The following is a 127,415-nucleotide window of genomic DNA, read 5'->3' on the forward strand; positions in this document are numbered from 1 at the left end:
AGAAGCGATCGTTGTGGGTTAATTGAAATACGTGAGGAAGGGCTAAAAAAAATCTAAGTTTTGGGCAGAAGGCTGGGAAATTTTCTACAATAACTACCAGGTCACCTAATTGCTTTTTAAACTTGATTATTTAATAATATTTCATTTGCCATAAATGTATACCATATTAAATCAAAACAAATAATAATTTAATCTGCAACATACATGCTGAGTAAGCCTTTAATGTGATAATTTCAACACGTTTTTTCTTTAAAACAACCTGATTCCATCTGATTCGCATTTAACCTTTTTTTGCTACCCTTTGAACATATTTTTTTTATTGAGGCAACTGTACGTTTTGCCCATTATTTTTCCCCCGGTTTTTAGTGTCTGCCCGGCATACTTTTTACTTTTTTTTCATATTTGTGTATAAATTTGTTCGCCCAACTCTTTGGCGGCTGCTCATTAGCCGCTTGTCCAGTTTGCTCATTTGCCTGGCCATTAACCGGCTTCAACTTCAACTGCAGTTCGGTCGAAACCCTTAACCCTTTGACGCCCTCAGCTGACCCAAAAACTTTTGCCACTTGCCGGCCATTGTTGTCGTTTTAAAAATCCAGAAAGAGTGTGAAAGAGTGCGGAGAAAGGCGGGAAATATCGGGGGAAACTGCAGCAATTAAATACTGGGCGTGCGAAAACTTTAAGGCGGCCCAGGAGGGCGTGGCTACACTGGAGAAAACTATAGAGCTTTTCTCATAACATAATAATTAATAATTCACCTGGACATAAATAGTTTTAAATCAACTAATTCTGGGAGAATTACATTTCGTTTTAAGTTTACACATTTTATAATATTTATTTATTTAAGTTACATTAAGCTCGTGTTAAATAAATCATTGAAAAAATGTTAATAATACTTTTCTATTAGATTATACACAATTGCATTTGATGGTCACTTATTTAATACTTATATAATTATTATTATATTTATTTATTATCTTTTCCACACATTAATTAGGTAGTTTATTTACATTTATTAAAATTTATAATGTTACTTAAAATAGTTTATAACTTAAAATAAAATAATTTATAATTTACTTGGACATAAATAGTTTTAAATAACTAAGTCTGGGAGAATTACATTTATTTTTAAATTTATACATTTTATTATATTTATATATATATTTATAGATAAATAATCTATAAGTTTTTACATCAAGCTCATCTTAAATATATCATTATAATCTATTAGATTATACACAATTGCATTTGATGGTCTCTTATTTAATACAAATATTATTATTATAATATTTATTTTTTCAATACATTAATTAGGTAGTTATTAAGCTTAAGTTTATTAAAATTTAAAATGATACTTAAAATAGTTTTAAATATAATTAGCCAATTCATTTTAATTAAACTCATTTGATTTTAAAATAAGATAAACTGATTATAAAGGTTTTCAATTCAAGGATATAAAAATGAACTTTAAAAATGCATTTTCCAGTGTCCTTGCCTTCAGTTTGAGTTGAGGTGAGTTGACCAACAACCGTCGAAGTTCGTTGGCGGCGACAATCAATTTACCTGACGCCACTGAAGAGGTGGGTGGTGGTGGGTGGTTGTAGGTGGGTGGTGGGTGGTGCGATGCTTTATAAGGAGTGGGTGGTCCAGGGGTAACCGCTCTGGTCCCTCCATCGCCTGATAAATGAGAAAAGTTTTTAACGCCGCCCGCTCAGGTCGGCTCATTGGCATTTTTACGATGTCCCTGTGAAAGGCAAAGAGGCCGGGGGAAAATGGGCAAGGGGAAAAGGGGCTGGGGAAAACTCGGGGAAAACGCTGGGAAAACCAGGGGAGCCATGGACAAATAGGCAACAAATGAGACGAGCCTGGGATGCTTAATAGAAAAACTGAAGCGTATGGGAAAAGCGATGGGAAAACGGGGGGCATTGTTCGGTTAAGAAGATTGGAAGGGGCAAAAATCGGGTGGAAATCGGTTGGAAAATCGGGTGGAAAAGCGGCTGGCTGGCAGTGGGCGGTGGGTGGTGACTGGTCGAGCGGGGCACTTAAAACTTTTTAGCATGCAACCGCGAAACGTTGCAGCTGGCAAACTTTTTCGGGTACCCCCAAAAAAAAAAAGAAAGCACAACCCGAAATTCTGTGTGTGATAGGGATGGGGGGTTGGTCTTGTAAAAGGTGGTCCCCAGTGGGTTGTCCCTGGTCATGACCAAAGCCTGTCAGCAATTAAAAGTACAGAGCCAACTTATCGCCCTCCATTGACGACATTAAAAACACACTATCGGCTAAAATTTGTCACTGCATTTCAGGAAAATCTAGACTCGATAACATAAGAATATTATAAAGTAACAATATAGGTTATTATAGATTTGAAAGTAATTTTGTTAATATTTTTATTAGTTAGTTTTATTCACAATTTACAATGTTTTGTGTTCTTCAATATTTGAATTAGCTCATGTGACTTTTATTGAAAAAAAAATGTATATTAAAATTGGCTAAAGATTTAAGAGATCCTGAAAATACTTAATAATTTAAATTACAACTTGTTATAAATAAATTTAATAATATTCTTTTTTAATAAATTTACATACTTATTTTAGACTTTCTGGAACCAATAGTAATTTTTTTTATTTATTAACAACCAAAGAGTTAAGACGTTTGCATTTGATTGTTGAACACGATTGAGGACTTAAAAAAAAGATAAAACCTAAAAAAAATAATTGAAAAACAAAATTCCTCTAGGAATAAAAAATATTATATTTCCCATAAGGTCTTTAAAATGGTGATGTGTAATATGGTATAGAGTTCTGACAACTGACGATAGGAGCCGCAGAGCTGTCGTTAGATAGTTCCTACTGCGAAAAAACACAGGAAAAAAACTGAATAAAACTAAAAAGGGGTTGAGTGGAAACCGTCTGACTTTTGACCGCGGGCAGCAAAAGCGTGACAAAAAGCGTGACCCGAACTTTATTTTTTGTATTTTTTGTTAGCAAAAAAAAAATGGAAAGGGGAGTGGTTCAGTGGCGCAGAGGAGCTGCGGTCTTTTGTGGCTGGTTTTGTGTCTGCTAACAAATTTCAATAAATTACAGTTACATTTGCCAAAGTCCGAGTGGCCTTGGGTGGGCGGTGAAGGACCACACACAGCCCACCACCCACCTAATGGCTGTCTATCCCTTTCACTCCTTCAACCCGTTCCCCAAAAATGACCCCTTTGTGTCTGCGACTGGCGACTGCATAATTCAATTTGTGTGAAAGTTTCGCCAGTGCGTGGTGGAGAGTTTTTAGCTAACCCCTCCTTGCTTTTCTTACCACCTCCTTATTATAGCCCCACCCCAAACACCATTTTCCGCCAAAAAGGACCAACTAATGCGGCACATAATTCAAACCAAAGCCAGAAACTGTGGGCTTGTAGGGGGGTAAATGGGCAAATGACCGGCATGTTTGGCAGCCAGGGGTTAAGGGTCACGTGGTCTGACACCCACGAGCGGAAACCGTAATTATAATTGGTTTTCGCAATGCCATACAGTGATTTCAATTCAAAGAAATGCGGCCAGAGGTTAGATGCCACTAAGTATCGAAATATAAGGCGTTGAATGCTGTTTATAACCGAATACACTATTCAGATTACAAAAAAAAATGTAATTTAATACTTAATTTAATAATTTATGGTAATTTTCTTTATAATATTTGTGATCCCAAATCTGTGATTGTATGATAAAGTTATTAAATAAGGCAAAAATGCCTTTATTCAGTTGGTTTTTTGGTGGGGTTAACATGGGGTTAACTTACAGTTGAGGTTAAGTTAGGGTTAGGGTAAGGATAGATAGATATTAGATATAAATGTAATTTAATACATTTTATGGCATTTTTCTTTTTTATATTTGTGATCCCAAATCTGTGATTGTATGATAGTTATTTAATAAGGCAAAAATGCCTTTATCCAGTTGGTTTTTTGGTGGAGTTAACAGGGGGCTAACTTACAGTTGAGGTTAAGGTAAGTTTAGGGTTAGGATAGAGTTGGGGTTACGGGGACACTGGTTAGATTCAGATGCCGAAGCACCATTTTAAACATATGATAAAGTTATTTAACAAGGGCCCTTTGTCTTTCTGCAAATTAAGTTTTTTGGTAGAGTTAACATGAGGTTAAAATACAGTTGAGGTTAAGATAGGGCGGGGCTAAGAAAAGATTGGAGTTAAAATATAGTTAGGGTTTTGCTCAAGGGGTTAGCCACGGCTTAGATTCGAAAACCTTACCTGCATATTGAAGACATCTTAACCCCATCTTAACCCCAGCTTAACCCAAACTATTCCCACGCTAACACCTTTCCGCCTTCGTGGTCTTTTCTCGATCCTTCCGAAACTCTTGTATCTTGGTGCATTGATCTGATTTTCAATTGTTGCCGGCAGACCGAAGGCGAAGAAATGCTGCTAACATTTTGTTGGCAACCGAAAATCGTGTGTCGGCTATAAATCAGGCTGAAACATGGGCGGTGGGTTACTGGTGGGGGTCTAAAAGGGGGTTAAGGGCGGAAAGGCGACTGATTACGTGGTTTAAAATCCGGACCGGGCCAAAACGAAACTAACGATTTCACGCTACATTTGCTGCTCGAAGGAAGTAAAAAAAAAGGGGGACGGGGGCTTAGAGGAGACAATGTCTGACCATGGACATTCCAAAAACCCCAACCCCCCTTACACACACACACACACCTCCACCCTTTTGTTGCTGGCCATATTACATAGTTGAGTGCATTTATTTATTTGCTTGTATGTCAACCTGTTTGTCTCCTTTTCAATTTTGCGAGAGAAAAGGATACAAAAAAGGAAAGGAAAACTTGAAGGGCCAGAATCTGACCCCCATTGATCCTGGTCAAGTTCTTGATTAACTTATTATGCTCATTTGATTGCTCGATTTAATTTGCCATTTCTTTCATCTCTCTCTCGATTTTTCTCTCTCTTTTTTTGTGCGGCAAAAGTTTTTGGCTCTTTTGAAAATTCAATTTTCTTTTGATGACTTTTTCCGGCCATCCCATTGTTGTTGTCCTCTGCTGCCCAAATTCATTCCCATTGTTGGCAAAATTTAATTTCAAAATTAATTTCATTTTTTATACCGTTCAATTGTTAATAGACCGCATATGCATGCGTTTATATTCATATTTCAAACAGACACAAATTGCCTTTGCCTCTATTTTATTATTGTTTATTGTGCTCGTTTGATTTGATTTGAGAATTTCAATTTCATTTTGCGCTTTTTGTTTAAGCACATCTCTTTTTTTAGTGAATAAAGGAAAAATATAAATTATACAAGCAGTTCACATACATTTAATAAACAGATTTTACAAATTTATTTCATTTAAAACTTGACCAAAGAGGTATAAAATATAAATTAAAATCATGTATTTTCCAAAATGATTACTATTTTTTTTAGATCTCTATTGTGTTTACAGCTTAGCAATAAAAAAGAATTCAACGGAACACGAATGATCATTCATTAGATAGATATAGATATTCCCGGAAAGAGTACTTTGCGCCAAAATAAATTTTATTTTACGATTTTTATTTGTCATCCGAAGAGTCATGATATTTTCATGCTAAAGTCAATAAAAATGTTTTTTTAATGGAAAAATGGGAAGAATAGGAAAAGGGGTCAGAAAGTTGGGATTATGCATTCAGATTCTAGGGGTTTATGCGCATAGAGATGCCATGTGTAGCAAGTCAGTTTGGCCTGTAATTCCAGAAGTTGGTTCTTTATTTCAATAAAGTCTTCATTTGTGATTGCCTCCTTGTTGGTTTCTATGAAAACTGCACTCTGGTCTTCCAGCCTGTTCTGCAGCAATTTAAATTGGTTACTTATCTCAGCTTTCACCGCCATAAGTTGTCCTTCCGTTTCGCTTTTAAAAGAATCGTAAAGGGCTTTGTTCTGATCACTCAGCTTTGTTTGAACCGCCTTAAGTTGGGCATCCAGCTGGATCTGCAGCCGGTCTTCCAGGCTTTTTTGTAGAATCAGATGTTGGTTCTTCATTTCCAAATTGATGGCCATAACCTGTTCTTCGGTCCGGTTCACCATCGCCTCAAAACCTTCTTGTAAGTTGGCACTGTTAATAGATTCCTGAATTTCGGTATGCTGGTCCTCCATTTTCGATTCAAGCGCCAGCAGTTGATTCTTGATTTCATACTTCACCTCCATAAGCTTTTCTTCTGTTCCATTCAAGGTCGACTCCAAGTCCTCGATCGAGGGCAACCTTTCGAGGGATTTCAGAAGTTGTATCCTCTGCGCCTCCAACCTGAATTTCATCACCACTAGTTTCATCTGTGTAGACTGCTGTTCGCCTTGGATGCCACTCAACTTTATATTGGTTTCAGGAATTAAGTCGATCATCGGATGGAGTTTGGAGAGGCAGAACTGTCCGCACTGGTTTGAGGGATCGGTCAGTAGACAAACGGATCGGCCATTGTCCTGGGAGTCACCCAATGATCCTTGCGAATTCAGGAGAATGAGATAGCTCCAGAAAAGGAATGCAAGCTTCAGCATTTGGAATAAATATGACCACTCGAGGAGAAGCTTTGAAATGCAATGAATAAGACCAGGGTTTTTATAGGCAAATGTCTATCTTTAGAGGTAGAGGTCAGTTTTTAGAGGTCAATAAATTGTATGTGAATCATTTCGTGATGAATATGCGTCAACAGAACTTTGATTATTTCTTATTGTTTTTGTCATTCAAAGAATCTGGGTATTTTAATGCTAAAGTAGATTACAATTTTATTCGGGGGAAAACATAAATAACATTTTAATGTATTTTGCAACTTTACTTAAAGAGTATATAGATCATTTGTCATTAGATGAATCATGGGATTTTCAAGCTAATATAAATAAAATGATTTTTCAGTGAAAAATTGGAAGAAATAATTTTTGTATACTGCATATGTTTAAGCAATGGGAAGGCACGGTCAAAACTTAGAAATAAAATTTGTTATTATTATTGGTAAAAGAATATAAGATTCTCTTATTAATATGGTAGGACTGACAAACAAAATAGGGGATAGTAATCTTGATGCTCATCAAGAATATGTGAAAAGTACATACTATATATCAAAGGATTCTAAATTTCTTCAAACTTAATTTAGCCTCTGATGGAAAATAAAGGCTATAACAAATGCACTTACCTATTAATAAGTAACAAGTAAATACAATGTTTTGTATATTAAAACTTAAAATTGAATACTAAGTTTAAAATTAAAAATGAAAAATAAAAATTATTTGCCTTTTTTGCACCGTGCGATGCGTAAATCAAATGCTGATTAAGTGCGATTTTTCGCGCATAAATTAAATCAGAATTATTGGCCGAAAGCGGACTGTCAGCGCCCACGCGTCCTGTGGTTTGGACCATTGCGAATTGCTTTGGGCCAATTCGGGCCGACTGGTCGTCATGGCGTCCAAAGGACCACAGGAGTGTGGAAAGTTCAGCATCGGGGCCAGAATGTTTTTTCTCAAAATATGCCATTTCAAAACATTTTGCAACTGGTCCCAGAGGCGAAACTGAATTAATCGTGAAATTGTATCTATTCAGAATTCCATAAAACAAAGTACTGGTAAGTAAATAGAACATTTTTGAGCAGCATATGTATATTAATTTATTTGATAAATAATAATAACCCAAAGGTAATATCATAAAATAAAGGTATTTGTACTATTATTTGATACATCAGGTACCACTGTTCATCAATCTGCCCCCTGGTGTTCGGGGAATTGGTATTATCAATTCTTCTGACACTCATTTGACATTATTTTGCATTTTTCCCCCGTTTGGTACTGCGTGATTTTCAATCGGTGGCGGTGCAACATGGCGTATGCTTATCAAATTAACGAATTACCCGCTTTTACAATGGCCCCCGTCCGGCGTTTTTCGCTTTCCGCGAGCGTATGCGGTTGCAATAAATGATAATCGTGTGGGGGGATGGGGGGGAACCCCCTTAACCCTTCAGCGCCCCCGCCCCCAGCCTTAACCCTTGCCGCTTCCTTTTTGATGGTCGCTGCGGCGGCGTTGACCAAAAGTCGTAAATTCCGTTGTTGCCATTTGCCGCAGAAAAACAGTGGGTGGTGGTGGTGGGCTCGGTGGGTTGGTAACAACAATGCAAACAGTGCCACAAATGCACAAAATACGAGCAGCACCACCCAGCCGCCCAACCACCCACCACCCACTGGGCCAAGCCCACCGCTCAACGTTCGACATAATTAAAAGCGCGCGCCGTTTACGCAATTAATGAACTCTCGCCAAATTAGGCTGCGGCAGAGCGCAGACAAGCAAAATGGCCAGGATCCCGGGATCCCGGATCCGGGACCCACTGCACGGACCCACCTGCACTGCGCGAAAATGTACCCCTCTTCAATTCAATCAAGCTTCATTTAATTTTAATTTTATTTGAATAATAATTTTTAATATTATTATTGGTAATATTTAGTGGCAGAAATTCTTAATACAAATATATAAAATATTCAGAAGTAACCTACAACATTATTGGTTTGGATCTTATACAATATTTGTATTCTTAATACGATCTTTAGCGATCCCTAATTAATTACAAATTTTTCATCATAAGAAAATTTTATTAGACTAAAATCGAATTATAACTTTATGAAAAACTAAAAAAAAAAACATAAAACTATTATATATTTTGGAAATGTAAAAACAAAACATAATATTTAGTAGCAGAAATACTTAATACATATATATAAAATATTTAGAAGTAACTTACAACATTATTGGTGTGGATCTTATATAATATTTGTATTCTTAATACGATCTTTAGCGATTTCCAATTGGTTACAAATTTTTCACCATAAAAAAAATCTTATAAGACTAAAATCGAATTATAATTTTATGAAAAAATTATTGACCCATAAAATGTGTCAGAAAAATGTATTTTTAGAAAACGAGTTAAAATACAATTATTATATATTTTAGAATTGTAAAAAAAAACATAAAAAGGTTTTTTTTTAATTGCCCTGATTTCCTTTCTTAGTTGGAGAAGGAAATAATAGGTGCCCAATAGTCACTAAATTGAAAAAAAATCATGACCGTATTTTCTCGCTGTGTAGGAACGCACTCATACAGAGACACTGGGCTTGTGGTTTTCGCGGTCGAGGCGGGCGATGGCAAAATGGAGCTGCAAAAACCGCGCCGCTTTTTGCCGCATTGCAGGAGGCGAACCTTTGTTGCACAAAATGTGAGGGGGTGAGCGAAGGGGAGGGGGGGCTTGGAAAAGCCAGGGAGATCCCCTTTTTCCGGAAGGGGGAGTGGCCATCAGGGAGCCGCATTAATGGCCGCCAGTAGAACAAGGCGACATCACCTAAGCCTTGTCACCACGTAGCCCTCCACTTTTTGGAGGCATTTGCACCCCAGGCAAACCGCTTAAATTCGAAATTTTGTTTTATTCCATCCACTCCAATATGGCTTTGTTTATAAAACAAAGTCCCTCTGTTAATTTTTGGCTTTTAAAAGCACTCCAAAAAAATTTAACTGATATAAAACGATCGAAAAAGTACAAACAAGTTATTTCAATAAAATATTATTTTATCTACACATACTTTTTCTGTTTATTTTAGTTTTTTATTAGAACTTTAAATTTATCAATTATTATTTTTGTGATAAATTACGTTTTTCAATTTCGCATTTAATTACAAAAGTAAGCTGTTGATTTTTATATTTTTTATACAATTTCTTAGCACTTTTTCCCCCTTCTAAGCCTGCATTTTTTTGGAGTTTCACATCTACACTTCTCATAAATACAAAACAAAAGTCATGTTTATTTACCACTTGTTCGTTTATTTTTCTTTTTTAGCTTCCATTTCAATCTTAGCCTACGAATAAAAAATAAACAAAAACGGGTCACTTCAATTCCATTTAATATTTCATCATCTCATTTTTCATACTTACAATTAGGCGAAAAAAAAATGTGTATTATGACTATATATTATTGTTTTTCTGCTTATGTAGTGTCTTTTTTTTACTTCAAATGTACATCAGTTTTACATTGGGTGTATGAAATGGAAAAGAGCATAGTTCAGTGGGAGGGGGATAGAGGAACAAAACCAAAGGGGATAAGTTAATAAATAGGAAAAAAAATCGTAAAAACAGTAGATATATGTATAATTGAAATGCCAGGCTAAACAGAACCATTGATTTGTTTAAATATCCTTTTTATCGGCGGGTGTTTGCGTCGCAGTCGCAATGGAAGTAGTCGTAACCGCAGTCGGCGAAAGTTTCGATCCACTGGATAGATCCAAATCACTGGCACTATTCTGTAAGAAAATATTGAAAAAAAAAGAACGGAGACCAGAACATAAGTTTGGGTTGCACTTCGGCTGCAAGGGGTTAATATGCCTGCGTCTCCTTCTCGCATTTGCACGATTCACTCTTTAATACATTCTATTATTTTATTATTTTGTTGCCTTTGCAATACTAACAAAATACTTGAAGCACACATTTGTTTATGGCAGATAAATTGCTATTCATTTAGCAACAATGCAAAAGTCATGAGTTGCGCAATTATATTTAGCTACCTTCAAACTTTTAATACATGATATTTAATAGCAGGTAAAATGGTTATAAATGCCAAACCCATATTTAAACCTCGCTGAGCGGCCTAAAAAATATACAAACTAAATATAAACAATTCGAATTTTGAAATATGAACTGCGTTTGAGTTTCAATGTGCTTCAGTCTTTTGTTTTACTGGCTAGGTCTTCGTTCGATTTTCCACAATACGGCTTTTTGCAATGAGATTTCCGGCTAAAAGAGCTCCCTCAACAGGCTGGGAAGGGGAAACAGGCTGACAAAGCTCCAGTCGCCGCGACCGCTCACCTTCATCTCCTTGCGCAGCTTCATCGACTTGCCCATGCTCTGGAGGCGGTACCGCTCCTTGGCCCGCTCGCGGATCTTCTCGGGCACCACCCACAGCGTGGTGGCCATGTTGCCCACGAAGAGGAGCAGGAACAGTCCGCACATCACGGACACGTGCCACGGCGCATCCGCCGGGCTGTAGGCCAACTTGTAGAGCGTCCAGGCGTTGTACGCCTGGAAGCCATAGCCGATGAACAGGAAGGGCAGCAGGAAGCTCAGGCCGCGCCACATCCACGAGTGGAAGCCCTCGATGGTGATGTCCATGTTGTGCCGCTCCCCGAGGGCCTTCAGTCGGTAGAGCAGGCCCTTCTGGTAGCCGAACTGCAGATACTGCACGATGCCTGCAATCGAAAGGGCGGGATTTCCACCGATTACTCCTTGTGAACTCAAAATAAAAGGATTTTTATGTATCTGATTATAAAAATAATTGTCTATATACATATTAGTTAATTTTATAATTTTAAAATGTTCGTACAAAATTAGGGAATCAATACCGAGCCTTCACAAAATAAGCTATATCATCGAAAGTAGTACTACATATTCTTACAATCGTTTTAAAATACATTGTTTACTATGAAGGGACTTCTCTTTCCTCTTAAAAAATGGAACAAAAGGACCACCCTTAACTTAAGAAGCACCACAAGTATTCCACCATATTGAAGACAATCCTTAACCCGAGAAGTACTACAAATAGAAATAGGCAATATCATCCAAAGTTATACTATTTTTATAGAAATAAGCAATATCATCCAAGGTTATAATACATATTCTTAACATCGCTTTAAAATACATAGTTTACTATAAAGCAGGCTTCTCTTTCCTCTTAAAAAATGGAACCAAAGGGACCACCCTTAACTTTAGAAGCACCACAAGTATACCATCATATTAAAGACAATCCTCAACCCGAGAAGTACTACAAATAGTCCTATGAGAGGGCGGAATAACTCACTGATGTAGACGTTGAAGTACATGAACTGCATCCGGAAGATCTGCCAGTGCTCGCCCTGGGGCCAAACCAATAGAACCCCAGCGGCCACCGTGGAGATGAAGTGGTGGGCCCGCCACCAGCCCTTGATCCTCGATCCATTCACCTTCAGGATGGACTCACGGATGGTCAGGGTGCAGTAGTACCAGACCAGCAGGAATATGAAGGCCAGCTCCAGGGCCCTGGGGGAACCGACGACGAAATAAAGAGGGGGAAACTCAAATAAAGTGGGGATTGCTTGGGGTAGCCACTTACCTGTAGTTGAATATCAAATTGAAGAAGGCCATTATCAGTCCAATTACGTTGAGTATTAATTTAAACTTTTCATAGTCATCTTTATAGCGAACTTTGTCGTTTCTGTTCAGAATCGAGACATTCACATCGCCCAGGATTATCTGCAAAAGGAATGCGGAGGGCAGAGGTCGCAAGTGAATTTCAGTGGGTCAACTTCAAGTCAAGTTGAGTCAACTCGAGTGGAGTGAAGTCCAAGTGAAATACCAAGACCAGGACCACGACCAAGTCTCAAGTCCTGGAGTCCATAACAAGACGCGCAGATTGTCGCGCAGGAAAGAACTTTTTACTTTACTTGTTTTCCGTTTCCACTTCAAGGAAAAGTTCTCATTTTTTATGGCGTGGGCGGACATTTATATGAGGGACTTTGGACTTCAGAACGGGGGACTCACCTGCAAGTAACGTCCGGATTTCGCTGGTAAGGATTGCTCAATTTCGTGCAGTTGCGCCTTGCGCTTCAAGGTCATCTTTTGCAGGTCATCGACCTTTTCCTTGTCCTCCGCCGGAACGGCGAGGCCTTTGAACCTAAAAATGCCATAAAATGGGGTTAGCATTTCACGCTTTGATAAACAAAAATACATTTTTCAATAGCCCATATTCGCTTTTTCTAATATTGTATTGAATACTTAGTCAGTTCTTAACATTTATCTTTTTGAGACTACTATTTTAGTCCCTAAATTAACTATAAATATCTTATTTAAAACTATGTAACATACATTTAAAAAATATTTACAATTCGTAAAAAACAAATTCGTGTAACGAAAATATTATTAATATACCAGAATATTATTTGCTTATAATGTATCACTAAATATCTTAAAATTTAAATTATATTAAATCTATGCAAGATAAATGTACAAAATGTTGTAAATACATATATTATTTATAAGATACATATATAACAATAAGATAGAAAGCCGACTATCCAAAACATACCTAATTTAAAAGTCTTTGAACCTAGATAAGATAGGGTATAGTCTTGATTTCATAGTCCAATTGCAAGTTTACAGAATCATATAAGACTGTAAATTGTAAATAAATATTAAACAATCCAAGACACTTTTAGTAGATTAGATTATTTTTCTAAATTTATTTATTTTTTAACTACTATTTATTTCAAGGTAACAGTACACGCTAAATGTACTATTTATCTATAAATTTAAAACCTTAAACAATCTTTTACTCGTGATTTGGATGGACTAATGTCGACACAGAAGTCGATTAGATAATGTGTATATAACGCACTTAAACTAACATATCAGAGGACACTATTTTTTTGTTTTTTGTTAGATTCCCATAAATTAACATAAAATAATATTTCGGACTTTGCTCGAATGTATGTTTATTGTTTTATTGATTGATACACGCTTGATTTTTAGCCATATTTTTGTAATTTATTCGCCTATAATTATTTGTTTATTGCGCGGCAAAAAACGGAAGAGGTGAATATGGGTGGGAATAGTAGAGCAATTTGCAGCGTCAAAGTTCAATTTAGATGCACATAATTGATGGACAAAGTGGGCGGGCTTATGCGGTCAATTAACAGTTACCCTAAACGTGGGTTCCGCTTTCAGTATATGCACATCTATATGGCGCTTCAAAGGTAGATTTATTATGGCACTGGCCTGACTGGCCGGTCATTTATCAGGCCGCCTCTATAGTTCATGTTTTATTTTTAAACACTCCTAATACCCCGTTGAAGCCGATGGATAGATAACGAATCCCGAACCGCAGCGATATGGTATAGTGGTATAATGGAGGTGGCCGTACAAAGTGGTTCGATTAAATTAGTTTCCGCCCCATTTGCTTATGGGAACGCCACTAACCCTTCTTCCACCAATCTCGTCTGGGATGATGACTGGCCAATCTCAGCCAGATTATTTTGTACCAGATAATGGGCAATTTCCATGGCAGAGTCCAAAAAACTATGGAAGCACAAACTTTTTTTTTACGATATCTCGGTACTTAATTCGTAATAGAAAGAGTCCACATTACATAAAATAGATTTTCATTGATTCTCGTTAACTAAACTACCCAAAAGATATCGGTTCTGCAGAGTAAAGATTCTTTAAATTGTTTAGGAACTAAAATGTTTAATGGTTTTTCATGGAAACTTTCCAAGATTAATAAATTGTAATATTAAATCTATCTATCTAAAAAGGACATAAGTATAAGGTGTAAATACAAAATTTAAAACTTCTTATAAGTTTTTTTAAAAAGCTTAGCCAGGTTTTAATAATCCGTCTGAACTTGGTATAAAGTACAGCGAAAAGTCACAACTTAATCATACAAAAACAATGAGGCTGCAATGTATTCGAAGAAGCCTCTCTCAAATTCACAGAATCACTAAAACAAAAAAACACTTAAAAATGCAAACAAATTAAAAGCTTATTTATGTACACACACCCAACTCTATAATTACAATTAACTGAGATATCTAGTCAACAAAATCGTTACAAAACGAGCTTACCCAACTCTATTTGATCATTAGTGTGCAAACAATATTTTAGTTTTCGGTGGAGCTTGGCAAATGATGACGCTAAATGCAATTGTCTTGTTTGCCATTGTTTGCACTCGAACCTTTTTGCGACAAACACAAAAAACAGAATCAAATTCCGTAACTCCGACACCCAGTTTGCATGTCTCAATTAAAATTCATTTGGCTTGGAAAAAAATACGGAAAAGAGCAGAGGAAAAAAACATAACGAATGTAACAGGTTTTCTTTAAACACACTGGGAAAAACATGGATAAAGCTAAGATAAGTAATATTAAAAAAGAAAATTTGTTACACCAATTTAAAATATATTTTAAAGGTGATTTGACTAGTATTAATCAATTGAAATAGGATATTTATAAAAGTAATTCCAAAACAGGTCACCCAACTACTTTTGGAGCGCTTAAGTTTAGGTTAAATTTTTTTCCTAGTGCATTGCCTGCTGGGTCAAAATGGTAATCAGTCGAATTTAGCGGATTGCATAATTTATGTGACCAACTAAATGCGTTCAAGAGGTGGCTGGGTTCACCGAACGCTTGCAACGCGACTCTGAACACGCGACATTAAAGTAAAAAAAAGTAAAAAATATAAATCATGAGGAAATAAAAGCGCGCGCGATAAGCCCATTATATAAAAATCAAACAATAAGTGTCGAGAATCTGATGTTTCACCATCGCGTAGATTGGGTATTTGCACACCCCACATTCGAGAGCGTTTAAAAACGCGCCAATGCTAGCGATTTCCACTCTGCTCACTGCGAAACCGCGCTCAAAACAAATAAACAAACATAAAGGCAAAAGCGAAAAGCCTTGGCCGCACAGTGGGTCAAAGTTGAGGCGGCAAAAGCAGTTCACGGTGAGATAATTTCCACCCCGGGGTTATTTAACTCTGGGTCAGCAAAAATGTAATTTCGGAGGGAAAAATAAACTCTTGTTATTTCTTTAATTACGAGAAATTGGTAATCAGATACTTTTTTTTAATATTGAGTCATATTTATCAAATTTATTGGGGTAAATTTACAATCAGTGAATCATCAAGTTTGAGCAGTGAGTGGACAATTAAATGATTGTATTCAGACGGCAGTATAAGTATTTATGGATGATGATAGGCTTGGCTTTAATAAAAGGATACAATTTTTATTTCTCCCTTGAAAATTCTATATTAAACTACTGTGCCAGGAACAATACACCATTTTTTAATATTATTTACCATTTAATAATTTACTATTCTAATATAATGACATTGAATACATATCAACTCAGTAAACCTAATTAATTTCAGCTTTAATAAACAAAAAAATTTTAGTTCCATTTAATAATTTACCATCTTAATATTATGACATTGAACATATATTAACTCAGTAAACCTTAATAATCTCAGCTTTTATAAACGGAAAAAACTCGTATTGCTCCCTTAAAAATTATATATCAAACTACTGTGACAGCTTTTAGGCCAGGAACAATCAACCATATTTTTAATATTATTTACCATTTAATAATATACTATTTTAATATAATGACATTGAAAATATATCAACTCAGTAAACCTTAATGATCTCAGCTTTAATAAATAAAAAAAATTTTATTTCCATTTATTAATTTACCGTCTTAATATTATGACATCGAACATATATCAACTCAGTAAACCTTAATAATCTCTGCTTTAATAAACAGAAAAAATTCTTATTGCTTCCTTAAAAATTCTATATCAAACTACCGTGATTGCTCTTAGACCAGAAAAAATCAACCATTTTATTAATAAGCTTCACTTGATTTCTTCGAGTCAATTGACTATTTTCCCATATGAAAAACCCGCTCTGCCCCACTGTGCCCACACAATTGTGTTATTGTATTTGCTGGGATTGCGTGTTGCGCAGGTGAGTGTGTCAGTTGCTGTGTCTGTGCGATTACGTCGGAGGGTCAAGGGCAGCTGGTCAGCTGGGCAGTTTTCGGTTTAATTCGCAGTCCGGCAAAATAGCTGCACTCCCCCCTTTTGTTTTTTGGAAATTTACTCGTACCCATTCTTCCTCGAGCGTATCGGCCGAACGGTTATTTTTACGAGGCAGCCATAAAACGGAAACCGTATAGTCGTAGTCGTAGGTGGACGGAGAGCAAAGTCTAGGGGCTCTGGTTTATCAGAAGTTTTATCACGGCCAAGAAAAAAAAACTAAAAAAAAGAACAGTTGTAAAAACACTGTTTCCGAGCGATCCAACCAACTGTTGCCAGTTCCCCGATAAGAACTGATTACCGCCTGACTAATTGCCGCAAGACCTGTGTTCCCTGTTCTACCCACTTATCAACGCAAGTGCTCGAGTGCTGAAATGCGTGTGTTCGCCTGATTAGACGGCTCTAATTGATTGAAGTCAAATTCCAATCGGGCAAACATACCCTGAAAAGGGTGGGTAAGCGCCGGATTTTCAAGGTGCCGAGCGATTCCATGGAAAAGACACTGGTCAAAGATCACACACGGCTTAAGAAATAGATATAATGCCAAATTACAATACTGTATGACTCACATGATAATCTAGTGTCATAATATGAAAATATTAGCAATATACCATCTAAACACTATCAGATATATATCTTTGGGATTGAATTTCAATCCCCATGCTAGTCCTATACATAAATAGTTATTTCAGGTAAAGGTACCTAGAAATATTTCTAAAACAACATTTTGAATATCTCCATTAAAAAAAGCTTAGGCTAACTTTGCAAAACATAGTACAACAATTTTTTTTGTAAGTCTATTATAATAACTTTGGACCATAACCTTGGTAAAGATACCTAAAAATATTTTTTAAAAAACGTGGTTTTATCTCCATTAAATATAGCTTAGACTAACTTTGCAAAACATAGTACAAACTTTTTTTTGTAAGTCTATTATAATTACTTTAGATCATAACTTATTTTAAGTATGTGTATAAAATGTATTAAGTATCTTTTAAGTAGACTATGTCCTTACCCTATTATAAATGTTTAAGGATTCCAAAATACCTAATATTATTTTATATATAAAAATTAAAGACTAATTTGCTATAAAATAAAAAAACTAAATATAGTTTTAAGAAGATAATAAAACATAGCTTATGTGTTAAGGCTTATTTTAAGGTATACCCCCTCCCAAGGGGGTCTAGAAAATATTCAGGGTTGATGACCTGCAGTACTCACTGTCGCAGAGACGCCGATATCTGGTTCATGCGGTACCGCTGATGCTTGATCTCATTGAAGCAGATTTGTTGGTGGCTGTGCAGCTGTTCCAGCAGCTCAATGTACCGCCTGTTGCAACTCTGCGATCGGTGGGAATAAAAAAGGGGTAGGAAAAGAATAAGTAAAGCCACTCATAACTCGGAACAACAAAAAATAAAACGGGGTAGGAGCTTCGAAACACCGAAGTTTGAAATACCCTCATACAGCGGGTAACTTCCATTAAATTTTTTAGATAACGTAGTTATAACATTTTCCAAGTTATCTGGCAATATCATTACATACATATCATAAGACATTTTCATTGAATAAGGTTTTGAAAACTACAGAACGTGTTATAACTTTTCATGACCGTTATAAACAGCCCCATATACCAAAATTTGAGTTCAATAATCTTTGAAATCAAGCGATCAATGTGATCGTTTCTATTACTGATATCAGGCATGATATTTTTATTGGACCCATTTAGAAAGATAAAACCTCCATACAAATTTTGTGACTTTGGTAAACATATTTGTACTATGTTTTGAAGTATGAGAGAAATTCGGTTTTATTTTATGCGAAAAGCAATAATTCTATGATTTGTTTACGTTATATTTAGGGGAATTCGGATGATGTAAAGTAATATCAAATGTTTTTAGTCATGATACACATTTATGACGAAAGTTTGGTATAAATTAAAAATATTATATTAAATATTGAACTGGTTGAGTAAGTTCCAATACGCACTGGGCAAGGGTATTTATAGGAAAAAAGCAGCTGTTTTTTTTCCAAGGTGAAAGCGACACAGACACGCGCGTGGGTGTGTGTGTGCGTGTGTCACTTTCATGTTTTGGAATATTTTGTTTTGATAGTGAACATTTTTATATTTTTTGGGTATTACCACTACGATTTAGATATATTTACCTCCAGTTCTGCATACTCCTTAGTGAGTTCCTCCCACTCGTTTGTCAACGAATCGATATTCATGATTACTGTTTGATTTTGCGGCTTTTCTTGCCGATTTGTCTTGTTTTCACTCTGCTTTTTCTCTGTGTGTTTTTGTTTTGCTATTTCTTCTTGTTGTTGTTATTGTTGTATGCAACAGCTGGCGAGGAAGAGGAAGAAGTTGAGTTTTGAGGTTAGGTTAGGGAAAAAACCGGTGAAAAATCAATTAAATATTATTCTGCGATTTTCCAACAAACAAACACGCACGCACTCACACACAGACACAAACTGACTCGCACACACACACACACACACGTTGCCACGTTGGAAAAGCGAGGAGGCAAAACAAAAATTCAACGGCAATTTGCTTTTTTTTTGCCAAATACAAAAAAAAAACAACACTTGTGCCGCGTTCTCTTGGGATTCGCTTGGAATTTTTTAAAAATAAACTCGTACCCGCGGAGAGGACGCAGAAACCGCACCGCTACCGTCGACTAATATTTTGTTATTAACTATTTCCGCTGCACTTTTGTTTTAAATACTTCGGCCAAATCTAAAGTACACAACATACAAGCGCAAAACAACAAAAACACCCAGACTCAAGCCGCAGAGAGCCAAAGTGTGGGAGAGCGGCAAGAGAGAGGCCGCGAACTAGTTCCACAGAAATTACAGGCATATTCAACAATAAATGGGTGGTGATGATCAAATTGATTGCAAATGAAAATTAAAATCTTGACATGTTTTAATATCAAAATAAAATATGAAAAGCTTAAAAATTAAAAAAAATAATGTGAACAAATATTAAATATTACTTACAAGAAATGTATGTAAACAAATTAAAACAAAAACCCTAATATATTTTATATATGTATATCACTTATTTTCAGCAAGAACACATCTTAAACGCTTGAAATTTAAAGAACTAGGCAATATAATTATTACTAAAATCAATGCTTAAAAACAATTCATTTGTTGCACTCACCTGATTTAACATAAATACCAAAAATGAATACCTCAATGAAACATTAACAATTTAAATAACCCAATTCATCTTGCGATCGAATGAACCACTTGGAACTATTCACGCGAACCGAATCGTACGGAACCAAAGACCGCCGCTCCAAGCCTTGGAGTCCAAGGTCGTCGAACAAACGAAAATCGGTGGGAGAGGACGGCGAGACTCTCGCTGCGAAAGAGAGAGCTCGCTCGAAACGTGGTGTGGTGAAGGTGAGCGGTGGGTGGTGGGTTAGCGGTGCCAAGGTGAATTTCGTGCGTGTGGGTGACCACAAAGCGCGCGCAATTTGAAAAGTTTGTATTTTTCCAAGTGTTTGGTGTGAGATCTGCTTTGTTTTTGAAGTAGGTATACTGGAATTGGAAGTGAGGGGAGTTGAAGTAAATCCTTCGGTTTAAAAATGGAGTTTTTAGGTTCATACTCGAGATGCAGATATTTGGGTAATATTTTCATATATTAAAGTTAAAAATGGGTAGCAATTAGTAAGCTTTTAATTTTATAATTCTAATTCCGATTTTTAGAGGATTACCCCTAAGAACTTTTGAAGGTTTCATCTCTTACCATTATAAGGTGATCCGAATTTATAAGTTATGTCTGATCTTATTTGCTGTTCGGTCACCAGGAAACCATCAAAAATCGGTCATACAACTGACCAACATTAAAAGTAAAAATTTTGAAAGAGATTTTAAGCCATAAAACTATAAAAATTTATTAAAAACGACCCATATCTACATTTCTAGTATGAGTCCCGTTTACTAGAGCTCTTTGCCGAAATAAAAAATATTTTAAATTCAAAAACCCTTACAAAGAATAAAAAATCTGGGTTTATAAGTCATACCTTGTTTTTATTGACACAAACTGAATTACAATGGCTTTTGTGGGCGGCAATAAACAATAAACACGATAGTAATAATGTTTTAAAAAAAAAGATGAATTAACTAGGGAGCTGTGGGGGCTACTCCTTGCGCCTGGCCCGAAGTCGTAGAGCCAGATAGGCGAATACCCGGAAGCTCACGATGAGGATGGCCAGACCGACGTAATCCAGCGGCAGATCGGCGGCGGAGAAGTTGAGTGTCTCCAGGATGACCTTGCCGGAACTGGGGCACGTGGTGTTCGACGAGGTGCACGTGATCTCGCCCGGCTCCACGTCTGCCCACTGGTTAATGAGGAGGCCCTCGTTGGCGTACCGGAACCATGAGAGATACGACAACCATTTGAGGTATACCGGCACCGATCCCGAGTTCAAAAAGAAGCCACCAAACAGCAGGAAGGGTATTATGACCGGCGGACCCACGGACAGGGCCATCGATGTCGAGGAGCTGGCGCAGGATATCAGGTATCCAAAGGACGTGGACACATTGGCCACCAGGGTGACCAGTGCCAGGCAGTTGAGGAAGTGCAGCACTCCGGCCCGCAGGCCGATCATCGGATAGGCAATCGCCGTAAAGACCAACGGCACCGTGAGAAATAGCGGCAGTTCGGCAATCGTCTTGCCCAGAAAATAGGTGTCACATCGATAGAGTCGACTCCGGGCTTCCCTCATAAAAACTGGCAGTTCTGAGGTGAACACCTAAACCGAAATCGAGATAAGATCAACAAAAATTAGTCGAATGTTACGAGAGTTTGAAAAGGTGGTTAGCTTAGCTTTCCTTAAGGCGTAATCAAAAGTATTTAGTTTAAATAGTTAAAATAATAATAGTTACAAATGCGTGCTCTAGATGAATCAGTTGATCGGAAGATTCCGAAAATGATCTATATACATAGCTCCAACGATATTATGTCTATGCATGTGGAGTTTTACAGGATATACCTGTGGACTGCAACTGTGACACTTATGACTCTTAAGGTATGTAACCTATTCAGGTGCTAACTAATGAAATTTAAATTATTTAATACGCCATAAGGTAAGCTAAGTAATATATAAGCTTATAAAATTATGATATTTAATACAGATATACCAAAACTTACATTAATCGTGGCAAAGACATTTTGGAAGGTCATGTTGGTCAGGAAGAGGAAGATGGCTCCATTGATATTCATCACGCCCACTTGCGTTAATTGTTGTCCCAAAAAGATGAGGCCAATCAAGATGGCAACCATCTGGAAATCATAGTATTACTTGTATCTTTAAAATCTAGTATTTAAACTAATTTTGTGTGTTTAACAAAATGTATTTTTATTAAAACCAGTACAAATTTCACGTCATCTACTTGTTGAAAAACGATAAACAAAATGAAATATTGAATTGTTGAGACTTGAAAATAATACTTAAAAATAAAACAAATGTTAAATAAATAAAAAAAATGTATTTTTGAGAATTGTTCTTAAATTTTGTGTAAGTATATATGAAAGAAAAGGTCGGGCTACTTTTAAATGTTTAGTTTGCTTAGGATATATTGACATTTCATTTGTTTCCCCTGGAACCACTCACCGTTGTCTGGATGAGTCGAACTTTGACCAGGAGTGGTTCCTTGAGCACCGACAGCCAGGATCGCCATAGGACAGCCCGGAATTGCATGAACCAGGTGGCCTTGTAGGTGTAGCCATTCTCCGGCTGTTCCAGTGGCTTGTCTAAGTTTTTGGTGGCCAGCAACTGTTCCATATCCCGGGCCACTTTGCTAATGGCGAAATTGTCGCAGATCTTGGCGATACGATCCCGGGACTCGATCTCCCGACCAGGCACCACGGCCAAGACCTGCACGTAAAAGTCCGCTGGATTGTAGTTTGTGGGACACTGGGCTCCCACACTGGAAATTATATAAAAAACATGTTTCAGCACTTAAGAATCCTTTTAATATATTAAATTTAAATTATTAAGGAGCGTTTTTTAGTTATGTGAACATCAAATGTGTTAATAAAAATTTAAAAACAATTTTAGGGTGCCAAGAAGTATTTCAAAAAATATTGTAGTATTTAACAATCCATTTAGATACAGCATAGGTCGCCGAGAAGTATAAAAAATATATTTCCATATTTGTATATATTTGTTATTAATAATCCTAAGTTGTCAAGAAATGTAAGTACAAAAAGGCAATAAATTTAAAATGTTTCTTAAAACTAAGTTTAGTCAATTAAAGTTAGATGTTTTTTATTTAAAGTATGAACAAGAAACAAAAATTCCAAACCAATTAGAAAAACGAAAAGAAATAAGGAATTGGGAACATAGAAAATTGTTTTATTATTAAGCTATTTATTGTTAATAATTATAGGTTTTTTAGAGAACAATATTGGTATATATATATTTTAAAATAATTTTTTAATAATGGACCCCTAAACAGACTGTACTCACTATGAGAAGAAGTCGACGGCTTCGCTGGGAGTGCCTAGAAAGGCGACTCTGCCCTCGGCCATCAGCAGGATCTTGTCGAAGAGCTCGAAGAGTTCGGATGATGGCTGGTGGATGGTCAGGATGACGGTCTTGCCCTTCTGCGAGAGCTTCTTCAGCACTTGGACGACGCTGTGGGCGGTGAAGGAGTCCAGTCCGGAGGTGGGCTCGTCGCAGATGAGGAGCGGTGGATCGGTCAAGGCCTCAGAGGCAAAGGCCAGTCGCTTCCTCTCTCCGCCCGAAAGACCTTTCACCCTGCCCGGCACTCCGATGATCGTGTGCTGGCACTTGCTGAGCGACAGCTCCTGGATGACCTGATCCACCCGGGCCACCCGCTGTCGGTAGGTCAAGTGTCGTGGCATCCGCACCATGGCCTGGAAGATCAGGTGCTCCCTGGCCGTCAGCGAACCGATGAAGAGGTCATCCTGCTGGACGTAGGCGCATCTGGCCTGCATCTCCTTGGCGTCCACCGGCTGGCCATTGAGGAGTCGCATCCCGGACGGCGACACCTGGATGCCCTGCGGCGATCGGAAGGCCAGGGCATTCAGCAGGGTCGTCTTCCCGGCCCCGGAACTGCCCATCACGGCCAGCAACTCACCCGGATAGGCCACGCCGCAAACTGCAGATCATTGTGGGCACAGGAAAATGAGAATATATATTTCTAATAATTAATATATTTCTGTATTTCATATTGTTATTTAAGTTGCAAATCTTGATGAAAAAATGACAAGACTAGCATAAGAAGTAAATTGTATATAGTATAGCAGAAGTTTTTAATATTATTTGAATATAAATGTTGTATTCAGCCTTTTAAAACATGGTGAAATATAATAAAAATTCTTTAGAACGTTATTAATTGAATAAAAAAGAAAACTCAATCTGAAAACAGTAAAACAATGCATTAAAATGTGCTGATAAAAAAATTATTTAATGTTTAATGTGTTATTTTAAAATATAATATATTTAAATAAATGCGTTGTCGATTCTGAAAAATTGTATTATTAAATACCTACATTAAAACGCATTGTTTTACTTTTTTCAATTTTTTTACTGTATTACATATTTTTTGCTAATAGCAATTAGCTCACCGTTCTTGAGGAGATGTTTCCTGGGCGCCGGGATGTGTCGCTCGTTGCAGAATAGTCCGCGTGTCCGGTTGACCAGCTGCCGCCATCCGGATCCCGGCTGATTGACCGCCCCGAAAATGTCCAGGTTGTGCCAGGCGTAGGTGAGGTTCTCCGCCTGCTGACCACTTCCCGATCCGGAGTCCTCCGGCGGACTGGGCGGCCGCAGAGTGCCGTAGTTCTTGGCCTGCCCAAAGCCCTGGTTGATGCAGCTCTGCGAAGCTCCTCCGTTGTCACCCTATAAAACAGAAACCGAAATCTTAATCAAAACTATAATGACCCAAGCAAGTATAAGATATTTAATAAAAATAAAATAAAAATATTTTTATGATATACATATTACATTACATATACATTACATATAAGTGTAAAAATTGCAAGAAGTCCAAAAATGGAAAACCATGGTAATTTTTAAAAATTGTATGATGTTTTAACAATATCCTATAGCTCCCATAGGAATAGTCAAAAAATAATTTTAAAAAAATTAAAAAAATTATAGTTCTTGTGCCTAAAATGATGGGGATCGATAGCAATTGAAGCAAGCTGCTCAAAACAGTCGTTCTTTTAGATGTGCGCCTTGATTTGGCTAAACTACGACTGAAAAACCACTAAAAAATGACTATTTTTGACCAAAATCTGAATCCCAAAAATAACCGATGTACGCCCTTAGAAAAAATGAGAAAATGGGTCAAAAAATAATTGTTCCTCAAAGTGTTTGGAATCGATAGCATTTTTAGCAAGCTGCTCAAAACAGTCGTTCTTTTAGATGTGCGCCTTGATTTGGCTAAACTACGACTGAAAAACCACTTAAAAATGACTATTTTTGACCAAAATCTGAATCGCAAAAATAACCGATGTACCCCCTTAGAAAAAATGAGAAAATGGGTCAAAAAATAAATGTTCCTCAAAGTGATAGGAGTCGACAGCATTTTTAGCAAGCTGCTCAAAAGAGTCTTTCTTTTAGATGTGCGCCTTGATTTGGCTAAACTACGACTGAAAAACCACTAAAAAATGACTATTTTTGACCAAAATCTGAATCGCAAAAATAACCGATGTACCCCCTTAGAAAAAATGAGAAAATGGGTCAAAAAATAAATGTTCCTCAAAGTGATAGGAATCGATAGCATTTTTAGCAAGCTGCTCAAAACAGTCTTTCTTTTAGATGTGCGCCTTGATTTGGCTAAACTACGACTGAAAAACCACTAAAAAATGACTATTTTTGACCAAAATCTGAATCCCAAAAATAACCGATGTACGCCCTTAGAAAAAATGAGAAAATGGGTCAAAAAATAAATGTTCCTCAAAGTGTTTGGAATCGATAGCATTTTTAGCAAGCTGCTCAAAACAGTTTTTCTTTTAGATGTGCGCCTTGATTTGGCTAAACTACGACTGAAAAACCACTAAAAAATGACTATTTTTTACCAAAATCTGAATCCCAAAAATAACCGATGTACCCCCTTAGAAAAAATGAGAAAATGGGTCAAAAAATAAATGTTCCTCAAAGTGTTTGGAAACGATAGCATTTTTAGCGAGCTGCTCAAAACAGTCGTTCTTTTAGATGTGCGCCTTGATTTGGCTAAACTACGACCGAAAAACCACTAAAAAATGACTATTTTTGACCAAAATCTGAATCGCAAAAATAACCGATGTACCCCCTTAGAAAAAATGAGAAAATGGGTCAAAAAATAAATGTTCCTCAAAGTGATAGGAATCGATAGCATTTTTAGCAAGCTGCTCAAAACAGTCTTTCTTTTAGATGTGCGCCTTGATTTGGCTAAACTACGACTGAAAAACCACTAAAAAATGACTATTTTTGACCAAAATCTGAATCCCAAAAATAACCGATAGCCCTTAGAAAAAATGAGAAAATGGGTCAAAAAATAAATGTTCCTCAAAGTGTTTGGAAACGATAGCATTTTTAGCAAGCTGCTCAAAACAGTCGTTCTTTTAGATGTGCGCCTTGATTTGGCTAAACTACGACTGAAAAACCACTAAAAAATGACTATTTTTGACCAAAATCTGAATCGCAAAAATAACCGATGTACCCCCTTAGAAAAAATGAGAAAATGGGTCAAAAAATAAATGTTCCTCAAAGTGATAGGAATCGATAGCATTTTTAGCAAGCTGCTCAAAACAGTCTTTCTTTTAGATGTGCGCCTTGTTTTGGCTAAACTACGACTGAAAAACCACTAAAAAATGTTATTTTTGACCAAAATCTTAATCGCAAAAATAACCGATGTACCCCCTTAGAAAAAATGAGAAAATGGGTCAAAAAATAAATGTTCCTCAAAGTGATAGGAGTCGACAGCATTTTTAGCAAGCTGCTCAAAAGAGTCTTTCTTTTAGATGTGCGCCTTGATTTGGCTAAACTACGACTGAAAAACCACTAAAAAATGACTATTTTTGACCAAAATCTGAATCGCAAAAATAACCGATGTACCCCCTTAGAAAAAATGAGAAAATGGGTCAAAAAATAAATGTTCCTCAAAGTGATAGGAATCGATAGCATTTTTAGCAAGCTGCTCAAAACAGTCTTTCTTTTAGATGTGCGCCTTGATTTGGATAAACTACGACTGAAAAACCACTAAAAAATGACTATTTTTGACCAAAATCTGAATCCCAAAAATAACCGATGTACCCCCTTAGAAAAAATGAGAAAATGGGTCAAAAAATAAATGTTCCTCAAAGTGATAGGAATCGATAGCATTTTTAGCAAGCTGCTCAAAACAGTCTTTCTTTTAGATGTGCGCCTTGATTTGGCTAAACTACGACTGAAAAACCACTAAAAAAGGACTATTTTTGACCAAAATCTGAATCCCAAAAATAACCATTAGAAAAAATGAGAAAATGGGTCAAAAAATAAATGTTCCTAAAAGTGATAGGAATCGATAGCATTTTTAGCAAGCTGCTCAAAACAGTCGTTCTTTTAGATGTGCGCCTTGATTTGGCTAAACTACGACTGAAAAACCACAAAAAAATGACTATTTTTGACCAAAATCTGAATCCCAAAAATAACCGATGTACCCCCTTAGAAAAAATGAGAAAATGGGTCAAAAAATAAATGTTCCTCAAAGTGATAGGAGTCGACAGCATTTTTAGCAAGCTGCTCAAAAGAGTCTTTCTTTTAGATGTGCGCCTTGATTTGGCTAAACTACGACTGAAAAACCACTAAAAAATGACTATTTTTGACCAAAATCTGAATCGCAAAAATAACCGATGTACCCCCTTAGAAAAAATGAGAAAATGGGTCAAAACATAAATGTTCCTCAAAGTGATAGGAATCGATAGCATTTTTAGCAAGCTGCTCAAAACAGTCTTTCTTTTAGATGTGCGCCTTGATTTGGCTAAACTACGACTGAAAAACCACTAAAAAATGACTATTTTTGACCAAAATCTGAATCGCAAAAATAACCGATGTACCCCCTTAGAAAAAATGAGAAAATGGGTCAAAACATAAATGTTCCTCAAAGTGATAGGAATCGATAGCATTTTTAGCAAGCTGCTCAAAACAGTCTTTCTTTTAGATGTGCGCCTTGATTTGGCTAAACTACGACTGAAAAACCACTAAAAAATGACTATTTTTGACCAAAATCTGAATCCCAAAAATAACCCTTAGAAAAAATGAGAAAATGGGTCAAAAATAAATGTTCCTAAAAGTGATAGGAATCGATAGCATTTTTAGCAAGCTGCTCAAAAGAGTCTTTCTTTTAGATGTGCGCCTTGATTTGGCTAAACTACGACTGAAAAACCACTAAAAAATGACTATTTTTGACCAAAATCTGAATCGCAAAAATAACCGATGTACCCCCTTAGAAAAAATGAGAAAATGGGTCAAAACATAAATGTTCCTCAAAGTGATAGGAATCGATAGCATTTTTAGCAAGCTGCTCAAAACAGTCTTTCTTTTAGATGTGCGCCTTGATTTGGCTAAACTACGACTGAAAAACCACTAAAAAATGACTATTTTTGACCAAAATCTGAATCGCAAAAATAACCGATGTACCCCCTTAGAAAAAATGAGAAAATGGGTCAAAACATAAATGTTCCTCAAAGTGATAGGAATCGATAGCATTTTTAGCAAGCTGCTCAAAACAGTCTTTCTTTTAGATGTGCGCCTTGATTTGGCTAAACTACGACTGAAAAACCACTAAAAAATGACTATTTTTGACCAAAATCTAAATCCCAAAAATAACCCTTAGAAAAAATGAGAAAATGGGTCAAAAAATAAATGTTCCTCAAAGTGATAGGAATCGATAGCATTTTTAGCAAGCTGCTCAAAACAGTCTTTCTTTTAGATGTGCGCCTTGATTTGGCTAAACTACGACTGAAAAACCACTAAAAAATGACTATTTTTGACCAAAATCTGAATCCCAAAAATAACCCTTAGAAAAAATGAGAAAATGGGTCAAAAATAAATGTTCCTAAAAGTGATAGGAATCGATAGCATTTTTAGCAAGCTGCTCAAAAGAGTCTTTCTTTTAGATGTGCGCCTTGATTTGGCTAAACTACGACTGAAAAACCACTAAAAAATGACTATTTTTGACCAAAATCTGAATCGCAAAAATAACCGATGTACCCCCTTAGAAAAAATGAGAAAATGGGTCAAAAAATAAATGTTCCTCAAAGTGTTTGGAATCGATAGCATTTTTAGCAAGCTGCTCAAAACAGTCTTTCTTTTAGATGTGCGCCTTGATTTGGCTAAACTACGACTGAAAAACCACTAAAAAATGACTATTTTTGACCAAAATCTGAATCCCAAAAATAACCGATGTACCCCCTTAGAAAAAATGAGAAAATGGGTCAAAAAATAAATGTTCCTCAAAGTGTTTGGAAACGATAGCATTTTTAGCAAGCTGCTCAAAACAGTCGTTCTTTTAGATGTGCGCCTTGATTTGGCTAAACTACGACTGAAAAACCACTTAAAAATGACTATTTTTGACCAAAATCTGAATCGCAAAAATAACCGATGTACCCCCTTAGAAAAAATGAGAAAATGGGTCAAAAAATAAATGTTCCTCAAAGTGATAGGAATCGATAGCATTTTTAGCAAGCTGCTCAAAACAGTCTTTCTTTTAGATGTGCGCCTTGATTTGGCTAAACTACGACTGAAAAACCACTAAAAAATGACTATTTTTGACCAAAATCTGAATCCCAAAAATAACCGATGTACGCCCTTAGAAAAAATGAGAAAATGGGTCAAAAAATAAATGTTCCTCAAAGTGTTTGGAATCGATAGCATTTTTAGCAAGCTGCTCAAAACAGTTTTACTTTTAGATGTGCGCCTTGATTTGGCTAAACTACGACTGAAAAACCACTAAAAAATGACTATTTTTGACCAAAATCTGAATCGCAAAAATAACCGATGTACCCCCTTAGAAAAAATGAGAAAATGGGTCAAAAAATAAATGTTCCTCAAAGTGATAGGAATCGATAGCATTTTTAGCAAGCTGCTCAAAACAGTCTTTCTTTTAGATGTGCGCCTTGTTTTGGCTAAACTACGACTGAAAAACCGCAAAAAAATGAGTATTTTTGACCAAAATCTGAATCCCAAAAAAAAAACAGAGCTACCTTCTTACAAAAAATGAAAGAAGCCGAACAAATTCTATCCGTTTTTTCTGAGTGCATGACGGTTATAGGATTTAGTCGTCCAATTTTTACACCTAAATCGCTATACTGTATAGAAGAGGGAAAAATGATTAAAAAAAGAGGCTAAAATTTTTCATTTTCTTACTTATTTTCACTTCCTATGGCACCTATGTGATATAGTCGTTTGATCAAAATAAATTTTGTTCAAAGTTCTAATCTAATTAAATTAAATTAATTAATTCTAATTAAATCAGTGCCCGACAATATATAAAGCTTCAAATCAAGCAGAGAAACAAATCCCACTGAACTGTCGGCGTCAAATTTCCCAGCAACACCAAAAGGTTTCTGCGTTAGCAATTTTCGTTTGATAAAACCTATCGTAAAGGATTTTCAATTTACATTTTTCAATTTACTTTATTACATTTAATATTTCTTTAGCTGCAAGTCCACTACAAATTGTTGATTTATTACGCCCTTTAATCGTAGAGTATCCGACTTTATCATATATGTAGCTGCCATAGGAACGACCAGTTAATTAATTAAAATCAAAATAATACAAAAACCGTTATTTTTCGTTTTCGGTTAACACACACGCTAGTAAATTGAAATTTCTTTTATTAGTTTTTAGTTTTCTGAAAATACAATGCTCCCACGAGAACGACCTGCAAGGGCATAGAAACTTCGGCTTGCCGAAGTTAGCTTCCTTCCTTGATTTTTATTCTTATACCCGACCAAAAATTCAATTCTTAAGATAATTGGACTAAAACCAAATTCAATCGGGCTGATTAGCAACAGCAACACCAGAAACCCCCTTGCGAAGATCCCATTGGAATCAAACTCTTTTCGGATATCTACCATCGGTCAGCAGTAATCCTTGTAGCCACTGAAAACCACCCTTCAAGTTTTGAAAGTAAGCCAAAGATGAGTGGAAGCTATTATTTTTGAGAATCGTTACTGATATGATAAGTGTGCCCGAATATGCTAAGGGATTATCGACTCGCAGGAATCTGGCAACCCTGATTCTGGCAAACTCCAATTGTGTGCGTCCACACTAAGTGTCTGTCAAATATCTGTCAAGATATTAAATTATAAAAATTATTTTCTCGCAACGTGAAATTGGTTCCCACTGAAAGTAAGTGCATTAAAACTTGTATAATCCCTAATTAATCTATTTGGGGTGTTGGATCAAGGTGCTAAGTGGTTTTCAGCAGCGGTAAGGATCACCGAGACGACGTTTTAAAAACAATCAGCCAGCAAAAACTTTGCACACGTGAACAATATGGCCGACATGCCCGACTTAGATAATGATATCTCCTTCAACCAGAAGGGGGAAAATGATGCACCAATGGAGGCCGGGTTTCCAATAATGACCATAGCCACCGGGTCCGAGAAGCCCGGAACTGCAGCTCCCGAGGCGGCGGCTACCTCCGGCGACTCCTTCAACCAAAAGGGGGGAAACAGCGCATCAATGGACTCGGGGATTCCAATCATGTCCGTAGCCACCGGGTCCGAGAAGCCCGGAATTGCAGCTCCCGAGATGGCGACTACCTCCGGCAAGGGTGAAAAGCCGGAGATCGAGGCGGAACCGCCTTCGAACACCTATGTGAAGGGCCTGGAGAAGGACTCCAAGGGTGAGGAATCCCCCAAGAAAATCGACGCAGATCAGCAGGTTAGTGTAACCCTTGTCACTAAAACATGCGACACTGACGACCAGGTGTCCTCCGAACAGGGACTGTCGGCGGTGGGCCGTGAGCAGAAGGAAGAACCACCATCTGAAGCTCTTCGCCAATCCGGGGATCAGATTAACGTCCGTCAGCTGGGCTGTCACATGGACCTGGAGGAAGAAGCTTCACCCGAAGCTCTTCGCCAATCCGAGGAGGAACAGAAACAGTCTAAAGCAAATTCCTTGCTAAAGCGCGATTCCCAGGATACGGTAGATGATACGTTCGCTCCACAGGCTAAGAAGCCAAAGCTTTTGAAAGCACAAGACCAGGACCAGGAGATGTAAAACTATACTCCGAACCAGGTCATGACGTCGTCCTGTCACTACGGGGCTCCTGCTCACCTTGCCAAAGATGTAGCTCGCTCTCAAACTTAAACTATGCCTACTTCTCACGTTACGTTACAAAAACACTACAATGCGGACAATTCTAAACTTAATTCATTGAATTAGATATTTGTCTTTAATATAAATAAACATACATCATAACAAACCAATTAAGTACATAATGATTGCTCGGAACAACTAATTGATAGTTTGCATAGTTTTTTTTTTATGATTTTTTGAAGGGGACAATGTCGGAAAAAATTTTTATGAAAAAAAGAAAAATATGGCTCAATTCAAGTTTCTAAACATTTTCAAAAAATCATAAAAAATATATGCAAAATGATTTTTGAAAAATTCTTTTTGTAGATACTATTATTTTTGTTTGAAGAAACTTTTTGCATCAAAAAATTTGAGTTTTCAGGTCGAGGAAAAAAGTTTTAAAAGTAGATGTTTACACAAATTCGTCCTTTTCAATAAGTACTAAATGGGTTAGGAAATGTATTGTATCATTCTAACGGCATTTAAATTACCTTTCCATTGATGCCAAAAGTTTATAAGAAGTAAGTTCAAATTATGAGTATATTTAACTTTTGTTTTGTCAAAATACTTATGTCGACCAGTGTAGAGCATACCCCGATGGTACCAGAGTGGGAAGATAACCCCATACTTTCACCCATAGTTCCATACTAGCGTCTAAAGGAGGGTTTGGTGCCGCAGTCGGAAGCTGAGTGGCCTCTGTGTTTTATGGCAGGTCAGAAGTCAAATTCTCCACCCTCAAAAACAATGAAATGGAAAACCTCAAGAAAATAGTGCTGTGGAGGGGCTTTTCGAATGGGATTGCAAATATTATTTACTATGAATGTCTTTTTGGAATTCAGATTTTCTTGGACTGCTTGGATTAAATAACACAACACTCAAGAAAAACTTATTTTCTGACCAATTTACACATATTACACATATAATAAAATTATAAATATTTGTAACCTATGTAATAAATATGCTATACAACAAAAAAAAAAATTTTTCTAGTGTATCTTGTAAAGGTTGCAAGCTAAAAACTTTTCAATTTCACGGCGCTCGTCCATAAAAATGATGGCGTCTGTGCATAAATCTTGGCTAGGCTGGCTAATCCCTGCCCTCGCCACCCCTGTTTTCGGGCCTTAACCCCCCACTCAGTTTTCCAAAGGCGCCCATCTGTTTAATAAAAATGCCCAAGTACCGAGTTTTCCAAGTTTCCCGAAAGAGTCGATGGCGATGGTGATGGCGGGGCCTATTTAAAATGTGGAAATTAGGCCTGTTGGCTGACGGCCTTGAAAGTGGGCGGGGCTGGGGGGGCTGGGTCACGGGACGTAGGGCGTAGGGCGTAGGGCGGTGGGCGTGGCAAGGGTCCACCGTGTTGCCACTTCATAAGACAATTGCGAGTGTAAATCGCCGGCATCTTTGGCTTTCGTTTGGGGACTTTAAGCCCAGTCAGCTTTGTTTTTATTAAATATAAAACTTTAAGGATACTTGGCCATATAAATGGGTTTTTTTGTTGGGGTGTAGGGTCCCAATCTTTATAAATGAGTGGAGCGAGTAGTTCGGCCATGAATATTTACTTGCCAAAAGTTTTGGGCGAATTGAGTCCATCCACTCGATTTATATACTTTCAAAGGGGATTTTCCATACGAGTGCTTCGAAATGAATAGCTGATTAACTATTTGAAATAACAAATTCATGGCTTTCCTAGGGGAAGTATCTATGAAAGCAACAGACATGAATAGCAAAATGGTTAACTAAGTTAAGAACAAAAATGTTCATGTGAAAATGGGTCAAAAATAAATGCAGACTCTGATTTCTGGTTATCATAGTACTTAAGTGATTTAATAATATAGATATAATAATAAATAAACCAAAATGTTTTGTATTATGGGGCTTTATAGGATTGATAAATCAAAATTATTATATTATTATTATCTAAAACTATAGTGAGTGAGAAATGAACATTATTTATTTATGGGTGAAGCGGTTGCCAAACCCACTCAGCTGTCAGTTTTCGCCCAGGTGGGGCTTCCCTTTTGAGAAGGCGGTAACCGAAGACGTTTGCGGTATGGTCAAATCAAACCACCCCCCCACACATTTCCGCCCCCACACCACTTCCGCTCCCCCGCATATTTTCATTTTCATAAACAATTTTCTGTTTTCCATTTGTGGGGTTTCATGCCATCGCGTTGGCCTGGGGCAAAGCATAAATAACAGGGATCCACTAATTGGCGTCCAGGCAAGAAAAAAAATGGAAAAACAAGACAAAATGATGGCCACAATATGGAAAACATTTTATCCACCGCTGCTCTCATAATAATTTGTATAAATAATCATAAAAAATTAGGCAAAAAAATGCAAGCAAATGATAAAGGCAAAATCCAAAGAAGGAGGGCCAAATAAAAAGCTGACATTCAATAAAAGCCAGCAGAAATGTAAAGAAGTAATGTCCACCTTGCATTCAGCGCCTCACTACAGGTAAGCCCGGAAAAAAGAATTTTCTTAGAGTCCTTTGAAATTATTAAACTTCTTATTTATGTCTTGAAACATTATGTAATATTTTTCATAAATACATGATAGAATATGATGTAATTGTAAGTTAAACAAATAAATACATCGATTAAAATATTTTACTCAAGGGAAAATCTATGAAATTTTATTTTGTGTATTTATTTTTTTTTTTATATTGTAAAGTTGAAGTAAAAATAATGTATTTTAATAAATCTTTTACTTTTTTGTATAATTTTGTATCTTGATCTGAAGGCTATTTTAGCAAATACCATATAAAGCTTAATAAAGTGATTAAAAATTCCTATTAAATAAATATTAACTATGGTAGTTTTAATATTAAAAAAATCGTTTCTAAAGAGTCTTCTCTGCTAATCTTCTGCTGCGATGCTTTGGATGCTTATTTTTCTAGGCACTCAGTGTCCAGTTTTTGGGGCTGACTTTTGCCAGAAAAAAACCAAAATTGGGTGACGTCGCGAGAGGTAGACGCGAAAAAATGTAATATCCGTTTTCAGGCACTCCTCGAGCAGAGCGGGACGGCTAGATGGTGGGGGAAAGAGTCAGAGAGAGAGGGAGAGAAGTCTCAGACCTGGGAAAATTGTTTTCACAACAAATGAGGCCGAAAAATGTTATTAAAAAGTTTTTCTTTCTTTCTGTTTTCAGCGTCCCTTTCCCACTGGGTTTTCTTATCATTCTGTCTCTGGTTTATTCTCCCCGTTTTCTTTATTTTCTTTTATATATATTTTTTGGGAATAAGTAGCGAAAGATGCTACATTTCATATTTATTTAATTTTTTCGCTTACTTCTTACTTTGCGTGCTATTTTTGAATTACTTACAAAACAGGGAGGCAATTCGGGCCGCCAGATGGCGCTGCGCGGGGAAGGCGGGGACCCGGCGCCTTTTTGATGAACTTGACAAATTGAAATGACTGAATGAAGAAGCGACTCAATTTGTTGTATTCCCCCCATTTTGTCGAGTGTGCGAGTGGCTAATGAGTGCACTCAAAAGTCATTCACTTTGATGCGAACAAAACACTGAATGAGGCATAATTATTCGGCGGAAATGTTCACGACCACTCGATAAAAGAACATAGGAACAGTTCTTAAACATAAGGTATTATACCTAAATTTGATGAAATTTAACCTTCATTATGAAATTCAATGACATTTAAATATGAAACTCAATTTCTTATTACTTTGTCAGCTTTAATGTATTTTTTCCCAAAATGATAAGAATTTCCTATCTCCTGTAGAACTTTTTGAGACTTTTCAAAGTTGTTAAAAAGAGCTCCAGGGGAAGACATACCCTACTCACTTATTTGCTTGTTATACAAGCCGAGGTGCCAAGAATTCGAAGCAAGATACAAAGATACCGAGATATCAGATGCTGAACCTAAAGCATTCGTCTAGTCAAATAATGACCCAGATAAGACCAGATTGTACATTTCAGACCAGCGAGACGGGCAAACAGCGAGGTCTTAAGATCATGTAGGAGATGCAGATAGGCAAATAGAAAACGATACTACGGATACAGTATCTTGTATCTCAAGTCTCCCCAGAGCTATAGACACCCAGAAATGTTGTTGGCCAACTTAAGCTGATAATCCAAACCGCCTCTCCACTTGTTATGCATCACTACATGTAATCTACTATTTGCATCTACTTTAGATAGATTCATATAGCAATAATACTTCTTGAGAACTATTTTAAATCTTTGTTTGTTCCTTTAAATTCTAAGGAGACCAAAAAAACAATCTTGATTTACTCAAAATGCTTTGGGCAACGCCTATCATAATATAATACAGCTGTGTTCAAAATAACATAAGTAAAAAACAAATTAAATTAAAAAAAATTTTGTAAGGAAAAGAAAAATATATAATAATATATATATAATATATATTGAATGTTTACAAAATCGAATGATTAAATTTGTAAACCAATTATTGTAATATTAAAAGAAGGCTAGTTAAAGCTTAGTTAAATCTTCCTATTTTAGGAGCTATTTAAAAATGTTATTGAAAGTACTTTAAATGTTTTTTTAGCATGCGGAAACTGATATTATTTGGATCACAGCTATAAGCACTATTTGTTTTAGGTTATATTTCCTTGCGCAATTGCGGTTTTGAACTTTTGTGGGCCGCCGTTCTCACGCTGCAGACTATTGGATGTTGCAATCGCAGTTCCTAAAGATCTATGGATTATACTCACATTGTTCAGATGCTCGGCGGATGGGTGTTTGCTGCCGCCGCGGATTAATAGCTCCTGATCCTCTTGGCCCATCGCAGGGATTTTCTGGTCTATCCCCTGCTTTCCCACCCAAAAACAATCACTCAAAAAAAAGTAAATAAGAGAAACGAGTATTGTTTTGGCACTGCAACTCGTGTTTAATTGATGGAGTAAACCGCTTGGAGCTTCGTCACGAAACCGCTGACAAAATGCAACTGAAGGCGGACGTTGACGCTAGGTAATGCGACAACAGAGCCGAAAGAGATAGGAGATCTGGCGGCGAAAGAGACGGCAATATGCCGGTGCTAACAAGACGGAGGCGACCAGCGTTGACTTTGAGTGGAATGACGCTTCGAGTGAGAGATAATCGGAGGAACCCCATGGGAGTGGTACTCCTAATACCCTTGGGTCTTTCAAAATAATACTAAATACATTGTGAATAAGTTATTGGAGCAGAACAAGAAAAATGTAATAAAAAGATATAGGTTTATATTTAGAAAGAAATATAACTGAATTTAATGTAAACGAATTTCTTAACTTTAAAATTAAGGTCTATTAATGGTTATTTCAAACAAGAAGTTAGCATTTAAAATTAAACTAGTAAAGATGTTAAATATTATGATACCTGAAAAACTCGACCACCTTTTTGGTATTATGATAATAGAATAATAGAATCCCATTTAATATAAATTAATTTCTTAACTTAAAAATTAAGGCCTGTGAATGGGGTATTATAAGGTCAAAAACATTTTTTTTTTTAAATTAAACTAGTAAGGATGTTACATTTTATGATATATGAAAAACTCGACCACCTTTCCGGTACTATGATAATACCCCACCTGAAAAGCAGAGTGCCTGTATTTGAATGCTGATTAGGCAGAGAGGGAAAGACGCCTTCTTATCGTGAATAAGAGAAGTCATGTTAATCCGCCCGTTGTCGTCCCGTTTCGGGGGTTTGCACTGTACTTTGCATGCATGATTTATCAAACGACCGGCGACTGTTGATGATGCGAACTCCGGCCCCGTTTCCCGTACACCCAGCTCCGCACTTTGGACACTCTGGTCGTTGTCGTCATCGTTAGCACCTCATCTCAGGTCCCAGGCACCCGCCATCAGCTGTCCGGACATTATCAATCTTCATCATCGGACCAGTTGGCCCAGGATATGGATCCGGACAAGGACGGCCTTTCCGGGGGCTGTCAATATCGTTTTCACGGCCGATGGGGTAACAGGTTAACAGTTGCAGTTCCGGAATTTCGGAGAATTAATTTGCTAACGACGATTAAGTGAATTACAAATGAATATGCTTTTGTTTGACAGTTTACTGAGCCTATTTATATTTTTTCCCTCAATTTATGTGGCTTATTACGACGCCTTAAATTTTGATTCCGTAAAATTAACCTTTTATTTTTCATAGGCTTATCTTATATATTTTCATATTGTGATTAATGAAGAATTCATATGGTGTGTAATTGTTTTATGTTATTAAAATGTTCTTCAGTTTTATTTAGTTCCTATAGATAATTTAAATAATAAAAACCAGTCTTTTAAACTTTTAATTTCCAAATGGTACATGCCTTCAGTAGGTTAAAGTGCAATTTTCTGCAAAAGAAACTTCGATTAAAATAACAAAACATTTAATTTAAATTGTTAGTTTTGGATCATAAAATTCAAATTAAATTTATTTATGTCATAAGTTACTAATATATTGACAAACATAATATTTTCTGAAAATCGTACATTGTTTATTTAGAATGTATGGACTCTCCTGTAAAACCCTTTTTTAAGGAATACGAAAAATACTATCATTACTTTCCTAGGTACTAACATAATGCATAATATTATGCCATCGACCTTAAGTTTTACTGTACCATAACTGAAGTCTTTACTGTTTCTGAAATTTCTCATTTTTCCCCATAGAAGCTCTTTTACATCGAAACAATCTATTTTTCTAGTCTATTCAACAAAGTACCCTGTGTGTTCGATCCGTGAGGGATTTCGTTTGTAAAGCGATCTTCAGCCAGACAACAAAGAAGCGGCAATGTCCCACTCATTTTCGCCTACTAACTGAGTTTTTCGCTCAGTGGCACTTCAGGGGCTTCCCCCGATAGGGTTTGAGTTGAGCTTAGAGCGGGTTTGGCCCATCTTAAACTTCGTGTTCGTGTGTGTTAGCCATCATTCACCTCACTCAAAGGCTATAAACTTTTTCTGCACTTAACAATTTATTGTCACTCGGTTTTCGCTGCAGCAAAAGAGCTAAAAAATAGTAATATAAAAAAAAGGGCTACAAGCCGATTATAAAATGCTCTTTAAGTATTCAGAAATTAATTGATTTGCCGTTTTTATGCGTTTTAAATCAATAATAACGTTAATTACTTGAATTAAAATTGAGTTTATTTTTTTAGAGTTGCTTTAACCTAATTTTCTTATTAGCCATGTAATCGAAAAATATGTTTCAATCAAATGTAATTGAGTTTTTGTTTGATATTACTAAAATGTATTAATTGCTTAATGCAGTTCTTTGAAAAGATGTTGGTAACTAATTATTTAATATGACTCATTGTTGTATGGTAGAAGTGTATAAGTATTTTGAAAAACTCTTAATTATTTCTGTTTTATTACTTTATTAAAGTTTGTAAAGTTATATTGAATATTTCAATGGATGTGTAAGCGGAAATATCAAGTGGGCATCAGTTTTCACAATTTATGAAGTTATTAGGATACTTTAAACTATAAATCTATTGATATTATACATACCCTGGTAAAAAAGCGAACTAGAAGTAACTTGAGCTGAAGTGTAGAAAGTTTTTTCTCAAACACGCTTTTACACTCTCTCCTGGACTCACACACATACTTATCTATGTACATAGGTAAATCACTGGGCATTGACACAGGAAGTCAGGCATGAGGGGGTTAAGGGGGTCTAGGTTGACTTAACCCCCGGATTTTGTGATCTTCCTGCCTCTGTACGTTTAACCCATGCAAATTATTGACGCGGACAGCGGGCTCAATAAATCTGTGTGTGTGTATGTATAAGTGGAGAAACTTTTCCTAGCTGTACGCTAATCAGACAGCTTTCTAGTTCATTGCTTTAGACCCCCTTATACCCAGACCCAGCCACGCCCCCATCTATAAGCCCCCCCCTCCCAGCCGCCCTCTTTCATCTCAGGCCCTCAGTTGGCTGTAATTGCAAAGTAAATCAGCGCTGCCATTTGCCATGCCCAAAAAGTATGCTCCATGGAAAAAGTGGCAATTGGTGGGGGGGGGGCTTTTCAGTTGGGGAAAAGGGGTTTTCCGAGTTTTTGGGGAGCTAAAGGTTTTTCCAGAGCCATTCTGCCGCACCGAGGATAATGTAAGAGGGCCGTTGCCAAAGTTTGGGTAACTTTTAAAGAGAGGAATGTGTTATGGGTTCGGGTCACATAGTTAGTTAGTCCCACAACTTCAAACCAAATGACGGCGAAGCCATGGAGTTAAACGTTTGTCAGCCATCGAGGCAAGAGATTTATGGGGAAATGCCAAGAAAGATGTGAGGGAAAAGTTTTTAAGATTCTCCTAGGTTTCACTGGATTTAAATTAGCCGAGATCTGCTGTGAAAAAGTTGGACACGATACGAATTCGTTAAGACTGATTTAGATATCCGAAAGCATGCTATTGGTTGTTTATTTGCATTCAATAATGGGGACTCCAAGACGAGGAAACTTTATTAAAAGGAATGAAAAATCTTATGTTGGCTTAAAGTAACCCCTTTTAACCCTCTTTTTCCTCCATTTATGGGTAAATAAAATTCTACGAGCTCCTTGGTCCATTTTTTTTTTTTTTCGCCCACCCTCATTTTATTTTGCTCCCACTTCGCTTTTATGTGTCATCAATTCGAGTTCCTTTGCCAACTGCCGATGAATTTGTTTATGCAAAGGACCGACTTCCCTGTCAGAACCAATTTCGACTTCATGGCAATCACTTCAATCTTCGCCTAGTTGGTCGTCCTGCAATAAATGCGAAAGACAGTCGGGCAAATATTTAGATGCATGTATATATTCCCTTTTTTGCCCTAACTGGGGCTGTTTTGAATTTAAGAAAAGAAAAATATTCTATAAGGCGTGGAATAGTTCCTTAAAAATAGATTATCTCATTTGTGATCAAGATTTTTTGAAATCAATGGCTTATAACAATATATATATATATTTAAATCACTGAGCAATATCCTCTTTATAAAATTAATTGTGATTTATAATTATTCAATATATATTTATATATGTAATGGAAGTCCTAAGTCAATAAGTTCAAAAATGTATTTTAAATGGAATTAAAAATGATATATTTTGTTTTGTTCTGGCTCTATTTTTGTTGGATAAACATTGTTTTTTTTTAAGGGTAAAGATATATATTTTTAAGTTTTAGGGCATTTGAAATCAGCATAATTTATTTCCCATCTTGTTTTCGATTTTCCTGCCGTTTTCTATTAGAGAACATCAAGCAAATGCTCAGCAGTGCGATAAGGCAGTGTCAGTTTGTTGGATGTGAAAAGTGGGCGGGGTGTTTTTTAGGTGGGGCGGTGGCCTGAAAGGGGGCGGGGCCGGGCTTGGAGTTATAGACGAGGCCTATGGCGAGCGGAAGTCGCCGTTCGCTTACAGCACGCGCGCGTCTCATAAAAACGTATCAAAACATCCGCTGGGAGTCATAAAAATTTTGCACTCTGACTTCGCTTTTCCTCGCTTTCGACTTTCCTCGCTTTCCCCAGCCACTCCCCACATTTTCCGCCTCTGGATTTTCCCAGCGATGCAGTTGGCTTCTCCCTCCCCATGTGGGACTACCCGGCGTATGTGTAATCTAATAAAATTTGCTGTTTATGTGGCAACAGGCTCTGCTGTTTCTCTCTCTAGCTAACTAGCTTCCTCCAAGTGGCTTTTCCCGCCTTTCCTGCGCTTTTCCCCATGTTTTTCCTTTCCTTTTTTTTATGCTCATCTGTGCAACAGTTGCGCTGCTTTATGGCACAATGGCTGAGGAGTCAGGAATGCGAGTTAACTGCCAGTTATTTGTTGCAGTGTATGTGTGCGGCGGTAGAGGACGAGAAACTTGAAATGGGGCAAAAGTTTAAGTCTTCGGAAATTTTCTGATTGTTCTTGGGCTGTTGCAAACAGTTCGAGAGCATATATGCCTGGGTTTCAGGATTCTATATTGGTTAAATCTATCCTGAGTTCTAAAAATTAACTCAAGTAATTACAGTTAAAGTTAAGTTAGCAGTTCAAGGTAGGTATTCAGTCAATATTTAGTTGTATATTTCTTATTTACACTGAAATTTAGAAACTAAAACATTATTTTAAGTAAGTGCTCGACGTTCTATTTTTAAGATTTTTGTTTTTCATGATTTTTAGTAACCAACAAAAAAAAGGTATATATCATTTTGAAAGTGTGCTTGTTTGTTTAAAAAGGTCCAATAAGTTGATATAAAATTTCCACTTAAGGTAAACTAAATAAATAAGCTTAAAATAAATTCTAAAATATATATTTAAGCGTCTTAAATATAATTAAGCCGATTTTCGCAGTGAATTTTCGATTCGTTTATGGCTGAATATTTATTTCAAAAAGAAACGAGATGGCAAATCTGTTTTTAAGCGGCTTGTGCCTTAAATGCAATTATCGCTTAACAAGCATGCAGCTAAAAAAATAAAAATGAAATCGGTTATGGGAGCACACACATAAATACATAAATATGCATATTTGTCCATGGTTTATGCTTATCGCAAAATTATTTCCAGGCCATGTTTATAGGGGGTATTTAATGGCTGGCCAAATCCCACGAAATGATGATAAATTTGCCCCAACGATTTTTTTTCTTACAAAATAGCTGTACAAAAAATACTTTGAGGTCGAGAGAAACAAATGCGATTTACATTTTTGAAGCCCATTTTGGACAGGAAAGATAGAAAAGCTAGTTGATGGGCACTGAAAATAGCTCCTACTCCGATTACAGATATCCTACATTATTCTCACCCATTAATCACAAGAAATCGGAAGACAGCGGCAAAAATAACAAAACAGCAGCCAGTGACATTTGCCGCCTGTTGCAATTTAATTAGATTAAAAATGCATATAATTTATCAAAATGAGAGGAGGGGCAGACAGGAAAATGGTCGGGGTATATGGCATATATGGCACATGTCACAAGACATGGGCTTTGTCTTCCTGTCAGTGACACAAACGTATAGCGAAATAATTAAGTTGCATTAAAAGAATTAAAGGACATAAGGCGAAAAACATAAATACCCGGCGGAGTGGGTAAATATGCATATGAAAGGAGTTTAAACGACAATGAAAATGCGTAGCTAATTAGCAAACTGACAGCACAAAGGAGCGAAAATATGGGGGGGTATAGGGAAAATGAGGTGCAACCCCCCTGGAAAAGCTCAAGGGGAAAGTGGGGATAACGCATACGCACCGTTAGACAGGCCAATGAATTATGCAAAAATATATAGAGCCAAGGGAGCGAGATCCTTTTGTTATTTAATGTTCACTCTCATTTCCCTTTCTTTTTGCCGGCTTTTCTTTTTCCCTTCGCTTTTTTTTTGCGTGCCACAACATTTGACATTTTGTCGGATTTAACAAAAAAAAAAAAAAAAGAACCGTATTACAAAGGCGGTAAAGCCACGTACTAATATGCCATCTAATTTGTTATTCATGTGATTTAAGCGCGTCAAAGAAGATTAATGGCTAAAAAGCGCCTGGCACCAAACTGAAAAGTGGCAAAAAGCCAAAGTAAAGCTCATAATAACAAAAGCCAAGACCGACTGAGGGGAAAATCCAGGAGGGGTAGAGCGATTGCGGTGTCTAAGGGATAATTTAATAATGCCCAGATTGGTTAACCCACTGCCCCGCCCACTGCCACGCCCACTGGGGCGCTTTAATGCGAAATGAAATTCAATTAGAGCACTTTGCGATTAACCCAACGAGGGTTTAAAACGTCGACGGGGCTGCGTTGGGCTATTTTGAAAGGTATTCCAATTAGTACAACCTGAGTTTCATTTAAAATATATATTTTCAAATGTTTTTCGTATAATTATTTGACTGTTTAAGCATAGGCTTTTAAGGGGGTATTGATAAAAATGTTTAGTTTTAAAAAATAAAAAGATCATTTAAAAAATAGCTCAGATGGGAATATGTTTTCTATAAAAATCGTGTATGCTTATTATTTTGTTGTATATTTTTATTAAAATAATAAAATAACCAAATGAACTGAAAAGTATTTTTGGGCTTTCTTATTTAGCACTAATAAATAGATTAAGATTACTATTAATTACTTAAAAAACTTGTATCTTATAATCCTAGCCGAAGTATTGCATAATTCGCCAGTAAAGTTTCCGTTTGTTTTCTTAACTTTCACCTTTGATCCGATTTTTTTTTATACCAGTGAAATACTTAATTGAGTCGGATGGAAATCTTGTAAATAGTTGTAGAACAATGGGAAAACCAAATATTATAAAGAAACCGGAATTAGTTGAGATGAGGAAGTGCAAGTTTCATTGTTGGTAGTTTGGTGGAAGTTTTCGTGCCGCAGCTATTAGCTTTTGTCTGTTTACAAATGGCCCTCGCAGTGGCTCTTTGATGCGGTCACTCGGGTTTTTGGGGTCCTAAGGTTGGAGAAAAACTTTGCGAGTTCTGCTAACCGCAAATTAAAGTGCACAAAATGCTAAAGTTCCCACTGAAATATTTGCGAGACAGCGACGTAGAACCCCTTAGAAAAATAGCTTTGTTACGATGCCAATGGGGCAAGGGGTCAGGGGTCAGAGGTTGAGGAAAACTGGCCGAGGGATTTTCTTCTGCGGTTTCCCTCACCCTTTTCCAAGAGCAACAGTTCGAAAAATTGCAGCCGCCTGCAATGGAAAGTCCCCCCCCCCCCCAACCGTCCTACGGAAGTCTTGAGAAAATGTGCGGTTTCTGAGGTTCCCACTTGAGAAATCTAATTAAACAAATAGCAAAAGCTAAGCTTGGCAGTAAAATCCACACTGCAGCATACTAAAGGATATTAATAATAAGTTTCGGTTGACTGTACACGCAAAACTTGCCAAGCAACCGGCAAGGAAGCCAAAATAATTCCAATCTATGAAAACTTTCGGCATGCGGTCAATAACTTTTGCCAATGGAATTGTACGGTTTTGGGTATTATCATAATATTGAGTTTATATGGAACACCGCAACAGATGGCGAAGTGGTTTTGTAAGGGTCCCCAAAAGCTGTACAGCAGGGGTGAGTTAATGCTCGATTTATTGAGTGTGCAAAATAATTCAAGAATATTAAAAATAAAACTCTTGAAAAATTACCCTCCCTATAAAATCCTGGAAAAACGCACTTAAAGTAGACTTTGAAATGAAAAAATTCACTTAATATACTTATTTATAAATTGTTAAGACTTTTAATCTTTTACAAAACCCCGAAGGAACGCACTTAAAGTAGTCTTTAAATTGAAACATTTATTGTATATCTTTATTTATTAATTGTTAAGCTTTATAATCTTTTATTAATTATTTAAGGATTTTTCGTAATGGTTATTTTTAGTTACAGCTTATGAACAACCCATTTGGAATGTCTAGAGCATTATTTATCATTTTTTAGAAGAATGGTCTTGAACAGAAAGACCGTTCTTCTGATAATTTAATAGAAAGTAAAGAACCAATTTAAGAGAATGTCAAAATAAAATGAAAACGTGAATTCTTCAGTTCTTTACATCAAATGTCAAATTGGCTGCCTCTTTAAAAGGGGCGTTCTTAGGTCAACTTAAAAAACTTTCTTTCTGTACACTCTGGAACTCACTGATTGGAATTATAAGTGAACCCGCGAATTCTTTAGGATTTCTTAATTTAGAGGTTAGCTTTCTTCTGACTACCCCCTTGCGTCGATTCGACAACAAGATCGCTACATGTACTTGTCGTAAAAGAACGAGGAAAATTTAAAATAAAACTCTAGGCTAGGTTACATCAGTGTGCATGTGACACATGTCGCCCCGGGTGTGGGAAAATTCCTGCGGGTAGATGGGGTGCTGGTGGTAAATCCCAAAATTGGGGGAGGGAGTTTTGGCGACAAAGGACAACTGTTGCTGCCGTACCTTTGCCGCTTTCCCGCTTTCCCGCGTCGGCCGGAAATGGCGTCAATGTCAACGTCGACGCCAAAATGCTCCTGTCATATAGATGTCCCTGTTTGGGCGTGCGTGTGTGGGTGCGCCGGCATGTGCGTGTGCGGTTGACAGCAGCACGTTTATGTCTATGGAATGTCCTTGGCTCCAAGTTCGGCTCCCCACACCCCACACCCCACACCCCACTCACGTGCTCGTTTACAGTCATTTATCATAAAAATATTTTTGCACTCTCATTTTTATAAACTGTATTGTTTCACACCACCCAAAAACTCAGTGGCACTGAGCGAGTCGACATTTTTATGAAGCTAATTTGATGTTGTCATTCTTCATTTCTCATTTTTGTAGCGCCATTTTCATTTTTACAGCACATGTGTGTGTTGCTGTTTCTGCGAGTAATAAGTCAAGTCGGAGGAACACGGCATCCGGAACTAGACACTGAGAGAAAAACACATATGGCTTCCGAAACAACAAATTTCTTAAAGTTTCAAACTGTATTCTATTGGCTTTTTCAGCAATGAAACAGGTTTAATTTATTTTGAGGAAGTGACTGAATTTTCTATATAACTTGACTTTGAGTAAACCCTTAAAGTCTCTTAAAAATTAAACAGCTACTGGGATATATAAAATCGTTGTTTAAAAATTATTGTATTTTTTAATCAGAATGTCTGAAAGAATATAGTAGTTAATTTATTTAAATTAAAAATTAAATTTTTCCTTTCTTGGACACCTTAGTATATTTTTTAATTTTTCTTAAATAAATGGAATATCTATTTAAGCAAACTCTGGGTATAAAAACCATATATCTTTTGACAATGTTTTGAACTTTCTTTAAGTGTATTAAGAACATATGGAAAATGCTGAAATGTGTCCATAAAGCTCCACCTAACGGCCGTGCACTGAAACTTAACGAGAAACGGAGCACAACTTTTAACTGTTTTTCTCTCTCTTAGTATATTAAGTTGGAAAATGCGCTTGGAAAACAAGAGCCCAAAACAACATTATAATGAAAGTGGGTGAAATAAAGTAGAGATGAACCAACAGACTTGATGTAATTTTTTTGTAGTCCCCGAGATTTTCATTCATTAGTATATATTTAAGATTTATTTTAATGAAAAATTTTAGTTTAAGGTAAAGACAATTAGAAATGAACGATCGGTTTTTAAGAGTGAACAACTCATAGTAAAAATAAGCAAGAAACCCGGTAAAAGTAGGATGATTGTTTTTAATTAATCGATTAAGTGCTCGGGGAAATGGCTCACAATTTCCGAGATCTGCCGAGAAATGGAGGATGCTATATCAAAAGGACAAAGGCGGTTTGGTAAGCCGTCGCTTTTCCGGCCACACCCACCATTTTCGTCGACTTTTCCTTTATGAGGGCATGTCAAAAGGAGCAGCAGCCGATGTGGAATGAGATTAAGGACAACGACAGCGGCAACGGCGGTGGGGAATGCGAGTATAAAAAGGACTTCCTCTTAGACGACGCTTTTAGCTAAATTGCGACAAAAATGGCAGGAAGATTCGGAGGGGGGCCGACAAGGACTAAAATAATAAAAGAACAATGTCGAAAAGAAGTTGGGCACATAAATAAGCTCTCAGTGTCCTGTGTGTGCGTGTGTGTGTGTGATTAGGATAAATGTCCTGTGGCTGAGTAGCTGTGTGTGCGTAAGAGGGGGGAGTGGCCTGTACCGGAAGCGGATATGCGCTGCAATTGTCATCCAAAGTTGAGCCAAAATGCGTGTCTAGGTGGGCGCCCCATCATAATCATTATCCGTCCTCAGCTGTCCTTCACGCTTCCGTTTTCCCCCACCTCCTCTTCTTTCCCCAAAAAACCCCCCTCATTTTCCGCCCACCTGCCACTTTTCCCACCCCCCCAACTCGATTTATTTGCGCATTTGTTTGCCTTTGTCGGCACTCATTCATATCACAAAACTCACACCTCTCGAGGAAAAGCAAAGGAAAAACTCTCACATATGGTCCAATTTTTCCATTTTCTTTATTAATAAATGCAGGAAAGTGGGAATAAGGAGAGATAGGAAAAGTCCCCTGGTCAGAAATCATTTATGAATCATGTATTCACTTAGCTTCATTCATTTTGCTATCTAATTCATTCATAAGGCAGGGAAGCAAATGATTAAAGGGGTTTGCGACTCTATTTTTAGATTGATAGAGGTTATAAAGAAATCAAATTTGTTAATTTAATAAATAGGAAAATTCCATTTTATTTTTTATCTGATTCTTTACCTAGCTATTTGTTTATCTCTAAATAGTTTTTGTTTATTTGTTTGTTTATATATTTATTTATATAACTAGTATATTTTTGTATAACTAGTATTATTTTTGCGATGATATTTATATAAAAAATACTAATTTGCAGCTGTCATATTGTTACAACTTTATTTATTTATTCAATGATATTTTTCTTATTTTTGAAATTGACTCAACTGTTTTGTTCTGCTTTTCATTTCCTGCTTATGTGCTTTTCTTGCCCCACTCGTTGGCCTTTTATTTTACCTTGACTTCTGTCCTTAGCGCCTGCTTCCGGTGGATGCCGCTTTCCCTCGCTCCTCCCACCACCCCCTACTTTCCCCTCGGCCCTGTTTTCCCAACACCACCCCACTCGCACTCCCCATCCGCTTTTCCAGCTGTCATTCGACGTATTTCCGCCTGTTCACAGTTAATTGCGGCTCAGCAGTTAATCGTCATTACGGACACATGTGGGACACCCACGCGCCTTGGGAGTTTACCCACCGCCCCTGGAAAATCGCCGCCCACCAGCCCGACCGCCCTTAACCCCCCAGTGCCCCCCCATACCTCCAACTCTGCCCATTCCGCCCCACAATATCACTTACAGGCTGCTCTGGGATGCCGTTTGTCTGTTTGCGGTTTTGATTGTCACTTGATGTGTTGTGATTATGATGTGTGTGATCCTATCTGCCACGCCCACTGCGCTCACATCACCCACTAATGTGGTGATTTGTGTAAATTTGCTTGTCGAATGCCCGTCGATTATGTTCGCTCATGTTTGACAGGCGTAATTTTTTTGTTCTCCTCTAGCTTAAATCCTAAGTCTACTCCCCCTTACAAAAAAAAAACTTTCTCGGCAGCAACAAATTTATGCTCTCACCTGCTGCCAAACGCATAAAACTGAGCCAAAGGTAAAAGGAAAATCATAATTTGGCCCGTTTTACTTCTTTGTTTTTAAGCCAAAGTCAAAAGCTGAGGACAGGTGTAGCAGGTGCGTTCAATGCTCTCGACAACTTTAACACTTGCCCCCACACTTACGAAAGTGGGTTAATATTACAAAAGGTTTATGGGCAAACTCAAATTTGTCACCGGATTTTTTCGGTAATTTTCATAATTTTAAAAAATTTAAAGAAGGATGTACTCCTCCTTGAATGGCAAGCAATTTTGTTTAAAATTAAGTGAATAAGGCTATGCTTTTTCGGGGTAATCTTTTTAGTCTTCGAGCTAGTTCGTATTACATTAAAGCTTAGGAATTTATAAGTTTTAAGGACACCGATCAGTGTGACCCTAGATCCTATGATGCAAAAAAAAAATGCTGGTGTGACCATGCGTGTAAAATAAAGGGATGTTTTTATTTTTGCCGTTGCAGCAGGGAAAAGGGAAAAATTGAGTTCCAGTACAGTGACACTGCAATAAATGCTTCCATGTTGCCTGTCAAACAAAAGCAGTGCAATTGAGCAACTTTTTTTTAGCTTCTTGCAGTTCGTGTTTGCTATCTGTGCCATACATTCCCCCCTCTATCCCCATCCTTCTCACTCCCACGCCGGCTGTCTCTTTCTTTTCAGGCTTTCCCTGTCTGACAGCTTGCCTGTGCATATTTGAATACCCAACATGGCTCATATTCAACTAATTAGGCGAGTTTTGCAAATACATTTTCATTATTGTAATTCTGCACTAGAGTGAGGGGGCGTGGCAAGTTGGAGGGGTGTCCGGAATCAGCAAGAAATGAGTGCAGGAAAAAAATGCAGTAGGCAACATGCTGGCAAAAGTTTCCCATATGCTAGAAAAGGGGGTGAAAAAAAGGGGTAGTGCAAAGGAGGGTTCTGTGGGGTAACAGACACCGACACATGTAGGCCGAAGCATTTGCATATGCATACGGAACGGAAAATTCCTGGAGGTAAAATGCAAAAAGCTGCAACTGCAGAAGGCAACAAAAAAATATACTGGCATAAAAAACGCAAAAAAAAAGTTGCAAAAAATCCAACTCAAAATAGCAAAAGAGCTCACGTCACAGACAGAGACAGAGGCGTAGTGCAAAAAGGGGAGTAAGGGCGCGGGAAGTTGGTGCAAGGGTCTAGTGGTTGGGTTTTTGGGGTTTTGCGGGGCAGACTGCGGTGGTTTCACACTGAAATTGGCCCAGACTGAGAAATTGGTAGGCGAGAAGCAGGGAAAAAATAAAGAAATTGGGAAGGAAAGGGTCGGGACAGAAAAAAGCCTAGGAAAAATCGGAAGTAAGACTTACACGCAACCAGAGTTGATTGTCATAAGGGAAGACCACAAATTAGCTTGATAAAACTACAAAAGAGGAATAGGAAGCGAACCATTTATGGTCGGGCTTAACTTACAATCCTATGGTATTGATTTTCTAAATTTTAATACTATTATTATGTGAACAGTAAATATGCTTTCTTCTCAATTTATATATTGAATTAAATAATGATTTAGCAAAGAAATAAAAACAAATTTTTATTTGATCTTACAACTCCATATGTTTAAGCTAACCTTATTGCATTTGTTACCGTAAAACTAAACTAAATGTGACCTTGCTATCTGAAAACTTGGAGCAGTGTGACCTTGCTACCCTAAAACATGGCTCAATGTAACCTTACTTTCAAACGATTTGAAAAATGTAAATTCTGAATTAAAAAACAAAGTGTAATTTCATTTTAATCAAGTATTTTTTAAAAGAAATATTTAAAATTTAACCACACACAGCTTAAAATAAAACCAAGCTAATTGTTAAAAATCGCGAAAAAACTTCTCCTCCAGCATACCTTTAAGGTGATATCTAATCTGCTTGGACTGCACATTGTCCAGCTGTCCGCCCGGCGTCCTTTATCCTGCGTCCATCGTCCTTTTCCCAGCCCTTTGCGCTCTGCGGCGCCATTGCCTTTTGACTAAGCCCAAAACCATTAACACTTGTTTCTGTCATTTTACATGAAAAGCGGAAGCGCTTTTGTTTCTGTGCAACAAACAAGTTTCCTTGCCACGCTGCCAACTGGCAACTCGCAACTGGCAACTGCCCCTGGCCTAGTCACATTTCCCGCTTTCCCACTTTCCTTTTGCCATTTTCTTTTTTTGACATGGTTATCCGTATCCTAGATTCGTTCTTCGCCGGCTTGCGTCGACCGCCATTCGCTGTACGAGAATTTTCCAGCCCTTGAGCCCCTGAATTTTGGTACATAAGTGCGTTTGCATTCTACCACTTCGAATCAAGTTCACTTCAAAGATAACCGCGGCTGTTGCAAGGTTTTAATATAAACTATATATTGTTATTGTATTTGGATGATTTAACCAACACTTTAATTCATTTTCGCATCGTTTGATAACCTTTTTTATAAAGTTATGCTAACTCTATTTTTTTAGCTTTATTGGAACTAGAAAATGTATTTCAGTTTTTTTCAAACTCGTTCAAAGGTAGCAGTGTGACCCTGAAAACTGGGCATAGTGTGACCTTTCAATTTAAACAAAAGTCATGTGCCCATGCAATCTTTTTAACACCAATTTTTTTCTTCCATTTAATTAAGGTTTAAAGACCAGCAAGTTAAATACTTATGTTCACATTACTGGACTGCCCTGCTGGCAGCATGGGAATGGGCTATGGGCTTGGCATGTCAGCCAACTGGATGAGGGTTCCGCCCCCAGAGCTCCTCCCTCGCCTGGTCATACTTCTACTCATGGACGCAAACTTTTTGCACAGCCTGTCAACGTCAAGGCGTGGCTCACTAGCCTCCATGGCGGTGACTGTACTTCGCCCCCGGCCTAAAGGTGTTCGAGGAAAAGTTCTTGAGCCTCGTAGACTTGATGTTGGGTCCTCACCAGCTGATGCCCCCGTGATGGATGGGTCTCATGGCATTCAGAATTTTCTAGGACTTTTCACACTCATAGATTTTTTGCATGATGTTCCGGCTAACACATTTTAAAAACTTCAACGGCCCATGATTTTGTTTCAAAGTTAGCCAAAGGGATTATCTCTGTTTTGCCTATCCAGGTAAAGTGTATCCATTTTTAGATTTTTGATCTCTGAGACCAGGTGGATGAATTTGAAAACATTGCATTTAAATATTTAACAAGTCCATTTCTAAGCAAACTAGTCTACTAGATATCTTAAAAAAGATGCATCTGCTTTATCCAAGTTCTTAGAAATCCGATAGTTATTTTAAAGGCCCTTAAAGCTAGATAAACAAGATATTACTTTAAGTAAACCTAGTTGTACAGGCGAAAAATCCATATATATGTATATTAAGTAAAAGCTGAAACAGTACATATTTTATTATTTATTTAACTCGTTTTGACAAACAAATTATTGAAGTCCAACAGCTTGCAAAATTAAATGTTTCAATAATATTTAATTACTTAACAATCCTGACATGAAACGATAGCGAAATCACTGTTTAGCCTTACAATCAATCATTCTTAATCCCGATGACAAGAAGGTACTTATCAGAAATATTTTTAGCTTTTTTGTTTCTTCAAAAATTTGGAATATTTCAGTGGGATGTTAGAGTTCCCATCGGGTGGTTCTAATTATTCTAAATGCAGAAGCTGGCACTCTTTTTTGGTGCTCCCTTATTTTCCTGGTTTTCCTTGTATCAATGACCAGTTCCGAAGAGAATAATCGATCAGTTTGTGTACTAAGCGATGCTCCAAATCAGTGTGGCAAATTCTACCTCAGCAAACTCCATCCGATGCTCAGTATCATCCCTGAAACCGATATTAAGCTGGACAGGATCAAAAGAGAGCAGCAGGCTATTCAGACTCGACTTCAGGCTGTCCAATTTTGGTTGCAGGTCCAGTGGACAATAATAAAGGGATCCTTAACAGATATAGGCCCAGAAGTCAAGGCGACGCTAATCGAAACGGAGAAACAGCTTTTAGCTCTAATTTCCGAAATAAAGAACCAGGTTTATTTACTATTGAACACGCTTGGAGATCAAAGTTCAACCATTAAGATTCAATTGAAGACCAAACTCCTTGAAGTCCAGACAAAACTTGATTACCAGAGTAAAGCTATTCAAGAATCCTGCTAGAATGGCAAAAGGCAAGGGAATTTCGAGGCGTTTCTAAGCCGGGTAGAAGGACAACTGCAGAACTTTCTGAACCTTGTTGACTCCAGAATTAAGAGCCATCTCCAGTTGCTGCAAACCAAAGTAGACAACCAAATTGTGGCGGTAAAATCCGAAATGGGAAGCCAATTTCAGGCAGTGCAGAATACTTTGAGAAAGCAGCAATAAACCTTTGAAGATGCCCTTAAAACGATCGTCACCAAAAGAGATTTCGAGGCGAAATGCTGCAAAATGAAGGATCAACAAGCTGCCTTTCAGGAAATCCTGAATCGGAGGCCTCTGGTAAGACACCATTTTTGAAGTGCCGTACTGGCGAACCCAACGACTTGTGTGGAAATAATTAATGGAGTAACGTATTACACTGATTGTGACAAGGTATCTTTCTTTATTTGCCAAGCAAGTAAAGAAGTGTAAAAAACAACGTTAAGTAAACTTTTAATTATATTCTGGCCAAGAGCCAGCAACTAAGCCCGATCCCTCCTTGTACCTTAAGTTTTCTTCTTTTATTGTACAATAAATAAATAAATAAAAACGAATCTACTTATTTTGAAAGTACTTGTGTTTTCTTTATATATTTCTCTGTTTTTTATTGGTTTTCCCGATTTCTGTCCTAGTTTTCACTTTCCTCAAATCGATTCAGTAAGGCATTGGTCTAACCAACTGGATTTATAAATTTATTATAAAACAAAGCCCCATACTGAACGTTTTTTTTGAGCCCCAAGTCCCAACTTTTACCTCTAGAGCACCGTATCCTTCTTCCACTTTCGTCTTTATCCACCTCTATCATCGTTCGTGCACTAAAGAAAAATAATCGAAATTTCAAACATTTTAATTTACAATGAACCAAAACAAAAATGGCTAAATTGAAAAAGAAGGATTTTTAAATTTTAATTAATTAATTTACTAAATAATATTTAAATACAGAATTTAATCATTTATACAAAAATTGCTTCAAAATCTTAATAATATTAAATTGTGAAATACTAAAATTAAAAACATTTATCCACTTAATATGCGAACTAATTGATTTTGTGTTTTTTACTTACATTTTTTTTATTTTCGCAACGGAAAAACATAAAATAAATAAAGTGTACAGATCATTTCCATTTTTGTGGCTCTGTGCAATCAATCATTTTTGGCAGTGTGTCCCTTGCTTTATGGCCAAAAAAGGAACCATCATCGAAATCGAAGAAAATTTCTGTTGGTCAGCTCATCGAAGATGAGGAGGTGTTGGGAACTGGAGGAGTGGGGATGGGGATTGGGATTGGGATTGGGTTCGGGGGCGGGTCATGGGATATGGGATATGGCCTGGATAGTGATGCTGTGGGGGATGTGGATGTGGATGCCGATGATGATGATGATGACTGAGCTTGCATAAACGAGTTTGCCCTTAAGTGTGTGCGCATGTTGAAGGATGGGGCGGAGGATCCAAAGATCTGGGTGCAGGGGTGGTGCAAAAAAGGGGGGCGTAGTGGTGGTGCTGCAAATTGGGGGGGGGAGGGGGATGCGGTGGGTGGCAGGATTGGGTATTGGTTGGCTAGGCCGAGGAGCGGCGCAAGGAGAATTTGTGCGTGAGCAGCATATTCGATGTGCCACACACACAGGCAAGTTATTTATGCAGACTCACATACAAAGCATGCAAAGATTTTGCATCACCCCCACCCCCATCAGACCATCACCACCCACTATCCCCACCCACCATCCACCCACCTTCTACCCACAATCCACCCACTCAATGGGCTCTGTGCCAGCATCAAAAGTAGCATCTGCCCGGGAGGTCCGCATACAATTAGCTGCAACTGTAATTAAAGCAATTGTATAATAAATCTTTTGCCAAATGGGAAAAGATCCAACCCCCCCCCCCCCCCAACCATTCGCCCACGCTTTCACTCCAGCAGGTATATATAATCGGAAAGGGGAACGGGGGCACAGGGGGGTTAAGCAGCGGGTGCCAAGTGAAATGCTAGCCAAGGAAAAACTGAAAAATTAATATAAATTTAATAGTTTTGGCCCCTGGCATTTATGGGGGGCATAAAACGAAGGCGGGTCGTTAAATGCATTCAAATGGATGAGCTAAAAAAAGGTACGGATTCCCAATTAAAAATGAAAGAAATTAAAAAAGTATACCTTAAAGACACTTCGACTTAAACTGATTTCCCATTTAAACGATTACAACTATAGTTTTCATACTAAAGTATTGTTTTTAAAATTCAAGTCAAAACTTATTTAATTTTTAATTAAAAATATAACTATATACCTTATACAGTTTAGTACAAATCATCCCATACAACTTTTAAATATATGTGCAATATTTAATTTAAAGTTATGTAATAGTTAGGCAGCTGTAACTTAGGGTATATTTATATCCTTCACTCAAAACCACATATAAGCTCGTAAAATCCTTTATTACAATTTGGCCGCCATTCAAAGACAATTGAAATACCAACTTAGGTCTGCACACAACACTGAGAGAATATTTGTTGTAAAATCAGGAACTGATTTTTAATTAATTTTTTATGAAAACCTTTATTTTCGTCAGATCCGAGGTCGTCAGATTTTTTAAAATTTTATTGGAAATTCTGAAATATTAAAGAAATGTATTCCCAAAAGTGGAAGTTAAAATGTCGAATAACACCGAACTTATAATTTTGTTTTTGTTTTTATACCCTTACAGAGGGTATTATGATTTCAGTCAGAACTTTGCAACGCAGTGACCCCATAAATTATTTATATTCTTGATCAGCATTACTAGACTAGTTTTCATAAATTATATAATTGGTGTTTTTTAACATACAGCCTCTTACGCTTGTAAATATCATTTTTTAATTAGTTCTGATTTTCGAATTTATCAAAATCGGACTACTATATCATATAGCTGCCATAGGAACGATCGGAAAATTAGTGGGAAAATATATGAAACAAATTGTAGCTTCGGTGTTTTTTGACATATTATCTTGTACTATTGGGAATATCATATTTTGTATTTTTAAGAATTTCGAATTAAATTTAATAATTATAGCTGCAAGGGTATACAAACTTCGGCTTGCCGAAGCTATCTTCCTTTCTTGTTTTTGTGTTATTATAAGCGAAATGAATATTTGAAATAAAAACATTTTGAAGGGAAACCTGATTTAACCTCATATATGGGGTTTATCATCTATGCAAACTATCAATTAGTTGTTCCGAGCAATCATTAGTTATTTAATTGGTTTGTTTGGATGTATGTTTATTTGGATTAAAGACAAATATCTAATTCAATGAATTAAGTTTAGAATTGTCCGCATTGTAGTGTATTAGTAAGGTAACGTAAGTAGTTGTGTTGTGTAGAGATGGCCTATAGCCATAGTTTAAGTTTGAGAGCGAGCCACATCTTTGGCAAGATGAGCAGCAGCCCCGTAGTGACAGGACGACGTAATGACCTGGTTTGGAGAATAGTTTTACATCTCCTGGTCCATGTCTTGTGTTTTGAAAAGCTTTGGTTTCTTAGCCTGTGGAGCGAACGTATCATCTACCGTATCCTGGGAATCGCGCTTTAGCAAGGAATTTGCTTTAGGCTGTTTCGGTTCCTCCTCGGATTGGCGAAGAGCTTCGGGTGAAGCTTCTTCCTCAGGGCCCATGACTCCGCCCAGCTGACGGACGTTAATCTGATCCCCGGATTGGCGAAGAGCTTCAGATTGTGCTTCTTTCTTCTGCTCACGGCCCACCGCCGACAGTCCCTGTTCGGAGGACACCTGGTCGTCAGAGTTGCATTGTTTTAATGACAGGCGTAACACTAACCTGCTGATCTGCGTCGATTTTCTTGGGGCATACCCCGTCCTTCGAGTCCTTCTCCAGGCCCTCAACATAGGTGTTCGAAGGCGGTTCCGCCTCGATCTCCGGCTTTTCACCCTTGCCGGAGGTAGTCGCCGACTCGAGAGCTGCAATTCCGGGCTTCTCGGACCCGGTGGCTACGGGCATGATTGGAATCCCCGAGTCCATTGATGCGCTGTTTCCCCCCTTTTGGTTGAAGGAGTCGCCGGAGGTAGTCGCCATCTCGGGAGCTGCAGTTCCGGGCTTCTCGGACTCGGTGGCTATGGTCATTATTGGAAACCCGGCTTCCATTGGTGCGTCGTTTTCCCCCTTCTGGTTGAAGGAGACATCGAGGTCGCGCATGTCGGCCATATTGTTCACGTGTGCAAAGTTTTTGCTGGCTGATTTTTTTTAAAACGTCGTCTCGGTGATCCTTACCGCTGCTGAAAACCACTTAGCACCTTGATCCAACACCCCAAATAGGTTAATTAGGTATTATACAAGTTTTAATGCGCTTACTTTCAGTGGGAACCAATTTCACGTTGCGATAAAGTAATTTTAACATTCAATATCTTGACTGATATTTGACAGACACTTAGTGTGGTCGCACGCCCCTAAGTTTGCCAGAATCAGTGTTGCCAGATTACTGCGAGTTGATAATCCCTTTGCAAGTCTGGGCACACTTATTTATCAGTTACGATTCTCCAAAGTAATCCCTGAAGTGACTTTTCCTAATCTTCTGCATGGTTTAACAACTTGCAGGATGGTTTTCAGTGGCTACAAGGATTACTGCTGACGGAAGGTAGATATCGGAAAAGAGTTTGATTTCAATGGGATCTTCGCAAGGGGGTTTCTGGTGTTGCTGTTGCTAATCAGCCCGATTGAATTTGGTTTTAGTCCAATTATCTTAAGAATTGAATTTTTGGTTGGGTATAAGAATAAAAATCAAGGAAGGAAGCTAACTTCGGCAAGCCGAAGTTTCTATGCCCTTGCAGGTCGTTCTCGTGGGAGCATTGTATGTACAGAGCTTTCCGATATTCAGAAAACTAAAAACTAATAAAAGAAATTTCAATTTACTAGCGTGTGTTTACCGAAAATTTTGATTTTAATTAATTATCTGGTCGTTCCTATGGCAGCTACATATATGATAAAGTCGGATACTCTACGATTAAAGGGTGTAATAAATCAACAATTTGTAGTGGACTTGCAGCTAAAGAAATATTAAATGTAATAAAGTAAATTGAAAAATGTAAATTGAAAATCTTTTACGATAGGTTTTATCAAACGAAAATTGCTAACGCAAAAACCTTTTGGAGTTGCTGGGAAATTTGACGCCGACAGTTCAGTGGGATTTGTTTCTCTGCTTGATTTGAAGCTTTATATATTGTCGGGCACTGATTTAATTAGAATTAATTAATTTAATTTAATTAGATTAGAATTTTGAACAAAATTTATTTTGATCAAACGACTATATCACATAGGTGTCATAGGAAGTGAAAATAAGTGAGAAAATGAAACATTTTAGCCTCGTTTTTGAAAATAATTTTTCCCTCTTCTATACAGTATAACCGTCATGCACTCAGAAAAAACGGATAGAATTTGTTAGGCTTCTTTCATTTTATGTAAGGGGGTAGCTCGGTTGTTTTTGGGATTCAGATTTTGGTCAAAAATATTCATTTTTTAGTGGTTTTTTAGTCGTAGTTTAGCCAAATCCAGGCGTACAGCTAAAAGACCGACAGTTTTGAGAAGCTTGCTTCAATTGCTTTCGATTCCCATCACTTTAAGAAAGATTTATTTTTTGACAAATTTTTTCATTTTTTGTAAGGGGGTAGCTCGGTTTTTTTTTGGATTCAGATCTTGGTCAAAAATGCTCATTTTTCAGTGGTTTTTCAGTCGTAGTTTAGCCAAATCAAGGCGCACATCTAAAAGAAAGACTGTTTTGAGCAGCTTGCTAAAAATGCTATCGATTCCAAACACTTTGAGGAACATTTATTTTTTGACCCATTTTCTCATTTTTTCTAAGGGGGTACATCGGTTATTTTTGCGATTCAGATTTTGGTCAAAAATAGTCATTTTTTAGTGGTTTTTCAGTCGTAGTTTAGCCAAATCAAGGCGCACATCTAAAAGAACGACTGTTTTGAGCAGCTTGCTAAAAATGCTATCGATTCCTATCACTTTTAGGAACATTTATTTTTTGACCCATTTTCTCATTTTTTCTAAGGGTTATTTTTGGGATTCAGATTTTGGTCAAAAATAGTCATTTTTTAGTGGTTTTTTAGTCGTAGTTTAGCCAAATCAAGGCGCACATCTAAAAGAAAGACTGTTTTGAGCAGCTTGCTAAAAATGCTATCGATTCCTATCACTTTCAGGAACATTTATTTTTTGACCCATTTTATCATTTTTTCTAAGGGTTATTTTTGGGATTCAGATTTTGGTCAAAAATAGTCATTTTTTAGTGGTTTTTCAGTCGTAGTTTAGCCAAATCAAGGCGCACATCTAAAAGAAAGACTGTTTTGAGCAGCTTGCTAAAAATGCTATCGATTCCAAACACTTTGAGGAACATTTATTTTTTGACCCATTTTCTCATTTTTTCTAAGGGTTATTTTTGGGATTCAGATTTTGGTCAAAAATAGTCATTTTTAGTGGTTTTTCAGTCGTAGTTTAGCCAAATCAAGGCGCACATCTAAAAGAAAGACTGTTTTGAGCAGCTTGCTAAAAATGCTATCGATTCCAAACACTTTGAGGAACATTTATTTTTTGACCCATTTTCTCATTTTTTCTAAGGGCGTACATCGGTTATTTTTGGGATTCAGATTTTGGTCAAAAATAGTCATTTTTTAGTGGTTTTTCAGTCGTAGTTTAGCCAAATCAAGGCGCACATCTAAAAGAACGACTGTTTTGAGCAGCTTGCTAAAAATGCTATCGATTCCAAACACTTTGAGGAACATTTATTTTTTGACCCATTTTCTCATTTTTTCTAAGGGGGTACATCGGTTATTTTTGCGATTCAGATTTTGGTCAAAAATAGTCATTTTTTAGTGGTTTTTCAGTCGTAGTTTAGCCAAATCAAGGCGCACATCTAAAAGAACGACTGTTTTGAGCAGCTTGCTAAAAATGCTATCGATTCCTATCACTTTTAGGAACATTTATTTTTTGACCCATTTTCTCATTTTTTCTAAGGGTTATTTTTGGGATTCAGATTTTGGTCAAAAATAGTCATTTTTTAGTGGTTTTTCAGTCGTAGTTTAGCCAAATCAAGGCGCACATCTAAAAGAAAGACTGTTTTGAGCAGCTTGCTAAAAATGCTATCGATTCCAAACACTTTGAGGAACATTTATTTTTTGACCCATTTTCTCATTTTTTCTAAGGGTTATTTTTGGGATTCAGATTTTGGTCAAAAATAGTCATTTTTTAGTGGTTTTTCAGTCGTAGTTTAGCCAAATCAAGGCGCACATCTAAAAGAAAGACTGTTTTGAGCAGCTTGCTAAAAATGCTATCGATTCCAAACACTTTGAGGAACATTTATTTTTTGACCCATTTTCTCATTTTTTCTAAGGGTTATTTTTGGGATTCAGATTTTGGTCAAAAATAGTCATTTTTAGTGGTTTTTCAGTCGTAGTTTAGCCAAATCAAGGCGCACATCTAAAAGAAAGACTGTTTTGAGCAGCTTGCTAAAAATGCTATCGATTCCAAACACTTTGAGGAACATTTATTTTTTGACCCATTTTCTCATTTTTTCTAAGGGCGTACATCGGTTATTTTTGGGATTCAGATTTTGGTCAAAAATAGTCATTTTTTAGTGGTTTTTCAGTCGTAGTTTAGCCAAATCAAGGCGCACATCTAAAAGAACGACTGTTTTGAGCAGCTTGCTAAAAATGCTATCGATTCCAAACACTTTGAGGAACATTTATTTTTTGACCCATTTTATCGTTTTTTCTAAGGGGGTACATCGGTTATTTTTGGGATTCAGATTTTGGTCAAAAATAGTCATTTTTTAGTGGTTTTTCAGTCGTAGTTTAGCCAAATCAAGGCGCACATCTAAAAGAACGACTGTTTTGAGCAGCTTGCTAAAAATGCTATCGATTCCTATCACTTTGAGGAACATTTATTTTTTGACCCATTTTCTCATTTTTTCTAAGGGGGTACATCGGTTATTTTTGCGATTCAGATTTTGGTCAAAATAGTCATTTTTTAGTGGTTTTTCAGTCGTAGGATAGCCAAATCAAGGCGCACATCTAAAAGATAGACTGTTTTGAGCAGCTTGCTAAAAATGCTATCGATTACTATCACTTTCAGGAACATTTATTTTTTGACCCATTTTATCGTTTTTTCTAAGGGGGTACATCGGTTATTTTTGGGATTCAGATTTTGGTCAAAAATAGTCATTTTTTAGTGGTTTTTCAGTCGTAGTTTAGCCAAATCCAGGCGTACAGCTAAAAGACCGACAGTTTTGAGAAGCTTGCTTCAATTGCTTTCGATTCCCATCATTTTAAGAAAGATTTATTTTTTTACAAATTTTTTCATTTTTTGTAAGGGGGTAGCTCGGTTTTTTTTGGGATTCAGATCTTGGTCAAGAATGCTAATTTTTCAGTGGTTTTTCAGTCGTAGTTTAGCCAAATCAAGGCGTACAGCTAAAAGACCAACAGATTTGAGCAGCTTGCTTCAATTGCTATCGATCCCCATCACTTTAAAAAAGATTTATTTTTTGACAAATTTTTTCATTTTTTGTAAGGGGGTAGCTCGGTTTTTTGGGATTCAGATCTTGGTCAAAAATATTCATTTTTTAGTGGTTTTTTAGTCGTAGTTTAGCCAAATCAAGGCGTACAGCTAAAAGACCGACAGTTTTGAGCAGCCTTCTTTAATTGCTATCGATCCCCATCATTTTAAGGAAGATTTATTTTTTGACAAATTTTTTCATTTTTTGTAAGGGGGTAGCTCGGTTTTTTTCGGGATTCAGATCTTGGTCAAAAATATTCATTTTTTAGTGGTTTTTTAGTCGTAGTTTAGCCAAAGCCAGGCGTACAGCTAAAAGACCGACAGTTTTGAGCAGCTTGCTTCAATTGCTATCGATCCCCATCATTGTAAGGAAGATTTATTTTTTGACAAATTTTTTCATTTTTTGTAAGGGGGTAGCTTGGTTTTTTTGGGATTCAGATTTTGGTCAAAAAATCTCATTTTTTTAGTGGTTTTTCAGTCGTAATTTAGCCAAATCAAGGCATACACCTAAAACACCGACAGGTTTGAACATCTTGCTTCAATTGCTATCGATCCTCATCACTTTAAACGTTTTTGGTTTTGGACGACTTAGAAATAAGACTTTTCGGAAAGTTTCATCCCGATACCTTAAAAGCTTAGACTAGTTTGCGTAGAAACGGACGGACGGACATGGCTAGATCGACTCGTCAATTGACGCTGATCAAGAATAAGTATACTTTTTGGAGTCGGAAACGTCTCCTTCATTGCAAATATCTGACTGAAATCATCATACCCTCTGCAAGGGTATAAATATTGAAAGGAATTAAAGGGAAATAGTTTTAATCAAATAGGTGGGATTTTAAGCTTTTCCGTCTAACATCGACTAAAGCTTTCTCTCTTGTTTTTTTTTTATAATAATAAGCGAATTGAATATTTGAAATAAAAACATTTTGAAGGGTACCCTGAATTATCCTGGTATATGTGGTTTATCATCTATGCAAACTATCAATTAGTTGTTCCGAGCAATCATTAGTTATTTAATTGGTTTGTTTGGATGTATGTTTATTTGGATTAAAGACAAATATCTAATTAAATGAAATTAAATTTAGAATTGTCCGCATTGTAGTGTTTTTGTAACGTAACGTGAGTAGTAGGCATAGTTTAAGTTTGAGAGCGAGCTACATCTTTGGCAGGGTAAGCAGGAGCCGCGTAGTGACGTAATGACCTGGTTTGGAGAATAGTTTTAGATCTCCTGGTCCACGTCTTGTGTTTTGAAAAGCTTTGGTTTCTTAGCCTGTGGAGCGAACGTATCATCTACCGTATCCTGGGAATCGCGCTTTAGCAAGGAATTTGCTTTAGACTGTTTCTGTTCCTCCTCGGATTTGCGAAGAGCTTCGGGTGAAGCTTCTTCCTTCAGCTCACGGCCCACCGCCGACAGTCCCTGTTCGGAGGACACCTGGTCGTCAGAGTTGCATTGTTTTAATGACAGGCGTAACACTAACCTGCTGATCTGCGTCGATTTTCTTGGGGCATACCCCGTCCTTCGAGTCCTTCTCCAGGCCCTCAACATAGGTGTTCGAAGGCGGTTCCGCCTCGATCTCCGGCTTTTCACCCTTGCCGGAGGTAGTCGCCGACTCGAGAGCTGCAATTCCGGGCTTCTCGGACCCGGTGGCTACGGGCATGATTGGAATCCCCGAGTCCATTGATGCGCTGTTTCCCCCCTTTTGGTTGAAGGAGTCGCCGGAGGTAGTCGCCATCTCGGGAGCTGCAGTTCCGGGCTTCTCGGACTCGGTGGCTATGGTCATTATTGGAAACCCGGCTTCCATTGGTGCGTCGTTTTCCCCCTTCTGGTTGAAGGAGACATCGAGGTCGGGCATATCGGCCATATTGTTCACGTGTGCAAAGTTTTTGCTGGCTGATTTTTTTTAAAACGTCGTCTCGGTGATCCTTACCGCTGCTGAAAACCACTTAGCACCTTGATCCAACACCCCAAATAGGTTAATTAGGTATTATACAAGTTTTAATGCGCTTACTTTCAGTGGGAACCAATTTCACGTTGCGATAAAGTAATTTTAACATTCAATATCTTGACTGATATTTGACAGACACTTAGTGTGGACGCACACCATTAGGATTTGCCAGAATCAGTGTTGCCAGATTACTGCGAGTTGATAATCCCTTAGCAAGTCTGGGTACACTTATTATATCTGTTACGATTCTCCAAAGTAATCCCTTAAGTGACTTTTCCTAATCTTCTGCCTGGTTTGATAACTTGATGGATGGTTTTTAGTGACTTCAAGGATTATTGCTGACCGAGGGTAGATATCCGAAAAGAGTTTGATTCCAATGGGATCTTCGCAAGGGGGTTTCTGGTGTTGCTGGTGCTAATCAGCCCGATTGAATGTTTTAGTCCAATTGTCTTAAGAATTGAATTTTTGATTGGGTAGAAGAATAACAAGAAAGGAAGCTAACTTCGGCAAGCCGAAGTTTCCTTACAATTTTTTGATCGTTCTTATGGCAGCTATAGTTGGGTAACGGGTATCTGATAGTCGAGGCTCATGACTAACGTTATGCTTAGTTTTAAGTTTGCATTGCCTTGGATTCTGGCTATGAATTGTTTGGCAAGTTTTTTTTAAGAAGTTAATGAGTAAACACATTTAATTTATTATTTTTGAAAAAAATAACAATTTGTAAACTCACAACAGTAGTCTAGAAAATAATTTTCATTTATGAATTTTCTGAAACCGTTTGTCCTGTCTCACCGATCCAGTTGTCACCATTCAATTTTGGTCCAAGCAAACCCAAAAAGTCACCGAAAAATTATTTAAATGTATAGCCCATCGTTTGGCGGTGAAACAACAGTGAAAGAAGCCATTTGAATGTCCGGCCAGCCATTCCGGCGGACTCGTCGTCCCGCGGCGGAAATAGTCCGTGAACTCCGCCACCTGCGCTCCTCTCCCCTGCGGATCGACGACGAGGACGAGTCCTGGGTGGAGGGTCACGAGAAGCCGCCCACTCCCGACCTCCCGGTGGTCAGTCGCGATCAGCTGGAACAGCTGCGTCTGAGTCGCCATCGAATCGGCCTGCTCCTGGTTCGTCCCGCCTTCGAGCAGGCCGTTACCGGATGCTTTGTCCGGGTGAATATCAATGGGCAGGAGGAGCTGCCCGACCATCGGATTGCCGAGGTTCTGGGCCTCGGGGAGCTGGACTTTGGCTACAAGGTCGGCGAGGTACCCACGAATGTGGCGTTGCGACTGCGCTACGAGGATCTGGTGATGCTCCACGAGATTATCGATGTCTCGAACCTGGCCTTTACCAACGAGGAGTTCGAGCTGTGGCGAGATATATGCATCAATCAGGCCATCAGTCCACCCACCACCCACATGATAACGCGCAAGAAGATCGAGTTATATAACGCCTTGCAGTGCGAGGCCAAGCCATTGTCCCTTATCCAAAGAACCTTCTCCTTTGCCTTTAAGCCGCCGCAGAAACGTGGCATCATGGAGCGCCATGGCAGCGTCTATCCTTGGCGCTTGAAGCATCCGCTGCCTTTGATTCCACAACCGCCGCCCATGCCACCGCCCGAAAATCCCCCCAGGGGTCTAACCTACAGGATGAAAACGAGTTCCTTAGTCCTAGATCTCGAGGGGGAGAAAAATACTGGAGAAGCTAACTAAACATTACCAAAATCTGAACCGAACGATAATTAGCCAACAATTTCACACCTTAACACTACCAAATCACATTTACTGGCTTAGAAATATACAAGGTTATTGCAATTGGTTTTTAATTTGTGGATATGATAATAATAAACTTTGCCCATGTATAGCTGACTATTGAACAATTTTTGTGGCGCCCACGGTGGGGCCTTTACTTAGATAGCAACTTTGACGTATGAGGAGGCCGGGAGGATAAATAAAATGGGATTTTTTTGGTGTTTGAATCTGTGTAAGTTCTTTCGTATAACTAATCAGTTTTAAAAACATTTTTGTTGGGTTGTATAAAGATTTCAAGTGAAAGGTTCGAGGAAACTTTTAGTACCGCATCAAACCAAGAAATAAAATGCTTTAAAAAATACAATGTTAAAGCAGGGAGTCAAAATGGGGGCACTAAAATGCTGTGCAATGAGCAGTGAAAGGGCAAAAGTGGAGATGGAAAGATGGTCCGAGGGAAATTGGACCCCTTCAATATCTGTTGTCCCCTTGGGTGGCGCCACCTGGTGGCCAGCCCCCGCAGATTTGGAAGCAACTTTAGTACGCTAATGAACAAGAAACTTCGGGGCCAACGCGACGAGAAATGCCAACAAAATATCGTCAATAGGGCAAAAGAAATTACGGAAATTAAATGAAATGCAATTAACCAGCTAAATGAGCGAGCACCCCGCAAAAAAAGGGGGGTTTTCCAAAAAAACGTGGGGGAGGGGCCACAATCAAGCGACTGATGAGCAATTAGGAAATGTAAAATTAGCAAGTTAACTTGGCCAAAAAGGAGAGAAGACAACAAGCCAATTAATTAATATTTAATTGATTGCTAAAATTCCAAGGGAAATTAGGTGGGAAAACTTTTCTGGGATTTTCCCATATTTTCTTCTTTTTTTTGGTACGTTGTTGTTGCGTAATTAACGTTTGTCCAGCAAATGTTTTTCTCGTGTTTACGTTGTTTTATTATTATATTTTTCTGTTGGTTTTCTTTATGATTATGCCCAGTTTTTTTCTGGCTGCTTTATTTTACATACACAAAAATGTCACTTAATAAATTTTACGACTGTTTTATGTTGTCGCTTTGGCCCTAAAAACCGGCAACGAAATAGAAGGTGGGATATGGCCATAACACGCCCACTACAACACGTAGTATCCATAAATATAAAAAAGGGGGGCCACGCCCACACATGTGGGAGGCTGGCGCTGCTTAACCCTTGTGTTTGCATGTACCTCTTCCACCTCCATTCCATTTCATTCTATTCTATTATTTGGCTCTGCCCATCTGCCCCCTTTTCCCCCTTCGTCACGCACATGTCCTTTTTACATTTTATTTTTTTTGGGCCTACTCCTGTTGATTCCCCATGATTTGGCTAAATTAATTTCGGGCCATTCTGATGTTGCAGGGGCTTGGGCGTAATTAAAAGCCCAATGGAAGGCAACAAATAAAAAAAAAGAAGAAAAATAAAAATAAAAAAGATTTAGGGCCAAGGAGGGGCCGAAAAACATCATGAGTTATGAGCGAGAGATGCTTTCAAGTGGCTTTACGGGGAACCTCGTAAATTTGCCATGAAGAAAAGGGGCAAATAGCTCACCCCGTCCTAAAAATGTCCTGGAAAACTTTTGAACATTTTAATTTGCCCTTGCATTTTTTGTACAATTTTCCCTCTCGGTGAAAAGTCATTTTCATTGTTTAGAGGCGGCACATGTTTGGTATTAACCCCTCGACTTTGAGTCCTTGACTTGACTCGGTTCTTTTTTTTATTTTTTTGTTTTCTTCTGTTTTCTGAAACAGTTTGGCTGTTGATGTTGGGACTTTTGGTTGGATTAAATGCGCACTTCCACCTGGTGACATATCCTTTGGCTCCTGCTCCTTGGCTTCGTTCTTCTTTCAAAAATAAATGCACTACGAAAATTCGAAATATTACCTAAAATAAAAATAAATTATTTCGATAAATCTTTACTTTAAAATATTAATTTTAATGACTCTTGATATATATTTTTTAAAAGAGTTTAAGTTGTTAAAAAATTTGAATTTCGTTCAAATTAAATATAATAAAATTACACTTAGGTTTAAAATAATTGCATTTATATTTTTTCAATAAATTGTCTCCAAAGTCCAATAATACCCAGCTAATATTTGTGCAATTTGAGCTCCACAGTTTTCGTTGAGTGTTTATAAAAGGGAATGGGAATGAGTGGTTCGGCAAGATGGTCGGCAATCAGCGAGCATCAGAATCCAACGTTGAACTTTTGGCCAAGAAGTCATGGGCGGAGATGGCAAAGGGGAAAAGGGGGCTCGCTTGTCATGGCATCAGTCAAAAACTTTGCCAGCAACTGAATTATGTCATTTGCTTGACATGGTCCCCATCGCCCCACATGGGAAAATATATATATATATATTTGTATGGTTGTATGTATGTGGCTCAGATAGGGCAGGGGCGTCGTCTACCAGGGGTAAATAGCAGCACATGTATTGCATAAAAATAGAAAAAAACAAAACCAAACGGGCCAGGTACAAAAGAAAAATAAACTTGAGAAAACCGAATTGGAATGAAGACGATGAAAATGCCAGCAGCAGCAATCAAGCACAGTGAATCGAGGAGTGGGGATAACTTAGAAAAATAATTCAGCACTATAAAGGATTTTTTAAGATTAAATATAATTTTTTTGAAATATATTTCTGTGGACCTTTAAGAAATTTTTACAAAAATAATAAACAAATTTTTAAGTAGCCATGATTTATTTCTTGAATTACTATTAAACATTCCTCTAAATTGTTTATTTTATTTAAAAACTCCTTTGTATTTATTAGCCACGATTTATTATCTTGTATTACTACTTACATTCCTCCATATTTTTTTTATTTAAATATTACCAGAACAATAACTCCACTTTTCAATGACCTTGGGCCCACTGTGCCTGTGACGTGGTCGCTATTACATAGCCGCATATTTTGCGTTTTCACATTTTCCGCTTTTCATTTCGCCGTCGTCCGCTGGCGCCGCTGCTTCTGCGGCACTGCCTTGAATATTTTTCTTCAATTTTATTAAAATTATGGAAATGAATGAAATATCTGCTGCATCCCATTCCGCCCGCTCCGCCCTTTTCCCATTTACCCAGCGCATCTTTTGAGCAAAGAATTTATCGAAAATTGCAGCAGCTGCAAAATTGTCATCCACTACTTTCCTTCCCGCTTTTCACCGACCGCTTTTCCCGACCGCTTTTCCCCATTTTCCTCCAGCTTCTCGCATCTTTTCCCAGTGGCTCTGCAGCTCGGTACACACCTGGCCAGTGGCAAGTTTAATAATCCGTTTCGCATTTTGCGTTGATGCGAAATCAATCGATGTGCATCGAAAATGCCCGGAAGGAGGTAGCAAGTTGCAGCTCCAAGGGGGGGCAACTGGGATGCATAAATCCAACTCATTTGCATGGCCAAGGAATCAAGGATGAGCCCGCCGGCAATGCCCTCCAATCGAAGGCAGGTCCTGTGGAGACAACCCACACCAGTGCACTGAAAAAAAAATATTTCTGAAACTTACTATACATGTCCGAACTGTTAGCATTGTATAAATTCAACATATTACCTAAATTCATTGACTAAAAAGGGTATTTGGACACGAAATATTTTTAAATAATAAAAATTACACTTACAATATTTTTATTAGAAAATAATTATCCAAAAAGTCCATCAAAAATATATTTAATATGGAAACTCTTTGAATATGTGTTCAAATATATTTATGAAATCAAGTAAAACACCCTAAACAGAATTTTCATATCAAAGAACATTTGTTAATTTTTTTTAAATTTAATTTTTGATATATTTTTTTGGTAAAAAAATATTTTTTATTGTGCGTCCCGTAATTTTGTATTTGCTAATTACCTTACAGAAGCGTGATTCCTGATTCTAAGTTTACAAATCGGATTCTTTCTACTTGGCGAAAGATCCCCCCTGCTTGCCCGCACAATTTTTCATTTTCCCACCCAATTTTCTCGCATTTCCCTTCCTCGAGGGCTTCGCCCATTTAGCTGGTTAATTGCATTTCATTTAATTTCTGTAATTTCTTTTGCCTTATTGACGATATTTTGTTGCCATTTCTCGTTACGTTTTTCCCTCCGGAAAACCCTTAAGTTTGTTGTTCATTAGCGGGTCCAGCAGTGCGGGGGGTGTCCGCCAGGTGGCGCCACCCAAGGGGACGAAAGTGTTGGAAAAAAATACAGCTTTTCACTAAAACTCAAAGGGAAAGAAATCGTCTTCCGTTTCCCGTATTCTCACCCGCCGGCTGCTAATTGCTTTGCATTTTAGTGGAAAATCCCCTCTGTTTCATTGCGATGCGTTGACAATTTGATTTCTGGCAATATTTTTCGCATTTTCACACACTGGCGATGGGATTTGGCAATCAATCACAGGAGTTCTACGTCTATTGCATATGTTACGGCACATCTATTTCGCCCATGTGTGCACACAATTTTGCAGTACTTCTTTTTTTTTTGCTACCCTTTCATGTCCAAAAAATGATTGTATTTTGCATTTTGCTAATGGCTATTTGTATATTCGTTCAATTTTAATTTTAAAGTATTTTATTTGAGCACGTTATTTGCAGTAATCAATTAAAGCAGATTTGATATTGCAGATTATTTTTCTCGGAAATACTATCACACTACATAAATCAAATTTTAAAATTAAATTAATTTTACATGCCCAGCATTTGTATACAAAGAAATGTTGTTAACAGAAAAATGGTAGTTTATTCCTAAATCTAAAAATCTATTGAGATCTTAGCCATAAAAAAAATGCAATCTCAGTCCGAAAAAATGATTGTATTTTGCACTTCGCTAATGGCTATTTGTATATTCGTTCAATTTTAATTTTAAAGTATATTATTTGAGCACGTTATTTGCAGTAATCAATTAAAGCAGATTTGATATTGCAGATTATTTTTTTCGGAAGTACTATCACACTACATAAATCAAATTTTAAAATTAAATTAATTTTACATGCCCAGCATTTGTATACAAAGAAATGTTGTTAACAGAAAAATGGTGGTTTATTCCTAAATCTAAGAATCTATTGAGATCTTAGCCATACAAAAAATGCAATCTCAGTCCGAAAAAAAGATTGTATTTTGCATTTCGCTAATGGCTATTTGTATATTCGTTCAATTTTAATTTTAAAGTATTTTATTTGAGCACGTTATTTGCAGTAATCAATTAAAGCAGATTTGATATTGCAGATTATTTTTCTCGGAAATACTATCACACTACATAAATCAAATTTTAAAATTAAATTAATGTTACATGCCCAGCATTTGTATACAAAGAAATGTTGTTAACAGAAAAATGGTGATTCATTCCTAAATCTAAAAATCTATTGAGATCTTAGCCATACAAAAAATGCAATCTCAGTCCGAAAAAATGATTGTATTTTGCATTTCGCTAATGGCTATTTGTACATTCGTTCAATTTTAATTTTAAAGTATTTTATTTGGTCACGTTATTTGCAGTAATCAATTAAAGCAGATTTGATATTGCAGATTATTTTTTTCGGAAGTACTATCACACTACGTAAAACAAATTTTTAAACTAAATTAATTTTACATATCCAGCATTTGTATACAAAGAAATGTTGTTAAAAGATAAATGGTAGTTTAATCCTAAATCTAAAAATCTGTTGAGCCCTGAGCTACAAAAAAAATTTGATCTCAGTTTTTGAATTTATAATACATTTTTCTATTTATTAAACAACTTTAAATGTATGTTTTATTTTCAAGTTGGATAATAGTTTTTACCCTCTTCAACTACAATTCTATAAATGAATTAAATAATTTTTATTGGATAATTATATTTAACATTTTTAGTTAAAGAAATGGTTGGTTCTTTAATGTTTCCAATTTTCGGCCTATATTGAAATGGCTTTTCCCTGGTTTTCCTCCTGAGTTTCCGCCAACGATTTTGGGGACTACCCAGTGCCTGAGGCTTATGGATGACAATTAGTATCTCTGCTGGTTGGCCGCTGCCGCTGATGATGATGATATCCTGGCCATGTCCAGTTCCAAGGACCAGTTGCAGTTGACAGCTTAGAAAAATCACCGCAGGAGCCTCAAGTGTTTTCCTGCGGAACTTTGATGAAGTATTTGTTGGCTAGACAAATGTGACATATTTGTGGGTGGCTGAACCACCCCATTGTTAAACACCTTACCGTCACTCTGTACTTGAAAAAATTGCTATCTTATTGAAATATCAGACAATTTATTTTTAGAATATATATATATTGTTTCGTAAATAAAATTTAAATATCTTTAATTTCAATAGCTTTTAAAAACGTTTTATGCACTATGTGCATAGTTTATTCGCACCACTTTAAAAATTATTTACAACATAAACCTACAACTTTGTAAAATAATCTGGAAATCAAAATACCTATTTTTTGCCCGTTTTTCTCAGTATAGAACCCACGATGACTGAACAATCTGTCATTAGTCATCTTCAAGTGGCGTTGAGTGGAATTATGTAAAGAGCTCTGCTCTGCCTGCTGCCACACTGAAATTAATCTTATTTAATTTGAATTTTTTATTTAAATAATGAAAACGCGTCCCCGAGAAAGTTTTGTTCCTCGGCAAATTCTCCCTTCTTGTCCGGCCCTTCGTCTTTATTATTATTATTAAATGGCCGCGGACAGTCCAGGGGCGTTGGGACCGATGGGGGGGCGTGGCACGTGCTACTTGTGGAACACACTTTCCAATTTGTTGGAACCCCGGCAAGCTCGAAAACAATTTGTGACCCCGAAAACTGCAAACAAACCCAACAATGAGAACAAACAAACTTCTTGTAGGGCAGGGGCGGAGAAGGGGGGATCATATGCCACCTGCAGAGGGAGGGGGCGGGGGGTTTCGTGGGGCCCGAGGGGGTGAGATGGTGGGCGGTGGGCATGGGCGTGGGCGCCAGTCGTGTGTCATTCTGCGGCAGCGCGCGGCACGAAAATGATTTATGAGTGAGCTGGGCCAACGGTCTCCTTTCTGTAAAAGGGGGCCAAGGGGGCCAAGGGGATCGAGGGGGGCCCGGTGACCCCAGAGCAGCTTTAAATAAATGACAGGGTCAAGGGGATGGCGGTTCACAGGTCCCGGACTCTCATCACATTTGTCGCATGAATGCGAAAAGGTTTTTAAACTATTTAAAACCCAGAGCAACAACTCAAAAGGCACTAGAAACAATACAAAATATTTATATTTGTAAGCCCTTATATTTAAAAAGAATTTTATTTCCTGAGTAAGATACATAATATTACATTTTATAAAAAAAAATTACTCTAATAAGAAATTATACTTGGGGGTCAGCGAGGAATGTCTTATCCTGATTCTGACCTTTTTTTCAAAAACACTGATATTGTAGGGCTGTAAATGGGATTCAGATTTCAGTTAAAAATTCTAATTTTCTTTGCGGTTTTTCAATTAGTTAGTTTAGCCAAATCAAGACGTAAATAAGTACAATTTAATTCCAACACTGGAATATCTCATATCTAGATCATGCATTCCACTAACTTTAAGTTGGCTTAAGTCGCAAAACGAGAAGGTCTCCATCCTATTGTTTCCTTTTGAGGCTGCTGCGAAAGTGAAAGCATTTTTAATTTAATTTTTTTTTTCTTCTCGTCCGAAGATTCATTGTCCTGGCAACCTATTATTTCTTATTCGGGTATCCTGTCGCCCTGAGCCGACTTTTTAATTGCATTAACACGCTAATGTAAGTCGCATAATGCCGACAGCTGTCCGCCGCCCCCGATTTTCGTCCGAATTCCCTGCTTATTACATATTTATGTTTATATTTTCCCTTACTTTTCGGACATTTCCTTCTCGAAGAACGTTGAATAAATTTTAATTGTCTTTGGGTGTCCTCTCGTGCTTTTTTTTACGCCTCCAGGCGGGGCATTAAAAAATATTGCTTTGGAACATATGGACGGCGGTGGTTCAGTTTTCCCTTATTTTCCCCACCATTTTGCTGGCTGAAATAGTAAAAGCAGGACGAAATTAGCAGGACGCCAAAGGGAGAAGGAAAATTTCTTACCTGTTGGCCGTAAAATAAATCCCATTATACGAGCCTTTGTTGTTCGAGGGGGGTTTTTCGGAGCACGGTAATAATAATAAAAGCCCAAATGACAAGCAAAACAAAATGGGGGGTGTTCTTTGGCTATGCGAATCGAAGGGAGCGAAATAAGACGGAATGACAACCAGATGATGGCCGGGAAATATAATAAAGACAAATATTCTGCATTTCAGATTTTAATGGTGGATATTTGGATTACTCAGAAATGTTGGGCAAAATAACTTAAGTTTTACTGGCTACAAAATTGCAGGCAAAGGTATAATAAATATTAAAATAGTTCTTAGCCTTGCAAGCAATTAAGCACCAGCCCATGAAATATTTTCGCCAATTGAACATTTTTTTTATTTATTTAAAATCAAGTAATATTGAAAATATTGATTTTTATTTAATGAGTATAACATAGAGTATTTGATACTATTTCCTTTTTAAAAACTTTTTCCCTTTTTAGAATATTTAAATCAATTTTAATATTTTATAGGCCTTCATGTCTTCAGAGGCATTTAAATCTGTCGTTTTGTGCCAGAGGATTTTTGCGTTTTGGTCCAAAAGGTGAAAGGAAAATGTCCTTAAATATCTTCTGCTACCACAAAAAAAGTGAAACCCGTGGGGCTAGGAAAGCCAATAACCGAGCAAACACGCACGGAAAAAATCGCGAAAACAAACAAAACTTTCGTCGTCAAAAAAAGAAGGAGACAAGAAAGTTACACTTTTCCCCATTTTGTGTAAATTTAATTTTATCTTCGTCCTGGGCGAAACAAATAACACACGGTTGTGTCTCCATCTCCCTCATTCCGATTCGTGCCCTCTCTTTCCAAGCAGACATCCCTTTCTATTGCCCGGATTTACGCAACTCACTGGACAATCGTAAAGAGTCTGCAAGACCCACTTTTGGGGCCGATTGTCAAGTCTTTTGGCAGTTTGGCAAGTAATTTTACCGGATATTTTTGGCACCGGCCAAGGCCACGCCCCCATTCTTTTTTGTGGCCAGGGAAAAACGATATGAACAAGCCAAAGGTCAAAGAACAAAAAGCAGTTGGCTGTGGAAAAAACTAAAAACTGAATTGAATATTAAATTAAGCTATTACATTTTCAATGTAAGCTTAACCAATCCCCAATACCATTTTTTTCGAAAGCAAATAATATTTTTTGAATGCACTTAAACGTGCTTTAGAAAAATTGAAAATTGTGGTATTGCTAAAAAGAAAAGCTTCGATCAAGGAAAAGCACAAGCTGAACCACAAGCATTGTTTTTACCAAAGTTTAATCGACTAAATTTCCTTGGCATACGAAAATATTTAACAAGCTTGGGAAAAATATGAAAAGAAATGGTTTAGCTGGAAATTAAATCATTTGAGCAAAACAAACTTTTCAGGAATTTCACAAAATATGAAAGGAAATTTCAAAATCAAAATTGCTTATCCCTTTCCCAGCAGCATGCCAAAGAATTTAAGATTCTAATTGAGTTCCGAAGATATTTGCAAAGTATTTTGCATTTTTGTTTATCACCTGGAAATATTTCACAAAAGCCAACAAGAACACCAAATCTAATGAACTCAAAAATGTACAATTTATTTAATTTAAATACTAAATTTGAAAACTAATAATTTCAATGGAATTAAAGGAGTAAACATTAAAGAAAACATTTAATACAAAATTATTTGAACACATTTTTTCTCCCCCACTTTGACTTTAAAAAGATGTAACATTTTTGGCCAATTTGCGAATTTAATTTTGCAAAACTGAGGTGGTGAACTGCAGTGATAAAAGTACTTAGCTTTCTGTATTTAATTTTCATTTCTGCATTTGCATTTCAACTTTTCACTCTCATCGCACAAAAACACAGAGGAAAAGCTTCGCTAGGTTCCAAGTCCCTACCTATGTTCTTGTAAAACTGCGGTCACATTATTAGTGTGACTAAACTACTTAGTAATGCAGTATTTTTACTTTGTATACCCTCTACTGATAAATAGGATCCAAATAATAAGTGCAATAAATTTAAGACTTTTTTCCTTCCTTTACTTAAGTTTTTAAAAAAGTAAGAAAGTTTTTTTTTAATTTGTTAACTATTTATTTTTAAATGTAATGTACTAAAACTTACTTATATAATTTAGTAAACTAAAATAATTAAAGAAATAAAATTTAAGAAAATTTGCTGTATAAGAACAAAAAACGTTTAAAAATATTAACTAATATAAGAATATACAAATAAAAATATTTTAAAAAATACTTTCTTTAAAGATTTTGTAGATTTTACTTTTAAAATTACTACAAAAATATTAAAGTTCTAACAATATCTAAGCTAGGTTTTCAAAAACCGTTCAGACTTAATATCTGAAATGACTCCTAATGCTTTGACCACCGCTGTAGAGACAGCAGGGCGATGGGAACAGTTGATGTGTCGTAAAAACTATTTTCCATTGAAATTTTGTTACACGAGACAAAAACGGAGTCAAAGTAATCAGGCCCCGGGTGGGCAGGCGGGGGTTAAGGCCCCATACGACAGTTTTCGGACAAATTGCTCGGCATGGGCGTGGGCACGGGTTAAGTGCGGGGGTGTCGAGTTCAGGTCGGCGAAACTTTTTACGGCCGAACATGTCCGGGCATGCAAAACATTTGAAAATGTTAATTAAATTTCTCCGTGCACTTCGTCTTCTAATTGGTTGGGAAATTGGCATTCGGGTCGGCCGGAGGTGGGACGGTAAAAACAAGTTTTCCCAGGCCCACAATTATATTTTTGGGCCACTAATCAGGTTGAGTCGTCCTTCTGCGATTAATTAATGCGAAAATTTTGTTGTTGCCACTGCAATGCACGCCATTTGTTTGCGCCAAAATACACACATCCACATGTGCATTGCGATCTGAGTGCAAATGTTTGGTTTATTATTTAAATTTCGCCAATTGCTATTGTTATTATGGCCAAACATAATTTTGGCAAAATCGAAAATGTTCCGTGCATAAATTAAATACAATTTATGTCAAAAGTTCAATGTAATCCATACAGGAAAAGCGTAAAATAAATCAAACACTTTCGCACAATTTTAAGTCCTAGCAAATATTTCTTGCTTTTTTCAAACAAACATGATACACTAGAACGTATTCGAAATAAATAACTAATTAAATGAAAACCTAATGGTTGAATTTCATTTAAAAACATATATCTTTTTTTTCGGGGAGCGCAAAGTCTTCAACATGAAACTTCAACCTTACGGCAAACTTAAAGGGCTGAATGTTAAAAACCTTTATTTAGAAAATTGTTGTTTATGTTTTGGGTACATTTTTCAAACTGTCAATTAAAAACTAAATAAAGCACCAATAAAGGAAACATAATTCGAGTTTATATTGCTGAGAAACCCGTTTGTTTGTCGACTTACACTGGAAGCTAATTAGTTTTATGATCGGAAGTTTCGTTGACTTCAATTAGAACAAGAGGCCACAGGACTTCACCTGCTGTTTCCTTCCTTGGCGGCTAGAAAGTTGCAAGGACGAATCATAGGCGTTTTCTTTTTTTTTTTTGCTTTTGCGCAGGACGTTGGTCAAAGGATTTTATTAGTTTTTCGTTTATTCGCCGACTGCCTTAACTTTTCCGCTCTCGCTCCTTCTTGGCCTGTGTAATTTCTTTATATTTGTGGCTTTTATTACCCGGCCACACAGGACCAAGTCCGAGTCCTTGTTGTTTGCCTGCCGCCGCCTCGTTGTTGGTTTTGCTAATTTTTATTTATGTTCTTAAATGCTCCTTGCCGTGCCAACGGGCCACGCATTTTTATTAATTTTATTTCAGCGTGATTATTGTGATTAGTTTGCCTCCCCCACTCCCTTCGACCTCAGTGGCTTTATTTATTTGTGCGACGACTTTGTCGAAGTCATTTTCATAAATATTTTTCTTCATCCTTCTATTTTTTGGGTGCGACAGGGGAGTCCCCACTTTTCGTTAGCCGAGGGTTTATTGGGATTAATTAAGAGAAATCCCTTTTCGAGGATCGAAGGAAATTGGGGGAAATAAATAAAATTAGCATATGTCTTTTTAGGGCTGGGGAAAAATGTATAACTTGGCATTTTACCAATTTAAAATGGTTAAGGCATATCCAAAAAATAGACTGAGCTTAATATTCATTTTCAACTTTGTTATCATGGGATTTTATTTCGATCTTCTTGACTTTATACTAATTTTTTAATTTTATGTACAGTCAGTGGGCCTATTTCCGGTCAATTGGTGTAACCGGAAACTCAACTGGTTGCTGACCTATAAACTTAAATATAGTACAATGGTCTGCGGAATGGGTTAAGAAGGAAGAAAGTGAAATGTGGAAAGTGCATTAAACCTGCGATGAAGCCAATTTTGCAAAAAGTAAATCGCCTCAATTTCCACCTTTCAACATGTCTCGACATGTCCGCGTTCTTCGTCTTCGTCCTGCCAGTGCGTGTGTGTGTGTGCACAAGGATATGCTAGTGTGTGCGTGTGTGAGTGCGCCAGTGTGTGTGCGTGCTGAGTAGGCTCTTGAGCCACACAACACTTCCGGTTGCCACTTGTGAGCGAAAAGCTTTTCAGCCTTTGAGTGTTTTTTGTGGCAGGAACAAGCAGACATTCCAGACATCCCCTCCCTTGTTTTTCCCCGCAGTGTGTGTGTGTGTCTGCCTGTCGCGCAATAACAAAAATAAGTGGATATCAAGATTATCCGACAGCCAGATATCCTGTAATCCAAACTACAATTGAAAGAAATAACATTTAAACCTAATTTTTTTTAAACATTTATATTTGTTTTTCTGCCTACCAGATTTCTTACTTCTAACCTACTACTGTTAGTACTAGTACATTACTTATCATATTACTTGTAATTGCTCTTTTTACAATAATATGATTTGATAATGTATGTTTATTGAAATAAATCATTTGAAAGTAGTCCAACTTTCTTACTACAATTAAAAATGTAAAATAATATTTAAACGGCTTTTTTTATTAAACTGCTAAAAAATTCATTCATAAATTCATTATTTTCAAAGTCAACATAAGTATTTTGAGTTTCAATTCATTGCTGCTTTTACTAATTTCTAATAAGAAAATATTAAATGTAACAATTAAAGTTAATACAGCATTTTAAACTTTGTTTTTAGCATTTTATTTATTTTTATTAAATTCAACAATCTCTTAAGTATTTAATTTTGAATTTGCGAATTAATTCTTATGGTATTGTATTTAATGGAACAATTTATTTGGCTTTGAGTGAGAAAACAAAGTAGTATATCTGTGCTTTTATGACAGGGTTCGAATTTCCCTTACCTTCAACATCAAATGCAAGCCCATTTTCATATGCAGCTCCTATTGGAGTTCTAATCAATATCCTTTAGGGAATCTTTAATTGACTGATTCACCACTCGGCTTTGCCATTTTTAATCGATTACAGCAGGTTGTCTAATTCTTTTCCAATACTTGCAAGCGCTTTTGTTGTGGTTTTGCGGCTTTTAATTGATTTTACTGCAATGCACAAAGGTTGCTCTTTTTTTCTAACATTTTCAATTTCTTTGGACTTGTGTTTTTTTTTTAAATTTTTTCGTAAAACAAAACTTAATTACAAATTTAAATCGATTTAATTACAAAATGTTTTATATAATAATGCAAATTAAATAAACTTTCTTGAACCTTTTTTCATGTCTGGTGTTTGCTTATTTATTTTTCTTCCTCGCTTCTGTTATTCGCCCAAAGTGTTTTTATGACCAATTTGATGAATGACCCCCGCTGGAATGGGTTAAGCGGGAATTTTCTGGTTCGAGGAATATTGGAAGGTTGAATCGTACGATTTTTGCCCAATTCTGCTCGTATCGCTCATAAATAAACGAAAATTGGTTCAAAGGAAAAGAAGACGGAGTTGACTTATTGAATTTGCCTAAACGGGGAGAGAAAATAAAAGAAAGCCGGCGAGGCCGCCAATAAAAACATAAGAGCAACGCATAATCATCAAGGGGAAAATGCCTGAAGGTCGTCGGGGGCGGCGTGGAGGGGGGCGTGGCCAGAGGGGGGAGGGGGGGGGGGGGTTAACCGGTGGGCAGTGGGCGGGGCGGGTCCTAGGAAACGCCTTAATGCCCCATCTAATGGTGCAAATAAATTTCAACTAAGGAATTTTTATAGAGAGAGTCATAAAACCAAATGGCTGCCAATGTTTTGCTTTCCCCCGTCGTAGTAACGTTAATAGCCTTAATTGAGCGTCTGCCACGCCCACTTATTTGTTTATTAGTGCGCCCATCCCCAAAAACAACAAACACGGGGAACAAAATGTTCGGGGAAAAGCATCATGCTGGAATTTTCATTTGGCGTTGACAATAAAAAGACGTGGCCAAGAAGATAGGTGGGTGCACTACGGAAAAACGTATTTTCGAAACTACAAATGGCATTTGTTGATATACAAAATATTTGTAGGCCCCTTTGTTTATAAAGATTTTTTATCGAACGTATGATGAATGTTATGTTTTTAATGTTTTCGATTTCGATTTCAATAATCCTATAAGGGGAAAATTTCATAGAAATTCCAAGAGCTTTGAAACCACTTAAAAGACGTCTAAAAGTATGCTATAAAAAATAACTTGGACTTCATAAGTATTTTTTAAACTTTGTTGAGAAATTTTACAATAAAAGTAAAATATTTAAAAATCCAATTTTTATATAAAGCCAAACCATTTCTCTTACTGCATTTAAGTCTGATTTTCTTAAAACTTTCCAGTACTCACAGATTCCTGCAGCTCTCGTCAGGCGAATAATTTTCCACCTGGAACTCGCAGTGATATTTTTTTAAGAGTGCTTGCCACGCCCACCGCCCATAATTATGTGTTTGTGTGTTTGCGTGTGTTAAATCTTCTGCTGCGGGTCAAGTTTAAAGATTCAATTTCCGAGGCAGCGGGAAAAAATCCATTAAAATTGTTAAATGCACCGTTGGCAGTTTTCCACATCCTGTCTTCTTCTTCTTCGCCATTTCCTTTGCACTAATTTGCGTGTGTGTGTGAGGGTGTGTGTGCGAGTGTGTGTGTGTGTGTGTTTCCCGGTCGGTGAGGTGTAACGATGTCGCCTGAAGTATGGCGCTGCAATTTGCTCCGAGAGTCAAATGGATTTGACCTTAGCCACATGGGCGAGGTGAAGTTGGGGGGCGCTGGGTGGTTGGGTGGTTGGGTGGTGCAGTATGCTGGACCAGCACTAATGCTTAAGCTGATTTTAACAGACACACACACACAAACGCAACACCCCCAACCACACACACACTCGCATCGCGGGCAGACTTCATTTGCAGACAGAGCGCAAAAATTTCTCGAGCATTCCCGGCACAGTGGGCAAAATCAGACAATAATGAACTCATAAATAGAAATGTCACAAATATGTTAAAAATAATCCTTTACAGAATATCCTTTAGGGGCTTTCATTTGAAATTATAAAGGAAATGAGGTCTCAAAAAGTATGCAACACATTTTTTTTTGAAACACCTACATAAGAAAAAGTTGATACATATTTTTTGGAAAAGATTCTTGTAAAATGGTGTTTTTATAATAATTTTAATAAAACTTTTTATATTTTATATGTTTTATTATATTTTTACAATTGTTTATGATTCTTGCCTATTTTAAAGTCTTAACCTTTTTTATTTTAAAGAACAAATAAAATTGAAGTTCTCTTACAAATAAATAGACAAACACGCAAATCATTTTTTATATTTTTTAATATTTATATATGCAAATATGCTGGTATAAAAAAATGGCATGCCATAAAAAGGGCTAGCAAAATTCTTAAAAGAATACATTTGTAAAGATAATAGACACTGTATTTATCAAAGACCGGGGACAGTGGGCAAGTATCACGTAATACAGCGCGGAAAGCGCATTAACACATTTACACGACTAACACACACACACGTGCAGGTGAACAAAGAAAAAAAACAAAAAGAAAGGAGAAGAAATTTTTGAAAAAAAGGAAACACGCGACACGCTTAAAAAATCTTTGCAACTTTCTTTCTGCGCCAAAAGCTGCAAATTTCATTTCACACCCAAAAGACCCCAGACATGCCGAGCGAATGAAAGAGACGGAAGTAGGGGGGGGGAGAAAGAGACGGCAAGAGGGCGCCAGAGGGAGACAGCAGAGGGGAGAAAAGTGCATGGCCACGAATTAAAAAGGTCATTTGGTCGCACTTTAGACAGTTTTTCCCAGCCCCCCCCTTCACTTTTTAGGGCATTTTTTCACAGGCATCGCTGGGTGGATAAATAGGGGAGCACGGGATGGGATGGCATAAGGACATAAGGATATACCTTTCGGTTTGGGGACTTGTAAAATAACTTTGGCGCCTGTCCAAATGAGCAGCCCAGCGGCGCGTGGCGAATCCAAAAGGGAAAGAGCAGCGGTTCAGAGGTGAAAAAATAAGGGAAAACAGGAGGTGGAAAGCGCGGAAAATCAGGTGGGCCCAAAATGAAGAGGAAATTGCTAAGCCCCAGCAGCTTAAATCTTCCAAAATAAGTTAATTCGGAAAGCCTGTCGCCGAAAGCAAAAACTATACCAGACGCTCAATTAGCAACTAAATCCAACACTTACTTTGCACTCGAATTCTTTATAGGATAATAATTATACTTGCTAAGAAATTAAAATAGTGAGAGCTATTTTTAAGACAATGATAGTCTACTTTTTGTTAATTTAGAGAAAATGCAATATCAAAGCAATTATTTATTGCTGTTTATTGGTTGCCTAACTTTGTCATCGAGATCACTAAAACTTTCTATTTATTTTTCTTATTTATATTTTCTATTTAATCAATAAAAATAATCTATATATATTAACAATTGAGGAAACTTTCAGCTAAAAAGTAGCAAGCAAAAAATATCTTTAAATTTAAATTTTGATGCGGGCCTGTCAACAATTGTTAACAAATTTTTATATTTATTTACATATTTATACAACAATAATATATAAATTGTGCACAGATAAGTATTTACCTTAAAATGAAACCTAAAAAAACTAAGACGATGATGGTTCAAATGCAACAAGAAAGCGGGCTTAGGACTTAAATGAAAAGAACTTCTACACTTAATTGTTGCCCTTAGGCAAATCCCACTGTATATCCGTGTTGCCAGGACTATGGAAAATAGCAGTTGATGGCACAGTAAGCCCCAGCCGAAGGGAACTTTGCTGCCGTTTTAAAGTGCATCAAGAATTAACAAAACGCAAAACGGGAAAGGGGAAATGGGATGAGAATAAGTCCCAGTAAAGTGGAAAACAACAATGGGTGCCGATGGGGTCGGTTGGGAAATGCCAGGAAAACCTGGAGAGAACGGGGCGTTACTGGCGGAAGGATAAACAGGGCTTAGTTGACCAGGTTGGCTGCATGGCGAGATAAGAAAATTGCAATTTAATTAAACTAATTGAAAGACGATAGGCGGCGAAAGGTGTCTCCTTCGGGTTTCTCCAGGGCTTCTTTGCCCCGACTTTCCACGTCCGACTTTAAGTCCTGGCTTTATCCTTATCGCCGTCGCCACACACCCAACAAAAACAACAATAGGTGTGCTGTACACTGGGAAAAACTACAATTATTGGGAGTTATATTACAATAAAATTAGATTATGTATGCACTATACTTTAGGCACTACAAAAAATATTTGTTACGAAATGAAGATTTATTTATTCAGGTTTTCCTGTACTTAGAATCATCCTGAGAACTTGTATGTTTAAAGGGACAAAAGGAGAATGTAATCTGAAATTTTCGTGTAAGACTACATAATAATCGAAATCGAAAATAATCAATAAATATTTCCCCCAGTGTATTTGGTGAAAAGAATAAAGTGAAGCCATGCAAATTGCTTCTCATCTTGCCATTCGCCTTCGTCTGGACATTTGCATTCAAAACCAATGCGTCGTTGACTTTTGCTTGAGAATGCCAACGAAAGAGAGCGCTATACAGCGACCAGAGGGAGACGGCAAGCTGGCAAATGAAAAGCAAACAGTCTGCGAGCGAAAGAGAGGGCCTGAATGGGCCTGGGCCGAAAGGAGACGCATTCAGGCATACAAATGAGCCCAGGGATTCGAAGGGGATGTGGATGTGGTGGTGGAAGTGGAAGTGGAATGGGTAATAGGCCAAGCAAAATGCACATGGACTAGTGCCAATGACAGGGACGTGCCAGCCAAGAAAATTAACACATCGCCCTCAGGATCCCGGTTCTTGGTCCATTTTTGCTGTGGCTCCAGTCGTCGACTGCAGGAGGTCCCAAAGAATCCAGGTTCCATCTTCATCGGTAATGAGTTCTGCCTTGCAAATCAATTTTTAAGCAGCAAATCCAAAGCCACTTCCATCAAAAGGGATCCCTTTTGCAGAGAAAAAAATATATGACTATGTTTTTTATGTTTCCCGAATCAGCTTCAATGAGATATGATCTTTTCTTATGATTTCTTATCTTAATTTTGACAGTAACAATAACGAAATTATTATTATTTTGGTATTACAAACATTTTAAAGGATATGAAAAACGTAAATATAAATTTGTTATAGCGATCGATATTTTATCACTGTGCTTGCATTTCATTTTCTGAGAAAAATCTAAAAAATATTTATTTTATAGTTCTGAAATTTCATTTAAGTCGTTTATATAAAAATAACATTTATTTTCCAGCTTTCAAAGAAGGATAATTTGATAGCGGATAAACTTGCCCATCATAAACGGGACTCTATTACCAAAAATGTTACTTAAAAAAAATGAAGAAGGGAAAATTGCCGCACTTAATGCGCTTATCTCAGTTTGCAGTTTTGAGCCCTGTGTGCCATGGAATATTGCAATTAAGTGAAGAGGCAGCTTAGGCAGTCTATCCATCTTTCCCCCGACTTTTCCTTTTTCCGAGTCTCCCAGACACCAACTGCTCTTCACATTCTTTGGCAGCGAAATCATTTTTTGCTATTTTCCCTTGCCTTTTTAGTGTGTTTTTTAAGCATGTTTTTTGGCCCACTGCTTAACTCTGTTGCTGTCGTCTCAAGTCTAGCCATAAATATGCTGCTACGCATTTTCTCGCACATCTCCTACACAGTAAAAAATTATCCTTTCTAAATACAATGTTATAGAATTCAATGATAATTTTTTGATAATTTTTTAAATACTTTGTATTAATGGGTATGACAAATTGGAATATTTCTTATATTTTTTTTTTTTTAATAATAATAAGAATAATAATAAGTAATAAGAATTTTTTAAATAAGCAATATATTGCTTATATTTAAGCGCATTGCTTAAATGCTCACATATAAATAATATCATATATTTTGTGAGGATAAGACAGGACATTTTTTCTTATAGGTATTTCTAAGTTTTAAGGTGATGCCAAAGAAAAAGAAGGTACTTAAAAGACCCTATAGCTTTGCATTTCTTCCAGTGTATCCTGCTCTATGTGTCTCTTTCGCTCCCGTTCACACGCATAGTTAGTTCATGCCAAATTGAATTGCCGTTGAGCCAAAGTCAACGTTCTCAGGCTTTCAAACACTTTATAGTTTTCCTTTGCGTTTTCTTCTCATGAGGTTTTCCTTTTACTTATTTTTTTGGCCAAGTGCTTGCCTTTGCCGCTTGTTGACTCACACACACACATGGCAATACAAATTATGACGTCCATGTGTGCGGGGGCTAAGCAAAAGTGTTAAGTTGGCAACACGAAAAATGTGCGCGCCGCAAAACTTTGGTTTCCTTCGAAAAATGTAAAAAAAAAAATACGAAAAAAGTTGTGGTTCAAGCTAGCAGACACACAAAACACATACGCACTTCACAGCATGGCTACAAATTTCCTCAAATGCACATTGATTCGTTTTTAAGGGAAAATGGTTCCAGAATAGTTACTTTTCAAGTAAAGAAAATGTTACAAGCAATTCATTAATATAGAGAAAAAATTTAAATTAAAGTTTTTGAACACTTGTATAATTTTTTTTATCGATATATGTATTATTTTTGGCAGGCCTAATACTCTAATTAATAAAAAAAGCAACGAAAGTAAAATCTCTGTACAAATTTTGGTTATTGTAATTTTTTGTCCGTCGTTTTTGTGAAAAAATGTTTGTTTCGTTGCCTTTTTGGTTTAAGTGAGTATCAGGCTGTAACCTAAAGTACAATTTATTTAACCTATACAAATTTAAAAAAAAAATTCTGCGTAGTTCGTTTAAAAAACTATAATACTCTGTTACATAAAAAGCGGTTGATAGATTTTATTTTATAATGATTATTTTACAAAAAGGATTTCTTAAATTCTTTTTTTCACAACATCACCCGTATTAGGCCCAATGTGCGCCTTGCGTTTCTTCCACTGTGGCTGTTGGCATAAGTGGATTACCGTATTAAGTTTTTATTATTAGTCTAAATGGGAAAGACCTCGTTGACTTTCCGGGACTTACGAAACTGGCGAAAATGGCGAAGTGGTTTAGGCAAGCCCTTGAGTGCTGGGGCTGAAAATTAAGTGTAAAATAAGAAAATTAGCTTAAAATAAATTCTGTTGCGGTTTCGTCGTTCTTCAATATTCATTTGGCTTTTCCTCAGCCAGTGTTGGGATTAATAATTAGAGACGACAGGGTACTACACATATGGTGTAACCACCGAGTAAGCCAAAAGAGCCACCCATAAAGCCACCCAAAGGCCACCCGAAAAAACCACCCACCGGAAGGAGGAAGAATCGCTTTCTGGTTCGCACAATTCTCAGAGCGTTCATTTGCTTGGCCAAAGACGGCATAACTTTCATTTATGACAGGCCCAGTTCGCATATTATGCGGTATTCCCTTCACTTACCAGTCGTTACACTGCGGAAAAATAATATATTCACAAAGTAAAATAGTTTCGTACACGTTTTAACTTTCTGCAAATATTGAATGTTAAAAGAATATACATACAAATATTTTTAATATATTTCTTTACAACAAACTTGTTTGATGCCTTAAAAAAAGTTTATAAATATTTTAAGGGTCCTACAATTTTTTAAACAAACTATAACATATACATTCATTTTTTCTAAAAACTTTAACATGTTTTCGCTAATTATTTCACTAAATCGTTTTACATAATGCGTTAATAATGTGCCACAATGACTAATTTTAAAGGGTATAGAAAAGGGTATAGATATAAAATACTATAAAATATATATTTTGAAAAAAACATTTCTGTCTTACATCTTAAAATGAATATATTTAGGGATAGGATCCTGAGGAAGTAGACCTTTCTCGCTGTGTATACCCTCTCCCTGGCTCCCTTGGCCATCAGTGCATATGCATAAAGTTTATGAGGCACTGGCGATTGCAAAACTTTTACCAACAATGGCGACAGAAAGTTTCCTTTCCTGTTTTCCGTTCTTTTACCATCTCTGTCTCTGTCTCTTTCTCTGGCTCTGTCTCCCTCCCTCTATCTATATCTTTTTGCAGTACCTTAAGTTAAAGACAACAGCAAAATAAGGAAAACTAATCCAGATTAAATAAAAACAAATCAAAGTGCTTGAAAAATGTTAGTTAAAGTCAAGCAAATATTCAAATTGAATAATAAATACATACGTAAACAAAATATTAAAAAAGTATAAAACTTAAAATTATATTTTGTGAATAAACCTTATGCTGAGATCATGAAAATATATGCTTTAAAATGCTGAAAGCGTCGACAAAGGATTGTAAAAACATATGTAGTAAGTTAACAATATGAAATAATAATACAACCCAAAAAGAAATGACCAGTTCAATTGTAAAGTTTGCAGCTCATCAACTTCAAGTGTGTTTTATTCTGTACTCTAACCAGTTTAAATAAAGCACACTCGAACGAAAAGAAAGAAGTGAAAAGCCAGAGATAAATATTCTCAGCTGCAAAAGCCGACTTTATTAACTCAACTGCAAATCCATGGCCATTCTATTATCTTGAATTTAAGTTGGCGATTAAAGTTATCCTACGGTCTACTTCACACCAACCGAAATGCGTTGAGCATCTCAAGTAAAGTCCTTTTCGCCGAGGAAAAGATTTAGAATCAAATTAAATGCTTGTTGACATGTCATCCACACATACACAAGAGACCGGAAAAAGGATTCAAGTTCCTTTTTGTGGGGGGGAAGTGGAGGGGTTAAGTGTTGTGGGTGTCGGGGGTTTTTGGGGTTAAGGCTAAGCTGCTGCATCAAGTGTCATGCAATAAATATCACTCAAAACTTTCTTCTTTTCGGTCCATGTGTAGCGATAAAATGTATCTAATTTAAGATGTTTTTGCCGCCCGAGCAAACTGCAATTCAAGCCATCCATCCGAACTCTTTGCCAAACTGCGAGGAGCAGTAAACATTTTTAATTTGACAAAACTTTTTACCTTTGACCGCAGGTGGCTTGAGTGGGTGTTGCAGTGGTTTGGTTGCTTCCAGGGTGGCCCTGGTGCTTCTAGGGTGGCTCTAGCAAAGGCCACCTTTCCGGCAAACAATGTGAGGTCAATGCGGCAGACTGAAGTCTGAAGCCTGACATCTGATGGAGGGACGCAATCGGGGCTGTGCAATAAAATGAAAATTTTCAAAATTGCAGCACAAGAATCTAGCCTTTCCCTTTGCACATCAGTGCTGCGAATGTGGCTAGTGTTTTGCATATATTTTACTCTTCTTGTAGATATAGTTCCATCAAAGGGATACCATCGAAAAATGACTTAAAAAAATGCCTAAAAGCATGCAGCAAAATTCCTTGAGTCCATAAGAGGTATGTAATCGTTATTTTTACTGCATACTTTTTGACACATTTATAAGTTATTTTGACTTAAGATACGGATGGGAATAGTACGTATAGGGGGCTTTTAATGAATATAACAAATGTAAAGGTTTTCTTTTTATTTCTTTACTATTTTTTAACTATGTATATTTTTATGAAAACAAACAATTTCCCTATCTATATACATGTGTCTTCTTAGTTAGAAAGTTTCTTTAGAGCCACGTTTGACATCAATGTCCCTTATGTGTATGGTATGTATACTACGGACGTACAAATCCCATCTCAGCAGCCACCCTACCACGTCAAGTATGAAATTGTTGTGTTCACACTAAACTTAAGTAACTGAATTAAAATGCGGCTAATAGAGTAGTTGCCAACACATGGAGATTAAATGGGAAAGGGGTGCTGGAGGCGGATGACGGAGTAAGATGACCAGATTAACTGACTAGTTTATGGCAATCCCTGAAACCGAAGGACCAACCCAGAGTGTGGGCGTGTGCGTGTCTCTGTCACTTGGCTTCTTCTTATTTTTTGTATTTTTTCCTCTGCCTCTGCTGACAGTTTCTACAGGTGGAAGACAGATGGCGAATGGGGTGGTGGGAGCTCTTCTGGCCATCCGGATGTCTGAATGTCTTTGATGGACAGGCCAAGGAATTTCTGGTTTTGATAGGTTGGCCCATTACTACCGGGGAATTTTCGTGCTGAGTAAACGAGCTATTTGCGGCGTAATAGTATTTTCAAAGGGTATACTCTCTGGGGTATTTGAAGACTTACATTAAAATAACTGGTAAACAAAAATGTTATATGATTTACGTTTTTTCCGTAATGAAAATATATTACACTTCGCGTTCTTACAAATTGCTAACTTTAATTTTAAAAAAGATACCATACATTGTTTTATTATCTTTCAATTTTTCCACAACCATCCTGGCAGTTATTTTAGCGATTTTCCGCATTGTGGCATGTCAATCAAGTGCAGGAGTTTTCAACTGCAATTGCGAAATAAAAAAGTGAGTGAAAACTAAAAGGAAAAGTGCGGGATAGCTTGCCAAGATGGGTTGCTGCCGCCTACATAATGAAATAAAAGTGAGAGCAAATCTGCGTGGGGAATGCAAATTAAAGTGCAAATTGAAATCGAAATGACAGATCTCAGCCGGCCTACCCCAGAGTCCTTGTGCTTCCCTGAGGTCCTGCCCCGCGACATCATCATCCTCATCCTTATCCCCATAGTTATCCTTATCGTCATCTTGCCGAGATACTCAGATCGTAAAGTGGGGGACCCGCCACATCCGAAATTCTCCCCTCTTTTCCTAAGAGAAAACAATGCATATGCATTGTCAGCGGAAAACCAGCGAGGGGAGGTCCTCGCAAAAACTGCGAGACAGATGCACTATAAAAATGAAGAAATTATATAGCATACTTATGGGCGATGCAGCACGTGCACCTCAAGAGTGGATTGCGCTGAAGGGTGGATTTCTAGGAATCTGCGAGAAGGACTCGCAGTCCCGCAGACTTTTTCCATACTCTGCTACTTGTAAGCACTGTACATTTATTTAGACCTATTGGAATGGAATACTTGAAAAACAAGTTATTTAACCTAATACTTTGAAACTATTGACGAATACAATCATCTGGCTTATGAACAAAGTCATATTTATGAAGGAATTATATTAAAATGCAGGCATACATATATCTAATTAGTTGAAGAACAACTAAACAAATTATATATAATTTAATCTTAATATTGTTGCTCATCATTAATTCTTTATTAAGAAAATATATTTGTAAGGAAACGAGTTATAAAAATAACATTCTTTACAATGTTTTCTCTTAAATAAAAATGTATATTGCTTAGAATCTGTTATGACTTTCAGTTGTTTCGGAGTCACTAACTCAAAAGGTAGCATAAAATAAAATCCTGCAATTATTTTAACAGAACTGTACACTAAAACCAAATAAATTAAACTGAAAATTAAAATGAAACTTATTTCTTCAAATAATTACAAAAGTTTCATTTACGCCACTTATCGAGTTAGTGACGGCATTCATTTTATATCTGCAAACTTTCGGCACTTGCTAGCATTTTAAAGAGGACTTTTAATGAAAAATCTCTGCCAGCGCTGCGGAAATTCCAATAAACCCACCTGAAGCATAAAAAATAGCTCGTAAAACTTGCGAGAAGTTTCAAAAAAGAATTTCAAAAATGCTCTTTTTTCGTTTTTAGTGGGTCTGCTTAGTTTTATTGCGTATACGCAGTGTCGGCAAGTGCGGCGTATACGTAATCTGGCACAATGTGAATAATCTCTGTTGGCCATTAGGGCAGCCAACAAGTTTTGCTTTTGGCCTTGCCTGCGTGTGCATGTGTGTGTGTGTGTGCAATGCCTGCACAGGTGTAACTGTGTGGGGAAAGAGAAAGTTAAATTAAAAAAATGTCAAATTGCATACATTTAGGAGCTAATGAAATAAGTTAAGCGACAACAACAACTGAGAGCGTTGCCTAGTGCTGAGTACTGCGTTAAGTACCTCAGTGTGTGTGAGTGTGTGTGTGTGTTTGGGAGGGTGTGTGTCCATGTGTGCATGTGTGTGTGTGTGCATTGCAATTTGAATTAATTTGACTTTTTTATGAACTTTAAGTATGCCAACAGCAGCCCAAAGCTAAGCTATGCTCCTGTTTTCCTAGGTCCTTGTTGTTGCAAGTGTTGTAGTTGCAGCTGTTGTTGTTGCTGTCGTTGTTGTAGTTGTTGCTGCTGCCACTGCAGCTGTTTGGTTGCTGTAAGCTTGTGGCCTGTGTTTCACAGTATATGCGAATGTGTGTTTGTTGGCCACGTCGAGCGTTGATGAGATGCCAGTTGAGTTAATCAGGAAAACATGGTGAGCCAAAGGCACCGACAGAGACAGACATGCAAAGTGCCGCCAGTAAGACAGAGAGAGAGTGAGAGAAAAAATGGGGGGGGGGGGGGGGGGGGGGGGGTGGATGGAAAACATCCTTCAAGGCAGCCCTCCCTAGGCTCCTTCCGTTGGCCACTTAAAAAATCATAATCATAACCAATTATGATTAAGCCAGATGAGCCAAGCTGCTAGCTCAGGCTTTTGGACATTAATAAATACCTTTATATTTGCTTTGAAGCACATTCCACGGCAAAGTACAGGAAAATTAGGTAAAGATGGTTTGAGGGTGAAGAAATTAGTTATCTAGTTACATAAGCTGATGAAATATTGTACAGTAGGTACTTATAGGGATTTATTTACTTAGAGTTTTGCTTGGAAAAACATAAATATTTTATTTTGAAAATATAATGATATACAAAAATAATAATATATAATAATAATAATATAATAAACGTAGCTTAAGGCCTCATAAGATATAGCTGCAATAAAAAAAGCATAGGTTATAGGTAATTTCTCAATTGCCTTTTAACCTGAGAATAAATAAATTAAAAATATATAAAATAAAGGTTTATACTAAAAATCTTGTTAATTAAAATTGAGTGCCTTTACGCAATAATATATTTTTTTCTATCTTGAAAATTGAATTATTAATTGATTACCTTTACTTAAATATAAATGATAAAAAGGTTTATTCTAATTATATTTTAAATTAATAATAAGTAATTAATAATTTAAATAATAACAGATAATAATTTTTTAAATTAAATAAATTAATAATAAGTAATTAATAATTTAAATAATAACAGATATTCATTTTTTAAATACATTTTGTGAAGCAATATTTTTAAAGACGTATCACTGATAAAATTATATAGTATATGCTGAAAAGCTGAAATTCTTACTAAAAATATCTATCTATCTTTAACCTTTAAGTATAACATGCTTGCCATATCTTCCCGTTTCGAGTATTGCATGGATTCCTGTGACAGGTGCGATTACACACGTTTATCGAACTGAAACCGATTTCCTCGAGCCACGCCAATATATTCCTGGCCATCCGCCATTTCTGGATGTGGCCAACTGTCCATGTCCATCATCTATCTATCAAAGTATCTATTTATCTTTCGTATCTTTCTATCTGCTTAACTGCGTCATCATCATCGCAATGATGGGCACACACACACACACATGTGGGTGTGTGGACGTATCTGTGTCTGTGCCATTCCCCCACTTCCACTTCCTTTTCACTTCCCTTTAACTTCCGTTCGTTGTCTTGAGCTTCCTGCGAGGCTGCTTGTTGTTGTTGTCGATGGCGTTGATTGCTGTTGACTTTGATTTTTGCAATCTGCTTTCGATTTATTTTATATTTCTTCCAGGTCACTGACATTTGTGTGTGCAATGTCCAGTGTCCTTCGTCCTTGGCGCTCTGTGTTCCTCCCTCTTTCACCCACTTCATCCACTTTCTCCTCGCTCACCCACACATGTCCATCATCGTCATTTCTTTTTGCTTCGAGATCATGCAGCTTCCCATTGCTTTTGATTTCTAATTTGGTTCATTGGCTCTGGGCATGTCCTTGTCTAGTCCTGTATCTTTGTCACAACCCCCCCCCCCCCTCTCTCTCTCTCTTTCATGATTTTTCCCTGATTTTCCCCAGCTTTTCCCCCCGATTTTCCACCGCTTTCCATCCCCCATTCCAACATGCCATTGTTGTTTCTGCATGAAATTTGAGTAAATAGCTAAAGCAAAGCAGAATATGTCGACACATGCGGGCAGCTTTCCATTGTGGCTGAGTGTTGGTGTGTATTGGCTGGTATGTGTGCGATTGCGGTGTGTGCATGTGTCTGCGTGTTTGTGTGAGTGAGGCTGGAAATGCACATTTTGGTGCCCGCATTTTTCAGGCTCCAAGTGTTTCGATTTGGCATGGTTAATTTCCCAACGGTTTTAATTTCACAAACCATTTTCTCAAAAGTCCTCTTCTTATATAAGAAGATATATTTAGTAATATTTGTTTAATACAAAGAATTATACATTTCTATAAAAATGTCTGTGAGTTACAGAACTAAATTAGAAAAATATATATTCTCTTTTTATTTTCTGATATAACTAGTAACTGTCATGATATAAATTTTATCAGAAATGCTAAATTTTTTAAAAGGATTCATCTTTAAATTTAAAATGAAATTAAGCCCTTAGTATTCGCTATTTCTGTGTAAAGAAATCAACAAAGTTTAAGCCACTACGATTATTTTTGTTGTAAATTGTGAATTTATCTACTTGATTACAATCAATTAATAGAAATGCCGGCCAACAATTTCTTGATATTCCACATAAATTTTCCACAGTTTTTTTCGCCCCCAATCAATCAAGTCAGCTGGGTATTCAAAATTCGCTTAAACAAAAAATGAAAATGTCAGAGTTTTTAGCCCGGCTTGCAGTGTTCTTTTTCTGGCTCAGTTCGGGTGTAGAACTCGTTATTGTTTCGCCTGATGGATGCCATGACAAGGTTTTCATAACTTTTTACAGCATGCAGAAACGATGCCAAATATTCTCTAACCCCGTCCCAGGGATTTTTCCAATTTCCAGCCCACCCCCACGCCACAGCCCTTTTTGGAAAACTCTTTTATTTTGGCTGCCAATCAGTAGAGAACTGAAAATGTGACCCCGAAAATAGAACGAAAACAAAGAAAAAAGTATATATGCGGGCGGAGGGGAAAGTGATGTGTGTTTTTGGCATTAATATAAAACGCAATCAAAATCAAATCAAATGAAAATCGTTCGACTTGTTTTTGTGTGTGTTGACAAGTTCATTATGTTTGCATTGCTTTTCGGTTAGAGTTAGAGTCCCCCCCCCTTTTGTTTGTCCACCGATATGACCAATAATCAATGGCTAACACACATTTGTGCACACACACACACACACACACACGAAGAGGCTGAGGCGAACACAAACAAATGCTTGGGCGCACATTAAAAGCGACTTGGGCTAGCCGCAAATTGAACTAATTTGATGTGTGAACAACGGCCAAAATGGAGCAGGGGTGTGCTCCTGTTTGGCCGAGTGTCCTGCCACTGATGAGCCCCGGCAAGCTGGAAGGCATTCCCCAAATACATACAATTCGAACCGAGGCTATAGCATTATTTCACGATTTTCAAACCTAATCTTATCTATATCAAAAAAAAATTAATTCAACTTAAAATCAAAATAAACTAGAGATCGAAGATAACAAGTAGTATTTTAGACTTTTTTGAATATATATATATTATTATGAATACTATTCACTATTATTTTGACTTCATCTGTACACACATACACTTATATTGATTGACAGGCAAGAGAAATGGTTTTGGGGGCTGTGCCAAGGAAAACACAGACACGAATTCCTTGAACGTCCAGAGATCCGAATCCATATCGCAATTCTGTGTGTTATGATTTTGTGATATATATACCGCATTAATTCAATTTGATGTGGACGTCTGCTCTCTCCGAATTTCTCCTGAATTTCGATAAACTGGCCGGCAGCTTCTGCTACTTAATATGGATTCCATCTGTCTACGAATTAGTTAGAGCGACTTGGGCACCTAACGAAGCTGCTCGGTTTTAATAACAAAAACAATTTGTTTATCAAAAGTCTTGAAGCAACTGACTGCACTGAAAGTCCTCAAGCCAAAACTACACAGCTACATGAATCAAGGATGAGGGGGACTTGAAGGCGAGAGTGTTGCAATGGTAAAGTGTAGGATTAGCCTGGGACTTGTTAACAATGTTTTGCCGTTGAGACTTTGAATTATCAGCAAATGTGTGAACAAATTCTATATTGATTCGGTCCGCCCAAAGGGATTTGGTTAGTCTAAAATTATTTAACAAGTATTACAACCATACGTTGCTATATGATCCTTAATTATTTTAAGAAATGTAGCAAAAATTATTTGGGAATTAATCAATAAAATAATAAAAATAAACAACTAGCAGCATACGTTAAGTTATGGACTGTAGGAGCTGCAGTTCCGACTGATTAAATATCCCCAACCTTCTACGAATTAAGTCCCCAAATAGTCTGGAATGAAATCAAGTAGCTGCGCATTTGGGTCTGAAGCAAAATGAATTCATCATGTCGAACAAACGCTGAGTTATTTGCAATTATTCCTGCTGGCTCCCAATTAAATTAGCATACAATCAATCGAATACATTTAGTATTCATACGTCGAGTGTGCATGTGCTTGTTCGATCGAATACCCATCGTTCAGAGATATATATGGATATATATATATACAGGCATCACAATGAGTTATCCTTACGCTCATTACATTTGGATTAACATGTTAATAATGCCAGTGGGCAGGATGCCATACTCTACCGAGAGATGGGCTGTCTTTGTGGGTAGTATGTAAATGCGGGTCCTGGTCCACTTGGGATAACCCCTACATCCTACTCAACCTGACTGCTGCTTTCCTACGCACTTGACTGAATAATTTAACAAATGCATTTTGCTCTGGTCCCAGAATGAGATGGCAAATCGATGTTTGGTATTGATAGTTGGAGTGTTATAATTGTATGTTTGACAATCTTCATAACTGTCAATTAGATTGCCATATTGCCGATGCCGATGCCGATGCCAAGTTGGCAAGTTGGGCCACCACCATGGCCATTCCCCTTCCCTACCCTCACCCCCTGCTAATGTAATTGTTTAACACACTGCTGGGCATTATTATAAACAAATGCCTGTCCGGACAGATAGACATACGGTGGGGGATACTGCAACACGATTGCCTTGATTTTATTGACTGCACTGCGAATGTGGTGGCCATCCTCTTAGCCAGCATATTTACATGTGTGCCAGGTTTTCCGTCCGATCCATCCGTTCCCATCCCAAAGGGCCAGCTATTTTGATTTATGGCAGCAAATTGTGCTTTGGACTTTTTGAGTAGCTCAAGTGGTGCAGTGGATCTGTTTCTGTATTTGTGCCAAATTCAAAATACCTCTTGAGAGAGCCGTATTAGTATTTAATTGAAGGATTGCCAGGCCTTTGAGGGGAATTAGTCTTGCTAATCGAACATTGTTTTCAAATTGCTTGCTTCATTAGTAGCCAAGCTTAGTAAATAATTTAACTTTTAATTACTTGAAAGCAGAAATTAACTAAAATCAAATGCGTAGAACTTAAATGGTGATTTAAAGTGTGCAAACATGATTAAGATATACATTTTTAATTACATGCTAGGGACATATATAAGTTGTAAGTTTAAATCGGCCTTCACCGAAAATCACCAAAAAAGGCCGAGCCATAGGTCAACCGCCTTAAATATATATTTATTTCAGAGACGGGAAACTTTTTTCCCCCCTTTTTCTTTGAATTTTCTTTGTTATCCGATCTAACTCTTGGCCTCTTTTCCATTTTCCGGGCTGAGATGCCAGGGCAGGTGACTCGAAAACGCAGTTTGTCCGCCTCAAAGTTACTTTGCATTTTGTTTTTCGGGCAGGACAATGCGACTAGATGATGTCGCACTCGTCCTTTGGCCGCTCGTCAATGTCGCTCCCTGATGGCCGGCAATGCAATTTGGCTGAGGAAAGTGGTTAAAAAGGATGCCGGGGCTGGAAATACGCAGAACACAAAATGCTAACTGCTGGCTTCTCACAATCGCTGCCATAATGCATAATTATACAATGGACCTCGACGCCAAGGACGATCCAAATGAAGCGAGCTTCAGGGTCCTTATCAGGACATCCGCTTTCAGCGATTTTTAATTGCTATTGTTACAGTTTATTGTTTTATTATAAAGGCCAAGTGAATGAATAGACAGAGATGGCTGGGAAAAACCTGAAAGTGGGAGAGAGGACGACATAGAATAGTCACGAAAAAATTTCCATTTAATTTCTTTTGTCGCTCCAGCCGGCGTTTTCGGTTTCTTTTTCGTTGCGTTTTCTATTTAGTTTTTTTTTTTTTTTTAGATAAATAAGCCAACAATTAGCTGAACTTGGATAAGAAACTTCTGGCCAACTATAATTGCAAGAAGTCGCAAATTAATTATGTAATGTCAGCAAGTGGTCTTGCAGTTGGCGTGCATTCAATTTATGGTAATTTGCATTTGGAAAATGTGCTCACAGATGTGTTAACGAAGGACTTAAGGTACCGAATTAAAGCTAAATATTTGATGAAGTAGCAACGAAGGCTAAAGTAAAATATATGTACTCTTTAAGCTACTTTGCTTTTAGTTTTCAATAAGGTATATAACGATTTTGTAAGCATCTTAGAAACAATTGGGGTATTAAAAGGCAATTCATTTTTTAAAAAGTACTTATGTTCAAACCTATTTGCGAAACAATATTAAATACCATCCACAATTAATGTCTTAAAGCTTTCAAAAATTTTTTGAAATTCCAGGGAACTACTAGGATTGTCCAAAAATCCTATCCATTCAATGTAACAATGCCCTCCAGCCCTGCAGCTCCTTCAGATGACAAAAACATCAAATTAATATGCACTTTTCCAGCACTTGATCCGGTGGAGTGCGTGATGGAAAGCCGGACACACAGCCAGCTGGGCTGCGAATATATCCTTTATGGAAAATAGAAGCCCCCGGCGGCAGAGTGCGCAAAAAAAAAAAAGGGAGCGAGAGAATGGCGGAAAAGGAATTTGTATACAAATATGGCGAACAAATATAGTTGGAATGAAACAGCAGAGTGCACTTGAAGGGCACTGGAGAGAAGGAGGGCCAAAAAACACGGGCATAAGTGCCAGAGGTCCTGCAAACAAGGACGACGACGACGACGACGATGCCACTACAATAATCATAAAAGCGCAAAGCAACAGCTACGGCAACTCCACACCACACCACATCACACCACACGGCACATGTGCTCCTCGGAATCCTGGTGGATCGGGGGCGGAAATAATGTATTAATCCTGTTGAGGCCATATTTTTTATTGGCATCCCCCCAGCCCCCTGGCCGTACCTCCGTGCGTATACGTAATTTGCATTAGCAATCGTTGTCAGCCCAGTGCCACGCCCACTTTCGCCTTTCGGCCAGGTGATAAACCGCATTCTTATTATAACACCACAAAGAACCAAAACGTAGCAAATGTGCACGTACATGTGTATAAAATACATCTAGAAAGAAACTTGGGAAAAATGTTTTTAATGCAGTAAGTAATATAAGTGTAATATCTCCTTTGATTATTTTTATTTTGTGAAAACAACTCATTGACAACATGTTCTGGACTTCAATTAAATAATCTAAGAATTTTGTGAAATGTAAAGCTTAAATGAATATATCTTCTATATATCAAATTTCTTATCATTACATTTTTATAAATGCAAATGAATAACTTATAGTACTTAATACTATTAACAATTCTTTGTTGATGGACTTAAATATCTCGCTCGTTTTCTCCTGTATTTTTTTCTCCGTGTTGATATAAATGTATTAAAATATATGTTGTACAACCGACAAGGACAATTTAAAGCCTTTCATAAATATTACTGCTTCGGCGGCAACGCGTCGCGTAATTATTATTACGCATACGCCCCGTTGCCCGGCGGCCCAAAGCGTAATTCACCGTTAAGCACGGTGGTCAACGGATAGGAACTGCGAACGGAAATAATTGTTATGCAATTTAAATTATTCCCTATTTAAATTTGCCCGCATTATTAACGCACACGTAAAATTTTCCATGACATATTTGTCATGAGAAGGCCAAACGATATTTACTTCGATTTAAAATGTATAAGCTTTGCACGTTTCATGGAGTTCTTCATTGGAATTAAACAGGGAGATTTTTATGTAAATAAAAGCCTATTATATATATATATATTATACATAAGTATATTTTTTGAAAATAAATAAATAAATAAAATAACCTAAATATTAAAAGCAATCGATTTAAATCATATATATGTAGAATGTTTATATATAAGATTACATACATTTTTTGAAGATATCTACTAGTTAAATATATTATAATTTTGACAATAAGTGGGGGATAAATTTTACAGAAGCTAGCCAAAAAAAAATCTCCAGCATAAGTATTAAGAATTTCTAAATGAACTCAAAAAACATTTATAAAATCTTTGAAGGTTCCAAATAGATTTCGCTCCACTGTTGACCAAGGCTGACCAAGAGCAGTTTCTGTGGGGGTCTTAACCAGGGGCGTGGTGGGGTGGCAGGGGGCGGAAAAGGGGTAGGAAGGTACATGACGCTGGCGACAATTATGCGCATGTTGGCGGCTTAAGCAGCCATTATTCCTGCTGCCTCACTTAGCCATTCTCTTTAGCCCCCAACCCTCAACCATTTCCCATTTCCCATCCCTTTTCCCGCCATTTAGCCCCCCTTTCCCGCCCATTTTTTCCCCTAATTTCCCGACGTCTTTCACAGGACTTGCACTTCCATTGTTACCGCTTGCTTTTTCATAAATTTAAATACAAAACATATTAAGTTTTATAGCCCGGGAGGGTTAAGTTGTTCGCTGTCCCCCGCGCTTAACCCCCTGTCGCCCATGTCTGCATATGTTTGAAATCCAGCTGAGAATTTACTAACTCCGGCATGTGTAGGACCGAACTGCATTAGAGGAACGGCGCAGGGAGGTAGATGGAAAAAAAATGGAAGGGGGGCCAAAGCAATTGCCGGGTAACGTTAAGCACTCGAAAAGCTTCCGAGCAAAAACGCTTAGCAAACAATTTGAGCAGCAGATCATGAAAATGAATGAAAATTGGAACGGAAAAAGGGAAAATGCAGTGGGGGTATGCCGGAATGCCGTTAAATGAGTGGAATGAAATCATATTAATATCCGCATGAGTTACTATTATGGCCTGGAGATCACAGGGGCTGTTCAAGTTCACACAGTTCATCATGGGTTAAGGCTGGTTGTGTGATTTAAAATATTTGCAAGCAAATTTATTGAATTTGATGGTTTTTTTTGTCGAAAAGCATTTCCCTATTTGCCAATATAATAAAATATTAATTACTCGGCAATTTAAATTTTTAATTTCGCCTTTTTCGCATTTTATTAAATCTACTTACTGGTTTTTTGAGAAAGAATTGTTTTGAACATACACAAATATTTTTTGGATGCTAAAAACCATTTAAAAAATAAAAATGTTCATATATTTCACCTTAATTCCTTAGTTTATATTTCGGATCTCGTGTTATTTAATACCCATCGGTCTTCGATTCCAGCTATTTTCTTTGAGTCTGAAATGGTTCCCCTCGATGGCTGATGATATCGGAATAAATGCACAGCCCGAGATGCATTTAAAGACGACTTAGCCCCCACCTCAAGCCCTCGTTGCCATTCCTCCGGCTGCTTCTTATGAAAATTTCGTTGGGTTTTCCTTTCACACGCAAACGGAACCAGAAATATCAAGTGAAATTGCATTGCATTTCCCTCGTGTGTCTGTGTGTGTGTGTGCGTATCTGTGTGTTTGGCATAAATACAGTTTACTAAAATTGAATTCATTATGCTGAAAATACAAAAACAGACAGACCGAAAGACATAGCAAAAGCACACAGCAGTCGCCCCACATAAACCATATGAGATAAATATATATCTATCGATGAACCTCCATCTATATGCGAATATAATATATAATAGAGTCAAAAGCAAAATATAACCATGCATAAATAACGGATAGAGAGACCGATATATATGCTTGTTGGGATGTATATATAAATGGCCGTATATGTGTGTCACAAACAAGTTTATCCGTTTCTATATCTATTTGTTTATCTTTATGTGGGGGCCTTCTATATAGTGACGGCACACAGGGAATAATTTCAAGTTTTATGGATATCAAATACAAGCAATTTGCTCAATTTAAATATGAAAATAATGCAGGCTATTTCACCTATTTTCCATATTTTCCAATGTAGTACACTTTTTAACACGTGTTTTGAATGGTTCAAATTGAAATTAAAATTCTAAGGAACTTTCCATTTTTCCAGTGAAGCACATAAATACACATAATGCTCCAAAAATGTGTAGGAAATGAAAAAAATATAAAACACGAAACACGCAGAAAAGAACTAAGAGCGGGAATGAAAGGAGACTGCCGTTGCAATGGCCCCATTTTGAATGCGACGCCATTTTTGTTTGGCTTTCGGCGCCCACTGTCATTGATTTACTATCCATGCTTTTCCCCTTTTTCGCCATTTTCCCTCGAACAGCAGTTTCTCGTCCGCCCAAGCTAGCCATTAACTAAATTGATTTGTTTTCAAATAAAAATACACATAACCGGACAAAAAACGGTCACCCCTCGGCAGCTCAAAAAATAAAAAACGAAAAAAAAACAACATATATAACCCGATGCATTGCCAATGGAAAACTATCGAGGGGCCAATGCAATCCCTCCTTCAGATAAGAGCTTCTCTGAAAGCATTCGTAAAAACTAACAGTATGGATATCGGGGCGACCATATCGACGCTTTTTACGACTCTTTCCCGCATGAAAGCCCCTAAAATTACATCATTTCGAAATGGATTTGCAGGGATGCGACTGCGTTTTTTAGTTCGGCTGAAGCGTATCTTCATATAGCTTCTTAAAGGCAAAAAAATTAATTAAATACCGGAATGGGAAATGAAAGTGCAGGAGATAAGCTTATCAAAGTGTGACCAAAGCTCGAACGCATTTATTACCAGTAACTTGTTGACACGGTCACATTGAAAAATCACTTATCACTTGGTTTTCCCCCCCCCCCTTTTTTGGCTTGTCTTCTTGTCGCATTTCATTAATTTAACTGCACAAATGCAGTGCACTCCCCCTTGGTTTTTCCCCCTCGTTTTCCCTAATTTCCCCCCTCTGCCATCCCGCTTTTCACCAGCTTGCTTGTAAACACTTAACTAAAGAGTTCATTTCCGTTTGCCGTTTCGCAAGCCAACAAAAAAAGGAAGAAACGAGTAAAGTCCGGGGAATAAAGAATGAAAAGTGAAGACAGAAGTGTGTGTGTGTGTGGCTGTGGTGTGTGTGTGTATGGGGGCGGGGGCGGGGGCGTGGCATGCTTAGTTAGCTTCGACCCCTCGACCACAGAGCCCCTGGATCCAGCATCCTGAGTCCCAAATCCTGCATCCTGCATCCTGCATCCTGGTCATCAGCCCGTCTCCGGTTCGTTGAGGGCTCGAGATATTTAAAAATTCTTTTGTCCTCACTCCTTGGTCTTAGTGGTTGCCGCATTTTCATTTAGTTTGCATTATGTTTTAAATTGTCGCACTTGGCGCAGAACAACACACATTCGCACAGGCACTGCAAAAAATATATTAAATAAGTGCATACTTAAAATTATTTTCCTTTATTATCGTTTTTGGCGTTAGCTCAACTCCACATTTTCTTTTCATAAATAGCACACGATAACCTATAATTACTGTCATGAAAAGTGGCCCATCATATGTAATTATGGTATTTTTCCCAGTGTACGAACTCAAAGACACATACTTAATGAGCTAGAGTAGAACGTGTTGCACTTCTTTCCCTATCTGGGTGTGTTGGTTTGTGTGTGAGTGGTTGTGGGGGGGGGGGGGGGGGGCAGACAACCCCTCTTGACCCCTGACCCCCTTTCCTGCCCCTTCATTGCCCTCCCTTCGGAGGCAATGCAGACATCATGACCAAACAACTTTCATTTGCTTACACAGGATTTTCAACGAGAATCCTTGTCGGGTTGACAAAAGAGTCTTCCTCGGTTTTCGCCTTCCTACATTCTATATTTATTTTGGCTTTTTCTTTGGTCGAAATCAGTTGCGGCTTTCACAGCAGTCAGCTAGTGAATGTGTGGCCGCTGAGCTGGAAAAAATATTAATTGCAGTTGCCGATGGGGAAATAAAATCAAAATAGATCAAGTTAAGTAACAAGAATGTTACGAAGCAATTCTAGTTAGTAATAATAAATCTAAAAAAAGCATAACTAGCTAATATTTATTTCAAGACTATTTTTAAAATTGTATACATAAGCATACGTATGAATAAATTTTGATATAATTATCTTAGATACTCCTAATTGATAAAAAAATGCACAACGAAAATGTACTTTTCGGAAGGTACACAAACCTACCTATCTGCTTAGAGTTTTCTTTTAGTTTTCCCTCATTTTCAAGCTCTCCATATTTTCCCATCCACAAGTTCATTAGCCCTACGTGTCGGCTTAGAAATGTTCTAAAAAATTAACGCCATTTCCAGGTGCTCAAAACAGAAGTGCAAAAATATTCGCCGATTCAGAGCCAAAAAAAATATACAAGAAAGGAAATTGCAAGGGGAAAAGCCGAGGAAAACTCATGGAGAATTATGGTGGAAAAGGGGGAAAACGAGAAGAAACACAGGTAGGCAAATTCAAGGGTCTCTCGCACCTTGAGCCCAACCTCAGCAGCCTCTAGTTGGGCTATATGTGTCATGAGCCATTTAAGCTCATTACGGGCATCAATTTGGGCTGGGGGGAAAAGCGCGGGAAAGCGGGGAAATCTGGGAAGGCTGCGGGGGAAAAGCCCCCGAGATGGCTGCAAAAAAATGATGCCTCGAAACCTTAAGTGCTTGCCACTTGCCACTGGGCCATCTGAGGAAGTGGTAAATTGTTAATTTAAGGCCACGTTCCCCTCTCTTATTTTTCTGCCAATTCAGCAAGTTTTGCATTTGGCCCGACTTTCCTTTTTTTTTATGAGGCGCTTTCATTAGACCAGGTGACACCGATTTTCCCCCGTTCACGCAATTAAATTCAATTTATCCAGGGAACTCCCTTCGTATGCACAGCTATGGTCAATATATTTCAAAAGGCCTCTTAAGAAAAGCAGCTACAAATCTTTCCATTTAATGCTTAGCCTTAAGAATAATTAATAAAAAAATTTACAAAAATACTAAAAAGGAAATAGTATAGGTAATAATCTTTAAACAAATCAATAAAACTAAAATGCAACTTTTTAATTTTGACAACTACTATTTTGAGCCCGGCTGTACTTATGTATTTCAAAAGATATGTGGGTATTTTCGGTCATGTAAGAAGGAATAAGAAATTGAAATCCATAAAGCGCAGCAGCCATAACAATACTGAAAAAAAATAATAAAGGATGGTGGAAAACTGAGGAGGAGGAAAGAAAAACCCGAAATGAATTTCACTTGAAATGTGAAAACATAAAAATTGTTTATGACTTCCGCTACGCTGCCTGCATCTGTCTGTCTTTGTCTGCGGCTCGGAAAAGGGAGGAAAAGCGCAGGGAAGTGCGGGAAAAGTCGAGGAAAAGTCGGGTCGACTGCCTTATCAATTGGCGGCACTATCGGGAAAAGTTTTTGGGTTAAAGTCTGCAAGTTGCATCAGAAAGTAAGGAGATCCTTTGGCTCCCCCGTAAATGGCGAAAAGAACTAAAGGAAAAGCAACACTGGTCAAAAATGTAGTGAGTCCAGGGATTTCATATTCAATTTAAATTTGTTTTTAATACATTGCGGTTTTTTACTCTACTTTAAATATGACTATTTATAATCTAACAACTATAGTTGATTTAAAGATGTAAGTCTTTTCTTACTTATGAAATGCTTCTTTTAATGAAGTAAAATATTAAAAGTAGACATCAAAGCTAATATATTCTACCTTGATTTAAATATTTTCATTTTGAATTTTTCCATTAATTGCATTATGCTTTGTACTTTTTACTTTTTTACGTCAAAGACTTGATATGACTTTTTACTCATCCATTTTTTTTATCAGTGCAGGAAAAGGGAGAAAGGTTGGCCTGAATACTGGCAAAAAAAGCAAATAAAAGAAAGAAACCAAATTAAACAAATGTAAAGAAAGGTGTCAGCTTAAAATAAAACCAACTTAAACAAAACATAATTAACCCATATTTAAGGACTTTTTGGTATAATGCTAAAAAGAATGTGCTCTTATATTTATATTTTAATTTTTTAATATAATACATTTCGAGTCCATTTCCCACTTTTAATCAACTGATCAACTTCGACAATAGAATCCCCTACCCCTGGACGCTCAAATTGCAGGTGGCGGTGGCCAAACAGGCATTCGCACACTCACCTGTCCATCTGGTGGGATGCATTGCATTCTGGACTCTGGACTATGGATTCTGGCGGGGATTCCCCGCTCACCCGGCTCTTTGCTCCACTCCATCGAGTGTTCTTTCGGTTTGTTCCGGCTTATTGCAATTTGCAGCGTTGAATGTTTCATTGAAGGTTCGCACAGCGGTGGGTTTCTCGACACGGAAAAAAAATAAGGGTCATTGAAAATTAAAAAAAAAATATGTTATATTTCAATGAAAAAGTTATATATATTTTTTATTAAGCTTAACGTTTGGTTCAAATTGACGTACATAATGGTTTAATAGGTCCATCCATCGAATTGTCAAATTGACAAAATACACAGGACCAACTGTCTTACGGTAGTTTTGCAATTAAATAGTAACAAAAACAAACTTTCTTATAGTTTTCTAGTTAGTATGGTAAGTTTTGCCCATAAACATTTTATTAAATATTTATTAAACTTGATTTTAAATAAGATTGTTATGGTAATAAATGCTGATACTTAAAAGATGAAAAGTCTTTACGTTTATCAAAGCTTCAAAAGACTATTTATTTTCCATACTTTAACGATATATATCGTTAAAATATGGGGCTTAAGGTGATCCCAATTTTTCTCCGTGTTCTCAGTGGGTGGCGCTTCTGTGGGTCGTGCTGCATTTAGGTGGTGCTCCGGTAGGTGGCGCTGCGTAGCTCGAATACGCGACAATGCAGCGTCCCTTGCCATTCGCTTTTAGCCAAAAATAGCCGCATGCAATTGATTACAGCAAACGAATGAATGGCGGAGCAAACGGCAAGCCGGAAAACAGTGGGAAAGCTGGGGGAAAATGCGGAAAATGGTTGCCAATGGAAAAGGCGGGAAAGTGGTGCATCCAGTCCCTGTATTCGATATTTGAATGGAGGATGCTGCGAATTAAAATCGAAATAATGCACCGCAGCTCTTTCAGCTGTCCTATAAAAGATATCTGCCCGAAAAAATACTTCAGCCAGCCAAAAAGATTGTAAATACACTCGGAATATTGTTTGACGGTATTTTATATGTTAATATATAATATCCATAGCCAAGGCTACTAAAATCTCCGATTGTTTTACTAACATTTACACAATTTTCTAAATATGTTGTGTCAATATTTGTACACATTACAAACTCCTCGTCGACGCTTTTGAAAAGTATGTTACAGTTTTCTAATAACAATTCACTTTGGCACATGCCAATCCAATTATACAAATTTTATTATTGTGTTTTATTTTCTAGTTGTATACATTTGCTGTTTTGAGCTCTTAAAAACATGCGATAATTAAAACAATTGACCCGTTCATTGGCCATTGGAATTCAGAGGGCCACTCGTAGAACTTGTGTCGCCCACCTCGATTTAATTAAATCTGTATAAAAACCAGAATAAGTGGATATAAACAAATAAAAGTATTGAAAAACCAGGAAATGCCAACCAGAATTAATCAAATTTGCCTTTTTGGCAACAAATTGTTAATAATTCGCACAGTCATAATTAAATCGCACATGTGGGTGTGCCAGTGTGCGAGTGTGTGTGTAATAGCATGTATGTGTGAATGAGTACCATTTTAAGCGATTGCAATTCAATTTGATGCCATAAAAAGCGATCCAAGACGACGGAGCTTGCATAACACTTTAATCGCCCAGCGGAAACGGAAGTCGTGCTGCGTCTGTGTGTGTTTGTGTCCAACGCACTTAACCCATGTCAGCCAAATGTAATTAAGATCGATTATACGCCCTCCTGAAGTCGCAACTTAAGTCATCAATAAATATTTCATCACTATTTACACGTTTTATGGGCGCACCAGATTTACAGAATGTAAGCTAAATAAAATAAATAAATACATAATGCTTTGTTTCAACGGACTTCCTTTTACAATTATTTTAAATTTTGTATTTAACTAAATTTTAAATAATAGTTAGGCTCGTTTTTTTTTAAATTTATTTGATACCTATCCAGAAAATCTAAAATCATATTGTATATTATTTTATAATTTACTTTCCTTGCTCATTTAAATTGGTATATTAGATATTAGATATCGTGTTTTTTATTTAACCTAAAGTTCGTTATCTGCCTGGCAAATAAAATTGAATTTAGAGCTGGGTGATCCATTATATAGGTACCCATTAAGTATATAAACAAAGTTTAAGTTGTTGTTTGTCCTTAAAGGATATTTGTGTGCCCACTTTAAGTATGGGGCCTCTTTTCCAGAGGCTAAGGATACGAACTTATTCTTATGTTCCTCATCGTTGATTCCAAGCCAGTATTTTTTATTGTGGTGCAGCTTCGAGACGATGTCACTATGTTCCTCATGATTTTTTATGGCAGCTAGATAGCCACCTTTCCGATGACAGCTAACTGCAGCCTGAGTCCACGTCTGAGTAATACTATGTTCAATGTAAAAAAACCTCGAATTAATTTGTTCAAAATGCGGTGGGGGTTTTTTTGGACTATTCGTTGGTTCTTGAAGGCCTTCTATTTTGTTTGAAACAAACTGAAAGTGGAACCTCACTTCGGAACGAAGCGCATCGAAGTCCCTTTTCGTGACGATTGTCTCCAAAGATTCCCGGAGAGTCGCCTGCTGCAGCTCCAGCTGGTTCTGAACCTCCAGAAGTTGGGCATCCAGCTTGATTTGGATGGCCAGCTGCTCGTTTTCTATACCATCCACCTTGCTCCTTAGCTCCGGGACATAGTTAAATATCGGATGAAGAATGGAACTGCAGTATTGGCTACATTGGTTCTCTGGATCGATCATTTGGCACACGGGTGGGTTGCCATAGTTCTGCTGATTCACCAACGTTCCCTGTGAATCCCGGAGAATGTAGATAAAGCTCAAGAAAAATAATGCCAGCCTAAGCATTTTGAATTCGAACCACTCAAAGGGAACTGCAAAAGCGAACTGAAATTAATAAGCTTCATGAGGAATCTGCTTCATGCTGATATGAAAATAAAAATAACGCGGCTGAACATACATATGTTATCACTGAGGCCAATGAGTCCAAAATAAAATTTTAGTAATAGGTATTTTTTCAGAGAGCTTACAATTCAATTTTATATTGTTAGTCATTGCCTTAAAATTCCCAGTGATAATAGTTCATGGAGATTTCATATTTTTAATGTTTTTAAGTACACATCAATTATTTTATATATTATAATATATATGTAATTATTTATAAAATACGTATATATTATTCTTATTTTAAAGAGAAAGAAAAGCTGTTGCTCAGAACTTATCATTCGATTTACTGACTCAAATCTTGAACTTGAATTTAGATTCGTATGTGTGCCTGTGCGCGCTCTTTGAAACTTAAAACTTTTATTTGCAATACCTGAAATTAATATTCCCTTTGGCTTGGGCTTATACGAAACAATTGGTGGATATAGACCGGCTTGGCGGGGGGAGAATCGGTACGGGTGGCACCGTCTGGTTCCGTGGATGGGGCAGCGTAACGACCATCATTTGTTGCAAAATGATGTATAATTTAATACCCGCAAAGCCAACTCCCCGGTGGCGAACTCCCACTCCGGGGTGACCTCCAAAACAAGCCAGAGCCGGTCGAAGTCAACAGTGTACTTCACTTCACTTGGCTCCCATTTCATCTTCTCGCCGACTTCTACTTCCTCCGCATTCCCATCCCTGTTCCCATATATTTGTATCCCCATCCCCATCCCCATCCCAATCTTCATCCACATCCACATCCACATCCGGGACCCGGCCACGGACCACTAACGCGTCCCCAATGGGCAGCCAACAAAAACCGAGCACATGTGTATATAAAAAATACAACCCCACAAATCGCGGAGTGGGAAAAGAAACTCTGAGTACTCGTGCATTTAGTGGTCACACTGGGAAAAACAAAAATCACCTAAGGCTTATGATTTATCGTGGATCGAGTAAAAATTTTTAAAATTAAGAAAAAAAATTTTTAAAAATATTTTAAAATGTTTAATTGATTAATTAAATGAAGTTGACGTTTGCCAATTTATATTTATAAATAACTAAAGAAGTTGAAATATAATTTTTCATTCACAGGAAATATTCTAGTAGCTAAATAATTTGCTAAGTAAACTTTAAAAGGTGTATGGTTATGTTAAATGTTAAGAGTTATAAGTATTTATATTTTCATATTTTCAAAGAGTTTTTTATTATTTTACAATAATATGCATGCTATTTTTTATTGCTATTTTTTATTTTTTATACGGATTGTTTATTTGTTGTTCATAACATTTGTTACACCCTTTCTATAAAGAACGTACTTGTGTGGCTTGGTTGAATCTGACCTTCTGGTTCAAGGAGTTACCAGCAAGTTACCTAAGTTACCAAGTTAAAAATTTTTTTTTTTTCAAATGAAACCCACAAAAACCGAAGTTTTTCTGCCAGTGCTGGCCAGCACTGCTTTTTGTGTTCGCCTGTCGCCGGAGGACCCAAAAGCTATGGCGCGGCCTGTGGAAATGTGGAAATGCGGGGAGCTATGGAGCTATAGGTATCGGGGCTACAGGGGCCACGCCCGGCGGTTGTTTAACTCGAGTGCTGCACATAATTCATGTGTCCACTTGCAATTTTTCGTTTGCTGCGACATTGTTATGCTGGCCATGTTGTAAAAACGCCAAAAACAAAAGAGAGCCATTCGCCAAAAAACAAAAAAAATGGAAAAAGGAAAACAGGAAAACACCCGCCCACCGAAAAAAAAAAAAGGAAAATGTGAAGAAAAAAGAAGGCCAACATCCAGCATCCAAAGAGACGTGTGCGAGCGACTTTATATGCCATTATTAGTGTGTTAGAGACACAGTGGGTGGTTCGGTGGGTGGTTCGGTGGGCTGTTTAGTGGGTGGTGGTGCTGCAGAGTGGGTGGCTCGCCTCGGTGGGTGACTGGCTGACTGCGCGTGCGAGTCTCGCACACAAAATAGATTACTCAGTGTCGCGGCACTCTATCACGGCGCCAGATCGGCTGGAGGTGAAAGCGGGTGAAAGGGGGGTGAAAGTGGGATGAAAGCGGGGTGAAAGTAGGGTGAAAGGGGGTAAATTTGGTGTGACTGCCATAGGTGTCGCACGGACAATGCAGCCTTGATGTGAATGCTAAGTAAATCAATTATTTTCCAGTGGCCAGCAGATCGGTGCAAATCGAATGAGTTGAAATTCAGGTGGCAGTTGATCTTATTTATTTGTGAATGAATATGAAGGGATATAATCAATAGCCATTGATATAAGCAGACTTGTCAAATATAAATAAGGTATGGTCTTTGATGGTAATATACACATTTATCGCGAAAAAAGCTAGGCTTATTTATAAAAAATGTTTTGTGCTTTTAAGTAAATAATGTCTTTATTCTCATTCTGATTTTTTAGGGCAGAACATTTTATTACAATTACAATTTAAGCCAAAAATACCCATTTTTTAGAGGATTCGTTACAGTAGCCTAGCTAAATCAAGCAGTTTAGGTAAACGCAGGACTGTCCTGAACAGCAACAAAGCTATCAATTATTCCTAAACTCAGAAAAAACCAAGCCCGAATAGGCTTGAAAATGCCACAAATGCGAAATGGGCTTGTTTTTTAATTTCAAGAACGTTTCATGCTTAAACCAGGATTCTTAATTTGAGAATATTTAGCTGTACGCCTTGATTTGGCTAAACTACGACTGAAAAACCACTAAAAAATGAGTATTTTTGACCAAAATCTGAATCCCAAAAAAACCGAGCTACCCCCTTACAAATAATGAAAAAATTTGTCAAAAAATAAATCTTTCTTAAAATGATGGGGGTCGATACCAATTGAAGCAAGCTGCTCAAATCTGTCGGTCTCTTAGCTGTACGCCTTGATTTGGCTAAACTACGACTGAAAAACCACTAAAAAATGAGTAGTTTTGACCAAAATCTGAATCCCAAAAAAAACCGAGCCACCCCCTTACAAAAAATGAAAAAATTTGTCAAAAAATAAATCTTCCTTAAAATGATACGGATCGATACCAATTGAAGCAAGCTGCTCAAATCTGTCGGTCTTTTAGCTGTACGCCTTGATTTGGCTAAACTACGACTGAAAAACCACTAAAAAATGAGTATTTTTGACAAATGAAAAAATTTGTCAAAAAATAAATCTTCCCTAAAATGATGGGGATCGATAGCAATTGAAGCAAGCTGCTCAAATCTGTCGGTCTTTTAGCTGTACGCCTTGATTTGGCTAAACTACGACTGAAAAACCACTAAAAAATGAGTATTTTTGACCAAAATCTGAATCCCAAAAAAACCGAGCTACCCCCTTACAAAAAATGAAAAAATTTGTCAAAAAATAAATCTTTCTTAAAATGATGGGGGTCGATACCAATTGAAGCAAGCTGCTCAAATCTGTCGGTCTCTTAGCTGTACGCCTTGATTTGGCTAAACTACGACTGAAAAACCACTAAAAAATTAGTATTTTTGACCAAAATCTGAATCCCAAAAAAAACGAGCTACCCCCTTACAAAAAATGAAAAAATTTGTCAAAAAATAAATCTTCCCTAAAATGATGGGGATCGATAGCAATTGAAGCAAGCTGCTCAAATCTGTCGGTCTTTTAGCTGTACGCCTTGATTTGGCTAAACTACGACTGAAAAACCACTAAAAAATGAGTATTTTTGACCAAAATCTGAATCCCAAAAAAAAACAGAGCTACCCCCTTACAAAAAATGAAAAAATTTGTCAAAAAATAAATCTTCCCTAAAATGATGGGGATCGATAGCAATTGAAGCAAGCTGCTCAAATCTGTCGGTCTTTTAGCTGTACGCCTTGATTTGGCTAAACTACGACTGAAAAACCACTAAAAAATGAGTGTTTTTGACCAAAATCTGAATCGCAAAAATAACCGATGTACCCCCTTAGAAAAAATGAAAAAATTTGTCAAAAAATAAATCTTTCTTAAAATGATGGGGGTCGATACCAATTGAAGCAAGCTGCTTAAATCTGTCGGTCTTTTAGCTGTACGCCTTGATTTGGCTAAACTACGACTGAAAAACCACTAAAAAATGAGTATTTTTGACCAAAATCTGAATTCCAAAAAAAACCGAGCCACCCCCTTACAAAAAATGAAAAAATTTGTCAAAAAATAAATCTTTCTTAAAATAATGGGGGTCGATACCAATTGAAGCAAGCTGCTTAAATCTGTCGGTCTTTTAGCTGTACGCCTTGATTTGGCTAAACTACGACTGAAAAACCACTAAAAAATGAGTATTTTTGACCAAAATCTGAATCACAAAAAAAACCGAGCTACCCCCTTACAAAAAATGAAAAAATTTGTCAAAAAATAAATCTTCCCTAAAATGATGGGGATCGATAGCAATTAAAGCAAGCTGCTCAAATCTGTCGGTCTTTTAGCTGTACGCCTTGATTTGGCTAAACTACGACTGAAAAACCACTAAAAAATGAGTATTTTTGACCAAAATCTGAATTCCAAAAAAACCGAGCTACCCCCTTACAAAAAATGAAAAAATTTGTCAAAAAATAAATCTTTCTTAAAATGATGGGGGTCGATACCAATTGAAGCAAGCTGCTCAAATCTGTCGGTCTCTTAGCTGTACGCCTTGATTTGGCTAAACTACGACTGAAAAACCACTAAAAAATTAGTATTTTTGACCAAAATCTGAATCCCAAAAAAAACGAGCTACCCCCTTACAAAAAATGAAAAAATTTGTCAAAAAATAAATCTTCCCTAAAATGATGGGGATCGATAGCAATTGAAGCAAGCTGCTCAAATCTGTCGGTCTTTTAGCTGTACGCCTTGATTTGGCTAAACTACGACTGAAAAACCACTAAAAAATGAGTATTTTTGACCAAAATCTGAATCCCAAAAAAAAACAGAGCTACCCCCTTACAAAAAATGAAAAAATTTGTCAAAAAATAAATCTTCCCTAAAATGATGGGGATCGATAGCAATTGAAGCAAGCTGCTCAAATCTGTCGGTCTTTTAGCTGTACGCCTTGATTTGGCTAAACTACGACTGAAAAACCACTAAAAAATGAGTGTTTTTGACCAAAATCTGAATCGCAAAAATAACCGATGTACCCCCTTAGAAAAAATGAAAAAATTTGTCAAAAAATAAATCTTTCTTAAAATGATGGGGGTCGATACCAATTGAAGCAAGCTGCTTAAATCTGTCGGTCTTTTAGCTGTACGCCTTGATTTGGCTAAACTACGACTGAAAAACCACTAAAAAATGAGTATTTTTGACCAAAATCTGAATTCCAAAAAAAACCGAGCCACCCCCTTACAAAAAATGAAAAAATTTGTCAAAAAATAAATCTTTCTTAAAATAATGGGCGTCGATACCAATTGAAGCAAGCTGCTTAAATCTGTCGGTCTTTTAGCTGTACGCCTTGATTTGGCTAAACTACGACTGAAAAACCACTAAAAAATGAGTATTTTTGACCAAAATCTGAATCACAAAAAAAACCGAGCTACCCCCTTACAAAAAATGAAAAAATTTGTCAAAAAATAAATCTTCCCTAAAATGATGGGGATCGATAGCAATTGAAGCAAGCTGCTCAAATCTGTCGGTCTTTTAGCTGTACGCCTTGATTTGGCTAAACTACGACTGAAAAACCACTAAAAAATGAGTATTTTTGACCAAAATCTGAATCCCAAAAAAACCGAGCTACCCCCTTACAAAAAATGAAAAAATTTGTCAAAAAATAAATCTTTCTTAAAATGATGGGGGTCGATACCAATTGAAGCAAGCTGCTCAAATCTGTCGGTCTCTTAGCTGTACGCCTTGATTTGGCTAAACTACGACTGAAAAACCACTAAAAAATTAGTATTTTTGACCAAAATCTGAATCCCAAAAAAAACGAGCTACCCCCTTACAAAAAATGAAAAAATTTGTCAAAAAATAAATCTTCCCTAAAATGATGGGGATCGATAGCAATTGAAGCAAGCTGCTCAAATCTGTCGGTCTTTTAGCTGTACGCCTTGATTTGGCTAAACTACGACTGAAAAACCACTAAAAAATTAGTATTTTTGACCAAAATCTGAATCCCAAAAAAACCGAGCTACCCCCTTACAAAAAATGAAAAAATTTGTCAAAAAATAAATCTTCCCTAAAATGATGGGGATCGATAGCAATTGAAGCAAGCTGCTCAAATCTGTCGGTCTTTTAGCTGTACGCCTTGATTTGGCTAAACTACGACTGAAAAACCACTAAAAAATGAGTGTTTTTGACCAAAATCTGAATCGCAAAAATAACCGATGTACCCCCTTAGAAAAAATGAGAAAATGGGTCAAAAAATAAATGTTCCTCAAAGTGATAGGAATCGATAGCATTTTTAGCAAGCTGCTCAAAACAGTCGTTCTTTTAGATGTGCGCCTTGATTTGGCTAAATTACGATTGAAAAACCCCTAAAAAATGACTATTTTTGACCAAAATCTGAATCGCAAAAATAACCGATGTACCCCCTTAAAAAATATGAGAAAATGGGTCAAAAAATAAATGTTCCTCAAATTGATAGGAATCGATAGCATTTTTAGCAAGCTGCCCAAAACAGTCGTTCTTTTAGATGTGCGCCTTGATTTGGCTAAATTACGATTGAAAAACCCCTAAAAAATGACTATTTTTGACCAAAATCTGAATCGCAAAAATAACCGATGTACCCCCTTAAAAAATATGAGAAAATGGGTCAAAAAATAAATGTTCCTCAAAGTGATAGGAATCGATAGCATTTTTAGCAAGCTGCTCAAAACAGTCTTTCTTTTAGATGTGCGCCTTGATTTGGCTAAATTACGATTGAAAAACCCCTAAAAAATGAGTAGTTTTGACCAAAATCTGAATCGTAAAAATAACCGATGTACCCCCTTAAAAAATATGAGAAAATGGGTCAAAAAATAAATGTTCCTCAAAGTGATAGGAATCGATAGCATTTTTAGCAAGCTGCTCAAAACAGTCTTTCTTTTAGATGTGCGCCTTGATTTGGCTAAATTACGATTGAAAAACCACTAAAAAATGAGTAGTTTTGACCAAAATCTGAATCCCAAAAAAACCGAGCTACCCCCTTACAAAAAATGAAAAAATTTGTCAAAAAATAAATCTTTCTTAAAATGATGGGGATCGATAGCAATTGAAGCAAGCTGCTCAAAACTGTCGGTCTTTTAGCTGTACGCCTTGATTTGGCTAAACTACGACTGAAAAACCATTAAAAAATGACTATTTTTGACCAAAATCTGAATCGCAAAAATAACCGATGTACCCCCTTAGAAAAAATGAGAAAATGGGTCAAAAAATAAATGTTCCTCAAAGTGATAGGAATCGATAGCAATTGAAGTAAGCTGCTCAAATCTGTCTGTCTTTTAGGTGTACGCCTTGATTTGGCTAAACTACGACTGAAAAACCACTATCAAATGAGTATTTTTGACCAAAATCTGAATCGCGAAAAAAACCGAGCTACCCCCTTACAAAAAATGAAAAAATTATAAGTTCTGTGTTATTCGACATTTTTATATTTATTTCCTAATATAATTACTTTAATATTTCAGAATTTCAAACAAAATTGATTAAAAACGGAAGACTTTATCATATATGTAGCTGCCATAGGAACGACCAGATAATTAATTAAAATAAAAATAATACAAAAACCGTTATTTTTCGTTTTCGGTAAACACACGCTAGTAAATTGAAATTTCTTTTATTAGTTTTTAGTTTTCTGAAAATTGGAAAGCTCTGTACATACAATGTTCCCACGAGAACGACCTGCAATGGTTAACCAAAAATTCAATTCTTAAGATAATTAGACTAAAACCAAATTCAATCGGTCTGATTAGCAACAGCAACACCAGAAACCCCCTTGCGAAGATCCCATTGGAATCAAACACTTTTCGGATATCTACCATCGGTCAGCAATAATCATTGAAGCCACTGAAAACCATCCATCAAGTTATCAAACCAGGCAGAAGATTAGGAAAAGTCACTTAAGGGATTACTTTGGAGAATCGTAACAGATATAATAAGTGTGCCCAGACTTGCTAAGGGATTATCAACTCGCAGTAATCTGGCAACACTGATTCTGGCAAACCCTAATGGCGTGCGACCACACTAAGTGTCTGTCAAATATCAGTCAAGATATTGAATGTTAAAATTTTTTTTTTCTTGCAACGTGAAATTGGTTCCCACTGAAAGTAAGCGCATTAAAACTTGTATAATTCCTAATTAACCTATTTGGGGTGATGGATCAAGGTGCTAAGTGGTTTTCAGCAGCGGTAAGGATCACCGAGACGACGTTTTAAAAAAAATCAGCCAGCAAAAACTTTGCACACGTGAACAATATGGCCGATATGCCCGACCTCGATGTCTCCTTCAACCAGAAGGGGGAAAACGACGCACCAATGGAGGCCGGGTTTCCAATAACGACCATAGCCACCGGGTCCGAGAAGCCCGGAACTGCAGCTCCCGAGATGGCGACTACCTCCGGCGACTCCTTTGACCAAAAAGGGGAAAACGACGCATCAATGGACTCGGGGATTGCAATCATGTCCGTAGCCACCGAGAAGCCCGGAATTGCAGCTCTCGAGTCGGCGACTACCTCCGGCAAGGGTGAAAAGCCGGAGATCGAGGCGGAACCGCCTTCGAACACCTATGTGAAGGGCCTGGAGAAGGACTCCAAGGGTGAGGAATCCGCCAAGAAAATCGACGCAGATCAGCAGGTTAGTGTTACGCCTGTCACTAAAACATCCGACACTGACGACCAGGTGTCCTCCAAACAGGGACTATCGGCGGTGGGCCGTGAGCTGAAGGAAGAATCATTATCTGGAGCTCTTCGCCAGTCCGGGGATCAGGCTAACGTCCGTCAGCTGGGCGGAGTCATGGGCCTGGAGGAAGAAGCTTCACCCGAAGCTTTTCGCCAATCCGAGGAGGAACAGAAACAGTCTAAGGCAAATTCCTTGCTTAAGCGCGATTCCCAGGATACGGTAGAAGATACGTTCGCTTCACAGGCTAAGAAGCCAAAGCTTTTCAAAACACAACACCAGGACCAGGAGATGTAAAATTATACTCCAAACCAGGTCATTACGTCACTACGCGGCTCCTGCTTACCCTGCCAAAGATGTGGCTTGCTCTTAAACTTAAACTATGCCTACTACTCACGTTACGTTACAAAAACACTACAATGCGGACAATTCTAAACTTAATTCATTGAATTAGATATTTGTCTTTAATATAAATAAACATACATCATAACAAACCAATTAAGTACATAATGATTCCTGTTTTAATATATATCATAACACTCAATATAACAAATCCTGCGGATATACAAAGATTTCGCTTCTTTTATAGAGTTGTTAATTAGACGAGCAAAAAATCAGAACTATCTGCAATTATATTTCGAAACAGGGCTTACTAAATAGGTATGCAACGCTTGCGCGAATATATTTTCGAGTTTCAAAAAATCAGAAGTACTGTCATTTCGATTCCAAGCTAAATTAAAAAAAATAGAGTCTTTTTTTTTCCTTATGGGACAGTTTTTCGACCTAATTTCCCCTTCAAATAAATGGTGAACCAATGAAGTGACGGCTCAGGCCGTTTTAAGCCTTCAATTCCCAGCGAATGCCAGTTGATTCGGCCAGTCGGCCATCAAACATTCAAGTGGCAGTAAAGTGCATTTTCACACATGTCACCCGTTGGCCAAAAAGCCCACTTTCCCCGCCGTTAACCCATGTTGACCACCCTTAGCCGCATAATTTATGGCCCGACATTTATGGCTTTATGGCCTGCGTTTGTCACAAGAACTCCGCCGCCCAGCTCCACACACCGTTTTCCGTTTTTTAAACCAATTTTTCTCAACTCTACTAATAGAGAATATCGTAAAAAAAGCAGGCAGAAAAAGGGAAACACTGATTAGGCCTCCAGGATCATTAGTAACTGCTGCAGTGCGTCCTTCCTTCGGTTATCTTTCACTTTGCTGGCAATTATCTAGTCAATCAATTGATAAATGGAACTTTTACTCAGTCCTCTCCCCAATGACTGACTGAACGAGTCCTGGCGAAAACTTGGGGGAGTGAAAAGGAAAACGAATGGACAGAAAAAAATCCAAGGAAAATCTAGCGAAAGTGTCAATGAAACTACAAGTTACCCTATGTTGGCGATAAAGATTTAGCTTTTATTTTCTTTGTTTAAAAAAAAATTTAGAAAATGTGTTAAAAGAATATCAATTTCTTACCCTCAGATGAATATGCAAATATCATTCTGCTGCCAAAAATTGTACTCAACAAAATATCTAGAAAAAAATATTAACTTAGCTAGGTAACTTTGGAGATTCCAAGGCTTTAAGTTCTAACAACCCCAGTTTAATATGCCCGCAAATACCCTGTAAAAGGGGGAAAAAAGGGTCCCAGTCGGGGGAGTCGACTCGTCACTTGACAACGACATTAGGCGACACCCTTCAGTGCCTTTGAAGACGGTCTTCACCCTTTTTAAGTGCCAAATTATCCCTGATTCCTGGGCTGTTGCATCGTTCGCCTGATTAATTGCCGCGATATGCCGACCTATATATAATATATATATATTTTGCAGCCAGGTCGCTGCATAGATTTCGCAAATTAATGTTGACATGCACAATAAATTTCAATTCGAGCATTAGCATTAAATGTGATGTCACTCGATGGCTGTCAAACGTATGCGAAAATTGAAAATCCCCCCATCGATTCCTGGCCGTCTGTTGGGCCCTTTCGCCTGTCACTTTGGCCACGGGGCTCATCGAACTGGAAAATTATTTGGTCATTATGTCAATTTAGTGAATGTAATGTGGACGGACATCACTGAAAACGCAAAACCCAAACCGGAACTCCGCCCCTGAAAAACAACAACCGAAACGCGGCAATACATTGCCAAATGCAGTGGATATATAAATAAATGCGACCACGAGTGCATTATAAAATTAATTAAATTTTACAGTTTCGTACATTTTTCGAAAGAACAAAACTACACTATGTTATTGCCGTGCGTATTTTTAGGTAACAAGTGAATCTTATGTTGCAAAAGGCACCCACACTACAAATTTTACGAATAAAAAGTTAACAGTACAACTTGTATTTTTGGTACGATGGAAATGTTTTATTTAGTAATAATTTGAAAAACTTGTAATTAATCATTATACGCCAAATTTGTAATTAAGTTAAGTTTTCTGTTCTGCTTCGCAAATTGAACCATATTCTGAGTATCTGCTCCTGGAATCAATGCGGAATCTGTTTATGAAAATATAAGCATCAACCTTTTCCTTTGTCTCCTTATTGATCACCCAAATCGAATAAGCAGTACTTTCACTTAGTTTCGCTTTGATGGCGTCCAAGGTTTGATTATCGTTTTTGTCAAGGATTGCTAGATCTCCACCTTTCTTACGACAGCTGTCTACAGCCTCTGTATAAATTTTCCTTTCATGCTCAATGTAAAAGTACCTTGAGCCAATGCGCTCGAAATCCGGTGGGATTTTAAAAAAAATCCTGCTAAGGGTATCTGGAAGCGCATCTTAAAGGGTTCGAATCTCTTGAAGGTGGCCTTCTACCAGAGTCATTCTCTTCTCAAAGACCTCTAGCAATTTCTCTACCGCCAGAAGTTTCGATTCTAGCCTGTCCCATTTGTCCTGGGTCCCACGAATCCCATCGGCTGCAGGGAGGTATCTATGATTATTAATAATAATTAATTATTAACTCAATCAATTTTAAAAGTATATATATACTATGAAAAAAAGTATATATACAAATATTTTATTATACTATATTTTATATGGGTTGAATAACTATTAAAATAGTTTTTAACTACAATCCTAGGTACCCTTATTACGTATTACGTAAGAGCAACCATTTTATGGTTGGGGACCCTATTACTGTTATATATTAACTTTACCAATCGTATTTTTTTTTGAGAGTAGTGTTACTTTTATTTCTCTGAGTGCAGCTAAGTAATCCATCTTTTCTGCAGATTCACAGTTAAAATTGTGTTTAAATTAAGTATAATTAAAATTCAACGTTATAGTGAAAATAGCAGTAAATCTTATTTGTTTCATTTTCGTTTTTAATTTTAATGATTTAGCAAAAGAGAGTTTTTTGATATTTATAGAAAACAACTTGTACTTGTAGTGTTCTTGAAACTTCGATTACAGTTTCAATCCGCCCATTTAGTTTCCCCCTTTTTGGGGTCTGGGATTAGGGTTACGCCACTCGATACCGATTTCCCAAAGTCACCTTGCGCTAATTAATTTATCGATTTCGCATCGAGTGACGAACGCCGTGTTCCTCGACTCCGCCACCAATCGGGTGAATCGGGTATTGGGTATCGGGTATCGGGTATCAGGATTGGGGACTCGGGCCGACAGAAGTCATAAAAGTAAATATGTCTGGGCATATGTTAAAATATGTTTACTGTTTCAATTTCGCTGTGTGCACAAGCACATAAAGCAAATATCAATTACAGTTCTCTTTGTTTCGTCTTTCGCTGCCTTTTATTTCTCTGGTTTTTTCAGTCCTGTTTTCACCATTTTTTCACTTGTTGTTTTTTGCCCCGTCCACCCCGGAAGGTATTAAGCCAATTTATGGGCGTGGCATAGGCCTGGTGGGCCTCAATTGCATCGGGGTCTCATTGAATTTTGCATCAAATGCATGAAACTCAAATCAAAGGAGATCCTTATTTGAAGAAAAAAAAACATTTTTATTTTCAAGAGACTGTAACAAAATCATTTTCATAAAAAGGTCTCCGACTATTACTTTAAGCACAATTAGTATTTATTTTAAATCATAGTATCAGCATAGAAAATAGAAAATTAAATTTAAATCATGTTTGCCAAATGATGCACAAAATGGAAATGTAGAGCATTTTGTAATTCATAATTTGTGCTGCACATAAATCCGAATTTGTTTTTGCTCTGGCTGGCCATTATTTGTTAAATTAATTAAAATTCAATAATAAAAATGTTGAATGCAAACTCTTGGAATAAAGCTATCAGAGGGGGCGGGCGCATTGGGGGCGTGGCGGATCGGAATGCAAATTGCAAAGTGGAAAATGGAAAATGTTTATTGGCATAAATAAATAATTGCTCACAAATGGTGCGCAATGGCAATTTGTTTACAAATATGATTAATAAACATTTATTAAGCGCTGTCTAAGCGAAGTCAAGCAATAATTGCATTAACATAAATGCGTGTATTTATACACATTTCTGCTGCCTCTGAATATTTGTTGATTAATTTTTTGCGAACACTTGATTTGTGGCTAATTATTCGGTAATTCGGAAATGGTATCGAATATCTTTTGTTATGAATGAGATTTGCATATTTATTGCAATGCCCCTCTCTATGCATTTCACCCATAAATATGAAATAAAAAGAAAAATATAATATAAATACTGGGTGGAATATATTTGAAAATATTTGATTTGACTAACAAATCAAGCACTAAAGTTCAATAGTTTGATATGGGGGACATTTAATCAAAATTTAAATGGCCCAAAGATTTGTGCAAAATGTAATTGCAAATTTATTTTGGACCGCCCCTTTGGGGCGTGGTCAACTGCTGGTGTGTGTGTGCGTGAACCTTGCTTTCCTTGTTTGTGTGTGTGCATTTGGCAAATAAACTGTAATTGTAAATAAACATAAATTTTAAAATTATTACCAATACGCTTCGCTTTATTTGCAACTTATTTATATGCGTGCTTTTGTTTTTTTGGGAACGGGAGAGAGACGAACAGATAGATACAACTCGGCATAATGGATACCGACACGCGATATAAATATTATTCGCTTTCAATATTTTTTATGCACTCTGCAAACAGAATTGACATATGAGTGCGAACTGAAGTGGGGCATAGTCGAATCGGTGGGCATTTTGCCAGCACATTTATCATTTTATTTAAGTGTAGTTTGGGCTTTATATTATTTAAATTAAATTATTTAATTATTAAATTTCATATTTTATATATTATATTTTTACTGTCAAAAAAACATGAGATTTGTTAAAGAAAATAACATTAATCACAAATATATCAAACCTATTTTAATATAGTTAAACAAAATTCATTGTGTAAGTAAATTGTAATCCTTATATTTAAGTAAACATTTCTTTTTTGAGATATAGCCTAGTCCTGGATGTCCTTTCTTCAAGCTCTGATTTATGTCTCCCTTAGCGCATTTATGATTCGCAATTATCTGATGAAATTTACGTTTCTTCTACGCCATCCACTTGTTTTTATTATTTGCTGTCAACGTGGTCCGGTGCCACGCCCATCGCCCCCAACGCTTCTCTGGTATTCAGTATTTTTGTTCCGTTTTTTTTTGTCGATTTTTTATTTATTTACTTTTTTTCCTGCCTTTGCCACTTTTGCGGATATCATAAATTGGTTCGGCGCGCGACATTTCCCATGTGGAAAATTGAAATGTGTTTTTTTCCGAGTTGGCCTAGAAGCCGTGGCCACGCCCACCGCCCACCGCCCACTGGATTGGGGGGCGGCGAATGACGGACGGACTCAAGATGGCAGCTGCGGGAAAATTCGTTAAAGTCCCCGGGGAGGCGACGCTTAAGAACTTGTTGATACTTAAAGAGCCCTCAAATGGGTTCACTTTTATGTACCTAAACATACCCCGGAAATTACTAGACTTTACTATATTAAATTATTTATTAAAGGGAACTTTTTGCCCTTTCAAGTGCTGGCTTGGCATCATTCATCTGTATTTAAATGGCCAAACTATGAACTCATTATCAGCACAATCTATGCTTAACATGCATAACTTTTTACATGTACATAATGCCATCATAAAGTACAAAATGTTTAGATCAAATGGTAAATTTCATTCAAAACAATTAACGAATTCCAAACCTTTACAGAGAACACGACTGAATGAGCCGACCAAATGTTGGGTGGAAATGGGAGGCAAATGAAGGGCGCAAAGGATGTGGCAGCCCCCCCCCGGATGCCACCCCCTTTTTACCTTTCTGCGACCACCCCACACCCCCAAAAACACCCCCCAAACCACCCCTCTGCCCACGCTTTCCGCGCATTTTCTCACACGCTCTAATTAGTTAAGCGAAGCGTGGGGGCATGGTCATGGGTGGCGGGCAAAAGGGGGCGTGGACTAAAAGGGGGGTGCGGTTGCAGCTTACCAGTGGTTGCATCTTTTGTTAGAGCGCCAACGCTTTTCCCGTTGCCAGAGCAACAAAAGCCCCCAAAGGTTGCAAAGGGTTAACCCCTTGATACCATTTAAATTTTGGATTTGCTCTATATATTTGAAAAACTCTCTAGAATTATCTAATTTTATTGAAAACACATAAATACCTAGCCGAATTAATCTTTATAGCTTACTTTCGAATAGCGCATTTCACGAAACGTATAAAATCGAGTGATTTTTAATCTATATCTATATTTTATCTTTAAAATATCTTAAGTTTGCTTTTTTAATATTTGGTTAATTTAATTTGGCTGAATCAAATACTTTTTTTTAGTCATTATTCCTTTTCCAGAAATTTTATTTGCAAGCGCAATAGGGTTAAGAAAAAGGTTGCTATCAAGGCAAAGTGATTTCCAGCGAATTTAGCTTATTCTAGTGTTAATATTAGCTTTTTTACTTTTGAAGTTTTAACATATTGATAGAGCAATTAGTTCAAAGGTTAGTTGAGCAAATATTGTAGACCGCTGTTAAGGGAAGGATTTTCTTTTTAAATAACTACATATGCCGAAAATAACTTTATTCAAACAGTAAGGGGTTAAGAGAAAAGGGTGCTTCAAAAAGTGGTTTTCATGGGAGAGTCTGGTAGTAAAATTTTTATGCGATTTTCTTTTTATTTTCACAATAATCGCAACAGCAACAGCCAGCAAGAGGAGCACTCGATTGCAGGGACAATGGGAAGGGGATTAAAACCCGGGGGAGGGATAAAGTATCCGGCAATATGCAACTATATGCCCAAAACTATGGACGCAGAGGCGGCAGTCCATCTGGAAAACCTGGCAAAGACCACCCCCCCCCCCCTATTAACCCGCCCCTGTAGCGGTAATTAAATTGCAGCTGGCTTTCATTGTTGGCGCCTTTCGAGAGGAGAGTCGAGTGAACAGATGCCTAAAAGCACGTCCGCCCCTTTTTTTCGGTCCCCAAGAACTTGAAACCCCTTTATCAGTCGTCAGACACTCATAGAAATTGTCCGAAAAATGGCCAAGTTTGTTCATTAAATTCTGGCAAAAAGAGAAGGCAAAATGGGGCATTCTTTGTACGAACTTTAATATATTGTAAAATACTAGATATTACTTTCGGACCAAAAAGTATTTATAGTAATGTTTTCAGGTCTAGCTTAGTTCAATCCATAACATTCGGGGTATCTGCATGCTTGCTCATTAAAATATGGCAAAAAGAGAAGGCAAAATGGGGCATTCTTTGTACGAACTTTAATATATTGTAAAAATACTAGATATTACTTTCGGACAAAAAAGTATTTATAGTTTTGTTTTGAAGTCTATCCTAGTTCAATCCATAACATTTGGAGTAACTCCATGCTTGCTCATTAAATTCTGGATAAAAAATGCAAAATGGGGCATTCTTTGTACGAACTTTAATATATTGTAAAATACTAGATATTACTTTCGGACAAAAAAGTATTTATAGTAATGTTTTCAGGTCTAGCCTAGTTCAATCCATAACATTCGGAGTAACTCCATGCTTGCTCATTAAATTCTGGCAAAAAGAGAAGGCAAAATGGGGCATTCTTTGTACGAACTTTAATATATTGTAAAATACTAGGTATTACTTTCGGACAAAAAAGTATTTATAGTTTTGTTTTGAAGACTAGCCTAGTTCAATCCATTACTTTTGGAGTAACTCCATAAGTAAAACACCCATTTAACCATACATTTCAGCCATCTTGTCAACATTTCAAAGCCCTTGTTGAGAAGGCATCGTGTGGAAACAATTTAACTCGGCGAGAATGCCGAGTGCATTTAGCATTTCAGCTTGCCTAGATGTTTATTTAAGCGAAGCTCGAGTTTCCCACCGTTTACATGGAAATTATTGTCCGTCCATTTGTCTGATTGTGGCAGATTTTAGATTTCACATTTTCCGGACGGACGTCAGTCAGTCGGTGGTCGGTCTGTTTGCCCCTTTTCCCCACTTTTCACTCCTCGAATTAGTTGAGCGCATCAGTCAGCTCGATTGCTTTTGCCGGGCACAGAGGTTCTGGGCCAGATTTTCAATGCATCATCAGCACTATAATTATCGGCATTAGTTGGCTATGGAACAGTGGGGCTTTATGCCAAAAGCGAAGCCATTTAATGCCACCAACAAAAGTCTGAAATGCCAAATAAAGTCAATACTTAACATTTATTTTTAATTATGAGAAAAGATAATATAACCATGCTAATTATTAAACCATATACAATTTAATATTAATCATTTCGTAGTATCATCATTTAATGCGCATACTTGTATTCAAAGCAATTTAAAGTGGTTGCGGCCCACTGTGCGGCTGGAACAATGGGCACGGCAACAATATCGTGTGCCTTGGCCAACATTTGACCAGATTCGGACAATACAATGATGCAGATTGCCGTCTCTGGACTTGGGACATTGGTCCACGCAGCAAGGACTCAGGACTCAGGACTCAGAACTCTGAAGTTCTGAGCTCGAGAAGTGCTCCTGCGATCTGGAAAATGCATTTCGAAGGCAGTAGGTCCACCGCAGCTACTTACAATGGCCACAAGCTGTCGACAGGCAGCTCATCCTGCAGGATGAGGAGGACTTCTCGTCCTCCCAAATGCAGCTGCAGACACACAGATACATAGATACATATGTATCTCTGTGGCTGGCTATACAATTGGATACCTGAGGTACTTGCCAACCGAGTGAGTTGATAGGGTTGGGTGTTCCTCAACGAGTGTTAAGCATTTTAATTGCTGGCATTAATTTAGACATGCTGCATTTATTCACCACCCAGCCAATCGCAATCCCAAAGCCAAGCCCACACTCGTAATCAAAAGTGCCTTGCCATTATAAATATACCCAAGCATTCGAATCGGTTTCAGACTTAGTGAATGACGAAATGCACATTTTGTTGGCTGCTCTGCAATTGCCATTTAATTAAAACACTTTGGCCATTCATTTTTGTAAGTTTCGAATAATTTGTGGCCATGCTTAGCCAAGCCGAATCGTTTGCCATAATGCATTTGGCCATAGTTCAAGAGATTATAAGTTCAATTTAAGGCACATTTACCCCGGGGGGAATTTCGCCCAAGAAGTGCATCAGTTGCAGTGAAAGATATTAATGGTTAGCCAGGGCTTTAAGTAGGTACAAATAGATTAAAGATTATACGTTATTATATTTTTAAAATTTTTAAATATTAATTTTTTCCGAAGTAAAATGGAATTTTATAGATAAAAAGGGAAGCCAGGTGAATATTCACAGATTAGAAAGCAAACTATTTATATCATCAATCATATATATTAGCAAAAAAAAAACTTTTGCTTGTGAAATAAAACTTCCCTCTTTATATTTTAATTATTCTTAAAGTCACAAAAAAAAAAACGACGGCAATCCAGGGTGCATAATGTCTCATTTTCGCCCTGGTTTCATTAATTTGCCTTTGCGGAATTTTGCTGATTTGTTGCTGCCTATTACTGCAGTTGCTACTGCATTTTCTACTGCAGTTGCTGATGCTGCGGGCAGTAAAACTGCAGCAGTCATCACATTAAAATGCAATTATACAATTGCTTTTGTATTACCACCTGCCGCCAAACCCTCTGCAAATCGCCCATTTTTGTCGCACTCGTGCATAATTTATACCGATTTATGTGTATGCCCGGTGGGTGTGTATGATTTGGCATTTCGTAAATTCATAACGAGATGCATCAAGGCCTGAATTGCCATTTGTGCCAGATATTTTGACAATAATTATATTCATAAACATAGTGACAGCCAGACATCTCGAAATCATCTCATTTGGGTAAACATTTCCCAGCTATATCAATGTTTTTGGCCAGGGAACAGTGGCTGCCGCTAGGTGGCGCCAGACGCCTCAGCCAAAAAGTAGGCAATGTATTTTGGCCAACAAGCAAAGGGTTTAGAGGAAGTCCAACGAGAGAAAAGGGAAAAGCGTCGAAAGAGACTGCAGTAAGAATGAGGAAAGGGGCGGGGAAATGCAGGGAAAGTGCACTGAAGTTGTCGGCACAAAGGCGGCGGGTCAAGGGGGCGTGGCCCAAAGGGGGCAGGGGGCAGGGGCGTATGGATTCCCCCGGAGTTAGGACCAACTTTAGCACTTGGTCCGCCCCCTTATCCTTGGCTTTCTCCGCTTTTTTGGGCATTTTAAGCGTGCAAATGTTAAGTTGGTATTTCCCCCGAACCCCCCGTGCCTTTTTATAGAGAAAAACTTGAAGTTGGCGGCGTCGTCGCCGCCCTTTTGTGCCAACTTGACAAACTAAAAATGAAAAAAGTTTCCCCGAGCGGCGCCTTTTTCAATATCCTTTTCCCCACAAAAAGAAAAGGGGGCGGGGTGGTGCGG

General features: G+C 37.4%; 9 protein-coding genes across 9 annotated transcripts; 4 read left to right on the forward strand and 5 right to left on the reverse strand.

Annotated features, from left to right (window-relative positions):
- Positions 1-5,067: 5,067 nt before the first annotated feature.
- Positions 5,068-6,559, reverse strand: LOC139353470 (uncharacterized). Its single transcript, XM_070997715.1, has 2 exons — positions 6,170-6,559; positions 5,068-6,097 (listed from the first exon to the last, which is right to left on the reverse strand). The coding sequence occupies exons 1-2, from the start codon at positions 6,518-6,520 to the stop codon at positions 5,636-5,638; spliced, it is 813 nt and encodes a 270-aa protein (XP_070853816.1). The 5' UTR covers positions 6,521-6,559; the 3' UTR covers positions 5,068-5,635.
- A 3,316-nt stretch (positions 6,560-9,875) lies between these two features.
- LOC108019215 (transmembrane protein 120 homolog) lies at positions 9,876-19,388 on the reverse strand. Its single transcript, XM_017087010.4, has 8 exons — positions 19,248-19,388; positions 18,771-18,951; positions 17,829-17,947; positions 12,558-12,690; positions 12,130-12,269; positions 11,839-12,056; positions 10,851-11,230; positions 9,876-10,288 (listed from the first exon to the last, which is right to left on the reverse strand). Exons 2-8 carry the CDS (start codon positions 18,831-18,833, stop codon positions 10,175-10,177), a joined length of 1,167 nt encoding a protein of 388 aa, XP_016942499.2. The 5' UTR covers positions 18,834-18,951; positions 19,248-19,388; the 3' UTR covers positions 9,876-10,174.
- A 1,239-nt stretch (positions 19,389-20,627) lies between these two features.
- On the reverse strand, positions 20,628-36,851 carry w (eye pigment precursor family transporter white). The gene is made up of 6 exons (XM_017087005.4): positions 36,623-36,851; positions 24,217-24,490; positions 23,093-23,747; positions 22,235-22,550; positions 21,772-21,903; positions 20,628-21,373 (listed from the first exon to the last, which is right to left on the reverse strand). Exons 1-6 carry the CDS (start codon positions 36,692-36,694, stop codon positions 20,759-20,761), a joined length of 2,064 nt encoding a protein of 687 aa, XP_016942494.1. The 5' UTR covers positions 36,695-36,851; the 3' UTR covers positions 20,628-20,758.
- Positions 30,864-32,051, forward strand: LOC118878177 (uncharacterized). The gene is made up of 3 exons (XM_036819900.3): positions 30,864-30,970; positions 31,029-31,507; positions 31,568-32,051. The coding sequence occupies exons 2-3, from the start codon at positions 31,118-31,120 to the stop codon at positions 31,844-31,846; spliced, it is 669 nt and encodes a 222-aa protein (XP_036675795.2). The 5' UTR covers positions 30,864-30,970; positions 31,029-31,117; the 3' UTR covers positions 31,847-32,051.
- Positions 36,852-52,606: 15,755 nt separating the features above from the next.
- On the forward strand, positions 52,607-53,041 carry LOC139353349 (uncharacterized). Its single transcript, XM_070997277.1, has one exon. It carries the CDS (start codon positions 52,607-52,609, stop codon positions 53,039-53,041), a length of 435 nt encoding a protein of 144 aa, XP_070853378.1.
- A 3,242-nt stretch (positions 53,042-56,283) lies between these two features.
- On the reverse strand, positions 56,284-57,492 carry LOC118878173 (uncharacterized). The gene is made up of 3 exons (XM_036819890.3): positions 57,386-57,492; positions 56,855-57,327; positions 56,284-56,793 (listed from the first exon to the last, which is right to left on the reverse strand). Exons 2-3 carry the CDS (start codon positions 57,236-57,238, stop codon positions 56,515-56,517), a joined length of 663 nt encoding a protein of 220 aa, XP_036675785.2. The 5' UTR covers positions 57,239-57,327; positions 57,386-57,492; the 3' UTR covers positions 56,284-56,514.
- A 5,162-nt stretch (positions 57,493-62,654) lies between these two features.
- Positions 62,655-63,720, reverse strand: LOC108018869 (nucleolar and coiled-body phosphoprotein 1-like). The gene is made up of 3 exons (XM_036819919.3): positions 63,595-63,720; positions 63,064-63,536; positions 62,655-63,002 (listed from the first exon to the last, which is right to left on the reverse strand). The coding sequence occupies exons 2-3, from the start codon at positions 63,445-63,447 to the stop codon at positions 62,805-62,807; spliced, it is 582 nt and encodes a 193-aa protein (XP_036675814.2). The 5' UTR covers positions 63,448-63,536; positions 63,595-63,720; the 3' UTR covers positions 62,655-62,804.
- Positions 63,721-64,301: 581 nt separating this feature from the next.
- On the forward strand, positions 64,302-65,360 carry LOC108019022 (RNA polymerase-associated protein Rtf1). Its single transcript, XM_017086635.4, has one exon. It carries the CDS (start codon positions 64,441-64,443, stop codon positions 65,236-65,238), a length of 798 nt encoding a protein of 265 aa, XP_016942124.4. The 5' UTR covers positions 64,302-64,440; the 3' UTR covers positions 65,239-65,360.
- Positions 65,361-115,936: 50,576 nt separating this feature from the next.
- LOC139353402 (uncharacterized) lies at positions 115,937-117,134 on the forward strand. The gene is made up of 3 exons (XM_070997559.1): positions 115,937-116,073; positions 116,132-116,598; positions 116,659-117,134. Exons 2-3 carry the CDS (start codon positions 116,221-116,223, stop codon positions 116,935-116,937), a joined length of 657 nt encoding a protein of 218 aa, XP_070853660.1. The 5' UTR covers positions 115,937-116,073; positions 116,132-116,220; the 3' UTR covers positions 116,938-117,134.
- Positions 117,135-127,415: the final 10,281 nt, after the last annotated feature.

The sequence above is a fragment of the Drosophila suzukii genome, chromosome X (assembly GCF_043229965.1).
Source record: "Drosophila suzukii chromosome X, CBGP_Dsuzu_IsoJpt1.0, whole genome shotgun sequence".
In the NCBI taxonomy this organism is placed as follows: domain Eukaryota; kingdom Metazoa; phylum Arthropoda; class Insecta; order Diptera; family Drosophilidae; genus Drosophila; species Drosophila suzukii.

Bases quoted from the DNA above. Each gene is read 5' to 3' on its own strand.
- LOC139353470 (XM_070997715.1), bottom strand. From the start codon at position 6,520: ATGCTGAAGCTTGCATTCCTTTTCTGGAGCTATCTCATTCTCCTGAAT. The intron at 6,098-6,169 runs GTGAAGTATGAA...ACCGAAATTCAG, and splicing joins CAGAAGAAAAGCTTATGGAG to GAATCTATTAACAGTGCCAA.
- w (XM_017087005.4), bottom strand. From the start codon at position 36,694: ATGGGCCAAGAGGATCAGGAGCTATTAATCCGCGGCGGCAGCAAACAC. The intron at 22,551-23,092 runs GTGAGTACAGTC...TATAATTTCCAG, and splicing joins GCCGTCGACTTCTTCTCATA to TGTGGGAGCCCAGTGTCCCA. The intron at 21,374-21,771 runs GTAAGTTTTGGT...ATTTCGGTTTAG, and splicing joins ATGTCTTTGCCACGATTAAT to GTGTTCACCTCAGAACTGCC.
- LOC108018869 (XM_036819919.3), bottom strand. From the start codon at position 63,447: ATGGCCGATATGCCCGACCTCGATGTCTCCTTCAACCAGAAGGGGGAA. The intron at 63,003-63,063 runs GTTAGTGTTACG...TCCTCCGAACAG, and splicing joins AAATCGACGCAGATCAGCAG to GGACTGTCGGCGGTGGGCCG.
- LOC118878173 (XM_036819890.3), bottom strand. From the start codon at position 57,238: ATGGCCGACATGCGCGACCTCGATGTCTCCTTCAACCAGAAGGGGGAA. The intron at 56,794-56,854 runs GTTAGTGTTACG...TCCTCCGAACAG, and splicing joins AAATCGACGCAGATCAGCAG to GGACTGTCGGCGGTGGGCCG.
- LOC108019215 (XM_017087010.4), bottom strand. From the start codon at position 18,833: ATGAATATCGATTCGTTGACAAACGAGTGGGAGGAACTCACTAAGGAG. The intron at 12,270-12,557 runs GTGAGTCCCCCG...TTCCTTTTGCAG, and splicing joins AATCCGGACGTTACTTGCAG to ATAATCCTGGGCGATGTGAA. The intron at 10,289-10,850 runs GTGAGCGGTCGC...ATTTTCTTACAG, and splicing joins AGCTGCGCAAGGAGATGAAG to AATAGTGCCAGTGATTTGGA.
- LOC139353349 (XM_070997277.1), top strand. From the start codon at position 52,607: ATGACCAGTTCCGAAGAGAATAATCGATCAGTTTGTGTACTAAGCGAT.
- LOC108019022 (XM_017086635.4), top strand. From the start codon at position 64,441: ATGTCCGGCCAGCCATTCCGGCGGACTCGTCGTCCCGCGGCGGAAATA.
- LOC139353402 (XM_070997559.1), top strand. From the start codon at position 116,221: ATGGCCGATATGCCCGACCTCGATGTCTCCTTCAACCAGAAGGGGGAA. The intron at 116,599-116,658 runs GTTAGTGTTACG...TCCTCCAAACAG, and splicing joins AAATCGACGCAGATCAGCAG to GGACTATCGGCGGTGGGCCG.
- LOC118878177 (XM_036819900.3), top strand. From the start codon at position 31,118: ATGGCCGACATGCCCGACTTAGATAATGATATCTCCTTCAACCAGAAG. The intron at 31,508-31,567 runs GTTAGTGTAACC...TCCTCCGAACAG, and splicing joins AAATCGACGCAGATCAGCAG to GGACTGTCGGCGGTGGGCCG.